Source organism: Myotis myotis, unplaced genomic scaffold (genome assembly GCF_014108235.1).
Source record: "Myotis myotis isolate mMyoMyo1 unplaced genomic scaffold, mMyoMyo1.p scaffold_m19_p_5, whole genome shotgun sequence".
Classification (NCBI taxonomy): domain Eukaryota; kingdom Metazoa; phylum Chordata; class Mammalia; order Chiroptera; family Vespertilionidae; genus Myotis; species Myotis myotis.
The window spans coordinates 1,674,509-1,818,687 of record NW_023416357.1 but is presented as its reverse complement, the minus strand read 5'-3'; the positions used below and the strand labels follow the sequence as shown (position 1 = coordinate 1,818,687).

At 47.6% G+C, this 144,179-nt stretch overlaps 1 protein-coding gene across 5 annotated transcripts; it reads left to right on the top strand.

Moving 5' to 3' along the window:
- The first annotated feature begins 39,867 nt into the window (after positions 1–39,867).
- On the top strand, positions 39,868–103,383 carry NDUFS4 (NADH:ubiquinone oxidoreductase subunit S4). Of its 5 annotated transcripts, XM_036309079.1 has the most exons (7): positions 39,868–40,016; positions 68,144–68,222; positions 85,751–85,831; positions 87,500–87,672; positions 90,040–90,113; positions 102,822–102,971; positions 103,170–103,383. In XM_036309079.1, exons 1-6 carry the CDS (start codon positions 39,919–39,921, stop codon positions 102,938–102,940), a joined length of 624 nt encoding a protein of 207 aa, XP_036164972.1. In that variant the 5' UTR covers positions 39,868–39,918; the 3' UTR covers positions 102,941–102,971; positions 103,170–103,383. The 5 variants fall into 5 exon arrangements, with proteins under 5 accessions (XP_036164972.1, XP_036164974.1, XP_036164973.1 ...); XM_036309081.1 differs by lacking the exon at positions 85,751–85,831; XM_036309080.1 differs by lacking the exon at positions 102,822–102,971.
- Positions 103,384–144,179: the final 40,796 nt, after the last annotated feature.

Genomic DNA, 144,179 nt, shown 5'->3' with positions numbered 1-144,179 from the left:
TCGTGGAGATTGAAAGACAGGAGATGTGCAAGCCCTGAGGCCAGGGCTTGGCACCGACAATGGTCGGCAAGTAAGTGTCTCCTAGGATCATAAGCATTGTTATTAATTAAAGACAAAAAGGTCGGAACTGGGGCTCCTCAACCAACCCCTGCCTTGCAAATGCGACGAGTGAGGCATCCAGGCCGGAGGCTCGCACATACACACGGTGGGTGCTGGGAGACGAGCGTAACTGAAAGGCGCGCTCGCCGGGTTAACATTTAACACGTTTCCGGAGGTGCTGGGAGCTGGAGCAAACGTGCACAGTTCAAAACAACAGGTCTAGACACATTATTCCCCGCAGAGATCTGGAAAAAGCTCTCTCGCCCACCAACGTTTCCAAAGCCACACGCGTGCCCTTTGCCCATGCAGTCACACACCCAGCACAACCCCTGGCAGTCAGCTGCACGACGTCAATCTTCTTTCGTTCTCACACGACTTCCTACATGAGGACTACAGATCCCTAAAGAGTAATAAACTATTTCCAAACTATCAGAAACCCTAATGTAAATGATACAAGTGCCAGGTATTTAAAAAAAAAATTGACATGTTATTTAATGAATAAACATGTTTATCAAAAGGCATTTTTCAAAACCTGGGTCCTCATGTGCCCCCACTCACGTGCCGCTTTCCATTCAGACCAGCACACCGCCCTCCCCCGCCACGGCTGCCGTGTAAATAGCCTGCCCCGGGCTCGGCGGACCTGCCCGGACACGTCCCAGCCCCAGCTCCGAGTCGCTGGAATCCCCCCCGTGAGGACGGATGGTCCTGGGCTTGGCCCTCCTTGGCCCTCAGATGTCTTGGCTGGTGCCCTCGGGATTCCTGTGGCTGAGTCCTTCAGACACTTCAAAACATATTCTCTGGATTACACCAAATGCAGCCCTGGCAGAGCTGCACTTGGTCATTTTTCTATTTTAAGAATATGGCCCTGGAACCAACTGGTACTGTTGGGAGCCAGACACATCCCCACCCAAAGGCTCTTGTAGCCATTCGCCAAGGACTTGGGTCTCTGGCTAAAGAACCAGCGTAAGTTTTTCTCAAGAATTTGGGGCCAGCAAGAAATTGGGAACAAAGGTGCAATGCTGGTGAGTTCAAGTTCCAAGAAGGGATCTTGGTACATCTCTGCCTTTTCAGCACCCAAAATAAATTGGGGGGGATGATTTTTATGGTCAGGATGCGTCCCGTAAACAGTGGTGTCAGTGAAAGAAGGCCAGGCGCTATGGTTTCTGGAGATTGCTGTGGGCTGATGGCCCAATGGCAACATGGAGCCAAGGGATGGGATTACGAAAAGGCCAGCAATACTTGGAACCCCTACGGTAGTCTTTTGTGGGATCCGTGCCCCAAAGCTATCAACATGGACTGAGGGCAATTTATTCACTGGGTCTGTGGGACCAGGACCCAGTCAATAAAATTCCCCGATATAAACGTTCTTCGTCAAGGTGGAGAGCCCGGCCAGCAGCAGCAGCAGCCTTACCCGGGAGCGTGTTAGAAACACAAGTTCAAGCACAACCCCGGACCCCGGAACCAAATTCACTGAGGGCAGGGTCCCAAAGCCTGTTTCCCCAAGCACTCTAGGTAATTCTCGCGAATGCTGAAGTTTGAGACCTCCTGTCCTAGAGGCATCGCAAGCTCTGAGGGAGGCGTGGCCACCTGAACACCTATGGGTGGGGCTGTGGGGCTCTGGGAGAGCTCCCTGTGCCCCGTGCCCCACCTGGCCAGGATCCCCACACATAATCTGACCGGGGCCGCAGGGCTGTACTCGTGGTGGCAAAGGCATTCGGCCACAGACATCACCAAGCACATGTTTCCCGAGAATGTTCTCACCCTCTGTTATCTTCAGGGAGATCTTCCCAGCGAGACTTAAGCCGCGCTGCCTGGGAGTGTGGACTTGCCTCCCACCCCTCCCAGCCATAGGCACGGAGCGGTGAGCTTCTCAAGAAGAGACTTGACTGCTGGATGGAGCGAAGTGGCGTTCCAGCCCTGGCCCTCTCCTGGGTTGACATTTGGTTCACTTCTCTTCCCCGAACGTGCCTGCAACTTCTTCCAGGAAAGCTGCACTGTCTTCCTAGAGGAGCACCTCGGCTCCGGCCATGGGGCAGGGAGCCAACCGCTCCTACTCGGCTGACCTTCGTCCAAGGACAGGGAGAGCTAAACAACCGCATGCAACAGACACGCAGGCTCGAAGCCACTGCGCCGGAGGGACGTGGTATCCTCCACGGACGCGCCCAGGAGCAGCAGTGTCTCCGGCCCACGGCCTGAACGGAGGCTGAGAGCGCCATCCTACCCTCCTGGCCTCATAGCATTTCCTACCTCAAGCTCCTCAAGATTCTCTCACCAGGCCCTGCTGGTTTGGCTCAGTGGATAGAGCGTTGGCCTGCAGACTGAAGGGTCCCAAGTTCGATTCCGGTCAAGGGCATGTACCTTGGTTGCGGGTATATCCCCAGTGGGTGGCGGGGGTGGGGGGGGGGCGGTGTGCAGGAGGCAGCTGATCGATGTTTCTCTCTCATCAATGTTTCTAACTCTCTATCCCTCTCCCTTCCTCTCTGTAAAAAATCAATAAAATATATTAAAAAAACAAAAAGATTCTCTCACCAGATCTGTGGTTCTGTAAATTACCATCTATTGATCTCCCCACACCCTCTGGCCAAAATTCTAACTTTGGCTCAGTGCAATCCGCCTTCTCCACACCTACACCGAGGCTGCCGAGCAAGAAGGAAACCCTCCAAACATACCAGCCGGCGCCCCTGCACAGGTGCGAGACGTGATCTCAGCCGGCTTCTCCAACCTCCGGAGCAGTATTCCACATCCAGCTCTTCCCCAGTCCCCTCTGGCCTGTCCTCGCCCTCACCACCTCCCCAAGCAGCAGACCTACGCCCACTCTCCTCACTTCAGGGAACTTGAGCTCATCTGCTTACCTGAAAAGCTGCTCACATCAGGAAAGAATGACCTCAGCTTTCTCCTGCCAGCATTCACCATGTCTGCCCAGGTCCCTTCCATTTCTAATTACCTTCCCTCCGATCACAGAGAATCTGGTTTGCATATCTGTGCTTTTTACCACGCCCCTTCCATCCCCTCCAGAAAGCCACTCAATCAGCAGCTTCACTCCGTCATTTTTAATTCCTCCCTCTGTGATGGTTTTAACTTGAGCCTTAAAAAAACACTTCTTTCAAAGTTTTTAAATAAGGTTATCTAACATTGAAATAATATCATTAATAAAACTTTCCTAACTCAAAGACACACACACACACTCAACACACACATGCTTCAGCCTTGCCTAGTGGCCCCGTGGTCAGCAAACTGTGGCTCGCGAGCTACATGCGACTCTTTGGCCCCTTGAGTGTGGCTCTTCCTAAGCCTTAGGAGTCCCCTAATTAAGTTAATAACAATGTACCTACCTATATAGTTTAAGTTTAAAAAATTTGGCTCTCAAAAGAAATTTCAATCATTGTACTGTTGATATTTGGCTCTGTTGACTAATGAGTTTGCCGACCACTGGCCTAGCCCATACATTTTTTTTTAAAAGCCTTGTGACTCGTTCCAGACACAACTTGTGGAGTAATCTCCACTCTGTCTACTGCCTCACCTCACCCTCATTCCTCAACCCCCTGCAATTTGGACTCATCTCCTATTAGTCATCGGAAGAGGCTTAACAAAGGTTATCAATGACTTTTAAGCTCCCAATACAACAGACATTATCCAGTCCTTATCTGGTGGACCTCTCTTTGATTGATACCCTGTGGACCAGACTCTGGGACTCCCTCCAGGCATGTTCACCCCCACTCCTCCTATCTCACATTCTTATGTGGCTTCTTGATGACTCGTGTCTTCTTACCAGTGAAGCAGGGATCAAAATCTGCCAATCCACACACTGTGTCTGACTTAGATTTTATTTGATCACACAAACCTATGAAATAATTTTGAATTAGTTGACACTAATTAAATGTTCCTACATTTAAAATGTAGGAAATTCCAACAACAACAAAATCTACTTTCTCTTGAAAAATCAGAAAACCAGGTATCCCTGGGTCTTTGAGTCCCATAGGCACAATCACCAGAAACAGAGCAGACAGCAAGCAGCTCCCTCATTGGGCGGGGCGAGCCTCCCTGGTTCACAGCGTCTAGCCGCCCTCCTTCACTTGCTTCAGTCCACTCACCTGCCTCCCCTGACTGCCCTGGGCACAGTCGCCCATGTAAGTCACAGAATTCCAGTATCACCACATTTTCACGGCCGTCCATTGCTAGAGGCTGCAGACCTCTGCGACCAGCCCTGACACACTATGAAGCTTGGGTCAGAGCTCCTCCCTGTGATGGAGAAATCTCCTCACCTGCTTGTTTCCGGACACAGATTCCTCCCACATCAGAATCTGGTAGGAGAACATCTGATTGGTGAAGCCAAGTCCCGAGCCAGGGAAGCTGGGAAGTGCAGGGTTCAGTTCTGCGTTGGGAACTGGAATGCAGCATAACGAGGAATGAAATTTAGAGAAGGTGTCCTAAAGGGCGTGGCAGCCACAGTGACAGGTGGAGACACTAGAAAATCTAGACAAAGCTCGGTATAAAGTTGTTACAACAGGATCTGCACGTGGCTGCGGCCAGAGGGACGGTATAGGCTTCCTCACCTGCAAGCTTCAAGAGTATGTTCTCAGAAGCACTCAGCAACCCAGGAGTCGTCCACATCTACTACCCGCCCGATGCTCCATGCAATGTGACGGCAGCTTAACACTCGGCTTTGTCCCAACACAACTGCGAGGACCATGGCAAGGGCAGAGAAACGGAGCCGAGAACAGCAAGCGAAGCAAACGCAGAGAAAGGCAATTTCCCAAATAATGAGTGAACGGCTGTTCGCAGTTGGCAGCATGTTTTTAAGAGAAAGTCCTTGACCTCCAGCGGCTGGTGGGCCATACAGGAGCCTGTGGAGGCAAATACTGACCGAGGAGAGGAGCTGAGCCCTCGGGCAAAGGCCGGTGGACAATCAGTAATTCTCTGACAGCACTGAAGGCCCTTCAGTGGGAGTCAGATGCCCGGGGCTAATGACGGGGCCAGAGATCCAGGTGACCAAGAAGGACCCGATCAAGGTAAACCATATCCTATCCAGGGGCAGCAGGAATGAATGGAGGCTGATGGAACATTGGGAAAGTTGTTTTGTCTGATTGATTGATTGATTGATTGAATGATTGTTCATCTGTTTAAAATGCTCCTGAAGCGGTTTGCTCTGTGCCCCAGACATTGAGCCCTAAGGCAGGGTCTCCGGCCCCCATGGGGGCTGGTTTCCCTCTAGGGTTGGCCAGGCCCCAGGAAGGGAGCAGAGGATGGGAGGAGAGAGAGGGGAGGTACATACCCCCTGCTCCCTCCCTGTCTCTGCCTCAGCTGCTTCTTCCCTCCGGACCACCCAAAAGAAGCGGGGCAGCCCTGCGGATCCACTTCCGGCCCCCTCTGAGCTCCAGAAACTCGGTTTCCTCCCCCTGGTCCTTCCTCCCATAGGGACAGTCAGGGCTTCCTCCCGACTGTGCTGACCCAGGTGCCTGCCCTCACCTTCTTCCTCCCCCGCCTGCCCACCCTGCGGCGGAGGCCTGGCCCGAAGGTAGTTCCCACAATTGTCTGGGCTGAATTCTCTCTGTCTGCCAAGAACCCTGACTGACAGGGGCCTCCAGACTTCCTGCTCAGACCTGATTTAGGGTCGATCTCGTTAGGAAACGAGAAAACACCCAGGACAGAGTAGTTCTCGACCTCAGCTAATAGGACCGCTCCTGTGTGATCAGCCTGGTTTTGTACCATTAAAAACACCGCGACTGCCCTAGCGTTTTGGCCCAGTGGATAGAGTAGCGGCCTGTGCACTGAAGGGTCCTGGGTTCGATTCCGATCAAGGGCATGTACCTCACTTGCAGGTTCCCCGGTCCTGGTTGGGGTGCGTGCAGGAGGCAATCAATCTATGGGTCTCTCTCACATCGATGTTTCTCTCTGTCCCTTCCACTCTCTCTAAAAATCAATGAAAAAACATTCTCATTTGAGGATTAAACAAAAACAAACAAACAAAAACACCGCTGTTGCCAACCCAGCTCCTAAACTTTGGATCCTTACCCAACACACCTGAATGCACGCCTTAATTTTTGTGCCTAATTTAGTGAACATGGCCCTTTAATGCACTCACTAGGCAGCAAAGACGGGCAGCTTCCACTGAAAGCCTGGACTGAGCAGGCCATCTAGTCTACCATGCTCTGCTGAGACTTGTCTCCAAGGACCGTGGTGCCCATGGGTCTGAAAGCACGCTTTCCCCTGTGCGCTTGACAATGGGTGTGCTACAAGCACTCTTTTCTTCCCTTGCACACTGAGGAGAAGAGTCTCACCTCAGAACCTGCTACATGTGTGAATGAACAAGGGAGCTTATTCTATTCATACAACGGAGAGGACCATTATAAGACCTGAAAGATCCTAGCCAATGGGTTCACTACCACACGGAAGCCAATAAATTCAACTTCTGAAGACAATGTATTTATGGCTTCAAGTGAGTAAATGTAGTTTCATATAACAAATATTGAAGTGCATCATTTCTTCTGGTAAGCATACTTAAACACGCTTTAAGATTACATGGCCTTAAGACACTAGGTTACAACTGTTAACCAAAAGACCTTTAGGTTTAGAAGCTGCATATCATAGAAGACTTTTATACATAATTATGTGTAAAGGAGACAAAATTTGTACAAATTTAAAGTGGAAACCCGGCCAGCATTGCTCAGTGGTTGAGCATTGACCTATGAACCAGGAGGTAACGGTTCAATTCCCAGTCAGGGCACATACCCGGATTGCGGGCTCCATACCCAGTGTGGGCATGCAGGAGGCAGCCAATCCATGACTCTCTTTCATCATTGATTTTCTATCTCTCTCCTCCTCCCCCTTCCTCTCTGAAATTAATCAACCAATCAACCAATATACATTTGTATATATATACTAAAGTCCCAGTGCATGAAATTCATGCATGGGGGGAGGGGTCCCCTCAGCCCAGCCTGCACCCTCTCCAATCCAGGACCCCTTGGGAGATTCCCAATCCCTAGGATCAGGCCTAAAACGGCAGTCAGACATCCCTCTCACAATCCTGGACCACTGGCTCCTAATGGCTCACCTGCCTGCCTGCCTGGTCGCCCCCAGCTGTCCCCTCCCTGCCGGTCTGGTCGCCCCATGCAGCCTGCTCTTCAGCGGTTTGGTCGTCCCTCATTAACCCCCCTGCCGGCCCAGTCATAGGGTTAATTTGCATATTACCTCTTTATTATATAGGGTGACTTTACTAAACAAATAAATAAATAAATAAACAAATAAAGTGGGAGAGCTTTGCTCCCCCTCCCTCGGCTGTGAGGTGTTTATGTGCCCTGTTCTTAAACGTTCCTGAGAAAGGCGTGTTTGCTTGGCTCAGATGGGAAATGCCTGCACGTCTATAAAATGCAAAGAGAACAAAAGGGCATCCACAGAAGAAAATGCTTACCCACCATCCTGCCCTCGTCACCAGCTCCCTTCTCTGAAGTCACCAATGTGATTCGTTTCCTGTGTATTTCTCAGAAATACTTGGTGCATACGCAAGCAGGTACCTGTATTTTTATTTTGTTTTGTTTTTTGCAAAAATGGTGCCATGCCAGAGTAGAAATTCCATTGTGTGGTTTGCTTCGTCCGTCTGTTATATCTTATCAATTGCTCCACGTCGCTATGGCGCGGGCTCACTGTTTTAAAGTGTTAAACGGCATAGATGGAACACAGCGTGGTCTGTTTTATAAGACCTTCCTTGCTGTGGGGCCCTGGGCTAGCTACTCATCAACCGTTCATCTCTCCCTTACCTTTCAGTCATTGTGTACCTTTTGTTCATTTGTTCTCATGTATATAGCAGGGAAGATAAAAACCAATGTGATGGTGATGATAATGATGATGAAGGGGAGAGGAGGTGTAGAAGGAGGGGGAGGAGGAAGGGAAGGAGGGGGAGGAGGAGGGGGAGAAGAGGAGGAGGAGAAAGAGGAGGAGGAGAAGAAGGGGAAGGAGTAGGGGGAGGACGGGGAGGAGGGGGAGGAGGGGAGGGAGGAGGGGAGGAGGAGGAGCAGGAGGAGGAGGGGGATAGAAGGATAGAAGGCTATGTGAGTGTGAGGAGACAACTTGCTCCCGCTGAGGGTTTCCCAGCAGTGCACTGGGAAGTGCGATTCGGAGACCAGCTCTCCAGGGAGGAGGTTGGGGGCATTTGCTGATCATGGTCATAGTCAACTTCAAGTTTCCAATGTGAGGTCCCTGAGCCTGCAGCCGGGATGGCCGCGCCCCATTCTATGGTGTGTGCACTGAACAGACACAGACTGAACCTGGTCCTCACAGAAAACCATGAAACAATGAGGTAGGGGGTTGTTTAAAAAGTGCACTATTTTTGTTTTAGTGTAATTCATTTCATACACTTTGTGCATTTTTTTTCATCATTTTCTATTTTTAAAATTTTTCAGTTACAGCTGACAAGCAATGTTAAATTAGTTTCAGATGCACAGCACGATGATTCAACTTTATTCATTTTTATAGCTTATCTTTTCACCGACAGTTTGTTAATTTTTAACCACTGGCTCACAAAATTCCTGCAAACGTAACGGCCGGCGTTTGAGAACTGGTGTGAGCCAGCTCTCGCCCACCTGTGCTTACCTCCTTGAAGAAGTACCCGCATTCGCACACGCCTACAGGCATCGTCTCTTGACGATAATCATCTCCAATTTAATGGGTCCAACACCACACTCCTGGTCACCCCATCCCGAAACCCTCCTTAACGGTCTTCTGTGTCCTAGCAAACAGCAGCTCTGCCCTCCCGATTGCTCCCACGGAGGCCCTCAGGTCACCCTTCACTCTCTTCTTATGCACTCCACGTGGACTCTGTCCATGAGCCCTGCTGTCCCTGCGTTCAAACATATGCAGATCCAGCCCCTTCCCTGCACCGCCACTGCCACCAGCCTGGTGCCCGCTGTGTGCCCAGCACAGAACGTGCCTCGCACAGAGCAGAGACTGACAAAGGTCTGACGGCGAGGCAGGGTGTTGTGAAAAAGTCTTAATCTTATTTTTATAGGGTTTAACTTTCCTATGACTTTACCCAACCGAACACCTGCAGTGAGTCCTTATTTCCTAGAAAGGAGTTTGCAGTTTGTAAGTTAGAGAGTCTTCAAAGGGCCCACAAATCCACGTACATGCCAGACATTGTAATATGTCTGGTCACATGTGAATGTCCATTTTCTTCTATGTTTGTAGATGCTTTGGTGATAAATACAACACAAACTTATTTTAAAATATCATTGACTGTATAGTAGCTTTTTGTCATTATACATTTTTTCAAGGAAGGCATCATGATTACAATGGAGTGCCTCTACTGGAAAGAAAAAATGGGGGGAAAAAACTAACCTAGGGAAACAAGCCCAAACTCAGTTGCATTTAATTTTAAAACTCACTAATTAAACTTGTGCTGGTTGATACCTATAATACAAAGGTGTGTACTTGGCTTTGTGAGGAATAACGTGAATAGGACACGGTCTTCGTCCTTCAAGAATTCTAACCTACTTGGGAGGTAGGCACGACTCTCAATAATTCTCCCAGGAGTTCTATTGTGAAACGAGTGAGATGTGGGTGAAGTGCACGGTGGGTCCAGAGAACCACAATAGGATGGGTTTTATGGCTAAAGCACTGAGTATCTGGCTGGAAGGGTGGAGTGGCAGGAGACGCTAGAAAGGCATGTCGCAGTCAAATTGTTGTAGGTGAGGCTGGTGAGTTGGTCTTTGTTCTGGAAGCAAAAAGCAGCCTTTGACGTTCTTCAGTTGCATTCAGCAAATACCAATGACACCTACGATGTGAGCAGCAGGGAACCAGGTGTGAGAGATGCCATGGTCACCAAGAGAGAGGAGATGCCGCTGGTCCTCCTCTGCAAGCAGGGGGATGACGTCTCTGATCGCTGGTTTGGGAGGTCAGACTTCTTGTAGAAAAGATGGACTATCTTCTTAATTCTTGATCACTTGTAAGGGGAAATTATCTTGGACACATAACATGTTGTTGTTATGAATAATTGCCCTCACCCAGAATTCTCTCCAACCCCTTCCATAGGGAAGATAGAGTCTAAAGAAAGAGTCTCTTCTTTCTGAAGAAGGATGAGAAGCAGGAAGATTGTTAGGGGTAGAATCATGTCCTCTGAAAATTAACACATTTGAAGTCCTACTCCCAATACTTCAAAATATGACCTTACAGAATTATTCATTCATATATATATATATATTCATATATATATATTCATATATATATTCATATATATTCATATATATATTCATATATATATATATATGTATATTACATGAGGCCATTCAGGTGGGACCCTAATCCACTATGACTGGTGTCCCTCTAAAAGGGGGAGATGTTATAACATCGCCGGGTGGCCTTTGCTGGAGCCTAGGACCCACTAGGAATAGGTAAATAAACCTCATGTGATTGCATACTAATTCTGTCTTGTGTATTCATGTGTTCTGGTTCGGCTCAGCTGTCTAGACATTGAAGTACCAGGGGATAGGCTGTTATTGCTGATTCCTGGTCACCTGTGTTTGTCCCACTAAGTCTAGACAGATAATTAGTTAATTGGGGCATAATTGGGACAGGAGACCTGGATGTGGTTGCACACACAGGGAGAACACCATGAGGAAATGAAATTTGACATCATGGAGATGGTCTATCCACCAAGGAATGCCAGCGACCGCCAGCCCACCACCAGAAGCTAGACGAGAGGCATGGGCAGATTCTCCCTCGCCCCTCTGGGAAGGACCCAGTCCTGCCAACACCCTGATCTTGGAGTTGTGGCTCTACAACTGTGGGACAACACCTTTCTATTCTAGAACCACTCCATTTGCAGAACTTCGTTATGGCGGTTCTAGGAGGCTGGTAGGAAGATAAAAGCTAAAATACTCTACACTTAGAAAGAATAGAGAGAGACCCTCGTTGGTGCAGTGAAATCAGCCTGATGAAGGCTAAGAGTCTGTGAAGCCGATAGGTTGTTTGGAAGGTCAAGGGGAAGACAGGAAGTTAAAAAGGAACTCTAAGGGGGAGAACAGAAATGTCTAATAGGAATTTTCAATTAAGCTTTACTGTGTGGTGTGTGATATCATTCTCCAGATCCCCCAAAGTATTCAATGAACTACATCAGTGGTTCCCAACCTTTTTCTGGCCATGCCCCACCTAAGCATCTTTAAAATCCTGATGCCCCGCCTGCGACATGTAATTCTTATTATTCAAAGAGTGAGCTCCTGCTCACGTGGAGGAAGCCTAAAAGGCCATTAACTTGGTCTAAACAAGCTTCCAAAGAACATGGCACCCACCAAAGAGAAAAACAAAAGAACGAAAGGACAGTGGAAGTCCTGAGAAAGAAATCACTAAGAAATTGTTTTAAAAACCTGACCGGTTTGGCCCTGTGGATAGAGCATCGGCCTGCGGACTCAAGGGTCCCAGGTTTGATTCCGGTCAAGGGCATGGACCTTGGTTGCAGGCACGTACCCAGTAGGGAGTGTGCAGGAGGCAGCTGATCGATGTTTCTCTCTCATCGATGTTTCTAACTCTCTATCCCTCTCCCTTCCTCTCTGTAAAAAAATCAATAAAATATATTTAAAAAATAATAATGATATGAAGTGATATGAAAAAAATAGCAAATAAAGTTTCAAACATATAATAGAGAACTGAAATGCATAAATATGTCACAATATATATTTTTATACTGTATATGAGGTCCCTGGAACCATAAGACATGCAAACAAATTCACTGTTAATAACTCATTCTCGAATTGCCCCCCTTAAAAATCAAATTGCCCCCCTGTTGGCGTGTGCCCCGCGTCGGGAACCACTGCTCTACCTCACTTGCTTCCTTAGGTGATTGAGACTTGAAGTTTTTGGATGAAACAGGAAGCCGAGTCCTGGTTCAAGGCACACATGGAGGCAAAACCAGGCTCCCACGGAGCCCTATGCCATCTGTGTTACCCTCTTACCCAGCCCATGGGCATCCGGCCAGCACCAGTTGTGTCAGGCACATGTCTGGTGTGTAGGGCTACGTAATACACTGGACGGACATAATCCCTGCCCTCCTGGAGCGTCAAGTCTAGTGAGAAAGACAGACAACAAATACGCATCTATTTAAATCACACTTCTATGTAAATGGCTATTGGGGTGAGTAACTTTACTTATGCAAGTAATATGTGTAAAGGCTAAGAATAGAATGCTGTCGCTGTGTCACCTGACTGGAGGGCCTCTCAAGTTGAGTCCCAGAGGTTGAGGGAGGCTAGCCGATGGCCATGGCCTCGCGTTGGGACGGGTGGTGGTGAAGGTTTTCCCAGAGAGACAGGCAGCTGGTGTTAACACTCTGAGGGATCACAGAGCTTGGCTCCTTTGGGAAACAGCCAGGAGGCCATCGAGCACGCAGTAAGGGAGGCAGAGAAAGGCAGACCGTGACGTTGGAGAGGGGGGCAAGGTCCAGAGCGCGCAGAAAATGAGCAAAAGATGCGATCTTAAAAATAGCATGCACTTTCCCTAAGCCGCATTGAGACAGTTTTGTAAAAAATCTATTACAAAATATTACTAGTATTTAAACTGACCAAAAAGACCCCCCAAAAAACCCCAAACAGAACGTCCAGCCGTCACTCTGCTCTTGAAACACCTCCATCAGCCACACCCTGGAGCTTTATGCTTCCTTTGCTGTGACACGAAATATTCTGGGCTGTGATACACCGGACCCAAACCTGGGCATCGCTACCAGGAGATGAGAAAGGCAACGACGCCAGCGCCTTGCTCGCTGTCACTCTCAGAGGCATCGCGTGCACCAGCAGGCTCCTAGTCGCCCGAGGTGAGAGTAAGAATCCGTTCAGCTCACCCATGCTGTTACCAGTGTTCCTATCAGCTGGACTCTAAGCTCCCAAGTCCAAGAGCAGCATCTGTCTAGTTCATGGCAGCTCACCCATCACCCAAGACAGTGCCTGACATGGAGTAAACCCTCGATAGATGTTTGCAGAGTGAATCGCTGCACTCGGTTTTAACATAATCCATCATTACGTAGATTTGTGTCTATAATTCTTCACTGCAGAGAATTCCAGGCAGCTGCCTAATCTACTAGCCCATGTTCTCCCCCTCACTGGGCCCACAGAAGGAAATTCCTTAGCTCACCTCTCTCCTTGCACCTCTGAGAAGCCCTACATACATCTGTGGGTCTGTGGAATTCAGTCATGAGACTGACTGTTTCTCTGACCAGTTACAATGCCCTTTGAACTGAAGTCCTCAACCAAAGTATAGAAGCCTTTCTGGTTAAAGAATTCTTATTTCAGCGCACACACCACGACAAAGAGCATAAAAACAATGTCAATGATAGCATATCATAATCAAAATTCTCTAGATAGACAAGAGAAAGAGCCACGTGCCTGACACATGTTTAAGGGCTCTGATTAAAAACAAATGATCAGCTCAAGGTTTTGCAAAGTCATCCAAAATCGAAACTGGGGCCCTAGCCTCACTGAGATATCTTTGTTATCTCACAACGTGCCAGAGAGCTGCACGCGTCCCCGGAGGCCGCCAGCACACTCCTCGGAGCCCCGCCTCGAGCAGCCCTGACCTGTGGCAGCGCTGTTGTTGCTGGAGAGTTTCGCGTTGGAGCTGTGTGTGTGTGCGTGCAGGGAAGCACATGGGGCACTGCTTGGTTAGGCATTTTTCTCCCGATGAGTCAATTAGCAGCAATACATCATCACACACAGACTGACTTCGCCTCCACGTGAGGCCAATCTGTCGCTTTCCTTGCACGTGGGAAAAGTAAAGGCAAGAGAAGCGGGAGAGAGCCTGGCGGCCTGTCGTGGTGAATGGTGTCAGCCCCTGGTCACTGGTGGAAGGTGAAGGGGCTTTAACAGGGCCCAGCCCCAGAACCGCTTTGGGTGGGAAACGCAGATGGTAAGTAGCGGAGCCGTGTCGAGGGGCTGACCGGCCTCTGTGCTTCCTGAACCCGAGATGCCATGACCAGCAGTTGAATGAACAAGTGGCTGGAAGAACAGACAGTCAGGAGCATTTCTCAGCTCAGGATACTGGAAGAGGATAGAATCAAAATGGTCAGTATAGCCCAGTCGGTGTGGCTCAGTGGTTGAGTATCGACCTTTGGACCAGGAGGTCATGGTTCCATTCTCAGTCAGGGCACATGCCCGGGTTGCAGGCTCGATCCCCAATAGGGGGCGTGCAGGAGGCAGCCAACCAATAATTCTCTCTCATCATTGATGTTTCTCTCCCTCTCCCTCTCCCTTCCTCTCTGAAATCAATAAAAAAAATATTTTGAAAAGTTGTCAATATAATTGACACTCCCCTCTCTGTAAATGCATCCTTGTGCTAATAGAGAATTAGTACATTAAAATGATTATATTTGACAACTTTAATTTTCAAAATGAATCATCACAGACTACATATGTAGTTGATTCAATTCAAGCAGCAGTCTTTTGTGAGGCTTACCCGCAAGCCCAGACTCTGCGGAATGCATCAGGTTTATAAATGAAATACAAGTTTCTTTCCATGAACCAGAGCACAAATTCACTGGTGAGATAAGGAACTCGCAAAGAACACAACTGGAAATAATACAAAAGAGTATATAATTAGAATAACAAGAAAGGCCCAGAGTAAGTAGAAGGAAGGAAATAATAAAAATCAGAGCAAAAATAAATGACATTTAAAAAAACAGACACAATACAAAAGACCAATAAAACCAAGAGCTGGTTTTTTGAAAAGATAAGCAAGATTCATGAACCTTTAGCCAGACTCGTCAAAGAAACAAAGAGGACTCAAATAAGTAAAATCGGAAAGGAAAGTGGTGACGTAACAACTGACACCACAGAAATACAAAGGATTGTAAGAAAGCCCTATGAGCCACTATATGCCAACAAAATGGACAACCCGGATGAAATAGACATCTTTCTAGAAAAATTCAATCTTCCGAAACTCAGGAAGAATCAGAAAACCTAAATAGGCTGATAACAGCTAATGAGATTGAAGTAGTCATCAAAAAACTTCCAGCAAACAAAAGCCTGGCCCAGATGGCTTCACAGGGGAGTTTTACCAAACATTCAAAGAAGAACTAACACCCATCCTCCTCAACCAATTCCAAAAAACTCAAGAGGAAGGAACACTTACAACCTCTTTTTACAAGGCCAGCATTACCTAATTCCAAAACCAGGTAAAGACACTACAAAAAAGGAGAATTACAGGGCCACTATCCCTGATGAGCACAGATGCTAAAATCCTCAACAAAATATTCGTAAATCGGATCCAGCAATATATTTAAAAGGTCACACACCATGACCAAGTGGGGTTTATTCCAGGGATGCAAGGCTGGTACGATATCCGCAAATCAGTAAATGTGATACCTCACAGAAGCCAGAAGAAGGATAAAAGTCAGAGGAGCGTATCCATGGGGGGGAGGGGCCAGGAGGAAACTAACCAAAGAACGTACAAGCATGTAAGTCTGGGTGGGGCGGGGCCAGCGTAGAGAAGGGTAATGGGGCGAAAATGGGGGACATATGTAAAACTCTCAACAATAAAGATAGACTTTTTAAAAAAGAAAAAGAAAAGGGGGGGGGGAATAGTATATAATTAGGAGCTGAGCCGTTTAATGTGAACCACACAATCAATTCTATTTATTTATTTTTAATTTTTAGTGTTTTTAAAACTTTTATTGAGAGACAGAGAGAAACGTTGATTTGCTGTTCCGCTTATGGATGCATTCTCTGGCTGATTCTCGTATGTGCCCTGACTGGGGATCCAACCCACAACCTTGGCGTGTCTGGGTGATGCTCTAACAAACGGAGTCACCGGCCGGGGCACTATCGATTCTATGTAAATTGAACAAGTGCAGGCCCAGTTCATAGCCAGCCTCGGACTAATGCTGCTCTGTGAAGTGTGGATAGAACGGGTATCAGAAGGGAGGATGAATGTGTTCTCCATAGAGGAACATCAAAAGTCAAAGCCGAGCCCGGCCGGCGTGGCTCCGTGGTTGAACGTCGGCCTAGGAACCAGGAGGTCAAGGTTCGATTCCCGGGCAGGGCACATGCCCGGTTGTGGGCTCGATCCCCAGTGTGGGGTGTGCAGGAGGCCCCAATCCACGATTCTCTCTCATCACTTATGTTTCTATCTCTCTCTCCCTCTCCATTCCCCTCTGAAATCAATAAAAAAAATAGATATATATTTTTAAAAGTCAAAGCCAAGAAGTGAGAGCCAGCCTGGCGGTACCACACAGCAATGAGAGCAGCTTGGGGGGGGGCGGGGGGGGGCGGTCCTACAGCCCTGCCTTGGTGCTGACATCAGGGTGGAAACCACACCAGTTATGGAGCTCTTTACCCCAAGGTACCCCGTTCCCAATGATGGCGACCTGTCGGCACCCTGTGGTCTCGGCTTTGGGCTACCGGCACCTGCAGGGGTCAGGCAGTTCCGCAGCAACGTGCCCCCGCGCAGCGAGATGAGCAGTGACCTACTTTATCTCTGTGCTCCGTGATTGCTCGCTCCCTCAGTCAAAACAACCCGCCACGCTCCGTAACACGGGCTGAAATGTACCCGCTCTCACTGGGCTATGCAAAACATTAGCCCTATTTGTTTTAAATAGTCTGCTCCCGTCCTTGACTCCGCACCGCCGCGGACAACCGAAGGAGAGCAGGGCTCGCTAAAATTAACCGCCCCCCGCTTAAAAGCCTCTTCCTCAATCCATCACGCCAGCTCTTTCTCTCTCTGCTAGCCCTTCCTCGCTGCTGGGAGGGTCTCCTCCCCTCCTGTGCGTGTGGGTGGGGGGGAGAGGGGCCTTCGGTCGATCTGCTCTTCTCTCCGTGTGTGGGGTCCAGCGCAGTCTCACCGGCCACAAGGACTCTGCGCCCCCGAAATGTGGCCGAGCCCAATGGAGACATGCTGAAAATATGAAATACACACTGGCTTTCCACAGTTTAGTAAAATACATATAATTAATATGTTCTATTGATTACAAGCGGAAATGAAAATACTTTGAATACATTGGGTGAAATAAAATATGTTCACTATTAAAATTAATTTCACCTTTTAATTTTTTACCCTTTTTAAAGGGGCTACTAGAACATTTTGTTTTTTAAAAATATATTTTTATTCATTTCAGAGATGAAGGGAGAGGGAGAGAGATAGAAACATCAATGATGAGAGAGAATCATGGATCGACTGCCTCCTGCACGCCCCCCACTGGGAATCAAGCCCGAAACCTAGGCATGTGCCCTGACCGGGAATCGAACCGTGACCTCCTGGTTCATAGGTAGATGCTCAACCACTGAGCCACGCCGGCCGGGCAACTAGAACATTTCAAAAGACCTGTGTAGCTCGCATTGTAGTTTCATGGGGCAGCACTGCTCTGGGCCCTGTCTCCCGTGAGGCGAAGCGGATCTGCCCGCCACTGTGGGCACTGCGGGTGCTGGGCAGCGTCTGGTCCTGCGCGATGGCGCCCTGACGGCACCCTGATGGCGCCCTGATGACGACAGTCCCCAATGTGGCCCCCACTGTAAATTCTCCATCAATGGCAGCTTCCTTTCCCAACCTCAGCCACTTCCACACATCCGTCTGTGACACGGTGATTTGTAAGACATATATACAGTGTTTGGTCTTCCTGTTTCCAGCCCAGAGCTCCTAAAAACCTTGGAATTTCCTGTGATGTTGCAGATAAAGGTTTCTCTTGTTGTGTGGAAGGGTGACCCTGGGAACACACCTAAGAGTGGGGGTTGGTTGCCAAGAGAACCAACCAGGGATTAGAGCAGTGGTTCTCAACCTTCCTAATGCCCGACCCTTTAATACGGTTCCTCATGTTGTGGTGACCCCCAACCATAAAATTATTTCCGTTGCTACTTCATAACTGTAATTTTGCTACTGTTAAGGATCGTCATGTAAATACCTGATATGCAGGATGTATTTTCATTGTTACAAATTGAACATAATTAAAGCATAGTGATGAATCACAAAAACAATATGTAATGATATATTCAATGTGTGTTTTCCGATGGTCTTAGGCGACCCCTGTGAAAGGTTGTTCGACCCCCAAAGGGGTCTCGACCCACAGGTTGAGAACCGCTGGATTAGAGAATTGGAATTTTCTGTCCGACACTTTGACCTCCAATGGGCTGGGCCTGGAAGCTGAATCGATGAGCAGTGGTCAAGGATTTAATCAGTCACGTGTGCCAAGGTGATGAGGCCCATAAAACCCCAAGAGAACAGGGTCAGAGAGCTTCCGGTGGACACGGGGGGATTTGGGAGCGTGGCATGCTCGGAGAGGGCATTGCGGCTTCGAACCCGCCCTTGAGCCACCCACGCCCGGCTCCCCCCCACCCCCCCACCCGTCTCCTCCATCCGGCTGTTCCTGAGTCGCATCCTTTTACAATAAACTAGTGACCGAGTGAGTAACAGGGTCCTCTGGGCTCCATGAGCCACTCTAGCAAATTCCCTGACCCCAAGGTGGGGGTCATGGACGCCCTGATTCACCGCCAGAGGGTCACAGCACAGGGAACAACCTAGACTTGTGATTGGCATCCGAAGTGGATGGGGGAGGGGACAGTCTCACAGGACTAAACCCTGAACCTGACGTCATGGGAGAGAGGGGCAGACTTCAGTAAATTGTGGGACCCCCAGCGGCCTCTCAGACTTGCAGCCTGTAGCCTGGGAACGCCCCCACCTCGCCCCACACGGGACCGGGGTCTCACCCTCTGCTTCCCACCACCAAGCAGCATCAGGAGCTCAGTCCAGGCCGTTGCTCCAATCCTCCCTGCCGGCGGCTGGCCGATCCAGGGCTGCGGCCGATAAAGCAGGAGGAGGCCAGCGGGAGCTCTCAGAGGCCCCTGCACCATGGGGGCCACTGTCCTCTGGCTACACCCTCCTTTGCCCAAGGCCCGGAGTGACGGTGTACCGGTGTACCGAGTCCTGTTCTGGAATTCAGTTCTGCTTATCTGGCCTCCATGCATTCCTGCCTAATCTGGCTCCTTCGCTTGCTTCCCTCATAGAAAGCTTTCTCTTCCCTGTTCCTCCAGGGGATTGCGTCCCCTCCATCACCTTCTCCCTGCTCTCCGAGGAGGGTGACACTCTAGGACAAGGGTGGGCAACCTTTTTGTGAGTGCGTGCCAAAACCTAATTTTTTGAGAACATGTTATGCCTACTTGATATCTCTTAAGGTGTACGTATGTGAAGAACCTTGAAGAAATAATAAAATTCATTCGAACGACAAAAACATAGTCTATGATGATGAAAAATACATTTATTTTTTAATGTATACATGTACACTGATAGTCCGACAGAAAACTTTATGACTCCGTGTGACACTATCAGTGGGACTTTTGCTGCTGCCTCACTGATGACGGAGATTTGACATCAGGTTTCTATTTCGTGACCTTCAGAGATAGGCACCAGCTACTGCTTCCATCCGTCAGGCTACTCCTGTTACGAGACTTAACAAAATTCATCACTGAGAACAAAGACTCACAAGCGTGTGCGGATGAAACCAAAACACTGGTCGGATCTAGGAAGGCAGGGAGAGTTAAGGCAGAGGCATAGAAATTGCTCTTCCCCTCTCTCGTCAATCCATGGCTATGGTCTTTAAGATAACTTGTTATGTAAAATTACTTATTTATCTAAGATGCACCTACACTGAATTTGTCTGAAAAATAAAAAAGTCGATATTAAGAAAAAAAATTGTAAATGGAAGGTTATAAGAGAGGGTTTCGCATGCCAGCAAAAGTTACTGGCATGCCATGTTTGGCACGCGTGCCAGGGGTTGCCCACCCCTGCTCTAGGATCTGGGTCATGAGACCGGGTCTTGATATTGGCAAGAGAGCGTGGAAGGTCGCCTCCAGAGCCATCCAGCTCCACCGGAGAAGACAGTAGCATCGCAACGCCAGTGACACGGATGCACCACTTCCACCTTCAGCTGGGCCCTCGGATCTGCTGAAACCCGGCCCTTCTCTACAGAACAACCACTCGGTCCCCACTGAACTGTTCCACTCCTTCCTCAGACACGTGGTAGATAACAGATGCATATTCATGTTTTAAAATGGAAAAAGGACAAAAAAGGCCAAACAGGAAGACCCTGTGTCAGAGGCGGGCGGGGCGAACATGCGGGGCTTCTGGGGAAACAGCGGCTGTGAAGCAGGAAAGTGGGAAGAAGGGGAGCAGGGCTTGCCACCCCCAAGCACGCCTGCCTGGGATAGGAGGGTTTCAAGCTGGTGATTCTTCAGCAGCGAGAGCCTCGGGGGAACCTTTGATCTTCCCCAGAATCGCCTAAAAGACTCCAGATCGCGGCCGGGCTCCAGGGAGCTATCATCGCAGATAAGTGCCGCTGAATGCGAGCGCGTGTCACAGGCCGGGGAGCGCGCCAGGCCTGCGATCAAAGCGCTCGCTGTCCCGCCGCCACAGATGGCCCGTGGGCCTCTGTTTACCAAACACGTGCCTTTCCAAGTCCCCCGGAAAGTCCCCTTCTCCTCCGCTCGGCTCGGGGTGGCACGGAGCCCCTCTTCTCGGGGATCCCCACAGGCACATGCCAGTACAGCTGGTGTCCTCTCCGCTCTCTCTCTCACGTCCACTTGATGTTAGACCAGCCAGAAGCATGAGGAGAAGAAGAGGAGGACGTGTCCCCTCCTGGCCAGGAGGACGCAGGATCGGGGCACGAGAAGCCTTCGAGGGTGACGCCAACCTGAAGGTTTGGGATCCAGCAGGAAGCTCTGGGCAGAAGGTGCCTGTGAAGGGAGCACGGGCGGCAGACCGGCTCCCACGCTGCTCCACGTCGGGTCCTGCTCCTCCCTGGCTGCGGGCTATCCAGGGGGCTGTCCAGGGGCCTGTCCAGGGGGCTGTCCAGGAAAGTCTGTCCTCAGCCCGAGAGCCTGGGAGCGAGGAGGGTGCCGGTGCTACACGCGGGCCTGTCCACTCAGCGCTGCTCGTCACTCTGGACTCAAAGCCATGCTTCTCCGACTCTCCTCCGCTCCTCCCCTGGCTTCCCCTCAGCCGAACGGGAAAGGGGCTCTTGCTCAGACCGCCCCATGCGGTCCCCCGCGCTCAGTCCCCGCCTTGCCCACTTGTGTTTGTTTGTTTGTGTGTCAATATCCTTTTGATTGTTGATAGCATCTCCCTCGCCCCCTCTGTGCAGGCCCCCTGCAATGTCTCGCCACCCTGTGCCCGTGTCCATGGCTACGGACATAAGTATACGAGGCCTTTGGTTTCTCTCTTCTCGTCCCCCTTCCCCACATGGAAGTATGTCAGTCTGTTCCCTGCCTCCTGCTTCGGGTCAGCCGCATTCATGTTGTAGCTCAAACGCTGTGTCTGGAACAGTCCCCGGTGCTGGGCGCTGTGCAATGCCCGTGACCGCCTCTGCCTGGCTCCAGCCGGGGCCTGTCCTCCGCTGAGACACTAGAGCGGCAGCCTCGGGGCCCCTCACCCATGGGCCTCGGGCATCTGCCCGTATCTGCCCGACTTCTGTTTCCCGCCACGCCTGCCTCTTCCCCTTTGGCATTTTCTGTCTCAGTCCACGGCAGCCACCGTCCTCCTCGCTCTCCGCAACCTCACGCAGCGAGTCACCAGGTCTTGTCCTGTGAAACCTCAGCCGCCTCCCGATTTCCTCTGCACCCTCACTCCCTGGTCTCTTCCAGGCCCTGGCGTTTCTCTTCTAAAATCCTGCAGCGGCCTCCAAGCTATGGTCTCTCCTTGCAGCTTTGTGTCCTATTTCCATTCACTCTTACGACCAATTAAGTAAATGAAACTGTAAATAACGGTGTCTCTGGTGAGGGAAATGCAGGTTAGAGCAACATGGAGATGTAGCTTTACCTGTTGTGTTTGTTCCCTGTGGCCCTATCATCAACCACCACCACGCGGTGGCTGGAAACGATAGAAATGTGTTTTCTCCAGGTTCTGGAGGCCTGAGGTCTGAAATCAAGGTGTTGGCCACGTTCCCTCTGGAGGCGTCAGGGAAATCTCTCTCTCCATCTTCTGTCTCCTGGGGGCTGCCGGCCAGCATCCCCAGGCTTGTGGCCCCCTCACTGCAATCTCTGCTTCTGTCTTCACATGGTCTTCTTTGCACGTCTGCCTCAAAACTACCTCTGCCTTGCTCTTAGGAAAATACATGTGATCGGCCTGGACAGCGTGGCTCAGTGGTTGAGCGTGAGGTCAAGGTTCAATTCCTGGTCAGGGCACATGCCCAGGTTGCAGGCTTGATCCCTAATGTGGGGCAGGCAGGAAGCAGCTGATTGATGATTCTCTCTCATCATTGATGCCTCTCTCTCTCTCTCTCTCTCTCTCTCTCTCTCTCTTTTAAAAAAGAAAATACATGTGATCGCATTTGGGGGCCACCTTAATCCCAGATAAGCCTGCTCTCAGATGTCTGCCTTAATCACATCTTCCCCATGTCAGGTGATACTCACAGACTCCAGATGTCAGGATGTTGACTCATCTTCTTGGGGGAGCCACCCTTCAGCCCCCCACGGCTATCAGATTAGCAGAGCTTTTCATACAGCAAGCACTCGAGCAGGCAAGAGAGCCGGGAAAACAGGCACCGCCCGCACAGCCCGCGAGGCCGGGAGCAGCGGCGGCTCTCAGAGCCGTGTGGCCCGTGAATTAAGACCGTTCAGAATAGTGCTGCTCTCACCCAGCAATCGCACATCTAGAAATGCGCCTTAGACAAGTGCATTTAAATGCGGACAAACAGAAAACTCACATTTATATATGTATACACATTTATATACATACGGAGAAAAGACTAGAAAAAGAAGCAGCAGAATAGGACATAGGCATTCTTATTTATACTTGTTGATGGTTTTTGAACATTTTTTGATGAACATGCATTACTTTAATAATCAGTTAAGTCTGTGTTCAAGTGTAATCGTATGAGTTGTGGATGGGAGTTTGATTCACAATGAAAGAAGAAATGACTAGTCAGAGAAGAGTTGCAAATAACTTTCCAAAATATTTACAATCCTATTTGGCTACGTCTCCAGAGCCAAAGCAAGGCAGAATAAAGGACTAGATTCTGGAAATCAAACTTCTGAGACTTGGGATGGAAGCCCCAGGGGTGCCAGGATCCATCTATCTCCAGGGAAAATGAAAAGTGAGGGATGAGGGGAGCTGGTGTGGGCAGCTAAGATCACCCTGGCCTGCGGCTCAAGGGGACCAGGGAGATGCCTCGTTTATTGAAGCATCCATGATCATTTCAATACCTAAAGGCAGGCAGCTGCGCTCCAGAGAAAGGTGAGCGAGAAGCCCAGTCTCTCAGCTGGGCTTCCGTGTTTTAAATATGTCAACCATATTTGACCGTGTTCTGCAGGCTAAGTAACTGGAGGGGAGGTGTGAGTCTGTGGATTTTCTTTTGGGAACAATTAAAGAAACAAAGAAGAAACCGCTCCTTGGATTCTATGTTAAATCGAGCTGCATCCAGCACACTTCATGCTTCTATTTATAATGAACCCCTGTCTGAATTCTGGTTTAACATCAAGACATCAAGACATTGGTAACACTTACTAAGCAAGTGGCTATCTCTATGTAAAATATGGTGTGTGTGTGTGTGTGTGTGTGTGTGTGTGTGTGTGTGTGTGTTGGGGGGCGGGGCAGAGGGGAAATTCCCCCTATGATGAGAAATGTTTTAAAATGTGCCAAATGCAGTTAGGACTAATAATGTGTTCAGCCCTCAGAACTGAAGACATCACGTAGTTCAACAAAACAAATGCCTTTTTTATGAAGAAATGCTATCGCATGTGGTTAGATAGAACCCGAAGGCACCCATTAACCTTAAAATACAGTCAAAGAGGATTTATTGAGCCTGTGCTTCCTTGGCAATTATTAACTTCACCTATTCAGTGCCTTCCTCGGCAATCCCCGAGAAGCAAACATCGTACAGAGCCTGTCTCGGGAAGCCTTACAAGAACGGATGGCTTCCCCATTCAGGACACACAAAACATCTTGAGGATTAAGACAATTGTAGTCAAAGGGCTCTCCTCTTCCATTGTGTACATGGATCCCAAAGCCGTTAACCTCCAGAGATTAGGCAGAAGCGGGCACGGTTTCCCCAGAGGATGACTAACCCGTGAGAAGATGAGCACAAAGAAAGGGACCGGGAAGCCCAGGGAGACAAGCTGGAGGTGAGCCATTCCACCGGCAATGAAGATCCCCTTAGGCCAGCCGTGGGCAAACTACGGCCCACGGGCCGGATCCGGCCCGTTTGAAATGAATAAAACTATTGAAAAAAAAGACCATACCCTTTTATGTAATGATGTTTACTTTGAATTTATATTAGTTCACACAAACACTCCATCCATGCTTTTGTTCCGGCCTCCGGTCCAGTTTAAGAACCCATTGTGGCCCTCGAGTCAAAAAGTTTGCCCACCCCTGCCTTAGGGCCTTCTTCCTCCAGCCGGTGGCTACGGGTCCGAAAGGCGTCCTTCAAATGCTGCTGGATTTGCAAGTGACCTGTTATTGGAGGCATTTATTTGGTGAACATATTTGTGTTTTGTCTTCATAATCTGTGGAGGGAATACTTTTAAATAGAGTGAGGCAAAAATGAATACATACATTATGTCAACATAAACACGTATTTCAAACACACATACACATACATGGACACACAGACTTAGACTAGGTATAAGGTCTGTCTTTTGCGTTCTTTGGTCAAAAGAAATGATGAAATGACAGAAATAGCCATTTTTAGAGTAAACTCGAAAAGGCTTCGGTCTCAGGAAATTGGTGTGGAGGTAAGAACTTAAGAAAGACCACAACAACGGCTAAGTAAATAGTCCAGCACTGCATGAAGCAACACTAGCCCACCATCAAAAAAGATGACATAGACGTATTTGTTGTGACATTCTTTATTATAGAAAAGCATGTAATAGAACAAAAAATACAGTATGTCTTTCTGTGTGTGTGTGTGTGTGTGTGTGTGTGTGTGTGTCTGCGCGCACGCGCATGTGTGCATGCACCAGTGTATGTAGAAAGATGTCTCTTCATTCGGTGAGCATTGTATAAATGTTTTGTTAACTGAACAGGATTAAACTCGGGGTATTAAGACCCAAGTGAATTTCAGTTTCTTCTTTTTCTATATTGTTTTATTTTTTCCAAATTAAAATATATCTAGAAGTAGGAAAACATTTTTAGTATTTTTTTAAAGTGGGAAAAACAGACAAAAATAATAACATGATTGCTTCTCTACATGTGACTCAGGCATGCAATATCCTAGAAATACCACTCATCACTCCATGTGGACGCCAGTGGAATTCGTTCTGCTGATCCAGGTCTGGTCTTGTTCAAAAGCCCTGGTTTCTGAGCCCTGGGTTCCTCAGAGAGGGAAGAATTTGGATGAGGAAACCTCATTGAAGGTAATGGTGTGTGTCTGAACTACCATAAAGTTAGGAGAAGATTGCATGTGTGTGTGTGTACAGATTCAGCATTTCTCACACCTGCTCGGGCACCCCAACTCTAGGGAGAAGCATCTGGAAGGCCTCCACAATCTTGAAATTTCCTTAAAGTCTTCTGTTGATCTAAAAAATTATGCGGCTTTTGCATTGTATCTCATAACATGTCTGTAATTTTGACACAACATGAGGTGTAAACGTATTTATCCTAGAGTAAGATCGATGCTCCGAGAAGGAGCTGGCCACCCTGCTTGTGGGTGAGTGGGCGCTGCTGGTGGGCTGCAGGGGTGGGCTCCCTCCTCTGTGGAAGGAATGGCGTCAGCCCCCAGAATACACTGGGTTGCATCAGCATTGCCCGCAGACCAGCTGTTTACAGGTCTCCTCACCACTCAAGTCCTAACCATCAGCATCGTACTGTCAGCAGGAAAATAGGGGCTGGCAAGGCAAGAAACGCATCATTACCAAGGACTCACCTCAGCACATCAAAACGCCAGGGGTGAAATTGACAGGAATTTTTTATGTCAGAAGGTTTTGTATCTGTAATGGTCTTATTGGTATTCTGATAAAATTATACCTTTGCTACAGATGTTTTGTAAAATTTAATGTTTACAGATGTTTATGAGAAAGCGAATAAGCCCCCGGTGCCCATCAGTTACCCATACTGTCAACTTGAATTTTAAAACGAGGTACAATTTCCTCCTCTTCCAGGACAACAAACAAAATGTACAACATGCAGCAATCCTGCAGACGATGGCATCCCCAAAGCCGGCCATTCCTCTCTTCAGGAAACTGTTCACACAATCCTTGAGATTAGAAAAAGTAACTTTTAATAAAGCATTTAATCATCTTTAATTTTATCACTCTTCTTGTTTGGAAAGGAAAAATATAATTACCTTTTATCACTCTTTTCTCACTCTTCATGCCTAGAAAGGACAAATATAATTACCCAGTATATCTCAATAAGAGGAAGGCATGGGGGAATAAAAGATACCAATGGATGAGCATTAAATTAAAACCATGCGGAAACTTGGCAAGAGGATCAGAACAACCGATTACCACTGAAAAACTAATCCTTTTTTGAATGTTTGGTAACTGAGCAATCAAGAAAAATAAATTCTGTGTTGTTATGAACAAGTTACTGCTCAGAAACTCTAAAATAACAATATCCTCTTGCAAGAGAATGAAATAGAGCTGACCGGCCGGGGAAGGTTTGCAGGACGACATGAAACTTCAAGGATTCTTTTTTGTTTGCTTGTTTGTAATTAATCATTTCTTGCGTTCAGTGAAACGTGTTGGATCACAAAGAATGATCTTATTTTGTTTTTCTTTCCCCACAAAACATAGTGTTATACAATAAACATGGCAGAAAGGAGATTAATGGACTTCTGGCAAAAGGGGGCATTTAAATAAGAACGCCAAGGAGGTGTTTTTGTTGTTGTTTGTTTGTTTACATTGAAAAAGCAGCTCATCACAGTAAATGACTGTATCTGAATATCCTATTTTTGTCACACCTTTAAATTGTTGAAGCCTGAAAAAGCACATGCCAGTGCGGATTCAAAGAGATATTATCACAGTCTCCAAACTGAGGGAAGAATACGCTGCCACAATGGGGATTACAGGACTCTTTGATGAAGCCTCTGGATTAGAACCTGTTTTTTCCTCTTCCTGGGAACCACCGATGATCTCCCCGACATAAATATCTCCCCCTTTTGAAACATGACTCAAACAAAAGATAATTTGGCCAAAGGAGGTACTGAACACAGAGTGACGTTGGGAAATAATAAATAAACATAAACACGAAACACTAACATTACACCTCTCTCCACTCTATTTTCCAAAGAAGAGAGGCAGGGAGCAGGCAGCCGCCGCGCTGGCGGAGCTGAAGAGCCGGGCAGCCCAGGGGTCCATCCGAGCCCTTCAGACTCGTTTTGATGTGTTAATGTGTGAGCTCCCCTCCCCCTTTCCGGGGCCAAGGCTGGGCTTTCCTGGGGGCTTCGCACTGCACTGTTGGTTGTCCCTGCTGCAGCTCATGCTCATACAAGGTCGCTTGCGGCCGTGTCTACACACGGGAAACCAGATGATGTCCCACTTTAGCTTCTCACCGTCCTCTACCTTCCACAAGCCGAGGAGAGGGAGCCGATGCCTGCATCTTGATCTGTTCTTCTCTCCGGCAGCTGCAGGTGCCATCTTTAGGCGACGCTTACAGATCATCCAGGGGGCCGCCTCCCAATTCCTGTGGGCTGTTCACCATCACCGGCCTCTCCAAACCCTGCACCTCAGCCTGTCGCAAGGCTTAGCTCTGCCGTGGAGTGGCGGACCGGTGAAGAAAGGCTGGTTTAGATTTGTGACTAATTCCCTCCACATACGATGGACGCCAAGGTGCCTCCGTTTTACCTGGCGGGGAGTTACTGCCACGTTGCCTCCCCGTGCTTCCTGTTGGGGGCGAGGGGCCTCAGTCTGACTTCTGAACGGCTGGCGGTGTCCAAGGGCCAGGAGGGCGCTAAGCCTTCTGGTGGCCTGGGACAGCTCCATCCCGCTCTCCCAATTGTTGCCATTGGGCCACGTGACTGGCTGATGGCTTCAAGGCCAGCTCTGGAACCCTGACATCCCCCAGAAGTCAATGTTCCTCCTGCTGATCTCATGCACGGGCCGCTCTGGTCCCCCCCTAACGCCCGGGGAGAGGCAAGCGGGGAGGCGAGGAGAGAGAAGGCTGGGCTCGCTGCTCTCAGGATGAGGTCTGAAGACTTTCAAAAGACAAGTCGAATCTGTTTGGGAACACCGCTGACAGCTTTTACCATGGTCTTCATTTTAAACAAATTCTGCAAGGAGCGGTGGCAATCAGACTTCGAAAGCAATTTTTCAAAACTGAATTAGCTATACACATGTTTATAGTAATTCGTGTGTGAGTGTGTGAGTGTGTGTGTGTGTATGCCTGCGCGCGCATATAGTCAACCCTTCCTTACCCAGGACTGCCATGCCTTCTGCATTTCTTAAAAGTATTCCTTCCTTGTGTATTAACGGCCAGCACCCACAGATAGCAGCATAAGCACAAAGCAAACCTGACGCGTAAAGGAAGTGGCCGCAGGATTTCCGCGTCTGCGGACTGGGTACTTACTGGGCGGTGCGCCCTAGTCCACATCCCGCCTGCGACCCACAGGGAGGCTCGTCGAAATAGCAGTGTGGCTCTGAGGCAGGCTTGAAAGATGGCCGCTTCAGGGCCGCGGGCCTGGCTCCCGAGGCGGGCGACCAGGGACACTGGGTGACAAGACCCCTCAGCCTCTCGGCTGGCAGCCCGGCCCCTGCAGGGAATGCTCTTTGGCTGAGGGGTGTCCCAGGTACCAGCCCTATAGACGCAAATCCAGAGAGGAATCCCCCCGAGAGCCATGCGAATGTTCTTCTGGTTACCGGCCTGTGCCTTCTGCACAGATGTGCGCTCGTCCTCAGGGTGGAACTGAAAACTAAAGCTGTCTTGTCACTCAGTGACTTAGGGTGGCAGGGACGGCCTCGTTTACAGCGCACGCGTGACTTTTCTTTTCTTTTTTTAAAAAAAATATATTTTATTGGTTTTTTACAGAGAGGAAGGGAGAGAGATAGTTAGAAACATCGATGAGAGAGAAACATCAATCAGCTGCCTCCTGCACACACCCCACTAAGGATGTGCCCGCAACCAAGGTACATGCCCTTGACCGGAATTGAACCTGGGACCCTTGAGTCCGCAGGCCGACGCTCTATCCACTGAGCCAAACCGGCTAGGGCTCTTTTCCTTTTTACATTGTATGTCCCGCGCACACAGCCAGCCAGCACATCCCAGCCTCCCTGCAGTATCCTTCCCTCAGTGGGCCGAGCGCAGCTAACAGTGCGTGCAGCCGGGAGAACGCAGGCTCAGGTTTTCAGCGGCTCCCGCATCTGCTCCTCTGTGCATGTCCCCCCCAGGCTCCCCCCCCCCCCCCCCCCCCCGCCAGCCCGACTAGGAGCCGGAGACGGAACGCACCTGAAGAGGAAGGGCCACCAGGTGGACCAGCCGCCTCTGCTTGCAGGGGAGCTGCCCCAGGTCAGGGGCACTTGTTCTAAGCATCCTGTGAGTGAGAAATAAACTTCTTAGAAGCGGAGATTCGCTGAAAATAGCAAGGCCAGACTCCTGACATTGGCTGGTAGCTGAGCATCAAGTGAGGCAGCTGAGCGGCTGGGGAAGCGCAGAACCAGGACATCGACAAAGAAGAGACGCGGTAGAACCATAGCCTCGAGAGCCCAAAGGAAGGCGGCTGAGCACGGACCCTGGGCACGCGGACCCTGGGCACTCGCGGAAAGGACCGGAAAAGTCAGGGTGGCCACTTTCGGCAGCCACCAAGGAAGCTGATGTGCGTAGAAAAGAACTGCAGTTGGCAAACAGAAATGAAAGGGGATAAAGAGACTCCAGAAATTTAGTTCCTTGAAGGGTTGGAAAAGTCAACCCCTTCTAAGCCCTACAGAACAGGAAAAACTAAAAAAAGGAAAATGTTTGACAAGAAAGGGCCAGTGTGTGCTGCTTGACCCGGGACAGTCATGGCTTACACCTACGTCCCTGCCTAAATATTAATGGCATTGACATGACTCATTCTGAGGCAAAAACAGGATTATAGGTGTGGTAGGAAAAGTCACAGTATAATGTAGTTTGTCAATTGCTGTGTAACAGTCAGCCCTAAACTTCGCTTAAAACCCAGCCATGTCTCTGCTCATGCTTGTGCCACGGGGCAATGGCTCAGTGGGGGTGTCTCACCCGCACCCCACAAGGAATGAGCGAGGGTCACTCGGTCGCTGCATGTAACTGGACTATTTTCATAAGAGACAAGGAAGCAACTAAGTGAGGCTTGAAAGTGATGTCCAACAAGCACCTTCATGACTGTTGCATGGAACCGACTGAAAGGCACATAGATCAGAGACCGACTATGACTCCGAAGGAACTGAACTGGCAACACAAGTACGAGCCCGAACTCGAGCATCCGGAGGAAGCAGTAAAACGGGCAGCCCCCGAGAAGGGCGCATGTCGGCTGTGTCTATGGAGGGTGCTGAACAAGGAAGAACCTCCAGAGGGCAGGGCCTGGAGCCATCGAGGACGATGGCCAAGGGACTTCCTGCCAGAGAGGAATCAGGGTCTCATCCAGGTCAAGGCCTTCGTGATGCCGGCTCAGCAGAACATCACAGTCGTGACGACCCACCATGGCTGTGCCTCCCTGACGCTCTCCCGGCCCAAACACGAGTGTTTATTACAGCTAGCTGCCCCGTTCCACCGCTGTAACTTGTGTGTATGTTGATGGACGTGGGGGACATACAACTTGTCTTGGTTTGTGTGGGTGTGCTACACGTGGGTGCGCTACACGTGGGTGCATCCATATGGGCTTCATCTGGATGCAGCGTCTGCATGAAACTCTGGTTTGTTTCGCTTGGGAAGGAAACGAGCGTTTCCTATGTGCACGCAGAAAAGAGAACGAAAAGGTTTGGTAATCAGAAGAGCGGGCTGTGGCCCTAGCCCAGGGGTGGGCAAACTTTTTGACTCGAGGGCCACAATGGGTTCTTAAACTGGACCCGAGGGCCGGAACAAAAGCATGGATGGAGTGTTTGTGTGAACTAACATAAATTCAAAGTAAACATCATTACATAAAAGGGTACGGTCTTTTTTTTCAATAGTTTTATTCATTTCAAACGGGCCGGATCCGGCCCACGGGCCGTAGTTTGCCCACGGCTGCCCTAGCCGGTTTTGCTCAGTGGGTAGAGTGTCAGCCCACGAACTAAAGGGTCCCAGGTTCGAATCCAGTCAAGGGCACATAACTTGGTGGTAGGTTCCCTGGCCCTGGTTGGGGTCCATGCTGGAGGCAGCCAATCGAGGTGTCTCTCTCACATTGATGTTTCTCTCTGTCTCTCCCTCTCCCTTCCAGTCTCTCTAAAAATCAATGGAAAATATCCTCGGGTGAGGAGTAACAGAAGAGCAGATCACGTGTTGACCCAAGTCCATTTCCTTTTCCTTCAAAGCCCACCGATTTGCCCCTTTTCCCAGAATTCTTCTTGCAGGTAAGCGTTGCTCTGCGACGGAATCGTGGCCAGTGACATGAGGGTAGGAGTGATGCCTGCGGGCCAAGTCCAGAACTTCCCAGTCATCGACTGGGTACCCCCTCTCACCCACGGGCACATGGAAGACCTCCAGGACCTGGACGGCTGGAGTCCGGGCCCTTGGCCTGACGGAACTCCCTGGCTCACTGATGTGAGCGATGCTTTGTTTGTGCTCAGGAGCCGCCCAGGATTGAGGGTTTATCTGTGAAGGCAGTTAGCATTACCTTCACTAGCATACGGAAACTAAAGGACCGAAGAGAAACATTACCTGACGCACAAATTATTATCCGGTTAGTCTTGCTGATGATGGGTAAGCCCAATTCTGTTCATTGTCAATAGATATTTTAACATCTTTTATGGGTTCAGGAGAAAAGGGGAAACTAACGATATTTCTCCGAGTGGTACTTCTCTACTCCCCCTCTCCAGCGTGGGGGTGGCCTCGGCACTTTTCCCTGAGCCTGTGCTACTAACTTGCCCCTCCCTCCCTGGTCCCAGCCCCCCCCCCCCCCCCCCCAGCCTCTCTGCTCTGGTTTCAGATCCCACTGGAGGACCCCGCTTCGCTTCGGGGCCTGCGGTGCTTCGCGGTGGGGGTGCCGGCAGCTCCTGCTGATTCTGTTATCTGAGTTGTCTCCTGGGCCCCCTTGTTTGGCTCCTCGGCAGCCCCGTCACCTGTGTAAACAACTCCCTGAATTAAATTTCCTCCGTTTGAAATATCTGAAGTGGTTTCTGTTTTCCTGGCAGGACATTGACTGATACGTGTGTATGATGTGTGTTTGGGAAAGCCTGGTCCCAAAGGTGACATTTGATCAAAGACTTAAGAGAGGAGGGAGTTAGCTGTGTGGGTATCTGGGGGGAGTGTACTCCAGGCCGAGGAGGCCCTTGGTGAGAAAGGGCCTGGCGTGTGGAAGACAATCAAAGACAATCACCGGGCAGGAAGGAGACAATAGCAGGTTGCTGAGGTGAGAGAGGTGCTGTAGCCAGGTTACCTCCGATGTGAGGGCCCCCTGCAGGGTTTGAGCAAGGGGACACAGGAATTGCCTTATATTTTAAAAGACCATGCTGCAGCTGCGTTAACCACACTCTGCAGGCAAAGATGAGAAAAGGAAGCCTGTTAACGGATTTGAGCAGCATTCTAGGCAGGAGATGATGGCAGCGCTGACCTGTGAGCAGGCAACTGGGGCAGTGAAAACTGGCCACATGACCGCGATAGCTCCAAGGCGGAGCCTAAGGAATGTGTTGGAGTGAGAGGTAAAGAGAGGCATTATGGGAAGCAGCCAAAGTCTGAGGGTAGTGAGGAGCCTGTGTTCCTCTGTATCTGTACAGGTTTTATTTCCCCCCATGTTCTTCTGGACATCTTCCAGGGCTGATGATTGAACGTCATTAAGGCCCAAGCTGGTGTGGCTCAGTGGACAGAGCATCGGCCCACGGACTGAAGGGTTCCGGGTTCAATTCTGATCAAGGGCACATGCCTGGGTTGTGGGCTATATCCCCGGTAGGGGGCGTGCAGGAGGCAGCCCACCAATGATTCTCTCTCATCATTGATGTTTCTATCTCTCTCTCCCTCTCCCTTCCTCTCTGAAATCAATAAAAATATATTTAAAAAATAAAAAAGAAAGTCATTAAGGTAGTTTCTGGTAACTGTTTAGGTGTTTAACTGACTGTTGTCTGATCTCATGTGCAGGGACTCTATGAACTCTGCAGTATGGAATCATTTCTCAGAAACACCGGCGTGTGTCGGAACCGGTCTACCAAAGAGAGGGAGTCAGGCTAACTCGAAAACTCGAGCAACCGAAGCAATGGCGTTCCCATTAGTTAAGACGGGAAGGCTGTGGGGGGACAGATTATCAGGAGATCAGGAATTCAGCGTGGGACAGGTTGTTTGCTTTATCGATTAAATATCCAATGAGAAAATTCAGTAAAAAAGTGGAAATAAAGGTCTTCAATTCATTAGAAAAGAAGGAGCTGGAGATAAAGGTCGGGAGCTGTTGGTAAATAGATAACACTGGAAAGCCCTGAGGCGGAAGGAGGCTGTCCCGGGAGAAGAACGGCCATGCAGGGATCTTGCCCCGGGCACACACACACACACACACACACACACACACACACGCCCCGCCCCCCGCACTCCCGGGCACTCCTGGTCACTCCAGCATTAGCTGTGGGAGCAGAGGGGAGCCAGCATGGAGGCTGATGAGCAACTTGTAAATGAAGTGGGAGGAGAGCGAGGACAGCATGGAGGCCTGGGGAGCAAGTGTTTTGAGAACTGAGTCATCAGCTGTGTCAAAGGAAAGGTCAAATGAGATAAAGTCTGTGAATGGACCGTTGGATTTAGCAGCGGGAGGACGTTGCTGCTCCTGAAAGAGCAGTTGCACAGGAGGGGCGGGAGCATGGGCGAGCTGGCACAGCGCACACAGGCAGCGCCTTAGGGCAGCGGTTCTCAACCTTCTGGCCCTTTAAATACAGCTCCTCCTGTTGGGACCCAACCATAAAATTATTTTCGTGGCTACTTCATAACTGTCATGTTGCTACTGTTATGAATCTAACGTAAATATCTGATCTGCAGGATGGTCTTAGGCGACCCCTGTGGAAGGGTCATTCGACCGCCAAAGGGGTCGCAGCCCACAGGTGGAGAACCGCTGCTCTAAGGGGTTATCATGGCAAAGAGACGGGGCAGTAGTTGGTGCGATAGACTGAGTCAATGGAAGTTACCTTTTAATTTTTTTTAGAGAGAAGAAGGGGGAGAGAGGCCAAAATATCAATGGGAGAAACATTAATCAGTTGCCTCCAGCATACACCCCAACCTGGAATCGAACCCTCAACCTGAGCATGCGCCCTGACCAGGAATCAAACTCGCCACCCTCTGGTGCGGGGATGATGGTTCAGCCGACGGAGCCACACCGGCCCCGGCCAAGCTTTGCTTTCTGAGTGGGAGAGTGGCCCTGGCCGGTGTGGCTCAGTTGGGTGGGCCTTGTCCCACGCAGGGAAAGGTGGCTGGGTCAATTCCTGGTCAGCGTGTGTGCAGAAGGCAGCCTCAGGCTAATGTTTCTCCCTCTCTCCCTCTCCCTTACTCTCTCTCTAAAAAAGTCAACTTAAAATCTTTTTAAAAGTAATACATAAATAAACCACATGCTTGTGAGCTGAGGCGAGTGTCCCAGGGGCTCGTGAAGGAGGCATGCTGGAGGGAGGAAGGGGTAGAGGTGCCGGAAAATGAGCTCAGGGGCGGCTCTCTGGGAGGGCAGGTGCTGGGGCCTGGGCACGCCTGGGGTTCCCTTTCATCCGCAGCAGCGGAGGGAGGGCAGTCTTTGAGCTTGAGCGCAGTGGCTGGTGAGTGGCACGGTGGTGCTTTTGATTAACTCAGTTTCCTCGGGGATGTGGGAAAGTCATCAGCAGGAAGGGGGCGTGGGAGAAGCGGTAGGCGCGGTTGGAGGAGTGAGAAGAAAGTGCCAGTCATCTAAAGAAGTGAGAACATGAACGGGCTCAGAACACCTGCGTGTAGAACAGAGGAGGTTTGATAGGCTGTCCAGGTAGCATGAAGGACCAGTTTGAGGTTCCTGCCCCGGGAGCCCAATCAGTGTGGTTTCGGGCTCATCCCAGTCGTGTTCAGATGCACGGGGGCAGGTGCAGGCGAGATCGAGTCGGACTTGACGGAGGTGGCAGTTGCACGGAGTGTAAGAAAGTGAGGGGGCAGGAGAGCTGGGAGTGTGAGCAAGAAAATGAGGATGACATTGGCCCCGGGATTTAATCTGGATAAGGAGGGGAATTCTCACCAAGAGAGGGAACAGGGAGATGGAGGAAGGACGAGAGGATCGCAGCTCTGAGGGGACCCGAGGATGGATGGCAGGTCCGGGCTGGTCCACCTCATTCTTTGCTCATCGTGGGCATCTTGTCTGGATGGCCCGACCCTTCACCTTCACATCTGGGGAGCAGGGCAATAGAGGAGGTAGACAAAAGGGGAAGGGGGAGGGGGTGCAACTGCTCTCTTTGTTTAAAGAAGGCTTCCCGGTTATCACATGACAATTTTCCTTTTGTTTCATTGGCCGGAACTGGTTACAGGGCTATTTCTAGCAAGAGAGAGGCTGAAAAATAAAGTCTTTATTCCAGAGACCAATAAATAATAAATAAGGACAAAGGAAGGAAAATGCATTGGGTTAGGCAATGATTATATTTTTTTGTTCCTAAAAAATGTGCATTTCCCCACATTGTACCTCTCTGAAATTGGGATATATGATATATAGTTGGTTGTGTGTAATGGTTTGTTACATTTTTTTAATTTGTATTTAATAATCCAGAAAATAATGATGCATTTTACAGTCGACGACATCTCATACTGGAAGGAAGATGGTAGTGTTTTGCCAAGACAGAATTCTGGACGGGAGGAACAGATTTGCTGTGGGTAAGCGAAAGGGAAGGAAGATAATTGGTTTGGTTTTCTGCATGTGAAGTTTGAGAAGTTAGGATCAGGATGCCAGACTGTGATGGGGCATGTGAGCAAATTTATGTGGGAAAATGCCACGAGTTCTTCCGTATCCTGATTGCTTGGACCCTTTTTTTTTCCCCAAAAATAATTTGAAGTGGCAGTTCTTCACTATAGGTAGAAATCATTTCGCTTGTTGCCAAAGACTCAGCAGCCCTGCCAAATAAAATAATAATTTTATAAGATGATAATGTATTAATTCAAGGTTTTCAATGAAATGAGCAGTGAAAAATAAAATGTGATTTAAAATATTAGTTTGTAGCCAAAAAGTGATGGTGAAATATTTTCCTGCCTCTAGCGATTGCATGTGAAACTTCTGATAGAAATGTCTGGTTTTAATTTATTTTCTTCGGGATGCTTTATTGAAGACCCATGTGCAAGGGGAAAAAATTAAAACCAGACAACTTCAGATCCACTGTAAATTTCACATGCCATCAGAAGGACTAAACTAAATGTTTCTTTTGGCCACCATGCTTGAAATACAAACAAAAAGTTAAATGAATTCACATTTTAATACTCCTATTTGAAATATTAAAATGGCATTTAGACCTAGACATCTATTAAGCCTCATGGTAGAATCTATAATTTGGGTGAAATTGTAAAAAAACAATAAGTGCACATAGCAAATTATTGCTGTTCCTGAAAGGCCTATATCCTGTATTTGAAATGTGAGGAATAAGGAAATGAAAGGGATTATTAATTTTTTTTTTCTAAAATGCGAGTCTAATAAAAGGTAGATTCACGCTTTCAGGTCTCTTGCCAGCAACACTGGGCCCCGCTCCCCAGCATCCCACCAAGGCCTTCAGAAATGGCACATGATCAAAGATGAAATATGAGGAACCAGTAAGATCTGTAGACCTGAGAGAACAATCACATTAAAAATAATTTGTACAACAAATTGGTAGCTCCAAAATAGTCTTGGGGATGTAAACGACAGCATAGGGAATAGAGGTAATAATATTGTACTAAATATGTGTGGTGTTAGGTGGAGTCTAGACTTACTGGGAGGAGCACTTTGTAAGTTACAAAAATGTCTAACCATTATACTGTACATCTGCAACTAATATAATATTGAATGTCAACTGTAACTGAAAAATAAAAAAAAAACGGACAAGCTTTTTCTAAGCAAAAATAAAAAAGGGCACTTTCTCCAACTTAATTTTTTTTAAATCTATTTTTATTGATTTTAGAGAGGGAGGGAGAGAGAAAAACACCAATGATGAGAGAGAATCATCGATCGGCTGCCTCCTGCACGCCCTCCATTGGGGATAGGCCCCAAACCTGGGCATGTGTCTTGACCAGGAATTGAACTGTGACCTCCCTACTTCATAGGTCAATGCTCAACTACTGAGCCACACTGGTCAGGCTCCCCAACTTATTTTTGATGGTTGAAAAACTTCAGTTAGATTCATTCGCTCACCCATCCACCCATTCACTCATTCTACACCTTCTTGGGAGCCCTATTATGAGTCAGGGAAAATGATTAGCAAAAACATATATGACCTCTGTCTTCAGAGAACTTACCTTCCATTTTGCAGGAAGAGATGATGACATTGCATTAAAATGCATCATGGAAACAAACAAACAAAAAAGAAAGAAAATGCAGCCTGGGGTAGGACAAAAGGGGGAGGGGAAGACTTAAAAAATTATGAGTTGCAAGTTTTTAAATTCAAGTATTTTCTTTTGGTCCTTTCATTAAATAACAAACAGGTGTACTTTCAGGGGGTGCTAATATATATATAATGTGTTAATTAATTCACTTAAAGCAGCTGTGCATCTTCCTCCCACCAGCCTCCCACCTCTGTTCCGACCCGCACCCAGAGGGGTGCTCTGAAGGAGAAAGACAGAGCGCAGGTGGGTCTACAGAAGAGGAGTCGACCTGGGCAGGGGGCCAGAGAAGGATTCCTGTGTAAAAGCAGCGGTGAAGACATGTTTGCTGTCCGATATCAAGACATGTTTGCTGTCGGATAGCCAACCAAGCCCCTCATTTCTTATAACAAGGGTCCTGGGGGTATCTTGGTCAGGGTTGGTTCAGAAGGTCAACGCTACCATTAAAGACCTAGGCTCTTTCCCTCGCTGCTCTCCCTGCCTGTCCTGTTGGCCAAGCTCTCAAGCTTGCGCCCTCCTGCTGAGAAGATGCCAGGGCTCCGGCATTGTGTCCTCACACAACTGCGTCCTGAGGCAGGACGAGGCATTTCTCTTGTGCGCCCCTTTTGTTCTGAAGCATAGCTGCAAGAGCTGGTGGGAAAGCCAGCGTAGGACATTTTTAGTGTCTGTAGAAGGAGTCCGGCCCTGTTAGCAGGGAAGGGGTAGGTGGGAAACGCCTGCCTATAAGATACCTACAGATTCTGCCACGGGGAGTGGCTCTCAGCTGTGATCTTCAGGGCAAGGAGGCTGAGCAGATAAGAGACCTGAAGGTCCTGCCGGCAGGCAAAAGCTGCGAAAGGCTCCAGGGCAGGACAGAAAGACAGTCAGTGCCTAGAGAGAAGGGGGCGGGGACAGACCACATGGAGCCTGGCAAATGAGGTTAAGGGACTTTGTCTTTATCCCATCGGCTTTGTTTTTCTGGGAAATCCTGATTAACATACCGTGACGTGCTCCTCAGCAATAAAAAGGAAGGCGCTGCTGATACATGAAATAACTCAGGTGGATCTCAGGCCATTCAGCTGAACGATGGGAGCCAAGCTGAAGAAGTCACTCTGCATGCGTCCACTGACGTCTCCTTGAAATCTCAAAATCGTAAATATGGAAACAGCGTCCAGTAGTGGACTTGATTTCAACGTCAGGTTCGCGGCTTTGATATCCTAGTAGAGTTATTTCAGATGTAACCATGGGAGAAACTGGGTGAGCACACCTCTCTGTACTGTTTTTGCAGCTTTTTCGTGAAGTCTATAATTTATCTCAAAATAAAAGGTTTTAAAGAAAATTCCCAGAGACACCTCTCCCTCGCCTTCCTTTATCTTTCTGTGCATTTTAACTTCCCCGGGACTTGGCTTTCTGTCCTGGGCGCTATGTTGCTGAACCTCTTTCTTCCCCTTTTTCCTGAAGTACTACGTTTTCTTTCAATTGGCCACACCTTGGAAGCCAGTCATTCCCCTCCTGCTGTTAATCCTATTCCTTTAATAAAGGTTATGTGTCTCCGGGCTTAATTCTAAATGCGCAGCAGCATTCTATTTTTTTTTTTTAAATCTCTTTGAAAACCCCAAACCACAAGCGAACCTGCTTTTATTTTATATAATTATCGTTCATAAGGTCAGTAGCTCATACGACAAACATGTTTCCAACACGTGTCTCAGAAGACAATTTTTTTATTTTATATGGATGGAGCATTAATATTCTTGGTGTCTGTGGATTATGATCACACATTCAGAAATTACTGGGAATACAGTGACATCAAACGTTATGTTCCATGAGCTTTTCCTATAAATCCACGCATCAAAAATCGTAGTCATAATAATAATAAGCCTGTGCCAGGCCACGTCTGGAAAACTAGGACCGTCACAATGACTGCCCATCACTCCGACCACAGCCCGGCCCGGAGCCTGCGAACTCAACCTGGCCACACTTTCCAAAGGTGCTGCTTTAGGTTCTCAAGGTCAAAAAGGGCCTTCTGGCTCTGCCCCAACTACTCCGTGCCCTTGAAAAAATTATGAGTTGCAAGTGTTTAAATTCAAGTATTTTCTTTTGGTCTTTTCATTAAATACAAACAGTTGTACTTTCAGGGGGTACTGTCCACACTTAAAGCAGCTGTGCACCTTCCTCCCACCAGCCTCCCACCTCTGTTCCGACCCGCACCCAGCGGGAGACCCCACCCCAGCGGAGGGCTAGGCCCCGCCCACCGCGCTAGGTCCCGCCCACCGCGCTCCGCGGGCCCGAGGCGGAGGAGGCGTGTCCCTCGCGGCGCCCCGTCCGGCGCTCGCGGGCGGCAAGATGGCGGCGGTCTCAATGTCAGAGTCGCTGCGGCGCGCGCTGTGGGGCCGCAGGGCCGCGGCCGCGGCGGCTGCCTCCGCTCTCCGGGCTCCATCCAGGTAAGAAGACCGGCAGGCTCCTTCTGCCGGCTTCTCGGCGTCCCCTCCGCCGCGGCGGGTCTCTGCGGCGGGGCCCCGGCCAAGGCCTCGGGAGAGGCGGGCGCTGCGGGGAGGCCGCGGGGAGCCGGGCGGGGCGGGGCGGGGCGGGGCGGGCGGACGGGAGCGCCCGGGTTCCAGGGGGCGTGTATCCTGTGGTCGCGGGACTGGTCTGCGGAGCCCAGAGAAGCGGCGGAGGCTCCCCGCCTCCCGCACCTCCGTTTCTCACCTGCTGGTCCTCACCCCGTCCTCACCTAGGGGTGACGTCACCCGTTGGCCGTCACCGCGTCCTTACCTGGTGGTGACGTCACCTGCTGGTCTGTCACCCCGTCCTTACCTGTGGGTGACGTCACCTGCTGGTCTGTCACCGCGTCCTTACCTGGGGGTGACGTCACCTGCTGGTCTGTCACCGCGTCCTCACCTGGGGGTGACGTCACCTGCTGGTCCTCACCCCGTCCTCACCTGGGGGTGACATCACCCGTTGGCCGTCACCGCATCCTTACCTGGTGGTGATGTCACCTGCTGGTCTGTCACCCCGTCCTTACCTGTGGGTGACGTCACCCGTTGGCCGTCACCCCATCCTTACCTGGGGGTGACGTCACCTGCTGGTCCTCACCCCGTCCTCACCTGGGGGTGACATCACCCGTTGGCCGTCACCGCATCCTTACCTGGTGGTGATGTCACCTGCTGGTCTGTCACCCCGTCCTCACCTGGGGGTGAATTCCTCTTTGCTATCAGTGGTGTTGATTAGGTTTCTGAACAGAAACATAGTTTTATGCATCCCACTGCTTGGGAGGGAGGGACATTTGGTGGGAAGTCGGTGTTGGTAAAAATATTGGAAGGTAATTTTTCCGGTTAACTTCCAGGGGCCATGCTGGTGGTCACGCTGGCAGGTGTCCCCATCCGGAATTTCGTGAAAGCCTTGAAGTAATGCAGAAGTTTCTGTTATTGTTTTGTCTTGAAGCATTCTTTGTGATGGTGATTTTTTTGAGACTTCATGACTTACTCCTCCATTTCCCGAATTTTCCTGAATTTATTGCAGCCCTGACAGGACAGCACGGACACATACTCAGCATTCTTATCTGCGAATGATTATTAGGTTTTCTGCTGTTTCGAGCTTGTTAGTCTAAATGTGAACCAGGGCTCACATAGGGTGTGTTCTGCCTGAGGCTGAGTGCTGGGAACCAGGACGGAAGGACTGGGTGGACTGATGGGCAGGGTGTGGGGCGAAGGGGAGAGGTTAAGATGCCAATCAACTTAGTGTTGTAGTAAATAAGTGCAGAGGGAATGCAGGGGGTTAGACTCCAGTTAGGAAGGATTTGGGGAGATCATTTTGATTAAGATTTTAAATAGTGGGTTTGAGCGGGGCCATTGGGTTACGGAAATGCTTGAAGGTGGTAGTCCAGAGATATACAGGGTGTCCCAGAAATGTATCCACACGCTTAGAATACAGACAGTCCTCGGTTACATCGGACTCGACGTCCGTCGTTTCGTGGTTACGTTGCCGTCTCCCAGTTATTTATAAAATAAAAAGTTCTGTCATTTCAACGTATGTACATATGTGCTTTATGTTTTTTATTATTTATTTACCACGAGTAAAGGTCAGGAATTGTTATCTTTTAAATTTTTTTACTGTTTCACTTCATTACGGCTGTGTATGTGCTCCATGTGAGTGACATAGGTGCTTATGTAGGTGGGTTCCGACTTACGGCGAAAATCACCTTACGTCTCATGGTAGGAACGGATCTCCGACATAACCCGAGGACCTACTGTAATTACAAGGGCGGTGTTTATTTATTTTCTATTTTTTTAAAATATATATATATATTTCTTTATTAATTTCAGAGAGGAAGGGAGAAGGAGAGAGAGATAGAAACATCAATGATGAGAGAGAATCACTGATCGGCTGCCTCCTGCACACCCCCTATTGGGGATTGAGCCCGCAACCTGGACATGTGCCCTTGGCCGGAATCGAACCTGGGACCCTTCAGTCTGCAGGCTGACGCTCTATCCACTGAGCCAAGCCGGCCAGGGCAAGGCGGTGTTTATTAAAATACATTTCATTTTCAAAATTGAGCTGTCACCTGTTACAGTGTGTGTACGTTTTTGGGGGGACACCCTGTATGTATAATACAGAGTCATTGGAACATAAGATGCCAAGATGGGGGAGGTAAGTAAGTCTGCAGTTAACTGTTCTGCATATGGGGGACTGGACGAATGGAAAGTATTTATCTGAGGTCAAGTACTTCCCAGGGTGACTCAGGGCTGGGCTGGAGGTGACTCAGCTTAGCCTTGTTCTCCTAGACATAATAAGGTCTCCACAGTTGCCCGAGACTGAAAACAGATTTGAAGGGTCCCCCGGTTCATGGTTAATCCAAACATGGCTGTCTGCCAGCCATTAAGGTAGCTCAAGTGAAGACATTACATTTTGGAAACGTTGACGATAATTAATACTGTTTACCCAGATTTAAAGAGTACCTGCTTGCAGATGTGTCAGATTTGGGAAGAAAATAAAAATTTAGGTCATATAAGATGACTTTTGTTTCACATGATTAAAAAACCCTACAAGTCAAGGAAACAAATTTTAAACACAAGTCAAATGACACATTTATTTGTTTTAGTGCCACTTTTTTACTCCAAGAGCTTATGATGTTCCTCTCATTCCCAGAGACATGGATGGCCCTTCTCCTTTACAGATGACCTGCTGTTCACCCTCAAGCACGGCCCTTCCCTTGGACTGTGAGAGGAGTGAGGCTCTGAAAAGGTTGGATGTGGAAAGAGAACCAGTAATATTTGGAAAACATTTGCAAATGGTGTACATTTCAGATGACATGAATAAAGTGAGGGGGTAGAACCAGTAAGGCACTTGTAAGGAGGAGGGTAGCGAAACAAAAGAATATTGGAGAACAGGAACTATCAGTAGAAGGAAAGAAGTAGTTAACGGCTATTAGCTTATGAACGTAATTATCATATATTAGAAAAAATAAAAAGAAAACAAAATCACAACATACACACAAGCAAGAGGGAGAACACTTACTTGAACAGTAGATGACTCAGCTGACCCAGTAGCTGAGCTCTGCTCTGGAGGGAGTCTCAGTTTCCGGGTGCATCTGACTCCCCGGCTGGAGAGGGGACCCTGATGACTGCCTGCAGGCACCCTTACTTTTCCTGACTTGCCTAGGGATTGTCCCCAGTAGGTTTAACTCTTTAGCATATTAATCTGAAAATGGCACCCCGTTTCAAAATAGCAATTCTTAGGACTCCAGACATTTGCCGCAGTGGTTTTGTTTGCTTCTTTTACCTATTCATGTACACTTATCTCATTCAGCCTGTCTCGTCACTTCTGCATTTGGACTGAGCTGTGCTCACTTCAAACAGCTCCTTAGGGTCTGCAGCAGCTGTTAGTGACGGTGGGGTGACTGGGGATATGGACCTTGTTTTCAGGCCTGTTTGGGGCTCCAATCTCCAGTCCACCCGTGGCTCTGTTTCCTTGTTTTGGGCATTAGGTAAGCAGTGTAAAATTATGAGTCTGCAGGAACCTCCGATGAGTAAGAGGTCCTAAGGTTGGCAAGAGTTCTGTGGTCATCACACCTTTACTGAGAAAAAGTCTCAGCTCAAATTTGAGATACATTTAGGACCAGTAGGTTGGCTGTACTTCAGATAAGCTGGGTGAACATTCCTCTCTGAAGGGCAGCTACTTTTGCTGCCTTTGGAACATATCAAAGCTAAGTTTTGTGAATTTGAAATGGTTTGTAAGTGCTTTCTAGATGGTTTCATTGTTTGGCTTATTTTCCTCATAAAAAATACTCATATTAGTTGGTTTGTTTTATCAGTAGCAGTATTTTTGTTGAATGATTCTTAGGAGAAGTAAACATTTTAATACTAATAAATATTAGACTAGTGTCTGCACCTCCGTTCCCAGGTCATACCCATCAGCAGAGGTCAGTGCTTGGTGTGGGTGGACACAGAGTCACGTCATTTCAAATGGAAACGCTTCTAGAACACATCATATGCCTTAGTGAAAGTTGAGAATCATTTTCATGGCATTTATTCCGAACACAAATTAAAATAGCAGCTAACATTTATTCCTCTCTTACTGTGCATTAGCCACTGTGCCGAGGACTTGACCTACCTTATCTCCGTCTCTCCATTTTTTTAGACGAGGAAACATACCGGCGAAGCAACAGATTTTCCAGTTTACAGGCATACTGTGTTTTATTGCGCGTAGCTTTATTGTGCTTCACAGATGGTGTGCTTTGCACAAGTTGAGGCAAGGCCTTCCACCAGCAGGAAGATCACGACTCTGTATTGTGAGATTCGCTTTACTGAGGTGGCTGGAACCGAACCCACAGGATCTCCCAGGAGTGCCTGCACAGTACTCGGAAATAGTCTGGTTTAGCAGTCTGAAGGAATATGTGGACTTCTGCAGTGAGAGATATTATGTCTGATAATGGTAAATTGCAATCTCAGTATCTCCCATGTTCAGTAAAAAATGCCTCTTTCAGAGACTCTCTGCTCTTTACTTTCCCTCCACTGTTCCTTTTTGTACAGCGAGTCTCTTTGTTTGTTTGTTTTCCAGTTAGGATTTTTCCTGTAAAATTTGTAAATATTTTTGGTGAGAGACTTTCTGTAGGTGACTTGAAATTGATGCGTTCTCACCCTCTTAACCAAAATCCATAAGCGATGCACTAACAAGGTACGCTGAACACCATTTCCTGTTGTCTTGCTCGGGGGTCGTGAAGACCAACACTCACTGTCCTCTGCTGCCTTTCAGCCTGTCCAGTCTGTGTTGTGTTCTGAGTTCTTGCGTCTGCTGTTGAATAGTGTTTCTGGGTCCTTCCTTCACTGGTCTGCTTCCCTCTAGCAGTCTCACTACCCTTTTAATTTATCATGGGTTTGGGTAGCAAGCAAGTAACCCTGTTAGAACTGTGTGTAAAATGAAGTAGGGTTAAGGAAGCTCTGTTGATGGCCAAAATTGACCTCGGGATTAAAGCCTTGGGCTTTTTTAAGGCTGTCAGATAATTACATATAGCACTTACTCTTATTATGACTTTTCTTTTTAGTTACCCAAGAGTCTGATGGAACCTTATTCTACCTGAATTATTCAGTGGCCACATTTTTCATAGCTACATTCATCTAAATATTTAGGTATTGGAGTGAACTGTTTTAGGCCTTTTGTCCTTTCAGATTTAAAGTTTAAGTAATGGCATGAGAGCAGAGTTCTATTTCAAATCCTCCTCCTGCTGTCTGTTAGGAGTATTTTGATGAGTGAATAAAACCTGAGGTTCCTTAGGACTAGTTAGCTGGTCATATGCGACCCTTTCTTCCTCCTTACTCAGTAGACTGACTTTTTCCTTTGTGGGAGTCATGTTCCATTCGTTTCAGTGGCTTTTAAACCCTTGCTGTGCATCACAGTCACCTGTTGTGTGCGTGAAAATTCCCGTGCCTTGGCCCTGAGATATGTCTATTGGTTCAGTGAGTCTAAGTTGAGGCTTAGCTTTATGGTGATTCTGATGGGCAGCTAGGGCTGAAAACTACGATTTTTCTTTTTTAATAGTTTCCATGCTGTATCTTGAAGGACCTTAAAATGCATTTTTCCTTGGGAGAGGGGTGGAGATTTCCAGAAACAAACAAAAATTCTACCATTTTTGCATACTTTCCTTGTCTAAATTAAGTTTTATGCTTTTCACCCATGCACTGGATAGAGGCTTTTTCTTGGAGAAATTTTCCTTTGAGGCAGAGCAGGCATTTTGAGAATTTTGGAGCGAGCAGGCCATGCTACTCTCTCTCCAGAGACTCTCCTCTTCCTTTTGGAAGGGCTCAGGTTTAATACAGCGCAGCTGTTGAACTCTGCCCTTCGAAGTTGTAAGAAGAAAGTGTTTTACCCTTTAAAATGGAAATGCCTCTTTTAGGGAGGTGGTCTTTGGTGGATATAGTTCTCTAAGAAAGTTTCATGCTTTTCTAGAGTTCTTTTGTTTCATTGATTCCTTAGAATTGTTTCTCATGTTGAGAGCAGAAGCTTTGAAAGTAAAGGTCTGGCTGCTTTTGTACTATGTTTTGCTGCCTCCTTAACAAAGCTAGATGAAGAGTTTATTTCTTTGTTTTTTCTAGGACTCAAAAATATGTGTTTTTCCTTTATTCAGCCACTCCATACATAAGTAAATGGACCTTGAATAGGGTTTACTAGACAAAAGATTCTGTTCTAGATGACTGTTCAGCAAGCCATATGCTTCTCCTAAAAACGTCAGTCTGTCTTGATGAGCTTTAAAGTGAATGCAGATGTTTTGGCTCTTTTGAGGACTACCACTCTTTGTGTGAAAGAGCACTTCTTTTTCCAGAGATTTCTTTAAAATGCTTACAGAAATTTGCATGAAATTTACTTTTATATCTTTTGTCTTTTAAGTCTGATGAAATGAGATTTAATTAAACATTAGTAATTTAAATTGAAATTTAATATCCTTAGTACAAATGTGATGTAGAGGTTTAAATAGGTCTCACTATGTTTTTTGTTAAGATTTTATTATTTACTTAGTCTTTTTTTAAAATTGGGAACTTAAAGTGCTTTATAATACTTACTTTCACACAGTGAAGGTGGTGCTTTGGCAGGAAAGGGTGCCTTTTATGATGCTCAGTGCTTTCTACTTTGGTAGGTAACCCTAGAAGTTAGAGTGGATAGATTCATATAATGTTTGAAAAATTTAGGATCATCCTGTTCCACCTTTGTTTAATGCAAGACCCTCTAGAAATTCCTGCTTCTTGATTATCTAGCAGTTGAGGAATATATGGTAAATTTCTGGTAGCCCTAGAAATCTCTCTATACCTTTATACTTGTTGGCAAATGATGTTTCCTTTTACTATTACATAGAACAATTCTGACCCCCCCACCCCCACCCCCACCCCATACACATGTCAGCCCTTCAGACAATGGGAGACACTAGTCATCACTCATTCTTCCTCCAAGTCTGGGCTCCAGACTTAGCATGTCCAGCTCGTTTACCCTTTATTAATGACCATATTTCTTAATGCTTTATCTCTTGGTAGTCCTTAGAATGTGTTCTATTTTGCCAGTATTTTTCTTTGAACTATATATATAATTTTCTTGTTGAGCTTTGCGGGTTCTTAAAATGCTCTGGATACAAGTCCTTTGTTATATATATGGTTTGCAAATATTTTCTCCCAATCTGTTTTTTTCTTTTTATTCTTTTAACAATACCTTTTACAGAGTAAAGTTTTTAATTTTGATAAAGTCCAGTTTACCAGATTTTTTCTTGTATGGATTATACTTTTGTTTTCATAGATAAGAACTCTTTGTCTAACCAAAGATTTTTTTCTATATTATCTTCTTGAAGTTTTGATATATTATGTTTTACACCTAGATCTATGATCCATTTCAAGTGAATTTTTGTATAAGGTATGCGATTTAAGTTGAGGCTAATTTTTTTTTGGCATGTAGATGTATACTTGTTCTACCATTTATTGTAAAGACTGTCCTTTTTCCATTGAATTGCTTTTGTACCTTTGTCAGCAATCAGGTGGCTACATCTGTCTGGGTCTGTTTTTATATTCTCACTCTGTTCCATTGATCTAGATCCCTTTGGCAATACCACACCATCTTGATTACTATGGTTTTATAGTAAACTAGAGTCCCGGTGCACGAAATTCGTGCGGGGGGGGGGGGGGCATTGAGGAGGGGAGTCCCTCAGCCCAGCCTGTGCCCTCGGGGGATGTCCAATTGCTGGTTACCAGCGGGGCACTCACCGGCCGGCCCTGCCCCTGATCACCATCACTGGTCACCTCCCTGTGTTGAGTGTCTGCCCCCTGGTGGTCAGTGCGCGGCTGGTCGTTCCCCTGTTCAGTCGATTTGCACATTCGGGTTTTATTATATAGGATGTATATTGTAATTGAGTAGCTGTGATTCTTCCAGTTTCCTTCTTGTTCAAAACTTTTTTAGCCATTCTAGCTTCCTTGCCTTTCTATTATGTAAATTTTAGAATAAGCTTATCTATAGCTATAAAAAAAATCCAGGTGGACTTTGAGTGGCATTGCTTGAAGGCTATAGGTTAATTTGAGGAGAGTTGCCATTTCTTAAACTTTTTTTATTGATTTCAGAGAGGAAGGGAGAGAGAGATAGGAAACATCAGTGACCAGAGAGAATCATGGATCGGCTGCCTCCTGCACTTCCCCCACTAGGGATGGATCCTGCAGGCATGTGCCCTGACCTGTAATCTAACCATGACCTCCTGGTTCATAGGTCAACACTCAACCATTGAGCAACACTAACTGGGCGAGAGCTATCATTTTTACTATGTTGAGGCTTCCAATCCATAAACATGGTATGTCTATGGACAATTATATTGTTGTTTACTCTATTCCTAGGGTTATAAATAACTCATTTATTGGAGTTTGCTTTATTCACCAATATGCTGAAGGCCACGACAAAGGATCGGAAACTGAGGTCTCACAACTCCCTTAACTGTAAATAATAAGAGAAGCACTCTGAGGAGGAGGTGGTTCCTTCTGTAGAAGTCAGTGTTTACAGGAGTCATGATGGCAGGATACTTCTCACTGTGGAGTTGACCAGGGACTGTGTGTGTGCAATACCCCAGCAGACAGGACCTCCCTGCAGGGCTTCCTTTGAGAATGTAGCCGATAAGGCTAGTGTTCCGTACCTGGATGATCTCCTCCTATGGGCGAGCGTATGTTCAGTCTTCACTGGTGCTGCCCAGTGATTCAGAACAGACTTTCCCCTACGGCTCCCTTGTAGGCGCTTCCTCCTGCCCCACGTCTGACTGACTGCTGTGGTGTCGCCTTGTCTTGTTACTGTGCTTCAGCCATTTCACTGCATGGGTAGCCCTGGGATGGGTGCCGCTGCATCTGAGGGTATCTCACAGCTTTCAGCTGCCCTCTCCCTTCTTGAGACGCACACGTTGTTACTCTGTTGCTGAGGAAGTTCATGATTTAAGTATACCTAAGGTCCTGCTTGTAAGTGGTCCCTCCTTAGGGCTCAAGTTTTAATTTTGGTCTCAAATACAGGTCAGGGCACATGCCTGCAGGATCCATCCCTAGTGGGGGAAGTGCAGGAGGCAGCCGATCCATGATTCTCTCTGGTCACTGATGTTTCCTATCTCTCTCTCCCTTCCTCTCTGAAATCAATAAAAAAAGTTTAAGAAATGGCAACTCTCCTTTAATTTTGGCTTTGAGTTCAAACTGTTGATGTGGCCAATTCCCTTAATAATCTCTTACTATTGTCTTTGACTCTAGCTTTGGGAAAAAACTGTTTTCAGAGATTTTCTATGAACCCCTGATATTAGCCATGGCTGCATTAGATTTCTCATCCTTGAACTACTCTATTGGATCCTTCTATCAGTATAACATCGTAGTTAGGAGCACACGTTTTGAAGTCAGCCCTACCAGCATTTGAGTCCTAGCTCTGACATGTCCTATCTCTCTGCCTACTTTGAGTCTGTTTTCTGTTTTATAACATGGACATACTAATCTGTTTCATACAGTCTATAAAGTCCTGAAGACAGTGCCTGGCAGAGGCTAAGTGCCTAATAAATTATAACAATAACATAATCATCATCACCACCACCACCACCACCACCACCACCACCACCACCATCATCATCCTTTGTTTTGTGGCTTCTTTTTTTTTTCTTTTCCTTTTGTTCCTTTCTTCCTCCCCCACCGTTTCTTTCTTAATTCTATTCTAGGTTCTAGTTCCTTTTTCTGGATTATCAGAGCATCTTGGATTTTTTTTTCTATTTATTAAAAGTATTTTATTCATGCGTCTATAAAAGAATGATCCGCACCTGGCTTTTTCCAGATTGTGACCTCCTGTGCACTCCGCAGTTCCATGCAGTCTATTTTCAGCATCCATCATTCCACCGAAATAGCTTTCATCAAGGTTGACAGTGACCCTGTTGCTAAATGAATATACTCTGCTCAGTCCTTCTCTGGTGTGACCTTTGCAGTCCAAAAAGATGACTTTCTCCTTCTTGAAAGATTCTTCCTCTGACTTCTATTTGTTTTTCCTCCTTCTCAGTTCCCTTCAAATATCCATCTTCTTTTGTCCACTCCTTGAACTGTCAGTGTTGGAGTCTGATATTTAGCTCTTTATTTAAAAAAATGTTTTGCATTACATGAAGTTTATATACACATGAATATATGTAACAAACATATAAACATATATATGTTAGGAAGCATAATGGCAAAATGAGTTTGTGCGGACCCATGCAATCTGAGAACTTGAGAATTACCGATGTCTTTATTCTTTGCATACTCTCTGTGCTGAGTAACCCACCCCAAATGTTCATCCAAACCCCCCAAACCTGGGGCTTTGCCGATTAATCTGAGTCTCTCTTTTTTAAAAATATACATATATGTTTTTATTTTAGAGAGGAATGGAGAAGGAGAGAGAAGTTAGAAACTTCAGTGATGATTGAGCCCGCAACCTGGGCTTGTGTCCCTGACCAGAATCGAACTCGGGACCCTTTAGTCTGCAAGCCAACGCTCTATCCACTGAGCAAAACCAGCTAGGGCAAGCTGAATCTCTTGAGAGAGGTTATCCTAAATTATCCCGTGGGCTCATGTAATCACAGTGGTTCCTCTGAGACGCATGTCGGAGGAGTCAGAGAAGAGGGAAGTGCCAGCATGGAAGCAGAGACCCAGAGCTGTGCCCTGTGCCTTGTGCTCAGGAATGCCAGCAGCCTCGCAGCGCTGGCAAAGACGAGGAGCAGGTTCTCCCTAGAGCCTGCAGAAGGACCAGCCTGGCTAACACATTAATAGGAGCCCTGAGACTGGCTTTGCACTTAGGACCCCCAGAACTCTAAGAGACTAAATCGAGTTGTTTCAGTCCACCAGCTCGGTGGTAATTTGCTACAGCAGCAATGAGAAACTAAGGGACTCTCTTTGTCTCATCCTCTGCCATGACTGTAGCTGCCCCTAGTTCCACTGAAGCCAAGAAGCGTGTGGTTCCTCTGCATTGAACTCACTGTTCACTCACGGAAGCCAGCACATACACATGGCAGCTGAAAGAGTAGAAAATATTTCTAAAAACATTTAGAAATCCAGGTTAATTCTCTCATCATTCTACCTACTGATCATTTAGCACTCAACCAAAGAGACAGCAATGTGTTCCAGTGCTAGAGGATTGGATTATTAAGAGATAGGCTGTGGGTCTCCTCTGGGGGTAGTGGGGCTTCCTAGAGGGTTTAGAAAGAATTTTTCTATTTGCAGTTTTTGCCTAAGGCTCTGACTGTAGGACCTGCTCTTCATGTAAGATGTGACTCTATGTCCTTTTCTTGAATCTTATACCCTGAGAACTAACCAGGACATCTCCTCGGGGATTTTCCACAGGCGGGCCCATTACAGCATATCTGACACAATCTGATGATCATCTCCTCCACCACCACCAGGGATCTCAGCCAGGAACCCATGTAGCATTCTCGTCTCTTCTCTCTCAGGCCTTCTGTCAGTTAGCCGTCCAGTCCTAGTACTCATCTTCCTGACGCTCATTCCATTCCCATCCTTACTGCATCGCAGTCACTGCCATCTGCTCCCTAACTGGTCTGCACGCCATCATCTTCATTTCTTCTCCTTCAGCCTGTAGGGCGCAGGCCTCAGCTGCACAGAGCCCTCGCCTTCTGTTCCCTCCCCTGCTCATCCGTTCCCTGTGGGTCTCAGTGGTCCTCAACTACTTGCGATCCTGGCACTTGCTCGCGCTTACCGTTCAGGTTCTGTCTGTGAGGACAGTTTCTTCTGCTTCGCCTCTGCTTTCCCAGTCCCTCCGCCCCTCCACACCCTCTGTTTCAGTTCAGCCAGCCTTCGTGGCGCTTTAACCATCGCCGTCTCTAAGGAGCACTGTTTGAAGCCACAGCTTGGGTTGGGATCTTGGAGCCGCTGCTTGCCTCTGCCAGTGCTCATGCTCACTGTGAGGGCTGTTCCCTTCGCTCTGTTTCCCAGTGACTGAAGTTCTTTGAGAGCAGGAGCTGTTTCTTCTTCAGCTTTGTGTTGTCACAGCATAGCACAGTGATTAGCAGGAAACGTCTGTGCACACATTTGATTATGAAATAATATAGAAATTTAAAAAATATTTTATAGCATCTTAAGCAGGATAGCATTTGAGATACTGGCTTTCCTTATTATCTGCTACGTGGGTTTTAAAGGTAGCTGTTGTGCACAATGATGTTACAGATCACTGAAAAGTGATGACTTTCACAGTTTTATGATGTGCCCGCTTCTTCCTTATGTTGAATAATAGTATTGGTGACTTTATCTTAAGGCAGTATTTATTAAAATGTATAAGTGGAATACTGTCAAAGTTTTTTGGGTGATCTGGGATTTTACTAGAATTTAATGTTTTTCATAAAAAACAATGGGAGAGATGGAAATGTATTGCAAATTTAAATAATTACCAGGAGTCAAGTAATTTTTTTCTCTGTGATAAATAGCTGTGTAGCTACTATACTACAGATATTGGAATGGCAGAGTGCTTGATATACAGAATAAACTCTGACTTTTGAGATTGAGGATTAACATTCTGCTGTTATAGTCCATATTAAACAAATGAAATGATTTTACTTAATTAGTTAAATTTGTTCTGTTTTATTTATGTCTATTAGAGATAAAAGCAAATACAAAATGGAATCTATTAAGATTTAAGGCATTTGGAATATTGTAGATATTGTTAAATTTTACTATTTTGTTTAATTTACTGGGAGGGAGTTGGGAAGAGGCAAAATAAGCATTGGTCGAAAAATAAGCTTTTAAAAATAAAGAAAGAAAGAAAAAATTCATGACTTTTCAACCAAAATCTAAATTACTGGTTTTGTGGTGTTATACCTAATTTAAAAATAAGCTATGAACATGTTTGTCAAGACTGTACCACACATAAGAGGCACTAAATGTGTGAATTAATATGCAGATGTTTTATAAATTCCTTTCTCAATCCTGTAATATTGGATGCTCAGTGAAAACAAAGTAAGTGGGCAGCACGGGCAACATTAGGGAAGTTTTCCCTGACAGTCCTGCCACATGCACACCCCTCCGTCCCCCAGGGCACAGCTGCTCCTCCTCGCATAGCAAAGCACCTGGTATGCATCTTTATCATAGAAATTACCATCAGCATTCAAGGCAGTGACATTGGAATTATTGTTTATATGTTTGCTTTCCCCTAGTAAAATCTTCAAAGCCAGCTCCTGGGTGTAGCATTGTGCAGAAGATGTAGTAGATGTCTTAATAGATGTTTGATGAATTGGGGCTAGGAATTAGAATCTTGGTATCCATTCTCAAATATGTATGACCAGCTGAGTACACTGTTTTGTAGTCAATAAGTATTAACTCTTCCAGGTCTTTCAGACTTCTCTTCAAAGAGTATTTTATTGACTGGATTATTCATCAGCATAGCCAAAATATCTTAAGAAGAAAACATCTTTTTTAGGTACAACATAGTAATTATGTATTGCATATTGCTAAGAGAGTAAGTAGTTCTTAAAAGTTCTTATCACAAGAAAAAAATTGTAATTGTATGGTGACAGATGGCAGCTAGACTTACTGTGGTGCTCTTTTCACAATAGTTACAAATGTGGCATCCTTATCTACACTTGACATTAATATACTGTTATGTATCAATTACACTTTAATTTCTAAAAAATCTTTAGGTGAATATATTTTTAAAAGGTGAAATTTTTTTGGAAAGTCAGTGGAAAAAGTACTAGTTTCATGTCTCATTGTCTTGTATTAGTTTTGTGATTGAAGTCAAATCGCGTAATAATGCTGACAATACTTAAAAGTTGTAAAATTAGGTGTTTTAGTTAAGTAAGTGGGAGCTTTAATTACTGTGTTCAGGTCGAGTAGTCGACAGTTTTATGACTGTATTTGGATAAATATTAAGTTTTTCTTAAGTGGCATGAGGCCTGTAAAACTATTAATTAACAAGCAAGCTATTTTCCTCATTCAGCTAAACTACTGTGAAGTGTTGTTTGTGTGTCTTTGCATTTATGTGGCCTTTTGTGCCCTTGTCTGTATATATTTTGTTTTGTTAAATTTATGAGGTTTTAAAGTCTAGATTGTATTTTATACTTATTTTTTAAATTCTTTATGAATTTTATTTAATTTAAACAAAAATTTAAAAATATTATTTAAAGAAATTAATAGGTCTCCAGTTTATAGACATGAAATATTTTTTAAAAACACTGTATTTCAAAGGGACACTGCTTTGCTAACTAGATTTATTCCTAAATCTTTCCTTGGTTTATGTCTTATTTCAAAAAATAAGTGCTCTACAGTAGGCCATAGGTAACAAACATCCACTGTAGCTACTTAGGGAAATGAATTATTGTTTAGTTATTTTTAATTTGAACTTTTTTTGTAGTTGAATCTGTATCTTAGAATTGGGATCAATTTCTGGGTTAAACTAATAAACACTTAAAACATCTCAGTGGAATCTAATTTTTAGTTTAACAATATTACTTTCTCAAAAATGATAATGATGGTAATAATTTTACCTGGAATATGTCAGGAGCAGTGCTAGTAGCTCATCATTTACATCTCATTTAATCTCAGTAGCTCCATGAGGTGACACCTCGGTAAACTATGAAGGTAGGTGATAAATTTTGATATATGAATGGTCTGTGGTCAGGTCCATTAGCAGGGGCCTCCATGACCAAGTGGCTCACAGGCCCTATGATGAGAATATTGTTTCATTAATGGTGAACAATAGCAGTAGGCAGAGGGCGGGGCTGGTCAAGCCGGGCAACACTGTCTTCCGTGCGGTGGGGATCGTAGGCCCGAGAGGAGCTTAGACCTTGGGCTCTGTTCTGAAAGGCCAGCAGCTGAGCTTGCTGGGTTGTAACCTTGTTCAGTGGTGCTCATGCCATTTTTCAGATACCACTCATTCTATCGAGGAAAAATACTTTATCTTGATTTATGCCAATAAAAAAAATCTTACGATACGAATTTTGATAGTGGTATTTGAAATTCATGTTTGTAAGTCACCTCTTCTGGAGAGGGCAACTAACGTCCCAGGAGTGTGGATGAAATTAACTTGTACGCATTAGATGGTGCCACTGATACTGAAGATTTTCTTTTCTTACTTCAGCAGCTGGACTAGCTGACATTTATTGAGCCTTGACCAAGTGCCAAGTACTTACTAAAGCTCTTATATGTTGTCTCATTTAATCCTCATAGTAACTATATGCAGTGAGTAAAAATATGGTCAGTGTTACTTTTCAGTGTAATATTTTGAATAAATAATACAGCCATAGAGTCTTATGTATATAAATTATATGCACAGATCTTCCTCTCATCTTGACCCATCTGCTCATTTACCACTGCTCTCCCCACCCCGCAAGAAGTCACTGTTACTAGTTTCTTACACTTGTAGTTTGTCTATGTATGTTCAAGCAAATACATTCTTATTCTTTTTCATTTTCTACAAATGAAACATATTAATCATCATATTTTTCAGTTTGCTTTTAATTTTACAACTTCTTATTAAAATCTTTACACCTGGAAAAAAAAGTACAATGAATTTGTAAACCCACCACCACCTAGATTTGACATTGTTAATATTTTGTTGGTTTTTGCTCATTTTGCCTTTATGCATTATATGTGTAATAGATAAGCAAAATGCATGTATCTGAGCATATATGCATATATATGCATGATATAATGAGCAAATTGCACATATGAATAGATGCTTTTTACCTAAGCTATTTGAAAGTAAATGATATACATGGTACTTGCTCCCTAAATACTTTCTCTTTTTGAGATAAATGACTGTCAGCCAGTGCAGGGTGTGAAGCAGAGTGGTGGCATGCTTGGCTGTAATGATTGGCGTGTGGAAGAGGGGCCATTCAGCTGACTGCTCGGTGGTCCAGGGAAGAGGGACTGACAGAAGCAGAGTGGGGTAGGGGAGTTGGGGGTTGGGAGCACTTTGTGGTTAATTGGACAGAACAAGGAAAGGTGGCTGTTCACATTTTTTTTAGAGAAAATCTGGAAAAGAAGTGTTTATGAGTTCATGTTTTGTAGGGTTCCCTTTTCTCTCTTGCCACTAAACGAACTGATCCTGCATGTTACTCGAAAGGAAGAAATGGACACTCCATGCCAGTTACTTAACATGCGGCTTCACTCCACCAGCCCTTCTGGGAGGGACTGTTAGCCTTCCTTTTGCAGATGAGGACATTGCAGTGCAGGGTGTGAAGTCATTTGTTCAGGATCACATTGCTTGTAAGTGGCAGATCCGGAATTTTAACCTGCGTCTGACTGACTCTGCAGTTCCTGTGACCATTTTTCCAAATTGTTTCGTGAAGTTTAAAAAAGTCTATGTATGTTGGTGATTTTTTTCTCCTGAATATATTTTTAATCATGTCATCGTCAGCCTTTAAAAAACAGTATGCCCCCGAGTGCTAGATTCATTTGCCCGTGGTCAGATACTCATTTTTAAATTGAAGAACAAATACCTATCAGCTGGCTTCCTCTTTGATGTAACATTGCTAGATGGTGAATGCTGGTCTTTCCAACTCTCATGCATAAATTCAGCATTGTTTTTGTGATAAATTTATTGTTTATTTCATTTTAAATATATTTATGAGACAAACATGATTCCAATGGTTTTTATGGCAACTAGAAGTTTTAAAGCAAAAGATTCTAAACTGAAGAAATAAGCAACAAGTTGGGATAATGAAAGTGAAGATGAATGAAGATAAAATGCATAGCCTTTAGAAAAAAATTAGGTAAGCTGTCCAAGATGAAACAGTAGTATTAAGTTGTTATGAAACGAATTATCTAATGGATTTTGACACATTCTAACCTTTGAAGGCATAAGAAAATAAATTATGTTGCCCTTAAAGACCAAAATGTAGCTTTTTAAAAGTGACATCTTGATTCACTTGAAAGTATAAACTCTCCATCTATCATACTCCCAATCTCACATGGTCAGTGTGAAACAGACATCGACACTCCCCAGGGAAAAAGTACATGGATAGAGAATTGCATAAGAAGCTACATCAGTCAGGATAGAAACCCCAAAATACCTGTGGTGAAAACAACAAAACTCTATTTCTTGTTTATGCTGCAGCCCCTTTCTGGGAGCTCTGCCCTTCCATTTGCCTCACTTGGGGCTCAGGCTAACCACTGTTCCTGGGACGGAGGGGGCTGCAGGGTGTGTGTCTCTCAGCCCAGCCTGCACCCTCTCCAATCTGGGACCCCTCGAGGGATGTCCGACTGCCCACGGGGATTGGGCCTAAACAGGCAGTCGGACATCCCTCTCACAATCCAGGACTGCTGACTCCCAACCACTTCTGCCTGCCAGCCTGATCGCCCCCTAACCACTCCCCTGCTGGCCCGATCACCCCCTAACCACTCCCCTGCCAGCCCGATCGCCCCTAACCACTCCCCTGCCAGCCTGATCGCCCCTAACCACTCCCCTGCTGGCCCAATTGCCCACAGCTGCCTTCCTTTGCCAGCCTGATCGCCCCCTAACCACTCCCCTGCCAACCCAATTGCCCCCTGACCACTCCCCTGCCAGCCTGATCGCCCCTAACCACTCCCCTGCCGGCCTGATTGCCCCCTAACCACTCCCAGGCCGGCCTGATCGCCCCTAACCACTCCCCTGCCGGCCTGATTGCCCCCTGACCACTCCCCTGCCGGCCTGATCACCCCCTAACCACTCCCCTGCTGGCCCGGTCGTCCCCAACTGCCCTCCCCTGCCGGCCCAGTTGCCCCCAACTGCCCTCCTCTGCCGGCCTGATTGCCCACAACTGCCCTCCCCTGACAGCCATCTTGTGGTGGCCATCTTTTAGCACATGAGGGCAGCTATCTTGTGTGTTGGAGTGATGGTCAATTTGCATATTACTTTTTTATTAAATAGGATTAATGGTTTGCTCTTTGTGCTTATTTATAACATAAATCTATCAGTGAAAATTCAAAATTCTCAACTATTTTTGTGTAAAACGTGTTGAGTAATGGTGCAAATGCAACAATCTTATAATTGGTATTAAAATAGATAACAAAGTATCACCTATTTTGTATTACATACACATGCACTAGAAGCTCTTAAAAAGTGTATAATTTGGGAAAATATGCTACATGAGTACAAATAATCATATTGAAGTTTAACACCTTCAGTTTGGTCTTCTAAAAGTTTATGAAGAGTGATATACACATACACACAGAATACTTCTACATGCATACATGAATAGGCTTTCTCTAAGCAAAGTTATAAGTCCTTTTCATTTTTGACAAACTTTTGTGTGTTCCTCTTTATTGGTGGTGTATACCAGGACTTAACAGTTTCTTCATAAGGCATATTGTTTTTAATTTTATTGGTAAGGTAGACATAATAAAAATTTTACCATTTTAATCATTTTGAAGTGTAGTTCAGTACAGTAACATTAAGTGTGTTCATATTGTTGTTCAACCATTACCACTATATATTTTCAGCACTTTTTTTCATCTTCCAAAATTGAACCTCTGTATCTGTTAAATAATAGATCTCTGTTATCCTGTCCACCCAGCATTCTACTTTCTGTCTCCATGAACTTGACCAGTCTAGGTGCTTTATATGTGCGTGTGCAGAATTACTGTGTGTGTGTGCATGCGCGTGTGTGTGCTGTAATTTTCATTTTTTCTTGGTTGCCTTAGGTTTATATTGCTCTCTTTTCTGTGGTTTCCCATGATGGAAACTTAGATTATTAATTTGGACTTTTCTTTTCTAACACATTCATTTAATGCCATAAATTTCCAAATGCTACATTTGCTGTATCTCACACATTTTTTAAAGGTTGTATTTTTATTTTCATTTAGTTCAAAATATTTTTAAATTTCTCTTGAGGCTCTTTGACTCATAAGTTATTTAGAAGCGTGTTTTTTAATCTCCAAGTAACTGGGAATCTTCCAGTTTTCTGTTACTGATTTCTAGCTGAATTCCGCTTTTGATTGGGAGCATGCATTGTTTGATTTCTATTCTTTTAATTTGTTAAGATGCATTTCCTAGCCCAGAATGTGGCCTATCTTGGTAAATGTTCCATGTGAGCTTGAGAAGAACATGTCTTCTGCTGTCGTTGGATGAAGTATTCCATAAATGTCAGTTAAATCCAGTTAATTGGTGGGCTGTTCAGCTCAGCCCTGTCCTTCCTGACGCTCTGCCTGCCGGCTCTGCCGCTGGCTGTGAGAAGAGTGTGCCGTCTCCAGCTCCAGTGATGGATTTGCTTGTTTGTTTCTCCTCGCACAGAGGTTTTCAGTTTTGACTCACATATTTTAACATTCTCTTGTTTGGCTTGTGAACCTCAAGGATTGTTAATGTCTTCTTGGAAAATTGACCCTTTATCTTGATGTAATGCTGCTCTTTATTCCTAGTAATTTTTTTGTTGGTTTGAAGCTCATTTTGAGAATGATATAACTACTGCAGTAAGATTTGATTACTATTAGCATGGTCTCTCTCTCTCTCTCTCTCTCTCTCTCTCTCTCTCCTTTTAATCTATCTGTGTCTTTATATTTAAAATGGAATTCTTTTAGGCAACATGTAGTTACGTCCGGATTTTTTTTTTAATCCACTTTGATACATTCTCTTTCAGTTAATTTATTTAGACCATTGTCATTTAAAGTGATTATTGATGTAATTGGTATTCATATCTGCCATGTTTATATATGCTGTTCTCCCTTTTTTGGGTGATTTCTGTCTTGGTTTCTAAGAATTCTTTATATACTCTGGATATTAGTCTTTTATCTGCTATGCGTGTTATACTTATTACCTCTCATATTTCCTTATTTAGTTATAGTGCCTTTTGTTCAGAAGTTATTTTTCTTTTTCATTTTGTGGGTATCATTTCTTATTAGGAAAACTTTTCATCCTAAAATTTATAAAAAATTCTTATATTTTATTCCAGTAATTGACACACACAACACATTGTGTTTGTGCATCTATCAATCCATGTAGAATTCTTTGGTATCTGATGTAAATATTTTTTGAGGTTCAGACATTTTTCTTCCATGAAAGAATAGCCATTTGTCTCAGTATTATTTCTTGAATAGTCTAGCCTTTCACCACTGATTTGAAACTGGAATTTTATTATATACTAACTAGAGGCCTGATGCACAAAGATTCATGCAAGAATGGGCCTTCCTTCCCCTAGCTGCCGGCACCGCCTTCGCTTTTGCCTGAGCCGCCTTTCCACCTTTGTTCCTGCCCGGAGCCACCTTTCCACCTTCCCACGCTGCCCAGAGGCCGGGAGCAGCTGGGGCGGTAGGAAACACCTGCGTCGTCCCCATGGCGACAACACAAGTGTCCCGCCCCACCCCTGCTGCTTGGTGCCTGTGTATGCAAATTAACCCGCCAGCTTTGTGGGGTTAATTTGCATACTCACTCCTGATTGGCTGGTGGGTGTCACGAAGGTATGGTCAATTTGCATCTTTCTCTTCATTAGTGTAGATGTACAGATCTATAGAATCTGACCTATACTACTTATTTGATATGTGTTCTGACCTGTACTACTTATTTGATCTGTGTATCTGTGCCTATGCTCACACCATATTTTAATTATTGTATTATATTAGCTGGCAAGGCAAATCTTATAGTTGTTCAAACGTTCTTGGTTATTTTTGTGAATTTTTTCTTCTCTATGACAATCATTTAAGTTTATAAAAATTCTGCTGGAATTTTTGTTGTTATAATTAATTTGTAGATTAATAACTGACATCTTTGTGGTAAATTTGCTTCCAGTTATTTAGAAGACATGCCAAAGAACAAGCAGCTCAGTTCCTTCCTTTAAGGCAGTGGTTCTCAGCCTTGGCTGCACATTAGAGTCACCTGGGAATCTTTTTAAAATCCTGATTTCTGGGCCTCCTCCTCCGGAAATTCTGTTTCTTTGTTACTCATGTTGTGGCCCCATCCCATAACAAAGAAACAGAATTTCTGGAGGACGAGGCCCAAAAATCAGGATTTTAAAAAGATTCCAGGTGATTCTAATGTGCAGCCAAGGTTGAGAACCACTGCTTTAAGGCTTTCCAAACCAGGATTGCTCAATAATTTAGCTGTTAGTAAGTGTGAACTTGTCATATGCTTGTTGTGTTTTGTAATATAGTTACTATCATCACCAGAACATTTATATTCCTCATTCCCTTTATGTTCACCTTATTTCTATTTATTTTGATAACCTAGTGCTATAAACTTGGATGTGTTTTTCTCTCCTTTACTTGGTATTTTCCATCATGCCCTCCAGTTTCTGTGTTACCACCCTCGGAAACCTTGCCCACATTCTCCTCCTTATTACTCCTCAATATCATTTCAAAGCCTGGTATGTGAGCATAATTACCCTTATCCTCTTGCACAAATTTTTCCTTCGTCTGTTGGATGACTCTCAAAGGATTAGTTTACGTTTCTGGCTTGGGTTGTGTCCAGAGGCACAGTTGCTATTAGTCCTGCTGCAAGTTCCACCTGGCTCGGAAGAATGGGGAGAAAGACATCTCTGAGCAGGAGATTTTTGCTTTTTACTGACTTGGCCAGTTGGACACCTTAAGTTATTAAGTGCTGTGCATGAAGATTAGAAATTATTGTGATAAATGAGTGAGAATCAAAGAACTTATTTGTGAATAAAGTATCTTCAGTTATTTCCATTGAACTTAACTAAAGTAATTGTAGGGTCTCTTTCTTTCCCTTTACTTCACGTTATTTCCAGAACATTAAACTAGATCCTTGATCTCTCCTCTTTAGTTTTCCATTAACAGTTAGTTCTTTCTGGTTTCTCTCTAGTGAGTACAATATGTTGAAGACAATTTAAATTTTCTCTCTTGTTTTAAGATATTGAAAAGCTTCAAGATCAACATGAAAATGCTTGACCCAGGAATCAAAAAATTTTTTTAAATACATTTCTTAATTGATTTGAGAGAGAGAGAGGACGGGAGAGGGAAAGAGAAACATTGATGAGAGAGAAACATCGATTGGCTGCCTCCTGCATGCCACTTACCAGGGATCGAGCCTGCAACCTGGGCATGTTCTCTGATTGGGAATCAAACCTTCCACCTTTTGGTGCATGGATCAGTGCTCAACCAACTGAGCCACACTGGCCAGGGCAAGATTAACATTTTTAATTTTTATTAATTGATTGATTGATTTTTAGGGAGAGAGGAAGAGTGGTAGGCAGAGAAAGAAAGAGAGGGATTTATTCTATTATTTTAAAAAAATTGTTTTTTTAAAAATAATTTTTAATTTATTTATTTTTTAATTTATTGGTTGATTGATTTTAGAGAGCAAAGGAGAAGAGAGAAACATTGATTTGTTGTTCCACTTATTTATGCATTCATTGGTTGATTCTTGCATGTGCCCTAACCAGAGATCAAACCCACAATCTTGCCCTATCATGAGAGCTACCCAGCCAGAGCCCTATGTATCAACATATTTTAAGCCTGAGGTAATTATTGTGACATAGAGACTAAGTATATATTATTATTTTATTATTTCAGTTAGGACAGTGGTTCTCCACCTTGGCTGCACATTAGAATCACCTGGGAATCTTTTTTAAAATCCTGATTTCTGGGCCTAAGAAACAGAATTTCCGGAGGATGAGGCCCAGAAATCAGGATTTTAAAAAGATTCCCAGGTGATTCTAATGTGCAGCCAAGGTGGAGAACCACTGGGTTAGAATTTTTAGCAATATTTTCTTACAGTTTAGTATGGAACTGAACACATGCTGATTTAATGTGAATTTGGGTTCATTCAATTTGCAATAAATTGACAGCAAACATAATTGGCTTTAATGAAAAGGCTAAGGATTAATTGATTTCTTAATTTCTTAGGATTAAGAATTTTACTCTGTCTAGAAGTCCAGCAGGTCATTTCTGGTCCTTTGAAGTTACTGGTTCAGTTTTAATATTTTTAAAGCCATATTCATATATTTATAGGGATGTTTTTGCTATCTATCGTTCAACACAAACTACACCAATACTCACCTGAAAACAACAGCAACCATTTGTTTTGCTCACACATTGGCCACTTGGGCAGGGTTTGGCAGGGAAGCTTATCTCTGCCCCACATGGTGTCCCTGGACGGCTTAGCCTGGGCTAGTGACCCCAGTTCACGCACAGCCGGCCAGGGGGTGTGCTGCTGATTCCTCGGCAAAGGTCTCTCTGTGGCCAGTGTGGACATCCTCCTGATAGAGTGGCTGGTTTAGGAGGATGATATCCCAGGAAACAGTGTTCCAAGAGAGAGGAAGTGGAAACTGCCAGGTTTGCTAAGGCCTGAGCCTGGAAACACGCATCGGCCCACGTTTGTACTGTATTGATTGAGCAGTCCCAGAGGTCAGATTTTAGGAACCAGGAACACAGAACTCTTAGCTCTTGATCGGATGGAGGAGTATAAACAGTTTTGGAGCCATGCTTTCAACTGCTATAATGATAGGGGAATATTGCCATTCTTAATTGATAAGGTTAATTTGCTTCAAGGGGAGAATAGTGTTGAAACTTGGAGACAGTGATATTATTTCTATTCAGATACTATTTTCCAGTACAAATGTGTGTGTTTTTTTATTTTTTCACAACTTTTTGAAGTATTAAAAACAGTATTTGCAAGACATATGTGAGGAAAACTAGAAGACTCTGATGAAAGAATAAGAAGAGTAATGAATGTATATGGATAGGAAGACACGATATTCTTAAGATGTAAGCTCTGTTAGCTTGATCTATAGGCTCAGGAGCAACCATTGTCAGAACCTCTGTAGATACTAAGAAACTTATTCTAAGTTTATATAGAAAGTCAAATGATACCAAATACGGAATATCATAATGAAGACGAATAACAAAGTCAGAGGAATGACACTCACTTCAGTATTCAGTGCAGAGCCACAGCAATCAGGACACTGGGGGGGGGGGGGGGGGAGTCAAGGGGCACAGGTCAGTGGGCAGAATTGGTAGCCCAGAAGCAGACTCTGAAATAGAGTCAGTGGTGTTTGGGAAAGGAGCAAAGGCAATCCAGGGGAGGAGAGAGCGGAGGTGGGACTGGGGCTTACCCACATGCCGAGAATGAATCTACACACTGGCCTCATGCCTCCACAAACGTGAACGCAAGATGGATCCTAGGCCTAAATGTAGGAGGCAAAACTACCAAACTTCTGGAAGATAACATAAGAGAAAATGTAGGTGACTTTGATTTGCTGCTGAGTTTTTAGCTATAACACGACATGCACGATCCATGAAAGAAAAAATTAGATGAGTTGGACTTCATTGAAATTATAAATTTCTCCTCAGTGAAAGACACTTTAAGAAAGTGAAAAGACCTGCAGAGAGAATGTTTGTCAAACACATACCTGATAAAGAGATCTAGCCACAATATACAAAGAACTCTTAAATTCAACAATAAGAAAACAAATGACTTAATTAAAAAATAGGCAGAAGGACTGAACAAACACCTCACCAAAGAAGATATGTAGATGGCAAATAAGCATATGAAAAGGTACCTCAACATATGTCCACAGGGAACTGAAAATTAAAACAACACTGAGATGCCACTACACATCTATTAAAATAGGTAAAATCCCAAGTAGTGACAGCACCAAACACTGGCAAGAATGAAGTGTGATCAGTAAGTCTTTTTTTTAAAAAAAATATACTTTTATTATTATTTTTTTTAGAGATAGAGAAAGGGAAAGGGATAGAGAGGTAGAAATATCGATGAGAGAGAAACATCAATTGGCTGCCTTCTGCACATTCCATACCGGGGATCGAACCCACAATCTGGGCATGTGCCCTGACTGGGAATCCAGCTGGTGACCTCTTGGTCCCATGGGCCACCGGCCGGGCCTGACCAGAAAGTCTTATTCATGCTGGTGGGATGCAAAATGTACAACTACTTTTGAAGACAGTTTGTCAGTTTCTTACAAAACTAAACAGTCTTTTTTTTTCTATTTATTGAATGTATTTGGATGACATTGGTTAACAAAATTACACAGGTGTCAGGTGCACAGTTCCACAACACATCATCTATACCAGTGATGGCGAACCTTTTGAGCTCGGTGTGTCAGCATTTTGAAAAACCCTAACTTAACTCTGGTGCCGTATCACATATAGAAATTTTTTGAAATTTGCAACCATAGTAAAACAAAGACTTATATTTTTGATATTTATTTTATATATTTAAATGCCATTTAACAAAGAAAAATCAACCAAAAAAATGAGTTCGCGTGTCACCTCTGACACGCGTGTCATAGGTTCGCCATCACTGCCCATACTCTCCCCCACCTTCCCCTGCGCACCCTCCCCCAGCAATCACCAAAATGCTATCAGTGTCCATGAGTTTTCTCTCTTTTTTTCTTTTGTGCTCAATCCCTGCACCCCCCAACCTCCCCCCCAACAGCTGTCAGCCTGCTCTCTGTCTCTGAGTCTGTCTCTGTTTTGCTTGTTAGTTCGTTTTGTTCATTAGAACATACAGTCCAGCAATTGTGTTCTTAGGGATTTGCCCAAATGAGTTACAAAAACCTGTGCCTGAGTGCCTCTAGCAGAAACAACCCAAATGCCCATCAGCAGATGACTGGATAAACAAATGTGGTAGATACGTTTTTGAAAGTTTAAACTCCTTAGATTTTTAAAGAAAAACAGATTATGAGTTTAGAAATTATTATGTAGCATTTCCATAGGGGATTATTAAACTTGAACTATACTCATTTTCATTTATTAGAATCAAACTCATCACTAGATGAAACTTTAGAGCAACAAGTTCTCATTTTACAAATTTACAAAGAGTGAAATTGAGATGCAGAGAAGTTAAGTGATTTGCTCATAGACACAACTAGTAAATAATAAAACCAGAGTTAGAAATAAGCTCTCTTGATATCCATATCATTTTCTTACAGGAAACTTGACCGAAAAGTACATATAATAAATGGCTTGTACACTCAATAATGGTCATTGATAATAACAGTCATAGCCCTTAGGAATCTGTAAGAGACCTGGCTATGTGAACAAGCCAGCTGACAAAACAAATAGTGGACAGAGGTAAACTACTGAGGCAAATAAAGTTTCTGATTTTCTAAAAAATGGGAACTAAATAGCAAAGTGAAATTACCATTTGTTTACTGATGACTGCAGATTAGTCATCCCTACATGTACACTTAACTTTCTAGTGTTATGATACATTGCCCAGTAAAATATGATTACTAACATTTTGGCAATCTTTGCTTTTGGCTATTGTGAATAATGCTGCAATGAAATTGGTGCACAAATATCTGTTTGAGTTCTGCTTTCAATTCTTTTGGGTATATACTCAGAAGTGGAGTTGCTGGATATTATGGTAATCTGTTTAATTTTTAAAGAACTGCCATACTGTTTTCCGTGGCAGCTGCATGATTTTATGTTCCCACCAGTAACATACAAAGCTTTCAGTTTCTCCATATCCCACCAACACTTGTTTTTATATCCATCCTAATATATGAAGTAGTATCTCACTGTGGTTTTGATTTGCATTTCCCTAGTGCTTAGTAATGTTGATCATATCTTTCTGTATTTATTGGCTACTTGTAGGTTTTTGGATAAATGTCAGTTCAAGTATTCTTCCCATTTTTAATTGGGTGCTTTGCTTTTTGTTGTTGTTTGATTCCCTCTTTTGAAACCTAAGAATTATCCCTACTTACTGATTTGTAGAAGCTCTTGAATCTATTTTGGATATTGAGCCTTTACTTTCTCATTTTGACAATATTTTCTTCTTGTTATGTTTTATTCTTCATTTACAGTACCTGTGGTTTAGAAGTTTTTATGTAGTAGCTTCTGTCATTTTTTTCCTTTATACTTTCTGGGTTTTGATCTTAATAATGTTTTATACTCTAAATTATTAAAAATATTGCCTTTACTCCTACCATTTCGTTGATGAGACTTTTTACAGACTAACCAGCAAGTAGATATTTGCTCTATAATTCACATTTAATTTGAATTTAACCATAGATTATATTTTGTAGATATGACAAATTCAGTGCTGTGTTCATAATGAACTCTGGATCCGTGCTACTTTAACTATCAACATTTGGAGGAAAGTGTTTTCCCACAGCTGAGACTTGACTTTTTAAAAATCAGGACAGCAGTCAAATTGTTGCCTTTATGCTTAGAAATTAGTCACCTAAATAACCCCTTGTCACACATAAAGTCATATGGGTGCGCTCACATGTTTTGTGTGCTTTTTACTTAAGTGGTTTTTTCCTGAAGTAAATTGTATGAATATATTGTTTCAAATAATCAAAATCCCCATATGTGCTCTCTTTGCAATCTAACCTATCTTAAGAGGTTTTTTCTTATAAAATTTTTAATTGTGACATTTAATTCTTTCTGCTAGATGTTAAATAAAAACATTTTTCATCTTTTATTGTGTTACCTTTTAAATATAGTCTGATTGAAATATGAGAATATTTTGTCTGTGTCTTTGTTTATAATAGCTGTCTGTTTATAGAAAATGATATAATAGCTTTATTTTATGATTAGTTGGATACTAATTTAAAATTATGAAAGATATCTATAAAGTACATATACTTTTTTTTTATATTTTATTGATTTTTTACAGAGAGAAAGGGAGAGAGATAGAGAGTTAGAAACATCGATGGGAGAGAAACATCGATCAGCTGCCTCCTGCACACCTCCCACTGGGGATGTGCCCGCAACCCAGGTACATGCCCTTGACCGGAATCGAACCCGGGACCCTTCAGTCCGCAGGCCGACGCTCTATCCACTGAGCCAAACCGGTTTCGGCAGTACATATACTTTTTAAAAAATATATTTTTATTGATGTCAGAGAGGAAAGGAGAGGGAGAGAGAGAGATAGAAACATCAATGATGAGAGAGAATCATTGATCGGCTGCCTTCTGAATGCCCCACATTGGGGATCGAGCCCACAAACCGGGCCTGTGCCCTGACCAGGAATCAAACCGTGACCACCTGATTCATAGGTCGACGCTCAGCAGACAGAACTAATGGGGGAGGAAAGTGACTCCTGTGACCTCCTCTCTTCCTATTTCTCTTTATAAGGTAGTGTTGTTAGAGTAGCTTGTCTCTGTGATGTTTGTCTGCCTCTCTTGTCCGTGTGCGTGGATCATTTTTTAATTTAAAATTTTGCACTGCAGGTCGTTGAGCACTTCCACATGGAGGTTGGCACAGGACCAAACTCGAGACTCGCAACTCATAACAGTTGATGAAAAATTGGTAAGAATTTTTTATATACGCTGCTAGGATTCTGCCTTCAGGGTTATTCTTGTACAAGAGATTTTAAGAGGGGTGTTTTGTGGGAAGTGATGTGAATTTGACTGTCCGAATTGTATGTAAATTTACTTTAAGAAATATTTGTCACAAAATGATAAAGATAATTTATGTTAAGCATTATACACAAATATTAAGTCATACAAATATTGAGAAATTAAAATTACAAAAGGCTTCCATTTTTTGGTGTTTATAAGTAGCAATTAGAACATTTTTATTTTTATAATGCATGCATTATTTTTTATTTTCTCGGTTATACTATTTAATTAAATTGTAAGGTACCAGTACTATTTAAAATTAAGTATATTGAGTTTTTCTGGAATCAGTTGTTTTTCTGTGTATACATTCCATTTCACATTACACATGAGAGATTACAACTAGCAACAAATAAATAATGTTCTTCACAACAGAAAGAATTTTGGTAACCATGACATAAAATTTTCCAATGTGTGGTGGCATTTTACATGCAGCTTGTTATTGATGCTTATATTATATGATAGCATAAATTTTGTAAATGTCGTAAGACTTCCAGTAAAAATGTGTAGTCGTATTTTCATTTTTACCTGGCTTACCATTATCAAATATATGGGTATGTTTCTTAACTACTCCCTTTCTAATCGTTGTATATTCTTTTATTGCTCAATTTTGAGCCTATGAGCATAATTTAAATAATCGGTCACACTTAAGTTTCTATTTGCACCATTAAAGATCTAAATAGGAAAATAAATAGATAAGGAAACAGTAAGGAAATCCCTAAATATCTTAGGTTTAAGGCTGGCTGATTTGAACTTTAAAACCAAAAGATAACCAAAATAGTCTTTTTAAAATGCTGGTTTTGTCATCCTCTTCTGGAAAATCTTATGGTGCTTCTTATTGACCTACGAAGAGTAAACATTAAAACCCTGACATGGTCTCTGAGGCCGTCCTCTCTAAGTTTACCTGGTCCCACTCTCTCTGTCCCCTTTGCCCTGTGCCTGTGACTTGCTGTTCCTTTTCTGCTTCAGGGCATTTAGATTCCAGTTCAGTCTGCCCAGCTGCTGGTACCAATCCCCAGCTTTTCATTCAGTGCCGTGTGCTTATGCTCCCCATGTTCACCACCGAGGCCGCTTCCTCAGGTGTAGAAGAATTGAGGCAGGAATGGGAGAGGAGGAGGACTCACCAGGCCATGTGTTCATTAATGAATGAGGATCCTCTTTTAATGTTTCTACTGCATCTCTTCTAAGCCCCAAGAGATTGCCTTCTTGTCCCAGTACATGGGGTTTACTCTCTGTAAAATTTTCAAAGTTTACGAGTGATGCTTCTAAGTTCTGTTCTCTCTAGTTTGGATGCATAAGTCAGAACAGACACCCCTCTGTTGCTCTAGACAAGGTGCTGTGAAGCTCTGAGTGTTATGTTTTTCATTGTCTCACAAATCAGTTGCATACTTTTAATGAATTTTGTTGCCCTGTATAGATTTTCTCCAGCTTTGTTATGTCTTTCTTGAAGTGTGTGCTAGTCAAAATATAGGTTTGATATGCCAGCTAAAGTCAATTGAGGTCTTATGTGTAATTATTCATAGTTATTGAGGTCATATTTAGTATGGATAGCTGAAACCCTTAGCCATTCATTTAAGTTTATATTAAAACAAAAGTATTAAATAATCATATAGGTAACGTAGTGCTAACAAGGGTTTCGGCGTTTTTTGCTCCTAAATACGATCAGATGAAGGCTTCAGTGAGTAGCATAATGACAGGACCGGGGGATGGAGGGACTTACAGCAATGTTGAGCAAGTGGAATTGATTAGATTTGCATTTTGAAAAAAAGATTCTAAAAATATATATCAGTATTAATGATGAAAATATTTCAAAAGGTGACGTAAAAGAAGATGTGGAAACCGCATTTTAATGTTATTATTCTATACTATAAACCAATTTATTAACTTAGGATACCATTTTTCTTAACCACTCAACATCCTATATAATAAAAGGCTAATATGCAAATCAATTGAACGGCCCAATGACCGGTTGCTGTGACGCAAGCTGACTACCAGGGGGCAGACCCTCAATGCAGGAGCTGCCCCCTGGTGGTCAGTGCTCTCCCACAGGGGGAGCACTGCTCAGCCAGAAGCCCTGAGCCAGGCTCACAGTGGTGAGAGGGCACAGGTTGGGCTGAGGGACTCCCCCCACCCCTGGCTTCACAAATTTCGTGCACTGGGCCTTTAGTTAGTTATATTTGTACCTGAAATTGGACAGAAACTAGAATCTTAATTGTGTGGTAAGGGAATTAGCCATTCTCATGATTTCTGTTGGATATCTTATGTTATGTAGTTTAAAAATTAATACAGGTGGTGCCTATTAAGCATGTGGACTAGGTCATAAGCATGTGGACTAAACTTAATTGGGGGTTAGTTTTAGTGTTTATTTTCAAACCGGAGGATAACTTTAGATGTTACCTAGTTACATTATTGAATCTATTTTTCATTTAAAATATTTTCAACCTTTTATTCAAGAGAAATCTTATGTGGGACTCTAACAAGTAATAAACTCGATGAAAGCTGAATTTGCTGGAGGGTGAGGGCTGGGAGCCCGAGGGGCGATGCAAGCTTTCCTTAGGACAGCGGTTCGCAGTGTGGTCTGGCTGGGAGCCCAGAGCCCTTGCAGGAGGTCGACAAAGTCAGACTATTTTCCTAATCAGACAAAGGCTTTTTAAAGTCCGTTTCACTTAACATTCTTGATGAAGCAGTAAAAATGATTAATATTTAAAAATCTCCACCCCACATACTCATCTTTGTATTTCCCGTGTGGCAAAACAAGAAGTATTGTGCATAAGACATGTCTGCTGCATGTCCCCAGGTATCACTGGGGTCTAAGGATAACTACTTGTGTTGCTGCGTTGCTGTTGCACATTGAAGCTGGCCACTTTCTTCTTGGAGCACCTCTAATTGCAAGAACAATAACAGGTGACACAGTATGGTTTTCCAGCCTTCAGCACACGGCAGACATTTTCTAGAAAATAAACCTGCTGCTTCAAGGAAGCATTACCCATGATAAACTTCCAGCTTCCAAGTAAAAATGAGAATTTTTGAACTTGATTCTGCCACTGATCTGATTGAGCCTGACAACTTCCCAATAAAGACTGTTGTGATGGTACTGGTGGTGATGTTCAGGAATGTGATTTAGGAGATTAGGTAGTGAAATGTGCTAACATTAGGAAGATGGGCATACCTCCTGTGAACCGTGTTTTCCACATGAGCAATGTATGATGTTATAAAATCATGCATGGGTAAAACTTTGCAAGATAGAACAATGCTTTTAATGTGAGGATGACAATATTAAGGCTATTAAAATATTGCTCCCTTTTCTAATTACATGTCTTTTTTAGGATGAATTTTCTTCATATAGTTCAAGCAAGATAGCTTAGTACAACAGTTTGAACACAAGAACAGATGTTAGAATTAACCTGTCTTGTGTTAAGCTATTCATTAGAGATTTTCAAAAATGCCTATCAGTTGTCCCTCTTCTCACTAAATTCTTTAGCTTTTGAAAATACACATAATAATATTATCCTATATAATAAAAGGCTAATATGCAAATCGACCAAATGGTGGAATGACCGATAGCTATGACGCACACTGACCACCATGGGGCAGATGCTCAATGCAGGAATTGCCCCTTGGTGGTCAGTGCACTCCCACAAGGGAAGCAACCACTCAGCCAGAAGCCGGGCTCATGCCTGGTGAGCGCAGCAGCGGTGGTGGGAGCCTCTCTCGCCTCTGCCGCAGCCCTAAGGAGCAGCAAGCCAAGTGGTAAAGAGCAGCTATCAGGTGGGTGGTAAGGAGCAAGGGGTCTTGGACTGCAAGAGGGATGTTCGACTACGAGAGGGCACAGGCTGGGCTGAGGGATCCCCTCCCCCCAAGTGCTCGAATTTCGTGCACTGGGCCTCTAGTTTTTATAATAATGTTCTATTAATACATAATTGGTTTATTATCATTTTATTTTTTTTATTTTTTTTTAATTAAATCTTTATTGTTCAGATTATTACATTTGTTCCTCTTTTTTTCCCCCCATAACTCCCCTCCTCCCAGTTCCCGCCCCACCCTCCGCCCTCACTCCCCACCCACTGTCCTCATCCATAGGTGCACGATTTTTGTCCAGTCTCTTCCCGCATCTCCCACACCCCTTTCCCCCCCAGGAATAGTCAGTCCATTCCCTTTCTATGTCCCTGATTCTATTATAATCTACAGTTCATTCTGTTCATCAGATTATTTATTCACTTGATTCTTAGATTCACTTGTTGATAGATGCATATTTGTTGTTCATAATTTGTATCTTTACCTTTTTCTTCCTCTTCCCCTTCTTAAAGGATACCTTTCAGCATTTCATATAATCCTGGTTTGGTGGTGATGAACTCCTTTAGCTTTTCCTTATCTGTGAAGCTCTTTATCTGACCTTCAATTCTGAATGATAGCTTTGCTGGATAAAGTAATCTTGGTTGTAGGTTCTTGGTATTCATCACTTTGAATATTTCTTGCCACTCCCTTCTGGCCTTCGAAGTTTCTGTTGAGAAATCAGCTGACAGTCGTATGGGTATTCCCTTGTAGGTAACTGAGTTTCTTTCTCTTGCTGTTTTTAAGATTCTCTCTTTATCTTTTGCTCTTGGCATTTTAATTATGATGTGTCTTGGTGTGGTCCTCTTTGGATTCCTTTTGTTTGGGGTTCTCCGCGCTTCTTGGACCTGTAAGTCCATTTCTTTCACCAGGTGGGGGAAGTTTTCTGTCATTATTTCTTCAAATAGGTTTTCAATATCTTGCTCTCTCTCATCTTCTGGCACCCCTATAATTCTGATGTTGGTACGCTTGAAGCTGTCCCAGAGGCTCCTTACACTATCCTCGCATTTTTGGATTCTTTTTTCATTTTGCTTTTCCGGTTGGGTGTTTTTTGCTTCCTCGCATTTCAAATCATTGACTTGATTCTTGCGCTCCTCTGGTCTGCTGTCGGGAGTCTGTATAATATTCGTTATTTCAGTCCGTGTATGCTTAATTTCTAGTTGGTTCCCCAATATAACATCGAGGGTCTTATTAGTTTTCTTGTAGATCTCATTAAGTTTATCGGCGGCTTCTAAACAGTTCTTGAGAGACCTTAAAAGTGTGGTTCTGAACTCTATATCTTCCATTGACAATTTTGTCCTGTTTCTTTGTCTCCGCATTTTGTTATGCTTCCTTGGTGCACCCCCTAGTGGTCTTTGTTCGCAGTCTTATAGTTAAATCTTGATTGTTGTAGCTAATTACAGGGAGGGTTTGACCTCCAGGCCAAGTGGCTATGAGAATCAGCTGTGTCAGCAGTGAGAGAACTTCTGTCCTCTAGGGAGGTGCTAATCTGGCGTTTGCCTGAGGCTATCCGGCAAATGCCTGTGTGCAGGGCTTGGGCGGGGCGGGTCGCACAGGATCAACAGGGTGGGCCAAAGAGAGCAGTTATGGCGGCTCTCAGTCCTGTCCCCAGGGGCTCTGCCTCTCTGAGTCCCAGCACCCGCTGCAAAGCTCAGAGAGAAAGCTGCACTCGCTCTGACCGAAGCCAGACAGTCCCGCTTCTCCCGTTTGAGTCTGGGTCCCTAAAGACTCGCCCGGATCTGGAGCTCAGAGTCTGCGACTCCCTCCCGATTGAAAACGCCAACCGCGCCCTCCGCCGCCAGCCCGCTCCGCGCACTCCGCACCTCAGAATTTGACTTCAGCACTGCGCCTCCTCTGAGTGTCCGTATGCGTTTCTCTTTCCTCCTAGTTGTAGGACTTCCACTCAGCCAGCGTTCCTGTGGTTCTGGGTGATGTCCCTTCCGTTTTTTGGTTTCACTTTTGAAGTAGTTGTTCAAAGCAGCAAACTCCGGCGTTAACCTATGCCGCCATCTTGGTTCTCTCAGTTTATTATCATTTTAAACTAAGTATATATTTAAGTTTTTCTCCATTTAAATTTCTTATGGCAAATATCTGCAGATATATTTATATAAACAAAACCTCTTTGGGTCCAATAATTTTTATTTCATATATTTTTAAATTAAATGTATTGGGGTGACATTGGTTAATAAGATTATATAGGTTTCATGTGTACAATTCTATGTTCATCATCTGTATATTGCATTGTATGCCTACCACCCGGTAATTTTTAAGAGGGTAAAGGAGTTCTGAGACCAAAATGTTTGAGAATCATTCTCCCAAGTCTTCTTTTTCGGTTTAAACATCCCCAGGGCTTTGATTCACAGCACATGGATCCTAGTTAATTCATCATCGTCATTATCTTGCAGTTGAACTGAATCCCTTTTACACTGTTGTTGCCAGGATTTCTTGTGATACTACAGATGTGTGGCAGGGCCTGCTGGGGATTATGACCTCCATCCCTGCTCATCCAGCAGTCCGAGGAGGGCGGCTTAAAGCTTGTGTTCTCCTACTTCTTCCTTAGGTGAAGCTCATGGGGAGCTAAAACCCAGACCTTTTTTATTTGTACTGTGACCAAGTCATGTTTCATTTCTTCCGTCTTACATATATGCTGTTTATTATTTTAACTGTTATTCTCAGATAGTTCAGACGCCATGCTACCAAATAAAAAGTTTACTTTTTTTTATTATTATTACATTTAACAGGCAAAATTTAATATGTAGAACATAAGAAATTAAGGGAATTTTTATAGTATTTCATAGATGTCAGTACCCTTATAAGTACAAAGAAAAAGATGTTTTATTTTGAGTATCAATTGTGTATTGATAACAGGTACCTTTTCCTTTTTAGGCATAAAATGTAATGGGGAGCAGTCTGCCTCACATTTCCAGTGGAAAGAATCGATTCTTTCATTTGATTTTTGCATTTCTTTTTTCAAATTTATTTGAGAGAAAAAGAAACATCGAGAGAGAGGAAGAGGGAGAAACAGAAACATCGATTTGTCGTTCCACTTATTAATGCATTCACTGGTTGTGCCTTCACCTGGGATCAAATCCGAAACCTTGGCGTATGCAGACCATGCTCTGACCACTTGGCTACCTGGCCAGGCCTTGTCATTTTCGAACTATATACAATGTTGGCAAATAGAGAACAAATCTTCAGAGAATAAAATCGTAGTATTTCCTAATTTCCTAGATTGCTATTAATGAATCTTATCGCACAGCACATGGTACATTTCTAATCAGTCAGTTTTAAGAATGTCTTCTCTGTTGTGTATAAACTAATATCCTTTTCATTTACTGTCAGAATTAATAAAAATTTAAATATCAAAAGAGTAAATAGATGACAGCATCTTAAAACAATCTTGTTAATTGATGTAGAAGCACAGTGTTTAAAAAGCCTTTTTGTGTTTGCACCATTATTTCCAAATCCGCGATACTTCCTGCAAATACTAAGGAAAGCTCACCGCTGACTGTTTGCTTGGCCCTTGGTTTTTGTTGCAGGGTTGCTGTGCTGTGGAGGTTGGGTGAAGAATGCCTTTGCCTTTGTGCTTTATTAAGAGAGAAACTTTTTCCCTTTACCCCCACCCCACCCCCACCCCGGTTTCCTTTCAGCACATTTGATGAGAGCATGTTGTCTTTTTATATTCACGTGGACTATACAAAATAGAGTCGTTAACTGTTCATTGTTCTTTAAAGATTTTGAGTAAGCACTCCCCATAAAACAGCTACAGCATGAATGAGACCTACATGGGTATGTTTTTGAAATGCTTTGTCATCATTTTTATTTCCTATTTTTAAAATACTAATTTCTGTTTGTCACAATCGCCTTATATTAAGTATCTACTACCATACTTAAAATTTAAATACAAAAGATAGAAAAATCCCCTCAAAATGTAAGAATTATTTTAATGTAGTAGTAAAAATAAGGTGAAATAAGCCTTAATAGTTTGGACATTAGTATGTTACTTTTGTAAAATTAGTTGGCTGCCATCTATCCTTCATTATTTATTTATTTATTCAATAAACATGTATTGAGCACCCTCTGTGCCAGGCATTATGCTTCAGTGTTTATGTTGACACTTTCAATGGTTTATTTTCAGTTAGATGCCTAGTCATTTTGTTTAAAAACTATTAAGCAGCAGTTGTTTTAAATTAATGATAGTTATACATACATCCTCATCATAAATGAGTATCAAAAAGGAAACTCTATGTAGCAGTCTGTAAATCTCAAATAGGTAGAGTGGGAAAGACTGGCTCTCATTTCTAAGTTTTTTTGAGAAATTATAGTAAGCACTTTAATATAAATTCTATCAGGATTTAAAATAATCTGTATGTTGAAATTAGGTGTGCATGTAAAATAAAGAGTCAGGGTTTCGAATGCTGCCAATTTGTTGTTTTACTGCTTGGCAGTTTCCTCCCAGCAGCAGCACAGCAGTTAAAGCTTGGTCACTTGTTGGTACTTGCAGTAAGTACTTGCTGTTCGATTAAGCAGTGGTGTTAGCGCACACACATAGCCGACTGTGCGAGAATATTGCTGTTTTAGAATGTCTGCAAGCAGCAACAAGTTATTTAATATAATTTTTTGTCACTTTAGTTGGTTTTACATTTTTTCATTGCTTGAACTTGCTCTAAGAAATTTGTAGAAATGAGTGATATTTTTGCAAGCCTTCTAAAATAAAACAATTATATTTGCTACACAAGTATTAGTTTTATGTTGTTTTTACTTCCTAACACACTAAAAGTTTATAGATGAAAACTTTTTATAAGTCTGCAAACCCGAATTAAAGATCGGTCATTAGGAGGTGGCCTGCACAAAAGAGAAAGCTAAGTGAGAGGCTTGCGTTTGCTCTGGTGCTTGCTTCTTGAAGGGCCAGTTTTCTTGGAGAGATTACGTTCTTTTGGTGGGTGGCGGCGCTATCGCTGCTGGATTATTGGGGGGCGTGTCTGTGATTGGGTTATACAGCCTCCTCGCATCTCAAGTGTCTGTTGTGTCTGGACTTTCCTCACGCAGCATTCTTGTGCAAAAATTTCAAGGCTTTAGTCTGGAGCACTGGGTCAAAGGATATGTCTCTTTGAAGGGTAGACAGGAGTTTTTATGTTTTATTCACTAAGTAGTATTTCATTTTACATCAAAGAATAGCAGCCTCTTTGAGAGCCTTTCAGGGTGGCAGTTGAGCATGTGGGCTTTTTTTTTTTCCAAGACTTTCACTAAATATGGAATGTTTCTTCGTGTTTCTCAGCCTACAGATGCTTATTTATATTCTTGTATTTAGATGGGACTATTAAAAAGAAAAAGCATTGATTGTAGAAGTTAGTTTGAGGTAGAGTTTTATTTTTAAAAAACGTACAATGTACTTGTCTCTTTTGGTTTTTACACTACCTACAAGCTACTGAGAAAAAAAAATTGTTAGATAGCCTTTAAGATTGTAGCAATACTATTGCTTAAACTTCTAAGGAAGAAGTAATGACTAATGATTTTGGAAGTGTAAATTTTATAGTGAAATGGCCTTTTATTGGCTTTTTTTCAAGTGTAAAAGGAGGAGATACTTATTTTGAAACATAACAAAACGCAAGTAATGAAAAATGTTAAGACTTAGTATAGCTAGAAGTAAATGTTGTTTATGTGCCTTTGAGATAAGTTAATAAGTATTATGAACCAACAAAATAATTCTACAATATATGATTGCTTATGTTTAGAAGATTAAATTGTATTTAATATTCCTATCACATGACATATATACCTGAGCATATGAACCAATATTAATATAGCTTATTTTTATATTTATGCGTAAACATGCTTTTAAAATTACTGAAAATGTATTTAACTAGAATTGGTCGATCATTTAAAATAGAAATATTTATACTCATTAATAACATATCATTAGTATTGAAATAACTTCAGATAACTTGCATTTGACATTGAGTAAAACAAGTCAGATCATTTATTATATACAGTTGTTTAAAATAAAATGTATTGATAAGTACAGAACTTTGTGTTCCAAAATACAGTCCCATTAAAATAAGTTATTTTCACATGTTACCTCGCTGTAAAAAAACTTGTACTTATTAAATAGTTATAGAGGAAATGAATGGTAATGTTAGGTTTTATATGCAGACAGGGACCATTGAGACTTAACGTAGAGAATGGTCTTTCTATATTAAAGTTGTTTAAGGAACAAAGATCTTTCCTCCGAAGGGCTCAGCCATCTCCATTCTCTGCGGTTCTTCAGCAATTAAAGCCAGTTTGCTTTCCTCTCTGTTCCACGCAGACAACTTGAACAGGACTGGAGGATCGGACTGACAGTGTTTTATCTTTCAGACACTTTAAGTTCTGTGTACCAATTAGCAAAGTACAGTAAAGGTTTGGACTTAACAGCCACAGCATCTCTCATGCCTAGAAGTAAGTGTCTGGCTGGTGCAGTGTCGCAGCCCGTTGTGTCCCTTGTAAGGACAGTCACTGGGTCACCCCTTCCCCGCGCTCCTACCTGCTGTGGGTGGTATTGTGCAGAGCACTCGGCACTCCACACAGTAGCCTTCCAAGGGTTTGAAATGCTCGTGTGTTATTATCGCGGAGCTTTGGCTCTCAGAGTAGAATTGATAATATTTAATCATTTGAATGTTATGTTTTTTATCCTTTTAGTGATTCTACAATTTGTATGTGAAGATACATTATTTTTCTTTAATTAGTTCCAACTACAAAGCTGTCTCTTCTCTCCTTGGAAATTGGTTGTGTAATTTTATTCGTTTAATGGATATAATTATACACGAGCCGTCAGAGTTTATATCCGAGTGTGTGACACCTGACGTTCCTTTAGACTGTATTTGAATGTAGGTCGGTGGGTTTTTAATTTTTTGTTTGGTTGGTTGGCTTTCTTTTGTAGGTTGGTTTTTGTGTTGTTGTTTCTTTCTTGGTAGTAGAAAGAGAGTATTTTGCTTTTAATTGGCCGGCTTGTCAGATAACTTCAAAACTCAAGAATTCATCCAAATCCCACCTTGAACTTGTTAAAGCCTCATGTCCATCACCTGACAGCGACGTGGTCATGAAGGCACGGGAGAGGGAGCGAAGGAACAGGAGGCCGTCCCGGGACAAGTGCTCTTCTCTTCCGGTCGCGCGTGTCTGGGAAGAGGGGCCGAGCGGGAGGAGAAGGCCCAGCTCGGAAGTGGAGGCTGGAGACGCCCATCCCGCCTCTGTGCCAGGCGCTCGCTGCTGTGGCTCAGTCTGTCTGACTCCCCCTTCACAACGCCGCCTGCAAGCTTGCAGATCCCGTCCGTGTCCTGCCAAGGGGACGTGTAGGAAAGGGGTGCTACTGGACGCCGCGTGCTATGGCTCCCCAAACTGCCTCTCGGTCAGGCACACTGTTCAGAAATAGGAGTAGGCTTTTTGTTCAGTTCTGTTTCATGGTTAATACTTTACTTGCCGTTTTGAGTATATTACATATCAGTTACTGAAGGTTTTTTATTTTAATGCCTCTAATGAAATAGGCATTAAAAATGGCCGTGGCTTTCTCTGAGCAGCATATAGACACCGGTATACCAAAATGTTGGGCTGAAGGCACTCATTTAAATTTAAGACCTGAGGATCGGATCAGTATACTGACTTTGTATTACGATGACTACTGAGTTTATATCATTATAACTAACATCTAACAATTTAAAAGATTTTTAAACCTAATTGAGTAGTTTGAGATTTAACATCTGAAAAAGTAAAATAAGGTTCCTGGTTTAGTTAGGATTTTAATGTATTAAATATTCAAATAGGGCTGGTTGCTTGGAGGTTGTCTCTGTCTTTGGGACTCCCTTCCTCTGCCTGGAGTGGCAGATGCCAGTGGAGGAGAAAGGCAGTGCAGAGTGCAGGCTGGCTGAGAGGAGGAGGCTGTGGCCAAGGAGAACGGGGAGCAGCGAGAGGCCAAGTGAGGTCAGAGAGGGACGCAGGCGATTTTGGGTGTTCGTGAAATAATTCTTACAGTTTTCTACAAGGGATTACATTTTAACAACTACATTTTTTCTAAAAGAAATATATTGTTGAAAGTATTACAGATGCCCCCTTTCTCCCCCATTGGCCCCTCCACCAGGCAGAAGGATCCCATGTTTTGTCGTTGCATTTTAGATTTTACAGACGGTACGGGATAGCAGGTCAGTGGTTTTCCTGTTAAACTTCTGACTTTGAGGTTGCTTTTTGATAAAGGCATATTGGGAGCTGGAATCTTGAATTCATCTACTTGCTCTAATCCCCCAGTCTCCATGGCCCCGCACCCCCCCCCCCCCCCCCACGGGAAAGTCAGTGGAGATGGCTGAGCTGCTGTCCGCAAGGTGGTGCTGACACAGGCACACACATGTTTAAGCTTCTGGCCTGTTTCAGTGGGTGTCCTGGCTGGGGGCCGGCTGGGGTGACGGTTTTACCTTGACTGGACTCTGTTTGCTCTCCCTGCCTCTCCTTTCTCCCCTGGTCTCTCTGGTGCTTGGAGCTTGTCTCTCTGTCTTTGGGACTCCCTTCCCCCTTTGCGGACAGTGTAGCTGACTGTCATCACCTTTCCTTTTCTGGCTGGCTGTGTTGTTCCCCACCCCTTCAGTCCTCCCTTCCAGCGACTGGCTCCTCCTTTTCCTCCTGCCGCTGCCCGTCTGCCTGGTTTGGGCGCTCTGGCCGATTTTTTGACTGTTATCGTTCTTTTCTTCTTGGTACTCCTCTGTGTCTCTTCTACTCCCCTGCTTGCTCTTCCTCCCCTTCTCGCCTTTCTTCATACTTCCGTAGCATTTTCCTCTTCTTCTTTCTTTCCTTCTTTCTTCCTCTCCTCTCAAAATGGTGAGAGAGCTACATCAGACCTACGGAGGAGAGACAGAGCTGGCCCTACCCTCCAATTGCTTTTTTCTCTTAGGTCTTATCTCCCCGCCCCTCCTCTGGGGGATATGTAGGACTTTTGAAGACATTTACTAACTGGAAAGAGAATACTGTACTAACTCACATTTGCTATTCAGATGCTGAGTTCTAGGGGATCTTGGAGCTAAATATTGGCCCTGATTGCAATGGTCTTACATTAGGTGTGTCCTTTTGTGTATATTTGCGCATGTACAGTTGGCATTTAACAGTTTCTGTTGTGTAACTTGCCTTTTCTAACAGCAATTTACTAAGTCATTTAAGATATTACTCTACGTAGATTCTGATAGTCAGTCATGTGAATGTATGCTAAATGACTGTCATTCCAATGAGAATTGTTTTAGTCACTTATAACCTATTTTTTAGAAACACCAATCAGAAAGGATATATGCACCCATATGTTCATAGCAGCACAATTCACCATAGCTAAGATCTGGAAACAGCCTAAGTGCCCATCAGTAGATGACTGGGTTAGAAAACTGTGTTACATCTACACGATGGAATACTACGCTGTGGTAAAAAAGAAGGAACTCTTATCATTTGCAACGGCATGGATGGAGCTGGAGAGCATTATGCTAAGTAAAATAAGCCAGTCAATGAAGGAAAAATACCACATGATCTCACTCATTCATGGATAATAAAGACCATTATAAACTTATGAACAAAAATAGATACAGAGCTGCCTCAAACAGACTGTCAAACTGCAGTGGGAAGGCTGGGAAGGATAGGGGCCAGAAGGGGGGGGAGGGTAAGAGATCAACCGAAGGACTTGTATGCATGCATATAAGCATAACCAATGGACATAAGACACTGGGGGGTAGGGGAGGCCGGGGGATTGTCAAGGGCGGGGGGAAAAAGGAGACATATGTAATACCCTTTGTAATACTTTAAGCAATAAAACTAAAAAAAAAAAAAGAAGAAACCAAAAGAAAATATATATATATTTATTGTTTTCAGAGAGGAAAGGAGAGGAAGAGAGAGGTAGAAACATCGATGATGAGAGAGAATCATTGATCGGCTGCCTCCTTGCACACCCCCTACTGGGGATCGAGCCTGCAACCCGGGCTTGTGTCCTGACCGGGAATTGAACTGTGACCTCCTGGTTCATAGGTCGAAGCTCAACCATTGACCCTTTTCAGTACCGCACAGGCAAGTGGTGGAGCTTGGGTTCCTCCAGGTTTGTCTGAATCAGACATAATTCCTTGCTCCTAGCCAATATTGTATTTCATAGTATGATTATGTCACGACCCCCTCCCTCCTCCAGGTGCACAGGTGAGAAATCTCTTGAATTCAGGGGTAGTCTTTATTCCCTCCGCAGCCTGGCCTGGATAACTTGGCATAGCAGGATCTTTCCATTTGAATTGACGTGAATAAAGGTAAATGATACCTATCCCGTCACTGTTACGCGTGTCATAGGCTTTTCAGAATATGGTTGTGACTCCATCAAACGCATTTATTTAACATGATACTGTACTCAGTGCTTTGACATACACAAGAAGTGGAATAGTCGGCCCTTACTTAGAAAGAAAACCTCCGTTGTTCTCTCTTTTAAACTTGAAGCAGCTGACTGACTCTGATTGCATAACCCTTTGTTGTATTTTAATGACTTACTCATTTTTCAAGGAAGATTTTCTGCATCTGACACCCACTTTTTGCTCACTCTTTCCTTTTTAAAAGTTCAGTAGTGATTTTTAAGAGACTAGAGGTCATGTCTGTACTGTTGAGCATTGTGTCCGGCGTCTAATACATATAGGTTCTGAAATATATGTTGAATTAAAGAGACACGTTCTTTTTATTGTGCAATATAAGCACTTTACATACAGTACTTAGTCCTCGTTATACTTCATTTAATTGACTTTATAGATGCTGAATTAGGAGATGTTTTCATCTGCAACGTTGTGAGTTGGGATTCTGACCAGTTTTGACGCGGCCCTTTGGTTTAGCCTTTGCTGCACCCGTCCCTGCAGAAGGGCCACCTGGGTACTGACAGGAGTTTGGGATGGAGACACAGCTCTAATTTCTTAATTTCCTACTCGTTGTATGATTAGCAGTGTCATTTGTGTGATCGTTTTCTATCTTAACAACATTCCATTTAAAACTTTACTTTGGGTTCCATGGTAGCTTACAGTATGCAAGATGTAATGGGGTCACATTGCCACTCTTGTTTCCTTCCTGGTGGGACTCCCACACAGCGTGTTTGTTGCTCTGGCAGACAAAGCTGGTTCTCCTGGCACCTCTGTTTTCAGTCTGATTGTATCTGAATCACTGTGGCCACTCATTCTCTGCAATGTTTAAAGTTCCGCTGTGGTGAGTAAATTCACACAGCATGCTGTCAGCTTTTTGTATTTTTCAAACTGTAAAATTTATTTTATAAAATGCCCTTTATTGTTTATGAGACCCTTTAATGAGTTTCTTGGGTTAGGTATCTGTAGGGTACTTAAAGATTTTGTTACAGATCTAAGATGGTTTCTCTTTTAACTTCTTTCATGGTTGAAATAGAATATAAACACAATCACCAAATTTAGATCAGTTCAGCTCTAAAATAAATTTAAACACGTAATTGGTAGCCAGTAGCCTCCAACAGAGCATGTTTCTGTAAGCAATATTTGTAGTGTCCCAGTATGTGCTCTATTAAAACGTTTTCAGCATTGATCTATAATAACAAGCAATTTAGTCGCACTTATTACCAAAAAAGCCTGGTAAAAATTTTGGTTCTTTTGAGTATACTGAGAGACCTATCAAAAATTTACCCATTGGCAAAACCCTTTTTCATTTATTTCTCTTTATGACAAGTGTAAACTATTAAGGTTAAGTGGGTGGGGCAACCGGAAGTAATTACGAAGGCCAGTGGCATTTTTGTGGTTTAATAAAGGCAGAAGCTAATTATTCAGTTTTTATTTAAGTGAAATGGTGCCAGAAAGGAGGTTCCTGCCGAGCAGCTGCACTCCCTCAGTGTTACCCTAATTTACCAAAGGCACGACTGTCACAAATAAACCTTTACACTTGATATGTAGCCTCAGAGGACGGAGGCTTTTGTTTGGGGTGCATGCAGAAGAACTCCTTTATGTAGGTCCACGCCAGATGATGGACAGTGATGAAAATTTGATTCTTTGAAGTCATAATAGTCATTGAAATGTGTGAAATTCTGGTATTGAAAAGAGAGAGGCCAGCAAGACTCTCAATCCTGGGTGGTTGCAGGAGGCTTGCTGGGAGGTTTGTCGGCATTTTGACACCAACTTCCCATTGCTTGTTCCCTGCTTCCTTTGTTTAAAAAAAAAAAAAGAATTCACACAAGATAAATGGGAACAGTTGATAACCGAATCATACAGTTTTTATGTGGAAAACTAATATTTTATAACGAAAGTTGGTATTTGAAAGAATCAAGTTCATTTACATATGCTGGCATCTACTTTCTCAGTGATTTTAACATTTCTCTTTCCCTGAAGCACACTTGTGGCGTGGAAGGCCGGGCTTTGCTCAGCGTCAGAAACTGTGGAAGATGCACTGAGGGAGTAGGACCTTGGAACTGGGAGATGCATCTTTTCAGCAGCAAATTCTGTTTGAATGCCCTTTAATCTCTGAATCATGATTTGTCACTATTTAAAAAATGGCACATTTACATGAGATTGTGTTTCTGAAACTTTATTTAGATAGTAACATTCTTTAATAATAGGAATATAGGTTTCATATTTGACCCAACCGCTTAAAAATTTTAAGTTTTAAAATTTAGTGTGTGTATATTATCTATAAATTAACTTGATTTATTAGAATTTACAGATAATTATTAACTGGTGAGTTTTGAGGTTCCTAAAGAGTCAACTTGAAGGCTTCTCATACCCTATCTGACGGAAGGTTTTGTAATCCTAGAAAACATATGGATTATTTATGGTTTTCTGTTTTACCAATAAAATGAGAACGCTGTGAAAGGCAATATTGACATCTTCAGAGCACCTCTCTCTTCTAAGTAGCCTTTAAAAAATGACAGATGATCTAGTGCAACACAGAAGTAGAAATCTACACAGGAGAAAAGAATATCATTAGTTCAGCAGAGTTTAAGGCATTTACAGATTGTATTTATTTGTTTGTTTATTGCAAAGGTTGAGTCACAGGTAGTCCAATGAGAACTTGAGGTAAAGCAAAGCATTGATGACACAAGTAACGAGTTCAACACAGTGCCCCCCGGTTCTTTTCAAGGATTGCATTGTTTTAATAGAATCTTGGAGTGGGAGTTTTCCCATTGAAATGTCCTTAAAGGACAGGTTCTTCTGTCACTGGCTGAGCCATGTGGCTGAAATGGTAACAATAGTGTCGTGATGCATTTTACAAGTGTGAGAAATCAGTTTGTCTAGACTGAGCGTGTGCCTGCAGGGACTAGGAGGTTAGGGCTCAGGGCCTCTCTGTGTCAGCTCCGTGCACAGCCCTCCATGCAGGCCTGTGTGTCCGACACTGCGCTTCAGAATTCAGAAACCCATTTGTTTCTGCTTTAAATTGGGTGAAGATAGCGATAAATAATTGCCATAATTTTTGGAAGCTGGTAGTCAGGAGTTCAAAATATAAAGAGCTTAGCAACATTTGGTAGTTTCTTACTTTAAAGGGGTTTTCCATCCTAAAAAACTTTGCACTTTAGTAGCTAGTACAAATCAAGAAATACTGTTTCCATTTTAAAAAGCTTTATTGTTTTTTTAATTACTTTGTAAGTTCCTGTATAAACTCACTGAAGTTTATGAAGAAAAAGCCTGTTTCTGTGATCCCACCTTCCTGAGGTGTCTAGTGCACAGAGTAAGTGTATCGTGTTTCCTTTCCTGGAGATCTTCTTTAGAGAACAGCCAATGAATCGTTCCAGTTCGTACGAATTCATCTCATACTCGAGAGGTTGCTGTGTAATTTGGAAAAGAATCCTCACCCCATAATTTTGTAACATTGTTTCTTAAGACCCAGTTTAAGGTTAAACTGTAACTTTGGAGACAGAACATCTATCTATACTAATAAAAGGGTAATATGCTAATTAGACTGGATAGATCCTTCCAGATGTCCATCGTGACAAAGCCGGGGACATGGCCAGCCTGAAAACTGCCCACAGCCCCTCGCCCAGGCCGGCCCCACCCCCCAGCAGGGACCCCCACCTGATGGGAATGTGGATGGCCTACAAAGCGCCCGAGGCTCCTTGCCCAGGCCGGCCCTGCCCCCAGCCAGGACCCCAACCCCAATCCGGGGCCCCCTTCAGGGCAGGCCAGCCGGCCCCCACCTGTGCACCAGGCCTCTATCCTATATAATAAAAGGGGATTATGCAAATTGGCCCTAACAGCAGAACGACTGCTGGACCAGTCACTATGAGGCGCACTGACCACCTCTTGGTCCGTTTCCCCAGCCGCAGGCTCCGATCGCCTGATGGCCACCCGTGGTGGAGGCGGGGCTGGTGAGCGGGCGGGAACAGCTGACCTCTCAGTCCCTTTCCCTGGCCGTCAGGCACTGATCACCCGATGGCAAACGGAACCAGGGTGGGTGCGGCGGGGGGCAGGGCCTGATTGCAGGCCAGGCCTAGGGACCGTACCCGTGCATGAATTTCATGCGCCAGGCCTCTAATATTAATATAAAGATACAAAATGTTGAATAATAAGTGAATATGACAGATTACAAAACTATACTGAATTCAGAGCGGAAATAAGTATTGAGGACTCTCCAGAAGCTGAGTCCTTTGCAAGCTCTCGAGTTGAGGAACATGTTTCAGAAAGCCATTACATGTAATTATACTGGAAATTCCTTTTCTTTGACGTGAACTTGACAATTAACATCATCAGTTAAACCCTGGTCAGTGTGGCTCAGTTGAGCGTCATCCCATGCACCAGAGGTTGCTGGTTTGATGCCAGGTTAGGGCACATGCCCAGGGTTGAGGCTCCATCCCTGGTGATGGGTGTGTACAAGGCAGGGTCTGATGTTTCTCTCTCAAATTGAAGTTTCTTCCTCTTTTCCTCTCTCCCTTCCTCTCTAAAAATCAATAAAAATGTATTTTAAAAACACAATTAAAACATACTCATATCTTTAAAAGTATGTACCAATTGCACTCATTTTAATTTTATCCTCTATAAAAATATTTTTTTAAAAATGTAAGCAAGTATTACAAGTGCATATTTGTGTAAATATTTATGTGGATCATTTTTATAGTTCCTCCAAACACAAATTTTGACGACGTAACCACACTTAATTACTGGAGCAGGTAGAAAGGTACTGTGTTAAACAGAGGATTGGTTGAGAGCTAAAATAACTTTAAAGAATTGTGTTTTTAATCTGTGGGTAGAAAGACTAGTTGAATCAGAGATACACTTACTGTTTCCCAATACATATTGCAGCACTAAGTATTTATACTAGTCCTTTGGTCCATAGCATTGATTAGAGCGGTCCTACAAGTAAGCACTAGCTATCAGAAACGTGTTTGCGTGTTTTCTGTAGGACATCACTACCTTAACTGGCGTCCCCGAGGAGCACATCAAAACCCGGAAAGTCAGGATCTTCGTTCCTGCGCGCAACAACATGCAGTCTGGGGTGAACAACACCAAGAAGTGGAAGATGGAGTTCGACACCAGGGAGCGCTGGGAGAACCCTTTGATGGGCTGGGCATCCACGTGAGTGCTTTGGTTTCACTTGAATAACTTCTCAGTTCTTTTTCTATGTAGATTTTCCTTTTAAACATACTGATTTTAACACTCCTTCATGTATACTTCTTTTTGTGTAGCTTTGTGTAGATATCACTGTGTTCTATGATGTAGACATATCTATCTATATAAAAGCCTAAGTGACCATTATGACCAGTACGACCGGTCAACCGGTTGCTATGATGTGCACTGTCCACCAGGGGGCAGACACTCAACACAGGAGCTGCCCCCTGGTGATCAGTGCACTCCCACAGGAGGAGCGCTGCTCAGCCAGAAGCCAGGCACTCACGGCTGGCGAGCACAGCTGCTGCGGCGGGAGCCTCTCCCGACTCGACCCTGTGGCAGCGGGCAGTGGCGGCAGGCACAGCAGGCCGAATGACTGCGAGCAGTGCGGCACCTGGCCCAGCTTGGGCTCCGCCCTGGCAGTCAGACATCTCCCAAGGGGTCCCAGATTACAAGAAGGTGCAGACCAGGCTGAGGAACTCCTGCCCCTCCACTCCCCCCCTCCCCTGTGCATGAATCCATGCACTGGGCCTCTAGTTTATATATAATATACCTGTTTAATATTCATATATTAAACCATAGACCAGTGATGGTGAACCTATGACACGCGTATCAGACGTGACACGCGAACTCATTTTTTTGGTTGATTTTTTATTTGTTAAATGGCATTTAAATATATAAAATAAATATCAAAAATATAAGTCTTTGTTTTACTATGGTTGCAAATATCAAAAAATTTCTATATGTGACAGGGCACCAGAGTTAAGTTAGGGTTTTTCAAAATGCTGACACGCTGAGCTCAAAAGGTTTGCCATCACTGCCATAGACAGTTGTTTTCAAAGTACTCTTTATTAGATAAAAAAATGACTGACATTGTGAGCGCTGTTAGCACACCCCCCAAGCTGTTTGCATTAGTTTAAGATGCACTGGGTATGTAGTGTTAATAATTAGTAACACTTCACTTATTTGAAATTAAAACTTCTTAATAAGGTATGTTTTTGTTTGTAAGGGGAGAAGACTAGATAAGATTAGGTACTGGCTATTCTGAAGGAAACTGGTAAGTTTCTGAGATTTGTGACTAATAAATGCACAGTGCACTGGGAAAAGTGGTCATAAATCCTATGGCCCCAGTGAAATCAGTGACCTAAATCTCCATTGTGGAATGTGGCCCAAACGCTAACCAGCAGGACGGCCTTGAGTTGAATAAAAGCTGCTGCTAGAGAAGCAGCCAGAAAAGCGAGAAGACTCCGCTCTCCCTGGGCCTCCTAGAATGTCATGTGTGCCCAGGCGGAGCTGAAGATCGTTATCACCTTCAGTTGTCTCACTTAGAAAAGTGTAACATTCGACTTTTCTTTCCTGTCGATGTAACTGGGAGAATGTTTGTTAAAAACATCTCACGTGTGGAAATTTAAATAGAATTACATTTTGCTTGGCAAAATGAAGTATAGGCACGATTTTAGGTATTTTGTATCTTTAGATTGTATATTTCATGGAAGTGTTGTAAATCACATGTTTGTAGAGACTAAAGAAATTTATAAGGAACAACTTTTTCCATACCCAGTGGTTGAAATGCTATGATGACCTTTTGTTAAGTCACATGAGATTTTAATGTGTTCATCTCTATGCAAAATTCATCCATTGCACTGTTTACTGATAGCATCTGGTTAGTTTTCAGTTGGGGCTATTATGTATAAAATCATTTTAAAATGGAGATTCTTGTACATGTCTTTTGGTGAACCTCTGATCTATTAATATGCCAGTTTGGGGTATAAATGTCATTTTGGAGAATGAGAAAAGGGGTAACAAGGTCTTGGATTTCAAAAGTCAAAATGAGTGATTTGTAGGTGGTTGAGGGAAGAGTGGAATGAACGTGGCCGGCAGATTCCTGCGAGGCGACCAGCAGCAGCGGGACGCGCGCTCAGCGCCCAGGCCTGCCTGTGCCTTCCCGCCCCATCCTCCGGCGATTAAGTCTCGCGCAGACGCCAAGCCTCCTCCGTGGAGCGGGCCTCTCCATCTGCATCTCTTATGCAGAGAAGGCAGGGGTCAAAGCTTCTGTCCGCGTCTGTGTTTCCCAGGGACCAGTTTAAAATCACTCTCCCAGAAGGCACGGTCCCCTTCAGAGTATACAGTCTCATTGAGGGGAGCAGTTAGCAATCTGATACTCAACCAGTGAAGAATTTTCAAGAGTTTATTCCAAATAAGATATTTCATCAGTACTGTACTTATTTTTTATTATAGCAGTTGTTTATATTCTAAACATTTTACTTTAAGTATTGATTGTTTTTTCAGCCAAAATTTAATGTTAAATCCTGGAAAAAAAATTGTTTCTTTCAGGGCTGATCCCTTGTCCAACATGGTTCTAACCTTCAGCACCAAAGAAGATGCAATGGCCTTCGCAGAAAAAAACGGTATGTTGGGTCTGTTTTTGTTTGACTTTAACAATTAAAAGGAAGATATGAGTTTATGTTCTTAACATTAATCAAAACCAGTCAGGAATATAGAATTTGAGTAGGAAGAAATTTTTCAGTGTTATCTAATCCACTGGATTTAAGAATTTTACAGCAGGAGGACACCCCCTTCCAAAAAAAAGAAAAAAATGTAACACGGAATGCCCACAAAACATGGGAAAGCCAAACCGCTCTCACCTGAAGTAGAGGCAGGGAATACCGTGTCTGACTCCTGCCCTGCTGATGAGTCCCTGCAAACCTCTAACGCCTGGTGTTACAGTCTAATTGACCCTTTCAGTTTGACACCTCCTTACGATTTCCTTTCTTACTTTGAGCCAGAATCCCATGTCTCTTACTCTACGTAATAGCTCTTCAGTTATTTCAAAATAGTTATCGTTGTCATATTCCCTCTCGATTATCTCTGCTTGCATCATTTTATAACATTAGTCTAAGACAGTAATGTCCAAGGCCTCTCACTCGCTCATCCACCCACCCACTCAGCACAACTCCCAGTCCTCTACACTCTGTTTGTGGTAAGTGCTGTCTGTCTTTTATACTGTATTTTCACTGCACCTTTTCTGTGTGTAGATACACAGTGCCCATGAGTTACAGCTGCCAACAGTATTCAGTATAATAACGTGCTGCACAGGAGCCATGGCTGCACATGGCGCCGAGGTGTGCAGTGGCCGCACCCTCCAGGTCTGTGTGATGCCTCTGGGATGTGCACACAGTGAGGACATTACTTCACAGCGACACATCCCTCAGGAAGAATCCCTTCCCAGCGCTAAGCGGCTCATGGTGTCTGTTGATCTTGCTGTCAAGAAAATACAAAATGTCTTTTTGTTTCCCTCATTTTCTGTTGTTAAGCTATGCAACACAGTAGTGAAAAGAGGCTTTGGAGTTAGGCCAGTATGAATTCTAATCCTAATTGTGCCACTTCGAAGCTACACGATTTTGAATTAATTTCATGTTGAAGTAGCAGTCTTATTTCATGGTGTACCTAGTCCAGCACACAGTAAGCACTGGGTAATGCTCTCTGCTTTGGTCTCTTTAGGATGGCAATGCACTACTGTGTACTTGTACCTAACGCATTCTGTTGTTCTAGTTGGTCAGGTTGAATTTAATCTAATTTAGTTATCTATGTGAATGAAATAATACCTATTTAAGCAGCCTACTATAAGGGAGTATATATATATATACTATAAGGGAGTGAGTGTGTGTGTGTGTGTGTGTGTGTGTGTATGAAAGGCTAATATGCTAAGTGTCTGACCATCTGGGTAATGACGTCACGTAGCAATGCCCAGCTTCCTCTCCCTAGCAACTAGCTTCCTTGCAGTTTCTTCAGCCCAGGAACACAACTTGTTTTATAGCCAGATGGAAATATTTTACACTTTAACCAAATGTCTGTAAAGCGTTTTCTGTGCCTCATCTCATTTGATCCTCACAGAAGTCTTGGAGTAGGAAGATAGGAGACTCGGTGAAATCCTATTTTCTTTTCATTAGCTGGAAAACGGAGACTTAGAAAGCTTAGAAACTTGACCCAACTGAAAAGAAGTAAGAAATGGTGGACCTTGAAAATGACTTCAGGTTTTCTCACTGCACAGAATATAGTCAAACACTGCTACAGTTAACTATTTCACCCTTTGTTCTCCCTGCGTGATCTGTAATAATAATTTGCTTTGTATTGATATTTACTGCTGTGTTCCTGACAATTACCTGAAAGAGAAATTGGGGTGCTTCACTGGGCTGGAAAAAGTTTAGCTAAATCAGAAAGCAGGCCTAATTAAGCAAGTTTGTTCTATATCTATAAAAGGCTAAGTTGACTCGTGCATGTGCAATACATATAAAGCTCTCACTGGCACCAATCACACACGTGTGTTTCCAAATGTCATTGTCTATTGTGACTTTGGTTGACACTTCTATTATAGAGAAAGGGCAAATAGCGATATTAAAATATTTCTTCTAATTAATTTTCTTTCAATGTGCACAAATTTGTGCACCAGGCCACTAGTATAAGTATAAAAGATTATCAGTGTTATCTAACATATTTGACGTGTAAATGTGAAAGAACTACACAAGTTATTTACATTTGCTTTTCACCCCAAGTTAGTATCATTTACTTATGACCAGGAGTCTGAAGCCACACTGCCTGGGTGTGAATCCATATTGGGTTTCTTACTATTTGTAGACCTTGTGTTTCCATTTTCTCCTGTGTATAGTAGGAATTGTGAGGATTGAATGTGTTAAGTAAAAGTAAAGTGCTTAGAACATAGTTAAGTAGCTATATAATAGTACATACATTTATCCTAGTAGTAGTAGACTTATAAAAACTTTTAAAAAATCACATAAGTATAATTCATGATTAACAAATTGATTTTTGGCAATTTTGACAATTTTTAATGGCATAAGTGTTCTCAAAGTAGTCCTAGTCTTTAAAATATCATTTTGATTTAAAATGAACATTGCTCTCTTTATTAAGCTGTTGTTGGGGAGGAAAAAAATGTTATCTACCTATCTAGGTTCTAATAATAAAATTAACATAAGAAAGATTGACAGGAGGAAAAAGATTTAAGCATTATGTACAGGGGCCATAGAACGTCAGACCCAAGGACAGGCCGTGCAGTTGAAGTTTCTGTGCCGCCCTGAGCTGAGGAGCGGGAGGGGCCTGGGCTTCGGGGGGAGGAGGGTAGTTCACAGGACACTAAGAGCGGATGTCTGCCCTGCCCTGCACGTAGGTTATTCAGATGAGAGTCGCTTCCGGTAATCGCTGTCTTTCCGGGCTCAGCCACCTACCTGAAGGTGGAGTGTTCCTGTCCCTGCTGGGCAGGGTGGCCTTCGCTCAGAATGACCCCAGGCCCAGGTGGCACATCGGGGCCATGCTCCTGTCCCTTCACTGACTGGAGCTCATCCAAAGCGGTTCAGCTGATGCTCATCCTACTTGAAGCAAGTCATCCTTTGAGGTCTGTGATGTGAGTTTAGTGACGGGACATCTAGTAAACTATTACATCTCTCAGTGTCTCTCTGAGGGGTCGCAAGGGCACATGTGAATTGCAGGTGTGAACTAGCCACTGCTGCTTTTGAAATCAGGTGCTTTTCCAATCTGATGTCTGTCTCCCCAGGAAAGAAAATTGGGGAGCATTATTACAGCCAGTAGACAGAATAACTTGAAAAAGCATAATGGATAGTACCTTATAAAACTCCAGGCTCACAGTGGATCAGGAATTGAACAAGGCAGCAGGATTTATATCTGTCTTAGTCACTGCTTTTCACAAAACCTACATAACGGATACTTGTTATCTGGTGAAATTACTCACTTTCTAAAATATATTTCTCTACTCAAGAATTTGAAGCCACTCTTATCTCTTGGGAAAGTCCTCGATGGTTATTTCACCATTGAATTCACTATAGTACTTGTGTTCTGCCGCATTTAACATTTAGCATTATATATCTTAAGTAGGTAAGTTCTGTTTCTCTAGCTATTACGGCAGTGACTCTAAACAAACACCAGTGAATGGTACAGCATCATGGCTGAAGGATCTTTTTCAAATTGCCTAGCAACCTCTCCATTCTGATTTGCCCTCTTGTTTAAGTGGCTAGTGGGGGGACATGTAAATGGATCTCTGCTCCCCTCACACCTCACATCATTTTGTTAATTAACAAGATCACATACCATTAAGTGGGTGAGCAAATGTTATCTGAGTGCAGACATATTTGTTCATCTATCTATGCATTGTCTATGACTGCTTTTCCGCTTTAATAGTAAAATTAAATAATTGTAATAGAGACCATATGGTCCCCAAAGTCTACAAATACTTTCTATTTGGTTGTTATTTACAGAAAATATTTACTGACCCCTGGTCTGAACTGTTACGTACACGGCCTCAGTACTAAGAACTTTTCTTCTCTGACATTTATATAAATCCAAAAGTGCTCTTTTTTCAAACATCTTGAAGGGTCTATGCTTACTAGACCAACTCGGCTGATTATTCAGAGTTCTTCACAACATAAGCAGTAACTTGTCCCCAAAGCACTAACTAGCTTTATCTTACTTTGCCCCAAAGCTGCTTTCCTCTACCTGCAGCCTCACATTTCCCTCCTCACCCTGTCCCTGCCTGTGACCGCCAGCTCAGTCTTCAAATACATTGTAAGTGTGATCGCCTTCCTGACCCTTTTCTTATCCCTTCTCCACCCTCACTGGGTGCGCGCTCTCCCTAGTCTAGCCTCCTCAATAACCTGTTCCTTTCTTACAGCTGGTAGTGTGGTTTTGTACTTTACATATTGGCATTATATTCCGTAAGGCATGTGAGCCGCTGTGGTATGCCGGCAGCGGTGGCTAGCCTCTGGGGTCAGTAGTTAAGGGCGGCATAATGCTAGTACTCAGCTGGAATATTTTATCCTGCCGACTGGCTTATAAGCGCTGCCAGGGAAACACCCCGTCGGGCCCATCTTTGTCTTTTAATGTGCTCAATAAATATTAGTGATGTCATAAATTATTCTCCGGATCATGTTTTAAGATTTTGTACAAGGAACTTTAATTTGGCTACTTGTTATATCTTTTAGAAGAACTGTTAATTCCCTCCAGTTAGAAATCTGAGAAAAGAAAATTGTAGGAGAATCATTAGCAATTTCTTATAGGTTAGTGTGTTTGTAAAATACAACCACTGAGTTTTTCTGTTAAAATTAATTTGTAATTTTAATAATTTGAGTGTATTAAGGGTTCACACCCTGAAGTATATTTCGGTGTACTTACTAGTGAGCTGATCATTTTATAACTTTAGAGTTGTTTCCACCCTGTTATTTGTTCCAAACTCTTATAAGTATACTAAAACCTGGGAGTTAATACAGCAAGATCAAAATCAGTCACCTCGCCTAGCATAGGACCACGTTTCTAGATTTCTAGCACAATGTTTTTTCTGTGATACTGTGGGGCTGGTAGATCTTCAGAATTAATTGTGTAGATCTCTACTGTCCAAAATGGTAGCTACATGTGACTGGGTAGCACTTGGAATATGACTAGTTTTAATTGAGATGTAAAATTCATACTGGATTGCAAAGATTTAGTATTAAAAAGCATATAAGATATCTAATAATTTTTATATTGATGACATAATAAATGATAATATTTTGGATATATATTGAGTTAGGAAAGTATATTAAAGTTAATTTTACCTGTTTCTTTTTAGTCATTTTTTAATATGGCTACTAGAAAAGTTTAAATTGTTTGTGTGGGCAGCACTGACCTAGAGTACTTAGCAATATACAAGGATAATGTATTACTAGTATATGTACATTCTAAATATTTCATTAATATATTATCTTTAGTGAATATAATAGGAAAATCTATTCAACCTAGAAAAGTCTACATTTTATACTAAAGAAGTAGATGTATTCTTCAGGCATCAGTATGAGTCAAAGTGGAAACTCATATATAATGAAATAAAAGACTTAAAGTGGCTATATAGTTAACATTAATAATGGATTTCAGAAGTCAGATGTGTGAGTTCATAAGAATAATGCAGCGTAAGTCATTCAAAAAATATATGGACAGAATATCTGCAAACAATCATTTAAGCCTATTTTCAAAGAAGACAGTGAATGTCATCTAATTTATAAAAATGGATGAACATAATTTTTTAAACATAATTTTTTAAATATATATTTTTATTGATTTCAGAGAGGATGGGTGAAGGAGAAAGAGAAACATCAATGATGAGAGAGAATCATTGATAGGCTGCCTCCCATACACCGCCCCTTGGGGAGCAAGCCCGCAACCTGGGCATGTTCCCTGACTGGGAATGGAACTGTGACCTCCTGGGTCATAGGTCAATGCTCAACCACTGGGCCACACTGGCCGGGCAACATAATCTTTATAGAAAAAAAAACCCTTGAGATATGACATAGTAATTCTGAGACATAATATACCATAAATATGCCAAACATATAGGGTGGATATTCCAAAAATATATCAAGAATACCAAGAAAAGAGATTAACTAAGTGTGTGTGGAGTAGATCCTAAATACCTATATATTATTAAAACTGTATAACCTCCCCCCAGTCAGAATGGCTATTATCAAAAAGTCAACAAATAACATGTGTTGGTAGGACTGCAAATTGGTGCATGCTGGGGTCCAACCCCAGCAGGTCCAGGGGTCCCCAAAGGTGTGGACAGAGTTGGCGAAGAAGGAACGACACGGAGACAGCGCTCAGTTGATCAGCAGCCTAGCCAGGATCTCTAGCCAGGATCTCCAGCCAGGTTCTGCGTCCATGTTCTCCTGCCAGGCTCTCCAGCCAGGTTCTCCAGCCAAGTTCTGGTCTGGATCTCCAGAGAGGTTCTGCTCTGGATCTCCAGCGAAGTTCTGGTTAGTATCTCCAGCCAGGTTCTGTGTCCAGTTGTCTTGCTAGGTTCTCCAGGTTCTCCAGCCAGGTTCTGTTGCCATGTTCCCTCGCTAGGTTCTCCAGCCAGGTTCTGTGTCCAGGTTCTCCAGCCAGGTTCAGTCACCAGGTTCTAGTCAGGTTCTCTTGTCAATTTCTGTAGTCAGGTTCAGTCCAGGATCTTTTGCCATGTTCTCTCGCTAGGTTCTGAGGCCAGTTTCTGTCCAGGATCTTTTGCCATGTTCTCTCCAGCGAAGTTCTTCTGTCTCTAGAGAACGTTCTGTGTAGGTTCTGTGCCTAGGTTCTGTCTCTCTTGGTTCTGTCTTCCTAGTTCTGTGTCTTGCTGTCTTGTTATATCTGTATTTATACCAGTTGATTCAATCCTATCAATCTCTATTACAAAGGTTAGGGCGTTTCTTATCTCCATTCCAGGGAGTAAAGATTATGTAGCTTAAGCATGATTGTTCGTAGTTAAAGTGATTAATTACCCGCCTGGCACTTACTTGAGGGGTTTTATTCCCTCCCTAACTTCAGGGGAAAATCCCTACCTGGGGAAACAATCTTTCTCAGAGAGGAGACCTTGGTTAAAACACATAGTGCCAAGGTGAGCAAACATTTTAAGAACAGTATGCCATATATGCCAGGTCCTTTGAAATAGCAAGGATGGACTGGCTCCCGGCAGGTGCATCCAGTATGGAAAGCAGTATGGAGAGCCCTCAAGAAACTACGTCTGCTCTACCTCTGAGCATTTATCCAAAGAAAAGGAAAACACTGATTCAAAAAGATGTATGCACCCTGCACTCATTGCAGCGCTTTTATGACAGCCAAAGTATGGAAGTAGCCCAGGTGCCCATCGATAGATGAATGAATAATGAAGATGGAATATTATGCAGCACTAAAAGAGAATGAAATCTTACCATTTGAGACAACATGGTTGGACCTAGAGCAGCGGTTCTCAACCTGTGGGTCGCGACACCTTTGGGGGTCGAACAACCCTTTCACAGGGGTCGCCTAAGACCATCCTGCATATCAGATATTTACATTACGATTCATAACAGCAACATTACAGTTATGAAGTAGCAACGAAAATAATCTTATGGTTGGGTCACAACATGAGGAACTGTATTTAAAGGGCCAGAAGGTTGAGAACCACCGACCTAGAGGATATTACGTTAAGTGAAATAAGTCAGACAGAAAAAGACAATTATCTGTTTCACTTGTGTGTGGAATCTTGGGGAAACAAAACAAAACAAATGAACAGAAACAGACTCATAGAGATCACAGGATGGCTGCCAGAGTGGAGGGGATTGAGGAAAGGGTGGGAGAGGTGAAGGGAAATGTAGTCGATAATATTGTGATAAGTTTGCATGGTGACAGGGTTACTAGACTTAGTGGGGTGATCACATTGTAAGGTATAAAAATTTTAAATCATAATGTTGTACATTCAAAACTAATACAACTAATGTAATGTTGTATACTAACTATACTTAAATAAAAATCACAACTAAAAATAAAACAACATCGACAAGTGATATTTATTCCCCTTATTGACATATACTGGCCTACAAGGTACATGATCCAAACTAAAGAAGTAAAGATGCAGCCAAGTTAATGTTTTTTAAAATCACTGAAGTTGTGACTATATTGTGACTGATGACTATAGTGTTGTCTGATGCCAGGAGAGCAGCGCCGGGGCTCTGGTGTGAAACCATCCTGGGCAGGAAGGGCACGGCCAGCTCCCAGCACTCGGCACATAGCACACAGCGTCCGAGACGCTCGTGCTAGCATGTCCCCCACAGATTAGCCTCGGACGCTGGCATCTCCTCTGACCGGACAGCTCCTCCTTCCCGTGCAGCTCATCCAGTCAGGTGTCCAGTTCCTAAGCACTTCCCGCACCGCCTGCTTAGCAGCTTGGCAGGAGACACCTGTGCGCTTTCTCCAGCGCCCTCGGGGAGTCCCAGATACTCGGAATGTTTCATTTTATTTTACATTGAGGCTGGGATCTGGGGAAGACAGAAGATTGTCAGTAGATTGAATCCTTAGGCTAGGAATAGGGCCATGGGTGTCCAAGAAACAGTGTTAGGCTGCTCACTTCAAAGTGACAAGAAAACCGACATGTAAACATAGACGGAATTGTGACTGTTAAGAATCTGAACTCTTTTTTTAAATTGATTTGTGAGAGAGAGAAACAGTGATTTGTTGTTCCACTTATTTATGCATTCATTGGTTGATTCTTGTATGTGCCCTGACAGGGATTGAACCTGTAATCTTGGTGTATGGGGACGACACTCTAACCACCTGAGCTCCCTGGCCAGGGCAGAACCTGAACTCTCACACAAGTCATCAGGGACTAAAAGTTAGCACGTAAGGTCATCCTGATAATTCGCAAAACCTTTGCAATCCAGGCAGAGTAGACAAGAAGAATAGCCCTTCACATTGTAGGTGAAGGCAGGAAGCAGTCAAGTAGTAAAACAAGCCCATCAAAATCAAGCCAATTTTGCTAAAATTTTTACATAATTCATAGCTTTTCACACTTTTAGCTTCCTATAATCTAAGAGAAATAAGTTTCCTTTTCGCAACTTTCTATATCCATTCAGGTCTTGTCCTGAGTGTTCCTCATTCTGGAACAGTCACTTCACAGGCTCACTATTTCTCCCTTGTAAACGAAGCACATTCCGTGACCTTACATGCAGAGTTGTACCCATTGCCACTGCTGCTCCGGGTAGTTGCATTTAGATCAGTTAGGAAATGCAGACTTAGGAAACCCACAGGGCCATGCTGTAGAACTGTTCTCTCAGTGAGTACACATGCTTCATTTACTGGAGCTCAAGTCGACAGAAAAGATGAACAAACCCGATGTTCTGTTTCCTTCTCACCCAACAGAGAATGAATCTTTAAAACCATTAACCTATTGAAAGGAATCATCAGATGATCAGACTGTAAAACCAGTTCCCAAGAGTAGGAGAGAGCAAAATTCAAGTTAGAAAAACAGAGATCAGCCAAGTTCCCCTGTGCTTACCTCCCGGAGCCGGGGAAGATGGGCCGGGGCTTAGACGGGGCCCCGCAGTGGTGAGGGCTGCTTGGCGCTGGCCGGAGACTGCGGGGCATCTCCACAGAACCGCCAACTCTGTTAATAAAGAATGTTCCCCGAGATAAAACCACGACTCTAACACAGAGAGCAATGAGCATGTGCTGAAGAATTTATTTACTCATGGACAGGGGAGCCAGACAGATGCTGGTCTAGCCAGTTCAAAGGAGAAGTCAGCACTCAGACTTACATAGACTTAAAGAATGTTTAGATGAATCGCAAATGAAAACTCAGCTGCTTTGAAGGGCGTGGGGAGGGGAGAGCTGCCAGGCAGCACAGAATCTGTAGGTCTGTCAGTTAGAGGTGATTCCCATTACTCAGAGTGGCTGTGTTCTGTACGTCACCATCAACTCTCCCTTAGCGCACACCGAAACACTGCTCCTGCGAAATACAGGCTTACGTGCCTGGGAGCCTCGGATCACAATATTTCGTCAAACAATCAATACGTTGTTTTCACGTGTGTCTGTTTAAGGGCGTATTGCTGACTCACAGACATTGAACTCGTGGCCAACAGCCTGTCACTCACGCCCAGGGAAGCATCTCCAACGCGGGCTCGTCGCAGCCGCCCGCACTCGGGCCCGAGAACGCACTCGGGGCGGCAGGCGGCACAGAAATGAGGAGCCGGTGTGGCCGAGAGAGGCCATGCGAGGACACTTGTCGCCGTGTGAGGGTGACACAGGCAGAGCATGACCTTGCCTGACCTCAGCTGGGAGTGTGTGGGGTGACAGATGTGTCACTGCCCTGTGCCTGCCCAACGGCCAGGGGAGCACGGTCAGTACTGGGCTGGCAGGGCAGTTCTGGTGAGCAGGGGCCCAGCACCCGCTCTGCGACCAGGGGAGACAACCGAGAGGCCGGGCGGGCTGAGCTCAGCAGGCGTGAGGCAGCGCCTGTCCCATGACTCGCCCAGCACCTGTCTGTGGCCAGGGAAGCGTCCGGCTCTGGGGAGAGGGGAGTCTGAGGCCCTCCGCTGGGAGCCTGAGTAACTGCCTCGGGGGACAGGGTCCCCCCGTGCTAGGGAGTCCCGGGGTCTGGGTTACGAGGGTTCTGGGGACCCACACACACACCGCCCCCAGACCAGGCTCTGAGAGGGAGTTTTGGACATCGTGTGGCTGTATAGTTTTTTCTCTAGAAAAGTGTGTTCAAATTGCTGTTGACTGAGTTTCAGCTGTACTTTTGGAGCACAAACCAGGTTGTTTTTGTGGCAAATCCCTGATGGAGAAGTAAGAGGGACAGTACTATGTAGCAGCCGGGTCTGGCGCTTGTGCCAGATCAGGCAGTGGCTGTGCTCTGTACACAGTGGGCGGTAGGAAAATCATTGAGCTGCTCACTTCCGAGCTGAAGTCGGGTTTGGGGTTCGGTTATTAGAGGAGAGAGACCTTTCGCAGGCCTGGGGCCAGGGTACTAGAGGTAACGTATTTCACAAGTCCTAGAAGCGCTGATGGATGTTTCTCTGTATTTGTGTGTTACCGAAGCAAATATGACATGGGTTCTGCAAATGAAAATGAATGGAATTAATTTCCCTTCTCTGTCTCATGCCTCATACGTGGAATTCACAAGCCAATTGTTGTGGTCTGGTTTATTCAGAGGTTTTTGTTGGCATTTGAAAAGAATACACCAACATTCCTGTCATAGGAAGTAGAAAATGCCCACCTCAGGGTGCAGGGCCGACGAAATGCTGGGCGCGCTCGGGGGGGACAGTCCGGGGCTCACAGACGGCCTGCCCGCTCCCAGGGCTTCTGCAGGACGCGCCTCTGAGGGAGGCCGGCGCTCCAGGCATCCTGTGAGCCGTCAGGGCTGCAGGGCCGGCAGGTGGAGCCCTGTGTCTGGCTGCTGTCCCCAGTGCAGTGGCTTTGGCATCACGGGGGGGGGGGGGGGGGGGCGGTGGATGGGGGGCTCTGGGCGCCCGGGGAGCTCCCCCTGCAGGTGCTCCTGGGAGGAGGGCTGGGACCTGCGCTGCAGGGAGGAGAGGCTGGTGCACAGTGTCCCAGGGAACAGCACGCAGACTGGGCGCCGCTGTGGTTTGTAGGAGCCTCTTCAGAGTGTAGATGGCTTCACCTCCACAGTCCCGCTCAGAAAATCAAGTTTGAGTTATTTCTTTTAAACTCCCTTATTTTAGGGTAGAAAAATTCTCACAGAAACTTAAACATTTCACAAATAAAATTCCATTCTAAAATTTCTGCAGGATATATTTCATGCAAGTTGTATTATGTTTTTTCTTTTTTAAAGAAATACGTTTGTATTGATTTCAGAGAGGAAGAGGGGGAGAGAGATAGAGACATCAATGATGAGAGAATCATTGATCTGTTGCCTCCAGCCTGCCCCTCCTGGGGATCGAGCCCGCAACCCGGGCATGTGCCCTTCACCAGATTTGAACCCAGGATCCTTCAGTCCACAGGCCAGTGCTCTATCCACTGAGCCACGCCAGCCGGGGATGTTCTTCTTTTTAAGAACAAGTTTCAGATGGGAAGTGGAGAGATCAGCAGTTTGGGTAGCGTCCCTTTCAGTACAAGCGTGTCACGTCTCTTCCAGTGGCTGAGCCCGCCGCTTGCTCCAGAAGCCTTCGTGTTCCCCAGGGTACAGGGTTCGGCCTGGGAGAGGCTGTGCTGTGGAGTGTGGTGGGACCAGCGCGCTGTTCGTCCGGGCACTGGGAGGTAGACCCTTTGTCCGGTTCCTGTCAGAGGTCAGAAGGGAGCAACGGGAGAGGGATGGAGACGGGACTTGAGTTGTTAACCATCCTCATCCCCTGTGCAGCGTGGGGAGCACAGTTATCCAAGGAAAATGTGAGGGAAGGACCCTCCCCGCCCGTCCCCCATGGTGGCTGTGGCGGGGCATGTGGAGAAGGCAGGTCTCTTCCATTGTCTGCCTGTTCTCCCGGCACTCACCACCACCTCCCAGGCCCTGGAATGACATGTGTGTACCGTTGTCACCAGCAGCAGCGCTGTAGGCTGGCCCACAGTCCCGAGAGCCAGCACTCCGTAGCCCTAGGAGAACACCGCGCCAGTGGCTCTCTGTGGACCAGCCCGCCTCTCCCAGCAGGGACCTCATGGCATCTGGCTCATGAACAGAGCAGGGCGCAGAGCTGGGTCCGCCTTCTCATCAGTAAACACAATCCTTCTCCCTGGGGCTTGGCAGGCTGTTGGCCGCCTAAACCAGAACGTGACCATCGGGTATGTTTTGCATATAGTACCCGTTCCTCTCATTCCTTCAGCTCCTCTCACAGCGCCCTTGTGGGGCTGGAGCATGTGTGTTGGGAGACAGACTGGGACAGGGCACAGGCCCTCTCACACACCATTTGGAAGAAAAGAATACAGAGCAAGGAGAAATTGAGTTCTGAGTTACACCTTTAATTTAAGAGCTGGTAAGTCATCCTCAGACAATATTTTGAATCCTGTTGTCACAGGAACAAATTGCTAAGCAGGTATTTATATTTCAGATGTGTTGACATGTACTCCTGATGATAAATGACCTTGAATTTATGAGCATTCGCTTCTGCTCACAGCGTTCTTCAGGCACACTGCTTAATTCTGTTCCTGTGAGTCTGTTTTTTGTTTCCTAGGATGGAGCTACGACGTTGAAGAGAAGAAGGTTCCGAAACCCAAGTCCAAGTCTTACGGTGCCAACTTTTCTTGGAACAAAAGAACAAGAGTGTCCACAAAATAGATGGGCCTGCCCATCTCCGCTTGACTGTGAATGAAGTCAGCTGGGCAGTATTTACAGTCCATGCCTGCCACTTCTCTTACTCTCTGAATAAAGTTTCCCTTTAAACTGCAGGTGCATTTTGTGGTGTTTATTTTTAAGCTCAAATGGAACATGTTATAATTTTTCAATATAGAGACATTGAGATGATTATACCTCTAGGAAATTTCAGTACTTAAAGTCTATTAAAAAGGAGTGCTTGAAATTAGCTGCAACATTGAGGTTTTGCACATGCTTTTTATAGCCATTATCAAGTTCATGGTATTTATGAACTACCAGCCATCATTGTTAAAATGCTTAGAAAACCTTTTGTTTTATCAGGGATAGAGAAATTCATGATTACATTACAATCTCATAAACCTAAACCCAAATTTTACTATTGGCGTTTTCTTCTTTAATTAGAATTTTATGTTCTCTAAGCTTCTTTGAACCTGAATCAATCTACAAGAGACACATAAGAAAGAGAAAGGAATCCAAACACGAAACTAAGTCATCAATGTGCGAGAGAATAAGAACAGAGAAAAACTATAAAAACAATCAGAAAAGTTAATAAAATGGAAATAACTACATACCTATCGATAATTACTATAAATGTAAATGGACTAAATGCTCCAATGGAAAGACAGGGTGGCTAAATGAATAAATAAAAGACCCATACATATGCTGCCTACAAGAAAGTCACGTCAGACTGAAAGCGCGGGTAAGGTATGGAAAAAGATTCATGCAAATGAAGCTAAAATAAAGCTGTGGTAGTAACACTCATATCAGACAAAATAGACTTAAGGCAATGGCTATGACAAGAGGCAAAGAATGGCATTTCATAATAATGAAGGGGTCAATCCAACAAGAAGATAGAACTCTTGTAAACATCTATGCACCTGACATAGGAGCACCTAAACATATAAGCAAATATTGATGGACATGAAGAGATCAACAGTAATACAGTCATAGTGGGGGACTTGAACTCCGTATTGACATCAATGGACAAGTCACCCAGACAGAGAATTAACAAGGAAACAGTGGCCGAAAGTGATGTATTAAACCAAATAGACTTATTTTTGTGAAGTGCACATGGAACTCAAGTATAAGAGACTACTGACATCACAAACAGGATTATCAGGAAATACTATGAAAAATTAAATGCAAACAAGTTGGACAACCTGGAAGAAATGGATCAATTCCTAGAAACATACAATCTTCCAAGTCTGACTCAGGAAGAAACAAAGTGTGAACAGACCAATAATTACTAATGAAATTGAAACAGGATTCAGAAACTTCCAACAAATAAAAGCCCTGAACCAGATAGATGGCTTCCCAGATGAATTTTACCAACATTCAAAGAGTAATTCCTACCTATCCTTTAAAAATGTCAAAAATTTTAAGAGAAGGGAAGGCTCCAAAACGTTGTATAAGACCAGCATTACCTTCATATCAAAACCAGACAAAGACACTACAAAAAAGAAAATTATGGGACAATATCCCTGATGAACATAGATACACAAATCTTCAGCAACGTAATAGCAAACCAGATCCAGCAATACATTAAAAAGATCAAACACCATGATCAAGTGGAACTTTTTCCTGGCATGGAGCGTTGGTACAATATCTGCAAGTCAGTTAATGTGATACACATAAATAATGAAGAATAAAAATATCAATGGATATAGAAAATGCATTTGACAAAGTCCATCTATTTTTCATTAAAAACTCTCATCAAAGTAGAAATACAGGGAACATACCTCAACATAATAAAGATTGTATATGTCAAACCCACAGCTAACATACTCAACAGTTAAAAGCTGAAACCTTATTTTTATAATCAGGAACAAGATTAGATGTCCTCTTTCATCACTTTTATTCAACATACTATAGGATGTCTTCAGAACAGTAATCAGAGAAGAAAAAGAAGTAATATTTGAATTAGGAAGTAAAGCTGTCATTATTTGCCAATGACATGATACAACATAGAACAGTAAAGAAAAACTATTAGAACTAATAAATGAATTTAGTAAAGTAGGATGAAAAATTAATACTCAGAAATTGGTTGCATTTTATACTCTAATAACAAACTATCCAAAAGAGAAATGAAGACAATCCCATTTACATTTGTATCAAAAAGAATAAAATGCCTAAGAATAAATTTAACCACGGGGGTAAAAGACATGTACTCAGAAAACTAAGACATTGAAGGAGATACAAATAAATGGAAAGCTATACAATGCTCATGGATAAGAAGAATTAACATCTTTAAGTGTCCATACTACACAGAGCAATCCAAAGATTCAATGCAATCCTTTTCAAAATGCCAATGCATTTTTCACAGAAATGTAACAAGTAATCCTAAAATGTACCTGGAACCACAAACACCCGAATCTCCAAAGTCATCTTGGGAAAGAACAACGTTGAAGGTATATTGATATCAAACTATACTACAAGGCTATAGAGACCAAAACAGTATGGTACTGGCATAAATACAGACGCATAGATTAATGAAACAGAATAGAGAACCCAAAAATAAACCCATTTGTATGTGGTCAGTCTGTGACAGAAGAGGCACGAATATACAATGGGGTAAAGACAGTTTGATAAATGGTGTTGGGAAAGTGGACAGATACATGCAAAAAAACTGTAACTATACCACTAATTTGAAAAGATATATGCACCCCTGTGTTCTTTGCAATGTTATTTATAGCTAGTAGCCCTGCACACAGATCTGTGCACCAGTAGCTTGCTGCCGCCCTCCAATAGCCCTCTGCCCACTACTTTGCCCTCCTGTAGCTCCCCCGTCCCCCTCATAGCTTGCTGCCCTGCCCCCTCCTGTAGCTCTCTGCCACCTGCTTATAGCCAGTAGCTCGCTGCCCCCCTCCTGCTGATCCGTGATCCGGTCGTTATGCAGTCGGTCATTACACTTCACGGTGTAACGACCATTTGCATATTACATCGTTATTATATAGGATAGCCAAGATTCAGATGCAAGCTAAGTGTTCAATAGACAAATGGATAAAGAAGTGTTACATCTGTATAATGGAATATTAAGTATTAAAAAGGATGAAATCTTGCCAATTCTGACATGTTAACATGGATGGACCAAAGGGCATTATACTATGTGAAATAAGTCAGAAAAGACAAACACCATAGGATTTCACTTATATGTCAATGGTAATTGAAATTTAAAAAAAAAATTTAATTGGTACTTTTTAGCATATGGAAATTATATGTCAAGAAAATTGATGCTTTAACAATAAGACAACCTCAGTGTTATGTCACAGCAATATTTTCTGATGTGCGGGATTAATGAGCATTTGGTATGACTTATGGATAAAAAGATAAATGTAAAGTTTTTGATACTTGGTTGAGAAGATTGTGTTGTTAGAATTCAGATAGAGAATAGTCTAAAAGTCAGATTTTCCATTCCTGCAGTCATTTTCACCATGACTAGGATGGTCCACGTGGAATAAGGCAAAGTGAAGAAATTTTGGAAAGAAATATTACTCAAAATTGACATTTGTAAAAACCAAAAAAAATAAGATACTTCTCTAGTTTTCCATTATTGTGTAAAACAAAACACAACAAAATTCTTTACATACCTTATTTATTTAAGCATTCATTTTCTGGTGTGATTTGGTTTTCTGTTTATAAATCTGTGCATGGGAAGATGAATTCATTTCTAATTATACTGAATGCAAGATGCCAGGGAGCTACCCAGCTGAAAAATTCACAGCAGACCATTGGAAATGTGGGTCTGGAACCCAGCCTCCGGGCCAAGAACGTTGGTGGTCGGGTAATAATTAAAGGTATGGCAATGAATACAGTAACAAGAAAATGAAGAGAAGAGGTGGTAAGCAAGGAATAGAGGAGGCCAATAAAGGATTCTTCAAATGAAGAGGGTATCTTTAAGCACAAAGGCCACATCTCTTTTTCCATTGCTAGGTGCGTAGGATCAAGATGACTAGAATATCAGAAATGGAAATTGAATAAAGCTAGATGTATAACAGTAAACTATAGATCCACCTATGTTGTCACAAATGGCAAGATTTCCTTTTGTATGGCTGAATAATATTAAGGCATATAAATGAATACATATATGCCACACTTTCTTTAAGTCATCTATTGATGGACACTTAACTTGTTTCCATATCTTGACTGTTGTGAATAATGGTGCAGTGAATATGGGGCTGCATATATCTCTTCCAATTAGTGTTTTCATTTTCTTCAGATAAATACCCAGGAGTGGAATTGCTTGATCATGTGGTAACTCTATTTTTAATTTTTCAAAGAACCTCCACACTTTTCCACAGTGGTACACCAATTTACATTCCCACCAACACTGCACAAGGATTCCCTTTAATAATATGTCATTTTGATTGAAGTACATAAAGAAAATATAGCCTTGTACAGATAAGTAGTTGGGAAAGGAAAAGATATTTCTAAGAGCATTTTCAAATAATTGTGATTGGTCATATGTCATTTTCTTAAAATTTAGTTGCAATGTGAGGTTAGAAACCCTATCAATGAACTTTTCTGTTGCATTAAAATCCATTGATTTATCTTGTACTTTCAATCTTTTATGCATGCATGATTTTGTAACATCATACGTTGGCCATTTCTATATTGGTTCACAGAATTATGCCGATTTTCCAAATTTTAACACACTACATCATATAATATCCCCCCAAATCATATTTATCAAAAGCAGTACCAATCAAATTAAAAACATCTAAAAGATGTTTGGGAAACTAATAAACTAAAAGAAAGTATTGGGAAACTAATAAGCCTACAGAATTAGGACAAGTTTTCCAAAATTCACATTTTCACTTGAAAGCTCAGAGTGTGTCTTTGGATAAGATATTTTAGTTGTATCCCTCCTTTAAGTGATAAACTCACTTCATTCACTTTTGAGAAAATGTTTGCCAAATACACCAGTCTAAGTAACCATAGTTTATCTGTCAGTTTTTCTTTCCAGTGAAACTTGTTTCTCTGGGGGCGGGAGAGTGGGGGGCAGGGAGTGGCTAGTTTAGCAAACAATTCACAGCTGGCACTTCCCTGGAGGCAGCCCTCCCATGTCACTTTGCAGCAAATGTGTTTCCGATGTCATCACACACCATATCAAAAGCAGTACTCGGAGCTAGTGTTTCCATAAAGTCATCGAAGGCATCTCTGAGCACATCGATTGGCTAGTTTTTTACTGCGCATGAAGACGGCAGTACCTACTGGCATGTTTGTTGCTACTGCTCTTACTGATGTTCAGACACCAGTGATTTTTCTCTCCATTAAAAAAAATAATTCATTTTATTTTACTTAAAAATGGTACAAAAAGGGTTTTTCTTATGTTTAAGAAAATTGCCAATTGTGATAACTATGCGAATGTGCTTCACAATGTGGGAAATCTATTTAACCACTGGGGTAAAAGACATGTACTCAGAAAACTAAGACATTGAAGAAGATACAAATAAATGCAAAGCAGTTTCCTACCACTTTTGTACCATCATGCAAATAACACAGTGAACAGGCAAACAACATTTTACTTTTGTTATGAAAGGGTTTTTGTCTTATAGATTTCCCGAAAGGGTCTCGGGTAACGCCAGGGGTCCATGGGCCACGTGTTTCAAGAACCACTAGTTACAATGACGCTCTGCATCTGTCCACATGGGAAGCAGAGTAAAACAGAATGAGTATGGCCCTACCTGGTTTGGCTCAGTGGATAGAGTGTCAGCCTGTGACTGACGGGTCCTGGGTTCGATTCTTCTCAAAGGCATGTACCTTGGTTGCAGGTTCCCTAGCCCTGGTCCAGGGGCCTGCAGGAAGCAAACAATCGATGTCTCTCACATCAGTGTTTCTCTTTGTCTCTCCCTCTCCCTTCCATTCTCTCTAAAAACCATGGAAAAATATCCTCGGGTGAGGATTAACACAAAAAAAATGTAAAAATGAAACAAGTATGAAATGTAGGGGACAGGTAAATTCTAAGTAAAGGAATTAAAGCACGAATCTGAAGAAGATTGTAGAGTTTTTTCCATGTGATTTGTTTTAATTAAGAAAATGCTCAATTATGAAAGTAGACTGGGATTGTGAGTCCCTGTGTGCTCTGTTTAGATTAAACGGGTATTATTTTGACATCCTGGCTAGCGTGTTGCTCAAGCAGTTAAAGCTGGTTTCAGACCATATGCCATGTGACCACTGAGCTCTAAACCCAGTGCATGTTCAGATTCCCCAATGCCACCCTCCGTGTTGTTCTGCAGTTAATGTGGGTGCATTTTAATTTAAACAGAAAGAGGCTTACCCACGGACTTGGCTATTATGAATTAGTAAAGAGACCAGGTCAGCCCTCCAACCCGCTGTCTCACATTCTGGATTTGTCTAATTGCTTCCAAATGTTGTTGTTTATCTCCTTACTCAGGGGGCCCCCACGTGTCTATAAACAGAGTTTGATCTTAAGTTTTGGTGAGACTCAGGTTCAATGTTTTTGGCAAGGCTACATCCTGGCGGTACCGCCGTAACGACTTTCGCAAAGCCAGGCAAAGCTCGTCTTTCTGGAAGGCTTGAGTGCAGCTCTAACCGCAGGCTGAGTTACACGGATTTGCGTTTCCTTCTCCAGCCCCATCCTGGAGTTGGGAAGTTAGGAAGGAGCCACGAGCAGGTCACCCGTTAGAACTAGAAGGTACCTGCCCCATAGAGATCTAAGCTAACTGGTCTACCCACAGGCACGCAGCGTTGGGGAGAAGTTTCATTAGCAGGTTTGCTTAGCTGCGGCCATTTAAAAACACACACGCACACACACACACACACAAATACTGATGTTCAAAATTAGCGTTACTGTTTTCTGTCATCAGTGCCCTGCCCAAGTGTCCTAAAACAGTGGCAATTTGCTGATTTTCTACTTCATTGGGAGGTGCCTTTCAAGTACCTCTTGGTGGTAGATAAATTGAGAGACGTAAATGTTTATAATTTATTCGGAGTGTTGCAGAAGCACCGAATGAAAATTCTTACCTCTGTTGTGACTTTGGTTCATTGTGGGTGGGTGTCCACAAGGTTCTAAGTTAATGGCTTAGTTGAAATAAACACAAATCAAAACCAAGAGGTGACCCCAGGAAAGGGGGCCAACGGCGTGGGACCCTCCCAGCAGCATCGGGACCCTGAAGAGCCCACGCGTGTCCTCGGAGGCGACAGCCCCACAGTGAGGAGGCACTCGAGGCCGGCACGCAGCACCACATGGCTAGCCCCGAGCGATGATCACACGGAAAACCCAATGGGGTTAGTCATCAGAGGAGGGCTCCGAATGGCTGACCCGAAACCACAGACATTGTTTCTGCTGTAGAGTCTGTGTCTGGCAGTGGTGAGGTGGCAAGTCAGCGCTTTGGAATTATTATTATTTTTTATATGTATTTTATTGATTTTTTGCAGAGAGAAAGGGAGAGGGATAGAGAGTTAGAAACATTGATGAGAGAGAAACATCAATTCAGCTGCCTTCTGCACACTCCCTACTGAGGATGTGCCCACAACCAAGGTACATGCCCTTGACTGGAATCGAACCTGGGACCCTTCAGTCCGCAGGCCAACACTCTATCCACTGAGCCAAACTGGTTAGGTCTGGAATTTATTTATTTATTTATTTATTTATTTACTTATTTACTTATTTATTTATTTTTCAATTAAATCTTTATTGTTCAGATTATTACATTAGTTACTCTTTTTACCCACCATAACTCCCCTCCACCCAGTTCCCACCCCACCCTCCGCCCTCACTCCCCACCCACTGCTCTCATCCATAGGTGCACGATTATTGTCCAGTTTCTTCCCGCACCCCCACACCCCTTCCCCCCCCCCAAGAATAGTCAGTCCATTCCCTTTCTATGTCCCTGATTCTATTATAATCACCAGTTCTTACTGTTCATCAGATTATTTATTCACTTGATTTTTGGATTCACTTGTTGATAGATGTGTATTTGTTGTTCATAATTTGTATCTTTACCTTTTTCTTCTTCTTCCTCTTCTTAAAGGATACCTTTCAGCATTTCACATAATACTGGTTTGGTGGCGATGAACTCCTTTAGCTTTTCCTTATCTGTGAAGCTCTTTATCTGGCCTTCACTTCTGAATGATAGCTTTGCTGGATAAAGTAGTCTTGGTTGTAGGTTCTTGGTATTCATCACTTTGAATATTTCTTGCCACTTCCTTCTGGCCTGCAAAGTTTCTGTTGAGAAATCAGCTGACAGTCGTATAGGTACTCCCTTGTAGGTAACTGATTTTCTTTCTCTTGCTGCTTTTAAGATTCTCTCTTTGTCTTTTGCTCTTGGCATTTTAATGATGATGTGTCTTGGTGTGGTCCTCTTTGGATTCCTTTTGTTTGGGGTTCTCTGCGCTTCCTGGACTTGTAAGTTTATTTCTTTCACCAGGTAGGGGAAGTTTTCTGTCATTATTTCTTCAAATAGGTTTTCAATATCTTGCTCTCTCTTATCTTCTGGCACCCCTATAATTTGGATGTTGGTACGCTTGAAGCTGTCCCAAAGGCTCCTTACACTATCTTCGTATTTTTGGATTCTTTTTTCATTTTGCTTTTCCGGTTGGGTGTTTTTTTCTTCTTCGTATTTCAAATCTTTGACTTGATTCTTGCGACCCTCTGGTCTGCTGTTGGGAGTCTGTATAATATTCTTTATTTCAGTCAGTGTATGCTTAATTTCTAGTTGGTTCTTTATCACAACATCGAGGGTCTCATTAGATTTCTTGAGGATCTCACTACATTTATCGGCGGTCTCACCAGTCTTTTCGAGGGCCTTATTAAATTTATCGGCGGCTTCTAGACAGTTCTTTAAAGACCTTAAAAGTGTGGTTTTGAACTCTATATCCAACAGTTTGCTTTCCTCCAATTCTGTTGTTTGTGTTCTGTTTCTTTGTCTCAGCATTTTTTATGCTTTGCTGTGTCGATAGAGTGCCTTTCTGTGCTAAGTGTCCCAATTACCTGAGGTAGACACTCTTGGTGCACCCCCTTGTGGGCTTTGTGCACAGTCTTGTTGTAGTTAAGCCTTGATTGTTGTAGGTATCACTGGAAGGAATTGACCTCCAGGCCAATTGGCTGTGAGAATCAGCTGTGTCTGCAATGGGAGAACTTCTGTGCTGGAGACACCCCTCTGGGGCTAGACTTGCTTTGATGGGGCTTTGGTGCTCACTGAGTCTGCCCCCTGAGTGTGTCTTTTATGGTTCTACAGAGCTGCAAACTGGATGGTCCCACTCTGACCTCTGGGCTTCCTGGCTCCTGGATCTCTAGGGAGATGCTAATCTAGCCTTTGCCTGAGGCTATCCAGCAAAAGTCTCCCTGCAGGGCTTGGGCGGGGCGGGTCCCATGGGATCAACAGGGTGGGGTTAGCAATTATGGCTGCTCTCAGTCTTGCCCTCAGAGGCTCTGCTTCTCAGTGTCCCAGTAATCGCTGCAAGCCCCACGGAGAGAAAGCTGCCCTAGGGTTCTGAGCAATGCCAGACAGTCCCACTTCTCCCGTATGAGTCTGGGTCCCTAGAGACTCGCCCAGAACTGGAGCTCAGAGCCTGAGACTCCCTCCCGATTGAAAACGACAACCGCGCCCTCAGCCGCCAGCCGGCTCCTCATGCACTCCGCACCTGAGTATTTCACTTCAGCATTGCGCCTCCTCTGAGTCTCGGTATGTTTTTCTCTTTCCTCCTAGTTGTAGAACTTCCACTCAGCCAGCCTTCCTGTGGTTCTGGATGGTGTCCGTTCCATCTTTTAGTTGTATTTTTGAAGTGGTTGTTCGAGGCAGCAATCTCCGGTGTTTACCTATGCCGCCATCTTGGTTGGAACTTATTATTAAATAGGAAAGCAAGCCCTCCTTTCAGCCTCCACTTGCTGTCCACCTGTGCCCTGGTCAGTGACACCCGTCACCACGAACACTTTTCCCGGTTGATTTGCGAGGCCCCGGCAAACCTTGACCGGGCCCGTGTGGTACATCTATGCAGGTGAACGTCTGGTGTTTAACTGGAGAGCTGCATTTTGTACGGAAAAAAGAAAGATCTTCACCACACTAATCCCAGGTCGACAAGAACCACTGTTTGAGACCGGAAAGGTGCCAGCGTTGTCGCACGCTTGCTCTAGCCGGCAGCTCCCCCGCGCTCGGGTCTGGAGCAGAATTCTTCTGCAGAATTTCCCTTCTAGGACCAGAGCCCTGCCTCTGTGGCCACTGTGAGATGCAGCCCAGGCTCCATCCCAGGACCAGGGGGAGGCAAGCTCTGGCCCCCTGGGCTGTGGGGAGATGGGTGCACTGGTGGAAACGGAGGGTTTCTGTCTCATCTTGCAAATCTTTTGTCTGGATGCATTGGCCACAGACACATCGTTCCCAGGAAAAAGGGAGGTTTTCGGCCCCTGCTTTGCTGACGTTCTTAGTAACCCATGCCGGCTGAAATCAGTGGCAGAAAAAGCTTACGCCAGGAAATGAGAAGTCCCTTTCTGAAAAGCTTGATGTGCCCTTATCTGCATCATCTCACCAGCAGGTGGGATGACATGCCCGGTGCTGTGGATGGAGAGTCCAGCACAGAGAGAGACAAGGGGCAGAGAGGAGCCGGAGCCAGACGCCACGCGGGGCAGGACCAGGCAGCAAACGCTGGGCGGCCACGCAGACCGCCTGGGCCTCCGTCAGAGGCCGAACCACCCGATGGGCACAGGAGGGACACAGGCTCCTGCGGCTCCTGGGATGTGAGGTGCATCTGTTGAGGACGCAGTTGCAAGTGGCGCCCTAAAGGTGAAACTGTCGTGAACATTTCATGATGACAGCTCTGTGGCTCACGGCTGGGAAGGAGGCCCCAGTCAGGAGGAACGGGCGGGCCGCTGAGCTCACCGCAGCCCTCCTGGCCGCCTCGCCGTGCCCCCCTGAGCCCGATGCCGTGCCCTCCTGGGCCCGATGCCGTGCCCTCCTGGGCCCGATGCCATGCCCCCCTGAGCCCGATGCCGTGCCCTCCTGAGCCCGATGCCGTGCCCTCCTGGGCCCGATGCCATGCCCCCCTGAGCCCGATGCCATGCCCTCCTGGCCGCCTTGCCGTTCCCACCTGAGCCCGATGCCGTGCCCCCCTGAGCCCAATGCCGTGCCCCCCTGAGCCCGATGCCGTGCCCTCCAGGCCGCCTCGCCGTGCCCACCTGAGCCCGATGCCGCACCTCCTGGGCCCGATGCCGTGCCCCCCTGGGCCCGAGTCCCGTCCTGGTCTCCTCAGCGGCGAGGAGTGACGGGCCTAAAGCAGGTCTGCAGCTGACACGGAGCCCGGCGTGTGTGACCGGACAGAGTGCTGAGAGCCAGCGCCAGAAGAGGACAGGGCCAGCCGGAGGGCTCAGGACATGGGAGACAGGTAAGGATGGCGAGGTCGGGGGTCGCCAGGAGCCCCACACCGACCGCAAATGGGGGAACGTGAGCTCAAGCTTCACACGCTCTTTACAGATAAACACCTCCTTCATGAAAATGCTCCACGTGGAAGCGCATCTCCACCCACGGCCACTTACTCGTGGATCCGAGGCGTCTGATTGGTTCTGCGCCCCGGCTCCCTCGTGGTCTCAGCCCCGGCTCCCTCTTGGTCTGCGCCCGGCTCCCTCGTGGTCTCAGCCCCGGCTCCCTCGTGGTCTGCGCCCCAGTCCCTCGTGGTCTCAGCCCCGGATCCCTCGTGGTCTGCACCCCGGCTCCCTCGTGGTCTCAGTCCCGGATCCCTCGTGGTCTCGGCCCCGGCTCCCTCGTGGTCTCAGCCCCGGATCCCTCGTGGTCTCAGCCCCGGCTCCCTCGTGGTCTCAGCCCCGGCTCCCTCGTGATCTCAGCCCCGGATCCCTCGTGGTCTCAGCCCCGGATCCCTCGTGGCCTGCGCCCCGGCTCCCTCGTGGTCTCAGCCCTGGCTCCCTCGTGGCCTGCGCCCCGGCTCCCTCGTGGTCTCAGCCCCGGATCCCTCGTGGTCTGCGCCCCGGCTCCCTCGTGGTCTCAGCCCCGGATCCCTCGTGGTCTCAGCCCTGGCTCCCTCGTGGTCTCGGCCCCGGCTCCCTCGTGGTCTGCGCCCCGGCTCCCTCGTGGTCTCAGCCCCGGATCCCTCATGGTCTGCGCCCCGGCTCCCTCGTGGTCTCAGCCCCGGATCCCTCGTGGTCTCAGCCCCGGCTCCCTCGTGGGCTGCGCCCCGGCTCCCTTGTGGTCTCAGCCCCGGCTCCCTCGTGGGCTGCGCCCTGGCTCCCTCGTGGTCTGCGCCCTGGCTCCTTGTGGTCTCAGCACTGCCGCTGCAGTGCCTCCTGTCTGTTTAGTGAGAAGCACTTGCCGTCGGTCTCCCGGGCGGCAGGGACAGCTCATCACTCTGAAGAACATGCAGATTTAGACCAAAAAGTTCCCGCGCTCCATGGACCCAATTCCGTGCCCTGCTGGGAGGGAAAGTAAACGTCTCTACAGCGATGAGAGCCAATGACCATGAGTCAGGATGGGCCAGAGGGGTTCCTGCTCCAATAGTTAACATTCCAAGTGTATGCACCTGCTCGTTTCTATGAGATTTTAAATGTGTTAAACAATTTTCAGTGACTTGATGAACAATAAGTAATTACTACATTGGTCAGATTTCTCATTCTTACTCCTTTTCTAAATAACACTTTCTCCGGGAGGAGGGCATGTGACCTTGAAAACAGAGGGCCTGCGTGAGCTTGAAACACGCCGCCTGCCAGTGCGTCCTGTGTCAGTGAAGCGAATGGACACCGAGTGCGGGTTCCTCTGACGGCGTTGGCTTTGGGGGTTTGCTTGGTTGACTGGTATCTGGGAGCTGGTGGGCTACCTGCGATGGGAAGGAAGGGACTTGCGTCCGTCAGCCAGGCTGCGTCACAGACGCCGCTGCTGAGGCACAGGGGTGCGGGGGCTCCACTCTGGAGGTTGGGAGCCAGGTGCATGGAGGTGGCTTCAACGGGGCCTGCCCCCCCACCACCCGGGCCCTGCGGCCTTTCTCTGTGCATGACCCCCGGGCCTTCTCTTTATAAGGACTCTGTCTTGCTGGGTTAGGGCCCCACCCTCTCCCACCTTCTGACCTCACTTAACCTTAAGCACCTCCGTAAAGTTCCTGTGTCCAAATGCAGTCACATTGGGAGTCAGGGCCTCAGGGTGTGAGGATGTGTGTGTGTGTGTGTGTGTGTGTGTGTGTGTGCAAACCCAGTTCGTGCAGAGCAACGGTAACCGGAGCGCTGGGGTTCCACAGCAGACACAGAATTTAAGCTCCATGCTCCATGCCTGACTGCGGTGCTTTTGCAAAACTAAACCTCAATCTTAATTCACATGCCTTAGCAGTGGTTCTCAACCTTCTGGCCCTTTAAATAGAGTTCCTCATGTTGTGACCCAACCATAAAATTATTTTCGTTGCTACTTCATAACTGTCATGTGGCTACTGTTATGAATCATCATGTAAATATCTGACATGCAGGATGGTCTTAGGCGACCCCTGTGAAAGGGTCGTTCGGCCGCCACAGGGGTTGCGACCCACGGGTTGAGAACAGGAAGCTGCCTTAGAGCCAGGCTTCCATGAGAGAGGACTGTGTCCGTTATCCAGGGAAAAGGCGGCTTCCTAGGGGAGGAGGACACCCATGATGCTGACAACAATGAGCAGAGTTTCCTCTCTTGCTGCTTCACTCTCCTCGCTGCGGCCGGACACACCAGACAGGCTTGCTCCCTGCTGCCTGGGCGCCTGCTAGGCGGGCTCGGGTCTCACAGGCGGACAGCCACACATGGGCCGTTCGTTCCCCAGAGCACCCCAGCTCACGGGCCAGAGCTAGCACACCCTGAACGAAAGCAGAGCGCAGGGTCGAGCTGACGGGTGGTATGGTTTTTAATACACAGAACATAATTGGCAAATGGTTTTTCCCGTAAGTCTGCTGTTGCCCAAGTCTTTCTGAGCCGCCTTCTGTGTTTTGCCTGAACATTTACTGGAAATACGTGCTCAGAAAAGGGCAGTGCCCTTTGAAGTTTCCTCTCCTCTCTTCACCTTCAAACCCACCCAGACAGGGTGCCCACCGGCTGAGCACTTCAGGGCCCACGCGGAGAAGTGAGGGGACTGAAGGTGAAGTCCACGCGCACCTCCCAGGGCGCCGGCCGCGCTGCTCAGCCCCAGGCATCGCGTCCTCACGTGTGTGTGTGTGTGGGGGGGGGGGGGGCTCAGCAGCTTCCCCGTCGTCGTCCCAGCGTTTTATACGTTTACAACCCAAGAAGCAAAAGCAAAGGGCAGTCACACCAAGAACAGGTGGACACCGAGCTGGACAGTGAAATGCGATACCGAGTGTCCACGCTGGGAAGCACCTTCCAGCCCGTCTCTCACGCAGGAGCCTCCTCTGTGGAGACGAGGGAGTAGAGCGGTGGGCATGGGGTCACAGGGCGTGGGGTGCACAGAGCAAGGGCGCGTTGGCAGAGCGAGAAGGAGAAGGGCCACAGCCGCGCTCACAAGGCAGGGCCGCCCGGGGCCACAGCTGCGGTGAGACAGGAGCTCAGGCGGCAGACAGCCCGGGCGAACCCCGCCGCCCTCCCCCGGTAGCTGTGTGACTGGACTTGTCCTCCCCAGGCCTCACTGTCTTCATCTGAAAAACAGGCGGCGATGATACCAACCGCCTGGGAGCGTCTGTGAGGATGCCAGGAGCTAAGCTGAGGGCTGGGACCAGGGCCGGGCACACGCTCACTCACTCAGGGACGAGTGTCCCCTGGCACACCAGACAGGCCGCACGGCTCGGGGCGGCAGGGAGAGAGCGCGACGGCTGTGAGCAGGGCTGAGGCTGATGCCTGCGCGCCAGGGAATTCCCGTTCCCAGCGCTCAGACTGGATCCCTGTCCAGCTGCAAACACAGCCAGGCCAGGAGGGCGGCAGCAAAAGGCAGGAAGGAGCTGCATAGTTGCATGGAAAGGAGACACGGGAAGTCCCAGCCGGGAAGGAAAGAGGTGTCGGCTCCCCCGGGACGCTGACCACAGCTGCTGGGAGGGAGGAGGGTCATGCCCGTGCGGGAATGCAGGGCCGTGGGCTTGCAGGCGACAGAGACCCTCCAACCCTGGACAGACCACCTTCTCCGAGAAAGGGCCACAGGGAGGTCTGCCCTTGACCTAGAGGAGCAGCAAGAAGTGGATGCGGGCCCAGAGGAGAACAGTGTGCCCACAGCCTGGGGGTGGGATCCCACACCCCCCACAGGCCACTGGCGAAGGCTTGCCCGGAATGAAGGTTACCCAGGATGCAGTTCACCACGGGGCAGGCGCACACGCTGACACACAAGCACGAGGATCAGCACAGAATGTCCCGAACCGATAGAAGATTCTGGAAGAAAACATAAAATAACTCTGTTTAAAATTACTCAGGTGACTGAGAAACAAAGAAGAGAAATGCCAAAAAAGGAAGATGTGCAAAAGAACCAAATACACTGTCCATGATGACACACGAAGCCTTTCAAACCAACAAATCCACTTTGCGGGAAGGCAGAGCAGCAGGTGGGGGGGTGGGTGCACAAGTGGAGGGGCCCTTGGTGAGCTGGTGGGCAGAGCTGAGGAACCCCCAAAGGAAGCCGAGACGGGGATGGGAATGTGCACGGAAGTCAGAGGAATGGCGGGCGGGCGAGACCAGCATGCGCGCCGTGAGAGACGCCGAAGGAAAGAGAGAGAACAGCATGCTTGGGACGAATGTTTGAGGACTCTGCAGAATGATTACAGATACATATGAAGCACACAGATACTTTAAGAAGCGTAGGTTCAGGGTGGGATAAATAGAGCAAACTCACACCTAAACCTGTGGGGCAGCAAAGAATCTCTTAAGAACACCAGAGAGAAGAAAGACGGATCGCCTACCCAGACAGTCATTAAAGTAAGCAGGGTTCTGCCCGGCCGGCGTGGCTCAGTGGTTGAACATCGACCTATCAACCAGGAGGTCACAGTTCAATTCCTGGTCAGGCCACAGGCCCGGGTTGTGGGCACGATCCCCAGTGAGGATCCCCGTGCAGGCGGCAGCCGATCCTTGATTCTCATCATCCATGTTTCTCTCTCTCTCCCGCTCCCTTCCTCTCTGACATCAATAAAAAATATTTTAAAAAATAAGCAGGTTTCCTCTCAGGAGCCAGGAGATGCTGTAATGGTGTCCTCCGAAGGCTGATGAAATCCAAGAACCCTGCCCGCCCCACTCAGGAGCACAGAGAAAGCGACGCTGTCACGCAAAGTCAGCGCTGTTTCCAGAACGAGCCCCCAGCGCGTGGCCTCCTCCAAGATGGAAACGGACCGAGGAGGGAGGAGCGGGGTGCTGAGCCGGTGTGTTACAGACGGGGCGTCCCACACCAACGGCCACGGCCAGAAGGACCGAGGGCAGAGGGCCGAGGACACTGTGCTGGGCCCCAGCGTGAGGCCTGCGGGAAGGGCTCATGCTCAGGACGGCAGTCATGCTCACATCGCTCTGGTAACTCGAGCCGCAGCTGAAACACGCACACGCATGTAAGAAGCCCCCGGCTTTGTCCGTGACCGAAGCAGAGGCGGGACCCACTGTGCTTCCTTCAGGGACCCGAGAACCCGGGCAGCCAGGTTCATCTCGAAGGACCGACCCAAAGACCCCTCGAGGGGCGACGTCGGGGAAACCGCCAGAGACGAGTGAGGCTCTGGGTCCTGCGGTTACACAGGAAACGCGTTGCCAGGCCCGGGCCTCGGGCGGCTTTGCTAAGCGCAGGGATCAGACAGGAAGGGAGCCAGGACGGGCCGACGCGCTTCGTCCCGGGGCGACGTCTCCCCAGGGCTGTGAGCACCAGCTGGGGTCCCCCTGCCTTCTCTTCCGCAGGGAGAAGGGTGTGACATAAACCAGTGTGGGTTTGCTGGTCCGAGGGCCATAACTTACATTAGTTGCCATGAGAATGCCACTTCCTGTCACTGGACGGGCGGTGCAGACAAGCCCGAATAAAAGCTTCCGCAGAAACCTGAGCGCAGGTGGCCAGGAGCCGTGGGGTCACCCCGAGGTCGCGTTCTCCAGGAGCCGGATAATGGTTCAGACCGCCCCTCTCTGCCCCCCACAAAAATAAAAATAAAAAAAATCCCACCAGCACGTGCCGTGGAGCTGTTTGAGGAGAACACGGTATTCCCGGGCACGTCACTGGCGGAGACAATGCTCCCCTCCAGCTCCCCGTGTCCCAGCGTCCAGGGAAGAACATCAGTTCCGTGTCTCTGTCCTCCACTGGGAGCGGGGAGAGGTGCTCAGAGACCCGAAGCTGCGTGGACAGACCCTTCGAGCTGGTTTATTCCAGTTGTTGGGCAACGGTCGCTCAACCCATAAACCCCAAACGGCCCGCGTCTTCTCCCTGGCTCGCCAGGCAGCCCCGCCGGAAGAGTTCCAGAACTTTCTGTGACTTTCTAGCAACACAGAAGCCCAGCCTGACCCCAGGGCTGCCAGGAAGTGGAGGAGGGCCTCACTGTCCGTCTGTCCCGCTCTCCCTTGGGGTGAGGCCAGCAACCGCTGTGCATCTTAATAGCCTCAAGTTGCCTCAGTTTTTCTATCTGCAGAATGGGGTGGCACTGTACCTCTCTCCGGCTTAGTGGGCGGGTCAAGTAAGAGAATTATCCCAATGGCCACGTGGGAAAGGCCAGGCATGGTGCCTGACATGGGCATCTGTTCAATGAGCGGACTGACGGATGAAGGGAGAGTGAGCTTGTCTCCCCGCCCCAGGAAGGCCCCAGTCCCCACCGTGCCTGGGCGCCCCTTCTGACTCCTGGATGGCTGCATAGGGAGTTGGGTTTTGATTCAAGCGATGGGGTGCCCAGGCGCCTACCCCCAGCCCAAACCCAGACTCCACCAAGCAGCCTGGCCGGCAGGCTGAGGCAGAATTTGAGCCAATTTCCTGCCTCCTTGCCCCACTTCTGAGAACTTCCCGCCTTTGAACGCCAACTGGAAACAGCATCCCTGTGGAGGGATGGCCAGCAGTTCGCCTCCTGGGGAGCGCGTGGCCCTAGAGGACCGTTAGGCCCCGGCCTGGGCGCCAGGCGGCTCTGGATCAGGAGGGACTGAGGGACCCTGGGGGTTGGGGGTTACTCTGCTCTGACGTGTGGGCCTGTTAGCAGCGGCAGCCCCTCAGGCGTAGGGAGGAGGACGCTGTGTCGCTCCAGTAGAGCTCCGGCTTCTCCAACAAGACGGCCAATGCGAGGGCGCCGGCAGGTTGCTCTTCCCACCCCCACAGTCTGCTTTTCTCTGTGACCCAGGACTGACCCGCAACCGGTGTGGGTCTCCGAGGGTAAGGCCCTCGCCCCTCGCCCCTCGCCCCGCGTCCCTCCTGTGGTCCCTCCTGTGGTCCCTCCTGTGGTCCCTCCTGTGGTCCCTCCTATCCACAGACCCGGCGTGGCGTCGGCCCTGGGAGCCGGGCCTGGGCACTCGAGTCTGATGCAAATTGAATTTGATGTGAACTGTCGGGTGGGGGCGGGGGCAGAGTGAGGGGCCCTGGTGCCGCCTGGCCCGGAGCCTCACTTTGCAGCAGCAGAGCGACAGCTGGCTGACACAGAAAGGGATGTTTTCCGGGGTCCAGCAGCTCCCACACTCCCGGAACCGCGGTCCCAGAGCCGCGGGCAGAGCCAGCAGCCAGGCCCCGCTCCGGGCTGGGAAGTGGATGCATGCGGTGCGCGCCCGCGGCCGCCAGACACTGTCTCTTCTGCTTCCGGCACCTCTGGCTCCTGTTCAAATGTCGGGGCGACGCCGCCGGGGACCCACCCAGGTCGCATGCCAAACCCTAGCGGCAGGGATGGGTAGGAGGGTTCCTGCCTCCAGGAAGGGCGTCTCCCAAAGGCGGAAAGGCATGGCAGTGCCAGTGCGGCCTCGTGTCCGCCCCCTGCCCTGCTCAACCCGCACTGCAAACCAGCCACCAAAGCGCCCTGCCCGCCCCGGGATGTGCGGGGCCACCCAGCACCCCCCCCCCCCCCCCCGCTGCTTCCCCCATCCCAGGCGGGCTCAGCTGCCATCTTTCCCCTCTGCCCTCCAAGCTCCTCACGCCAACCATGGCCACGGCCTGGCTGCAGGGTCCCGCAGCTCCTTGCTTACTTGGATCTCTAGTCACTGTTTTGGGAACCCCCAGGGGCCAGGCCAGGGCGCCAGGAGCCGCGGGCTCATGAGGACAGAGGACCGTGCCCGAGTCTGCAAACAGCAGCCCTGGAGGGGCATACACGCCTTCGGGGGTCCCCTGATGTCTGTGAGGCTCACGAGACAGGCTCACAGGCCCTCGGCGGAGGGAGGAGACGCCCGCGCTGCCTGGACGGCCACCAGGAAGGCTCTGTGCCAGCCGCCAGCGTCGCTTCCCAGCCTGTGCCCGTGTCTGTCTCCAGGTCCTGGCCCGCGGCCAGCCTCCCGCTGGACGGACGGCTGCGCGGCAGCCCCGCTTCGGGCGGTGACAGCTGCCGGAGGAAGTGGGAGCTGCGGGCGGGAGCTGCCTCCGGGCGCCCTGGGCTGCAGCAGGTCACAAAGCGCCGCACTTTATTTTTTAGAAAATATTTTTTATTGATTTCAGAGAGGAAGAGAGAGGGAGAGATGGAAACATCCATGATGAGAGAGAACATGGACCAGCTGCCTCCTGCACGCCCCCCACTCGGGGGACCGAGCCCGCCACCCGGGCCTGTGCCCCGACCGGGAATCCAACCGTGACCTCCTGGTTCCTAGGCTGACGCTCAGCCCTGAGCCGCCTCTGCCGGGCTGTGTTCATTATCTTCAGCCGCCATAAGCAGCAGACATATCTGTACCGTCCACACCTTATTGCTACTTAAAACATGCATTAGGTCCCGGTAAGCGCAGTCAGCCATGCCCGACATTCCGAATGGCACTCGCATTGGATGCAGCTCCCGGACCAGCTTCCCTTGTGCATCAGCTGCACCCGGAAGGGTCACCCGCCACCCGGGGTTTTGTGACTGAAGTGGAGCCAGCGGGAGGCGTCGGCCGGGAGCGTGGGCACAGGACGCGCGGCGGGCTCCTCTCCAGCCTCTCGGTGCCGGCCGGACCCCTGCTGCCCGCGGCTGCCAGCGCGTTCTCTCTGCACCTGCTTCTGTGCGATCCTCCCAAGCCGACTTCCACCAGAACCACTCTCGTATCTCACTTGTGTGCTGTTCCAGGAACTTACGTGTTTGTAGGAACAAGGACCAGACACAGGCTTGGCTTTACAAACGTCCTCTCGGTGAGCCCACCACTCAGCTGTCGACTGACCCCCGCGTGGAGAGGGGTGGAGAGGGCAGCCTCCAGCCGCTGGTGGTGGAGGGAGAATGGCCTCCATGTGACTGTGCGCAGGGAATATGCAGTGTTCTGTGGGTAACACCGTCATGCCCGAGGCTGTGCCTAATACAACACACGGCTCTCGCTGGAGCTGTAGGGTAGGGTCTGAATGGTTGCACGGAAATCAAAGTCGCAAATGATTTCATATTTAAAGGAGGTCTTTGCAGAACCCTTCCTTCTACAGCTACATTCCTCCGAGACCAACTGTAAGAATTTTCACATGTGGATTTTCTGAAGCAAATGTCTAGGGCCCGTTTCAGGCAAAATCCTGGAGTTCATCAAGACTGTCTTCAGTCAGCCCCTTCCAGCACCCCCTCACCTGCCACCGCCCCTGCCGTGCAGACCTATTGGGTGCATTGGCCAAGACCCACCTTCCTGGGTGGGTGTGATCCTCAAAGGCGCCCGCTGTGCCCTTCCGTGCCTCCAGGTCTTCCGTTCCTTCTTCCTCAAACATCCCCAGCATCACCGCCCAGCTGCACCCAGGCAGCCCTGCTCGGACCCCTGGAGTATCCCCTCTTTCATTCTTCAGACTCACTGCTCCTGACGCCACACCTGACACCCTCACTGGACTTCAGAATCCCTGAGGCAGGAGCCATGCGGTGCGATGGCTGCTGTGTTTCCAAACCCAACAGGTGCTAAAAGTCATGTGTTGGATCCATGAATATGGACTAGAGGCCGGTGCATGAAATTCGTGCACGGGTGCTGTCCCTAGGCCTGGCCGGCAATCGAAGCGTGAGCATCTGCCATGGAAGGGCAGGTCCCAGCTGACCTCTGGGCCCTGGGCAGCACCTGGGCCCTGGGGCCCCCACGCACCCCCCTCCGCCTGAGTCATCGGGCCCCTGCCCGGCTCCCTCAATGCCTGGGAGCTGGGTGGTGGCCCCACCCATCCTCTGCCGCTGCCACTGGTCGCCGTCTGTGGGGCAATTGGCTGGGCGATCAGGCTCCCACCTGGCTCCCTCAGCGCCTGGGAGCCCCGCTCGCACCCACCTTGGCCTGGAGCTGCCCACTCACCTGCTCTCTTTGGGGCCTATCGGGGCCGGCAGCACCTCCACTGCTGCCTGCTGCCAGCACCACATCACCAACACCCTCCATGTTCTGCACTGTCCCCTCGTGGTCAGCACATGTCATGGCGAGCGGTTGAACTCCTGGTCGAGGGGACAATTTGCATATTAGGCTTTTATTGTATAGGTCAGTGGTCGGCGAACTCATTAGTCAACAGAGACAAATAGCAACAGGACAACGATTGAAATTTCTTTTGAGAACCAAATTTTTTAAACTTAAACTACATAGGTAGGTACATTGTTATTAACTTAAATAGGGTCCTCCTAAGCTGGCCTTTGCTAAAAACTTCCTCAGCCTGATGGAGGTACGTCCGCTGAGGCCGACCCCTTCCAACTCTCCCATCCACACTCGCCTTGTAGACGTGTTTCGTCTGTCTCCTTTCCGAAAACCAACTTCTGCGCATGGGCCACGAAGTTTCAATGGCACTGTACGTGGGCGCCCGCACGTGGTATTTTGTGGAAGAGCCACACTCAAGAGGCCCAAGAGCCGCGTGTGGCTCGCGAGCCGCGGTTTGCCGACCACGGGTCTAGGATATAAAACACCCTCCTGGGCGTTGCCTTTGACCGGGACTCTGGGTCACACAGAAGCATGGCCCGAATGCGCCCCGGAGGCTGGTGGCTGAGGGTCACGGGCAGGGAGCCTTTCACGGCTGCTTCGTGTTGTTTGTTTAAATCTCTTGGCTCCTCGTAAGTGTGGGGACCTGGTTCCACGGCTGCCTCACAGAGGGCCTGGGCCCGGGGCTCCGGCACCAACCTCGGTCCGCGTGCGGGTGTCCTGTTGCCACAGCCACACACCTGCCCAGGGAGGGACGGCCGCGCACACGGCGAGGCGACAGTGTCTGTGAGCCCGTTAATCCTGGTGTTCGCTTACGAATTTCCTTCCCTTTCACATCCTGATGCTCAGAATCCTGCACTCGCCGCCTTCGCTCTGTCCCCGTGGGCGCAGCCACACCAGGGAACGTGGAGAAAGCGCTGGGCCCTCCCTGGGCACAGACCGGCCTCGGGCTCCCGCGGGGCTCCCGGCAGCTCCCGTGTCTCTACAGGAGAAGGAAGCTCACGCCTCTCCGAGGTAAACGACCTCGCATTGAGATGAGCGCTGGCAGGAGGCCTCGCTGATGAACTGAGACGTTTTCCGGTTTAGGTCTCATCAGTAACTTTCCTTCTTTTTCAAAAGCAGACGCCGTTGGCCAGGGAGGAGAAGCCGGGAATTTCAAACTAGCCGGCGAGCTGGTGGCATTGCAAAGGCCTGATGGAGGGCGCCGCGTTGCCGTGGGCTGGGCCGAGCTTACATGTCTCCTTCCTGGGGGCGGGGGCGGGGTCCATGGGGAGTCCTGTGTGTTCACTGGAGAGGGCTCTGTGTGGAGGCTCTCATCCCAGCCACGCGCGGGGAGGAATCTCCGCAGAGAGAGACCTGCACCCGGGACGAGCAGAGCTCAGGCCGGGGGTCATGTCCCCCTAACGCCCAGCCGGGGACAGTGAACGTGGGGTCTGCTGGCTCCTGTCACCTCGGGGCAGCTCCTCACTCACTCTTGAGGCCACCAACCTGCTCATGGGCTTGCACACTCAGAAAGGGGCGCCTTCCTGGGGGACTCCCTTCAAGGCCGCTTCCCGCGGGGCCCGGACGCAGGTAAAGGACGTTGTTACAGAGAAGCGGCGGCCCCTGCACCGCCCGCCGGCCGGCCTCACCCGCTGCTGACAGTGACCCCTGATTAGACAGAGACGTTAATGAGCACACACGGCGTAAGGTAGACGTGCGATCAGGCTCCCGACACCGGAGAGAACAGATGTGCTGTGAATATTAACATCCTTCTCCAGGCAATGTCAGTCTCCACGGAAACAAGCCGGAGGGGCGTGCATGTAGACTGACTGCAGCCCCTGTCAGCATCGCGCATAGACACGGATCAGGACTGAACACGCTGACGAGGACGCATCCACCACTCGAGTGCCCAGCCCAGGCCTGCCGTGCGCTGACGTCCAGGGATTGCACAGCCATCACGTGCATGTACAGCCATCACGTGCATGTACAGCCATCACGTGCATGTACAGCCATCACATGTGTGTACAGCCATCACGTGCGTGTATAGGCATCACGTGCGTGTACAGCCATCACGTACGTGTACAGTCATCACGTGCGTGTACAGTCATCATGTGCATGTATAGCCATCACGTGCATGTACAGTCATCACATGCATGTGCAGCGATCACATGCATGTACAGCCATCACACACATGTACAGCCATCACATGCGTGTACAGCCATCATGTGCGTGTACAGCCATCATGTGTGTACAGCCATCGCGTGCATGTACCACCATCACATGCATGTACCACTATCACATGCATGTACAGCCATCACATGCATGTACAGCCATCACATCACATGCATGTACAGCCATCACGTGCATGTACAGCCATCACATGCATGTACAGTCATCACGCACATGTACAGCCATCACATGCATGTACAGCCATCACGCACATGTACAGCCATCACATCACATGCATGCACAGCCATCACACACATGCACAGCCATCACATGCATGTACAGCCATCACGTGCGTGTACAGCCATCACATGTGTGTACAGCCATCACGTGTGTGTACCACCATCACATGCATGTACCACCATCACATGTATGTACCACCATCACGTGCATGTACAGCCATCATGTGCATGTACAGTCATCACATGCATGTGCAGCGATCACATGCATGTGCAGCGATCACATGCATGTACAGCCATCACATGCATGTACAGCCATCATGTGCATGTACAGCCATCGCGTGCGTGTACAGCCATCACGTGCGTGTACAGCCATCACGTGTGTGTACAGCCATCATGTGCATGTACCGCCATCACATGCATGTACCACTATCACATGCATGTACAGCCATCACGTGTGTGTACCGCCATCACATGCATGTACCGCTATCACATGCATGTACAGCCATCACGTGCATGTTCTGACCGCCTTCCTACACGGAGCGCCTGGTGGGGGTGGAATGCAATGGCTGGTCGGTCTGGCCCTCCCTCTGCGGTGACAGGGGAGGCGCAGAGAAGGCCCGGAGGAACCTCAGCCCCGCGGATGTCCGTCTCCGTCTAACAGGCTGTGTGCGGCCGGCGTCTGGAGGACAGGCCAGCACTGGAGCTTGTAACCACCCTGCCCGCCCGGCTCGCCTGGGCGGCTGGGCCCGTGGCTCCTGCTTCTCGCCACCCTCCTTCGCAGCCACCGAACCTGAGGATGCAGGGGGTCCGCACTCGTCTCTGTTGGGAAATGATCACCTGACACCCATCTCCACACACAGGAGCAGTTTCCCCCTTTTCTTCTTGTGATTAGAACTTTTAAAATCTACTCTTCGCTGCTTCCAAGTGTACAACACAGTGTCATTAGCTGTAATTTCCATGCTGTACATTCCACCCCAGCACTTACTTTATTTACTGGAGTTTTGTGCCTTCTGACCCCTTTCACTCATGTCGTCCACCCCCACCCCTAACCCCCACCCCCCACCCCCGTGCCCTGCCTGTGGGCGAAGAAGGGACACGCCCCCCACCCCCCTGACTATATCCGCACGTATTACAGACAAGAATGCTCTCTCTTGGGTAAGACACCCTTTTAGGCTAAAGAGGGTGGCGAGGAAGTTTTACATTGCAGCTTGGCATTTGTACCTTAATCTACGGATCACCTGTGTGTGTATCTTCCTGTCCCTGTCCCCACGCTGTGTGTGTGTGTGTGTGTGTGTGAGTGTGTGTGTGAGTGTGTGTGTGAGTGTATGAGTGTGTGTATGTGTGTGTGAGTGTATGAGTGTGTGTGTATGAGTGTGTGTGTGAATGTGTGTGTGTGTGTGAGCGTGTGTGTATGAGTGTGTGTGTGTGAGTGTGTGTGTGTGTGAGTGTGTGTGTGAGTGTGAGTGTGTGTGAGTGTGTGTGTGAGTGTGTGTGTGTGAGTGTGTGTGTGTGTGAGTGTGTGTGAGTGTGTGTGAGTGTGTGTGTGTGAGTGTGTGTGTGTGTGAGTGTGTGCGTGTGTGTGAGTGTGTGTGTGAGAGTGTGAGTGTGTGTGAGTGTGTGTGTGAGTGTGTGTGTGTGAGTGTGTGTGTGTGTGAGTGTGTGTGAGTGTGTGTGAGTGTGTGTGTGTGAGTGTGTGTGTGTGAGCGTGTGTGTGTGTGTGTGTGTGAGTGTGTGTGTGTGTGAGTGTGTGTGTGTGAGTGTGTGTGAGTGTGTGTGTGAGTGTGTGTGTGAGTGTGTGTGTGTGAGCGTGTGTGTGTGTGAGTGTGTGTGTGTGAGAGTGTGTGTGTGAGTGTGTGTGTGTGTGAGTGTGTGTGAGTGTGTGTGTGTGTGAGTGTGTGTGTGTGTGTGTGTGTGTGTGTGTACGCGCACGAGCATGAGCCCTCAGACCCGGAGGCAGCCCGCCAGATGCCGAGGCTAATGAGCAGCTCGAACCTCCATTGTTTACACACTTCACACCACAGCAGCCCCTCCCGACGGCTCCAACCAGCCGTGCGAGTGTGGCGGCGACAACCCCTGCGAGAATGTGGGTGAAATTACATGTCTTGGATAATTTTTACTAATATTTCCTTGGTTGTGAGTTTAGAAAAAAACACAGCGACTGATGGGAAGAGGCAGCGGTTTGCCTGCGGAGAACAGACCTCGGCGCCCCGGTCCCCCTCGGGGTGCCCAGGAGCGGCCTGTCATGGCCCCCACCCCCTGCCCACCCCCCACCCCCCGTGGGCCATGTTCCCCGAAGGCTTGGGTTTAATTTGTGGGAGTCTTTTCCTTTTCGAAAAGTAGAGTTTAGCGCAGGGAGGAGCTTCAAGGGTCTGGGCTGCTGTGCTGAGCGGTGGGCTCCCCGGGACGGTTCCCAGCGTCAGGGGTTTCAGGGGCCTGTTGACCAGAAACGCCCGGGGCGGAGGGGGGGTCCCCAGTGCAAGATGGCAGCCTCGCTCCCTCAGCAGGTTCTTCTCTTCAGGAGCAGGACGGCTCCCAGGAGGAGGATCTGCTTCGGACCACGTGGCGGGACCCACGCCGGACAGTCCCCGGGCGTGGGAGGGGCGGGGAGTGGAAGCACCCCAAACCCTGGCTTAGCCAAAGGCTCGGCCAAGTCCCCACCAGGGCCCGGACGGACCGGCGCTGCCAGCAGGAGCCCAGGGGGCGGCTCAGCCTGTGCCCACAGTCGCCTGGGACTTGGCCGCGGACACTGTGCTGGGTCAGTGAGTCCAGCCTGCCCAGGCCTGTGGGCTCTGGCGGCCCCGTCAGTGAGCGTGGCATCTTCAGCCGGGGACCGACAGAGACAGGGGTCGCCCCTGAGCGTCCCCGAGCTGGCCAGGCTCGGGGGGGCTGGGCGGGGGGTGAGGGGGGGTGGGCAGACACACGCGCCTGGTTCCAATCGCTGGGTCTGTGGTTCTCAGCAGGCAAGACCCGGGGCCCTGCCCAGGCCACAACCACGGGCTGGGTCCCAGCCCTGCTCCCCGACAAGGCCCAGGAGCTTAAGCTCCGAATCAGAGGCCCGAGGGAGGGCAGGCCACAGCCCAGGGGGGTGGGGGGCGGGGGGCAGGGAGGGGCCGCTCCAGGAGGGAGGGCAGGTGGGCGGGCACTAGGAGGCCGGCACCCACCTGCCCCCTAAGGCAGCACGACTCCAGCGCCCTGATCCCCGGACCTTGGGGCCTGGTGGGTATAGTTCTGTCACTGTCACATGGTCACAGGAATGGGAATAAACCATAAAAGGGAGAGAGGAAGCAATTCCTAGAAGAGCTAACCGCATCTATTATTAATGCCCGCAGAGGGGATTAAGTAACTCACTGCGGCCCCTGTGGAGGCAGGACCCACGCTGCCCAGGACTGAGGCCTGGCTTCCGGGAGCCGGTCCATCCTTGCTGTTTCAAGGGACCTGGCATATATGGCATACTGTTCTTAATATGTTTGCTCACCTTCTTGGCACTATGTGTTTTAACCAAGGTCTCTGAGAGAGGTTGTTTCCCCAGGTAGGGATTTTCCCCTGAAGTTAGGGAGGGAATAAAACCTCTTAACTAAGTGCCAGGCGGGTAATTAATCACTTTAACTACGAACAATCATGCTTAGGCTACATAATCTTTACTCCCTGGAATGGAGATAGGAAACGCCCTAACCTTTGTAATAGAGATTGATAGGATTGAATCAACTGGTATAAATACAGATGTAACTAGACAGCAAGAGACAGAACTTAGAATACAGAGCTTAGAACACAGAACTAAGAAGACAGAACCTACACAGAACCTAAAGACAGAAGAACTTCGCTGGAGAGAACATGGCAAAAGATCCTGGACTGAACCTGACTACAGAAATTGGCAAGAGAACCTGACTAGAACCTGGTGACTGAACCTGGCTGGAGAACCTGGACAGAACCTGGCTGGAGAACCTAGCGAGGGAACTTGGCTACAGAACCTGGCTGGAGAACCTGGAGAACCTAGCAAGACAACATGGACACAGAACCTGGCTGGAGATCCTAACCAGAACTTCACTGGAGATCCTGACCAGAACTTGGCTAGAGATCCTGGCTAGGCTGCTGATCAACTGAACGCTGTCTCCGTGTCATTCCTTCTTTGCCGACTCCGTCCACACCTTTGGGGACCCCTGGACCTGCTGGGGCTGGACCCCGGCACCTGGCCAGACACTTACCTCCGAAATGGAAGCTATGGGGATCGCGGAGGCTGCTGGCCGGTCACAATCACCATCTCTCTCTCTCTCCCTCTCTCTCCATAAGGAAATGGGCTGAAGCAGATTTGATCACAGCCCAATGACTGCCCCCATCCTGGGGGAAGTGCCTCTGTCTGTCCTCCCAGGCCCCCAAGGAAGGATCGGCCCCCGCCCCCGCCCCCCCCCCCCCCCCCCCCCGGCACCGCTGTGAAGGGCCGCCACCAAGAGGGTTAGTGTTAGGGTTAGGGTTAGGGATAGGGTTAGGGTTAGGTTTAGGGCTAGGGTTAGGGTTAGGGTTAGGGATAGGGTTAGGGCTAGGTTTAGTGTTAGGGTTAGAGGTAGAGGTTAGGGCTAGGGTTAGGGCTAGGGTATGGTTAGGGTTCCGTTTAGGGTTAGAGTTATGGTTAGGGTTAGGGATAGGGTTAGGGTTAGGTTTAGGGTTAGGGTTTGGGCTAGGGTTAGGGATAGGGTTAGGGTTAGGGTTCGGGATAGGGTTAGGATTAGGTTGAGGTTTAGGGTTAGGGTTCCGGTTAGAGTTGGTCTAAGGGTTAGGGTTAGGGATAGGGTTAGGGTTAGGTTTAGGGTTAGGGTTAGGTTTAGGGCTAGGCTTAGGAATAGGGTTAGGGTTAGGGTTAATGTTAGGGTTAGGGCTACATTAGGGTTAGGAATAGGGTTCCATTTAGGGTTAGGGTTAGGGTTCAGGCTAGGGTTAGGGCTAGGGTTAGGGTTAGGGTTATGGTTAGGGTTCTGTTTAGGGTTAGGGTTAGGGTTAGGGTTAGGGCTAGGGTTAGGGTTACGGTTATGGTTAGGGTTCCGTTTAGGGTTAGGGTTAGGGTTAGGGATAGGGTTAGGGTTAGGGTTCCGGTTAGGGTTAGGGTTAGGGTTAGTGTTAGGGTTAGGTTTAGGGTTAGGGTTAGGGTTAGGGTTAGGGCTAGGGTTAGTTTTAGGGCTAGGGTTAGGGCTAGGGTTAGGGCTAGGGCTAGGGCTAGGGCTAGGGCTAGGGTTAGGGTTAGGGTTAGGGCTAGGGTTAGGGTTAGGGTTAGGGCTAGGGTTAGGGTTAGGGTTAGGGCTAGGGCTAGGGTTAGGGTTAGTGCTAGGGTTAGGGCTAGGGCTAGGGTTAGTGCTAGGGTTAGGCTTAGGGTTAGGGTTAGGGATAGGGTTAGGGCTAGGGTTAGGGCTAGGGTTAGGGCTAGGGCTAGGGCTAGGGCTAGGGCTAGGGTTAGGGTTAGGGCTAGGGTTAGTTTTAGGGCTAGGGTTAGTGCTAGGGTTAGGCTTAGGGTTAGGGTTAGGGATAGGGTTAGGGCTAGGGTTAGGGCTAGGGCTAGGGCTAGGGCTAGGGTTAGGGTTAGGGCTAGGGTTAGGGTTAGGGTTAGGGTTAGGGTTAGGGTTAGGGCTAGGGTTAGGGTTAGGGCTAGGGTTAGGATTAGGGCTAGGGTTAGGGCCTGGGTTAGCTTTAGGGTTATGGTTAGGGGTAGAGTTTTAGGGTTAGGGTTAGGGTTAGGGTTAGGGTTAGGGTTAGGTTTAGGTTTAGGGTTAGGTTTAGGGCTAGGCTTAGGAATAGGGTTAGGGTTAGGGTTAATGTTAGGGTTAGGGCTACATTAGGGTTAGGGATAGGGTTCCATTTAGGGTTAGGGTTAGGGGTAGAGTTTAGGGTTAGGGTTAGGGTTAGGGTTAGGGTTAGGGTTAGGGTTAGGGTTAGGGTTAGGGTTTGGTTTCATGTTAGGGTTATGGTTAGGGCTACAGATAGGGCTAGGGTTAGGGTTAGGGTTAGGATTAGGATTCCTTTTAGGGTTAGGGATAGGGTTAGGGTTAGGGTTAGGGCTAGGGCTAGGACTAGGGTTAGGGTTAGGGATAGGGTTAGGGTTAGAGTTAAGGTTAGGGTTAGGTTTAGGGCTAGGGTTAGCGTTAGGGTTAGGGTTAGCGGTAGAGTTTAGGGTTATGGTTAGTGTTAGGGCTAGGGTTAGGGTTAGGGTTAGGGCTACGGTTAGGGCTCGGATTAGGGTTACGTTTAGGTTTAGGGGTAGAGCTTAGGGTTAGTGTTAGGGTTAGGGCTAGGGTTGGGGTAGTGTTAGGGTTAGGGTTAGGGTTAGGATTAGGGTTCCCTTTAGGGTTAGGGTTTGGGTTAGTGTTAGGATGAGGGTTAAGGTTAGCATTAGGTTTAGTGGTAGGTTTAGGGCTAGGGTTAGGGTTAGGGTTAGGGATAGGGTTAGCGTTAGGGGTAGAGTTTAGGGTTAGGGTTAGGGCTAGGGTTAGTGTTAGGGTTAGGGTTAGGGTTAGGGTTAGGTTTTGGCCTTAGGTTAATCTTCCTTATTCCCTATTCAACTTTGTCCACTGTTGCCCTGATAGAGCTGTAATTTTTTCTTCCCGCAGATGTCGATTTCCCTCCTCTCAGAGCTTTTGCTCCACATTGAAATGCAGTCCTTTCCAGCTTCTGTGTGGGGTCTGAACAGCCGTGGCCCATATGTGTGGACACTGGTGCTGGGGGAGGGGTATATGGAAGGATGGAATGGACAGGGTGACTGTTCGAGAGGGTGAACGTCTCCTTCTGGGCTCTTGTCTGCCTGTCATGACAGCCAAGAAGCCAGACTCCTGGTGCCGCTCTGGCAGCCCTGGGGCAGGGTCCCCCGGCTGGGACAGTCTCCAGGCTGGGGCGCTCTGGGGGCCCCACGTGGGTCGCGCTAGGAGAATTCTCAGCCCCTCGCGCTGGTTCGGGTTCAGCCTGGCGCGCTGTGTGTGGGAACTTGGTACGGCTCTTCCTGAAAGAGGCAACGCTGGTGCCAGGCAGCTTTCCAGTAAACGGTTTAGGAAATAATGGAGAGACGGCAGTGAGGCCCCGAAGAGGGTCCGGTTTTGAAGCAGCCACTGCAGGCTGCCCGGCCCAATTACAGAGAAACAATGTGGATCAAAGGCCCGTCTTGGCTTTGCCGCCTGGAAATGTGGGTGGGGGCGGGCGGGGGTCAGGGGGAGGATAGAATCATTGAGGACAGGGAGTCAGGACCCAGCTAATTGCTGGCAATGTTTTCTCCGTTCTCTGCGTTCCTCTGGGCCGGGACACCCCCCGGGCACCGCAGCCTCATCAGCCGGGTTTGTCTCTGCGACTGGGCTCCTCTTTGGAAAATGGGCAGAAGTCTAGTGATCTGTGGTTTTGCAAATATCTAATATTCCTCGAAGCATCGTGTACTTATCGCAAGAATCTGTTTCCAGCTAGGAAGCGGAGTGAGGTGCGGAGGCTGCAGGCCCCTGTTGGGTGGGAGTCACCCCGTGGGGGCTGAGCCCTGCCTGGTCCCCGCTGCACACACGCGCTGTGCTGGGCTCGCGTGTTTGCTTTCTGTTCTTTCCTCCCTCAGAGCGGACGGGCCCAGCCCTGAGCGGGCCTTTCCGTGCGCGGCTCTCACATCAGATGTGGAAGCGGTGGCTCCAGCACCCCTGGCAGAGGCCGGGGCGCAGACCAGCGTGCCCGCCTGTGTGTCCCGCAGCGGCTCCCAGATGGTGTCCAGTCGGGCCGCTGACTCACTGTGGCCCTGGCCCTGGGGCCTGGATCCAGGTTCCGAGGCCCAGAGCCTGCAGCGGCCCTGCCCATGGGCGCTCTGTCAGGCCAGGCTTCGTCACAGGGTGGCCCCCTGGGCTGTGCCCCTGGAAATGCCGGGCCCTGACGTTTCAGCGCGCCGTCAGCCGGGCGAACCCAACCTCCTCCCTCTTCGGTCTGTCCCTGAGCCTCACGGGCGTCTCTTAACTGGTAATGATTTCCCCAAATGTGTGTGAGACGAAAGGGACTTCCCCCGAGGGGGTGTCGCATGCAAACGGAGCGGCTGCACCTGCATCTCTGTGCTCGGACCACAGCACTGAGGGGGGAGGTGCGGGAGGTGGGGGAGGGTTAGCCAGTGCCAGCCGGGCTGCAGGCCCTGCCACGTGGAAGCCTGAACTCGCCAGAAGCTGCCCAGCGGTGTCAGGAGAATCATTAGAAGCCGACACCGGGGGGGGGGGGGGGGGTTGTCCTCAGGAAAAGGGAGGGCGGGTGGGAAGAGCACGAAGGCCTCCATGCAGGTGCGCGAACCCCGGGGACAGACACGGGGAAGGCCAGGGCGCGGGCTACAGGGTCAAGGGGGAGGAAGGGGGCATGGGATGTTTCAACAGTAAAGAGTTAATGTAAAAAAAGAAAGGAAGGGGAACCCCCACAAACAGAGAGAAAAACAGTCACGTTCTCGTCCGAGCAGAAATCGCTTCTCCCGTGGAGCGGCTGGGCCTGGTCCGTCCCCCGGCCCTCTGGGAGGAGCGCTGTGTCCGTGTGTCCGTCCGCGCGGGGTTCAGGGCCGAGCTGCCCGGGGCTCAGGACGGGCCCGGGGTGAGCAAAGGGACACGCGGAGGAGCGGCCCTCGGGCCTGAGCCGGACAGGGAGGGGCCTGGGGCCGGGAGGAGGCAGGGGCCAGACGCTGGTGTGGGCATCGCGTGTTCGTCCCTGGACGCGTCCCCCCTTCTTAGGACCTGGGGGGCCCTCGCCACGTCCTCAGCCTCGACCACAAGGACAGGCACTGACCCTGCAGGGCGGGCGGCTCGCTCCCGGGGCCTCCCCAGCGCGGCTCGGGGCCCTGAGCGTGGGGCGCTGTGAGGGGCTCCCCGCCTCAGGGCCAGGACGTGGGAAGGAGGATGACGGCCGAGAGGAGGCGCCAGCGGCCAGTGCTGGGCTCGGGGTCCTGGCCGCTGAGGGAACCACCCGTCCCCCCTGGTTGATGTCAGAAGCTCCGCTGCCTCCATCCCCGGAGGTCCGGCCGCTTTCTCTGCTTCTCTCCCGAGGCCCCGGGGGGACAGACCAGGACCCCCGAGAGGAAGAGGGGGAGCTCTTGACAATGACCAGGACGGAGCCGTAGCTGGGGGTGCGGGGGCCCTAGCACAGGACCCATCTGCAGCGGGGGTCACGACCCAGCAGGACCGCATGCCTGGTGGGGCCCGGGCAGCGGGGGCGGCGGGGGTGGGAGGGGACGGGACCTACTGGGGGAGGAACCAGCTGGGGGGGCGAGGGGGGCAGGCAGCTGGGGGGGGGGTCCCAGGTGAGCAGAGGGGGCGGGGAAGGACGGGACCGCCGGCCGGCAGGTTGCAGCGCAGTGCGTGAGCCTGCCGCTTGGTCCGAGGTTCGGGGCCATGTAGGCCCTGGTCCGAGGGGTCCCATCAGCCTCTCCCTCCCGTGAACTGGGGCGATGACCGCGGCTCGGTCTGGGTGGCTGGGAGACAGCAGGGCAGCCTGGGGCAGCCACGTGCCGAGCGCCCGAGAGCGGGCAGCTGGGTGAGCGGGAGGAGGGGGCGGCGGGAGGAGGTCCGAGGGCAGCGCTGCTCTGGGGTCGCTGGCAGGTCCCAGGCCACGGTTCCTGCCGCGAGCTCAAGAGACCCCCCTATCCTTCCATCACCCCCACATTTGGGCTCAAATGGATTTCTGCATCTTTCATCCAAAGAAGCGCTGCCATGTCGGCCCAGCAGGTTCGGGCCGAGCGACCCCGAAACCTCCTCCCGGCCAGACAGCGCTGCTCCGCGCCCTGGAGCCGCGGGGGAAGGAAGCGCTCAGACCCAGCAAACGGAGCACGGCCGCTCCGAAGCCCCGTGACCCACAGGCACCGGCGGCAGCGCCGGCATCCGGGTGCCCCCCCCCCCCCCCAGCGACCGCCCGCGCGTGGCACCGCAGGGGAAGCGGGCACCCCGCGGCCAGGCCCGCTGCCCCCCACCCCAGAGGCGGACAAGCGGAGACAAGTCCTGAAATCCTAGCGGAAGGTGATGGCGCCGGGCCCAGGAAAACGGGGACATGCTCCCTCCCGCGTTTCTCCCATTTCCGCCCCCGCCCCCCTCCCCCCAGCCATCTGACGCGCGCATGCCAGTGTCAGCGACGACTGTCACCCCATGAGGCGGATTCGCATTTTTAAAAGTCCAGAGAGGGCAGCACAACACCAAATGGCTCTGCCTCCAGCGCAGACGCCAGGTGCGAGGGGCCTGGGGGACCCCTAATTGTCCTGACAACGCCCCACTCACACAGAGGCCGGCGGCTGGTAACGGGGAGGGCAGACAGAGGGGCGTGTGGGCATGCTCAGTGGTCCGTCTCCAGGGACGTTACCCTTTACCTTTACTTCCTGTTGTGGAGACAAAACATTTTCAGTCAAAAACTGGAAACGGAACAAGAATAACGGGGAAACCATAGGCTGGAGCGGGCAGGAACCCTCCACCCTCTGTGTGTATACGTGTGCACATGCGTGTTCATACATGTACTAGCATACATGTGTTTATGTCCATGCGCATGTGAACATGCAAGTGTGTGCAGGCATTGCAGATGTGCATGTGTGTATGTGTTACATGCATGTGTGCGTGCAGTACATGCACATGCATGTGTGTATGTGCGTGTTGGAGCATGTGCCTGTGTGTGCATGTGGATGTGTGAGTGTTTATGCATGCATGTGTGTGGGCATGTTGCATGTGTGCGTGCGTGTGTGCGTGCGTGCGTGTGTGTTTGGGAGGGTGCACTAAGGAGCCAGCCCTCCCCCCGCCCTGCAGGCCTCGCTCCCTCCTCTGCAGCACCCAGCACAGGGCCTCCTCCTGCCGCTCGGAGCTGCTCAGCCTGGGTGGGCGGCCGGCCACGGTCCCTCCTCCACCGCCTGGCTGTCCAGCAGGAGTGACCGCGCTGTGCTGAACGAGCCGTCGCCCCCGCGGGGAGCAGCGCCGGGGCCGGGGCCGGAGCTGCCTGCTTGGCTGGCGGAGCACGAGGGCGGGGGCGGACCCAGGAGATCGCCCGACTGTGCAGAGAGCAGGGGCGCCGAGGGCGGGGTGCGGGCGCGAGTGTGCAGAGTGCAGCCCCCCCCTCACTGTGCAGAGAGCAGGGGCGCCGCGGGCGGGGTGCGGGCGCGAGTGTGCAGAGAGCAGGGGCGCCGCGGGCGGGGTGCCGGGAGTGAGTGTGCAGAGTGCAGCCCCCCCTCACTGTGCAGAGAGCAGGGGCGCCGCGGGCGAGGTGCGGGCGCGAGTGTGCAGAGAGCAGGGGCGCCGCGGGCGGGGTGCCGGGTGTGAGTGTGCAGAGCCTGCGCCCCTGGCTGGAAGGGCCCCGCGGAGCAGCAGGGACTGCACACAGCGCGCTCTGCTCAGATCGGGAGGGGCGACGCCACCCGCACCCCCGCCAGGAAGGAGCAGGCCACGCCTCTGGGCCCCGTGGTCGGTGGGAGCGGGTTAGCGAGGTCGGGGTGCACCCGGGCAGGAGCCTCGGCCCCACGTCCGTGGCCCAGCAGTGCCGCCTCCGGCCATTTACCCAGAGGCCTGAGCAGGACCTCAGAGAGGCCCCCCTCTGCCCACCGACAGGTGGACACGAATGAGCACCATTCACCTTAAAGCAGGTGGGGCCTCCCTCACCCGGGAGGGCGCTGAGCAGGGGACTCGGCCAGAGGGCAGCGTGGCGGCCGGGAGGCGCCGAGGGCGCTGGGCAGCGATGTTTCCCGGGCCTGGCGCTCGCTTTCGCAGGATGACACTGTCCCAGACACGGTGACAGCAACACAAGCGCAGCCGACACCACCGACGGAGCCGGCACAGATGGCGAGTGGGCACCGCAGTGTCTATCACAATGAGAACAAAACCCAGGCTGGTGGGACGTGCGGGACGGAGTTCCCTTCGCTGGCGGGGCGAGGCCTGGGCCTCAGACGTGGGGAGTGGGCAGGGAGAGCCACGCAGGCCCCGGGCGCCCCCAGGACCCAGCCGCCCCGGCCAGCGCCCCATCCCGGCCTCCGCTCACTCCCTGGGAAGTAAACAGACGTGGGAGGGTCCCTGTTCTGGGGAAAGGAATCCAACTGTCCAAGGGCTCCTCCCCCGAGGCCCCGGGAGAGGGGGCAGGAAGCACAGTTTTGGCCGAGAAGGTGGCCTGAGCGAGGAGCAGGCTCCCCAGGAGGCACACCCTCCTCCAGCTCCTGGACCTCGCCCCGCGCAGGCCAGAGAGTGGGTGCAGCCGGGACGCCCCCCCGGGGGACGGCCAGCCCTCACCGCACACTGTCCTCTCCCGGCTGCGGCTGTGGTCCCTGCTTGGGAAGGGACAGCGGGGAAGCTAGGGTCCCCGGAGACGGCACCCGGGCTCGGAAGGCGGCACGCCGGGAGGGTGGCTGGGCATCCCGCGCCAGCAGCGACCGACTTATTCATCAAAGGCCCTGGCAGGTTCCAATGATCACACTTGGCTGAGGCTGTCGGGCGCGGGAGCAGCTTCCTGTGACCCCGTTCGCTCCCCAGCGTGAGCCAGGGCAGAACCCCGAGCTGGGCCTGTGACCCCATAAATCTCCTTTGCTTTTTTCACTTAACACCCTCGTCTCCCCCTCGAAGGCCGTTTTTAGTAACACGTCGGGCCTGCCCGTGTCCTGGGCCTGACGTCTGTCTTCACGCGTCTAGGAATTCCCCAGGACGTGGGTGTGGCTGCCAAGCTGGGAGGGACCACGTGGGACCAGCTTGGAGCTGCGTGAGGGACAGTGGGGAGGTCAAGGGTCAATCTCTCCTGAGCCCCAAGAAGGAGCCCCCTTTGCCCCCAGGGCCTTTCTCTAACCCTCTCAGCCTCTTGCAATCCCCCTTCACCTCGGCCGCAGGCGACCCGGTGCCATGTCCTTGTGCCGCCAACGGTCCCCACCGGGCAGGGCCGCCCAGGAAGGCGAGATTCTGGGACCTCGGTCCGCGGAGGTGCCCATGGGCCCGGCCATGGTGTGGTCCCCGGAGCCTCATTCCTAAAACCGGATGCAGCTGGCGAGGGAGGCCGAGCAGAGGGGACTGGCTCGACCCTAACGCTCTGCTCTCTGTCGCCTCCGATGGCACCGGGGTCACCTCAGGCCATGGCCCCGAGGGGAGGGCTCACAACAACGAAAACAGCCCCCACCCCCCCAAACCTGCAGCCACCTCAGCACAGAGCTCGCACGGGACCTTGCAAGATCCCGAGATGAACAAACAGTTAACTTTCATTCCCGAACGGAGGCAACAGTCAGTGCTGCGGACAGCAGGCTCCTGGAGCCGAGCCCCACTTTCTGCTGCACCCGAGGGGAGGACGCAGCCCCCGCTCCCTCCCGAGGCTCTGGGCCTGCGTGCGAGGCGTGGGCCGCGGTCCCTCTGGCCCCCTTCCTGCGGGGCCCGTGCCGGGGGCGGCCACCGAGCCTCCTGGCTTCACCGCGTGCGGGTTCCAGAGCCTCGGTCCCCGCCACCCGGAGCTGCCACCTAATCCACCCGGCCGAGGGCGAGGCTGACAAGCCGGCAGGCGTCTCGCAGGCAGGAGGCTGCGGGGGGGGGGGGGGGGGGGCCTGGGCCATCTGGCCACAGGGATGGGCTGTGTCGGCCAAGGCCCTTCCCTTCCGTGAGGTTTGCAGGGCTCCCCAGCGGGATCAGCGCTCCGTCAATGAGGAGATGGGAGGCCCTTCTCTGTGCCACGGATCCACCTGCGGCTGAACAAGGCGGCCCTGGTGCCGGTGACGGCTCAGGCCGCACAGCCAGCTCGGGGTGCACAGCCAGCTCCGGGTGCACAGCCAGATCGGGGGGCACAGCCAGCTCAGGGGGCACAGCCAGATCGGGGTGCACAGCCAGATCGGGGTGCACAGCCAGCTCCGGGTGCACAGCCAGATCGGGGGGCACAGCCAGCTCAGGGGGCACAGCCAGATTGGGGTGCACAGCCAGATCGGGGGGCACAGCCAGGTCGGGTGCACAGCCAGATCGGGGTGCACAGCCAGGTCGGGGTGCACAGCCAGATCAGTGGGCACAGCCAGGTCAGGGGGCACAGCCAGGTCGGGTGCACAGCCAGCTTGGGGGGCACAGCCAGCTCAGGGTGCACAGCCAAGTCAGGGGGCGCGAGGAACCTGCTCCCGGGTCCTGGGAGCCTTCAACTCAGAGCCAAGACCCACGTCCTCGAGCTGCCTGGGGGCTTTGTGCGCCGACAGCTGGCACTCAGAGCGGAGTGCACACCCACGCTGCACGCACACCCATGCTACATGCACACCCACGCTACATGCACACCCACACCCACGTTACACGCACACCCACGCTACACGCACACCCACACCCACGCTACACGCACACCCACGCTGCACGCACACCCACGCTACATGCACACCCACACCCACGCTGCACGCACACTCACGCCGCACGCAACCCACGCTGCACGCACACCCACGCTACACACACACCCACACTGCACGGTGACAAGCAGACGCCCGTGTTTCTGGGAAAAGTCTGCCCCACCCCGAGGCCTGTGGACGCCAGGAGGGCTCTGAGGTCGCGATCCCGGACAGACGCAATGCCCGCGCCCAGCCCCCACCGCCCGGCCAGTGGCTTTCAAGGGGCATGGAGCTGCGCCCCCCAGGCCGGCCCACTGCACACTGGTGAGCACAGAGCTGGCAGCGGGGGTAGGACTAGCCCCTGGTTACGGACTTGGCACAAGTGATTGCGCTGAGCTTTAGCGAACCCTATGCGATGGGTGGTAATAAGTCTACGAGGCAGGTGTCCATGTCTCCATCTTTGCCGGGAGCCGGTCCATGCTTGCTGTTTCAAGGGACCTGGCACATATGGCATACTGTTCTTAATATGTTTGCTCACCTTCTTGGCACTATGTGTTTTAACCAAGGTCTCCTCTCTGAGAAAGGTTGTTTCCCCAGGTAGGGATTTTCCCCTGAAGTTAGGGAGGGAATAAAACCCCTCAACTAAGTGCCAGGCGGGTAATTAATCACTTTAACTACGAACAATCCTGCTTAAGCCACATAATCTTTACTCCCTGGAATGGAGATAAGAAACGCCTTAACCTTTGTAATAGAGATTGATAGGATTGAACCAACTGGTATAAATACAGATGTAACAAGACAGCAACAGACAGAACTTAGAACACAGAACTTAGAACACAGAACTAAGAAGACAGAACCTACACAGAACCTACAGACAGAAGAACTTCGCTGGAGAGAGCATGGCAAAAGATCCTGGACTGAACCTGACTACAGAAATTGGCAAGAGAACCTGACTAGAACCTGGTGACTGAACCTGGCTAGAGAACCTGGACAGAACCTGGCTGGAGAACCTAGCGAGGGAACATGGCTACAGAACCTGGCTGGAGAACCTGGAGAACCTAGCAAGAGAACATGGACACAGAACTTGGCTGGAGATCCTGGCTAGAGATCCTGGCTAGGCTGCTGATCAACTGAACACTGTCTCCATGTCATTCCTTCTTCGCCGACTCCGTCCACACCTTTGGGGACCCCTGGACCCGCTGGGGTTGGACCCCGGTACATCTTCTAGATGAGAAATAACCTGTCCCTGACGCACGGCCTGGACAAGGCAGCGCCCAGAAGGCGGGTCTGTAGGCTCACGTCGAGGCCCTGAGAACAGCCAGCCATCGAGAGAAATGTCATTGGTCATCACTGAGAGCCAAATCCAGAGGGTGTCTCCAACACCCTCCTCGCGGGAGCGCAGACGCCGCTCCTCTCACACTGTCACCCTCCTGGTCTGAGCGAGACCCCCACCCGCAGGCTCCCCCAGCCCCTGCTCAGTGTCCCCAGGACAGATCACAGCACTCCTATCTTAATCATCTATGGCAGTGGTCGGCAAACTGCGGCTCGCGAGCCACATGCGGCTCTTGGGCCCCTTGAGTGTGGCTCTTCCACAAAATACCACGTGCGGGCGCGCAGGTACAGTGCGATTGAAACTTCGTGGCCCATGCGCAGAAGTCGGTATTTTGTGGAAGAGCCACACTCAAGGGGCCCAAGAGCCGCATGTGGCTCGCGAGCCGCAGTTTGCCGACCACTAGTCTATGGGGACACCTGTCCGTCTCCTGTTGAAAGCAGAGGGTTTCTTGGGGGCCAGATGCACGTCTCTGTGGCTTTGGCCGCGGCATGGACAGTGTGGCTCAGCCTCAGTGCCTATGGCCCATGGACGGAGGAGCAAGCAGTTCAGACCCGAATAGCAGCGTCGTTCCCACAGCGCCCGAGTCGGGCACCCACGGGGAGCGGCAGTTCTCACAGGTTAAAGAGGGTCATCCGGGGCCCCGGGGTGGCGTTAACCTGGTAGGTCTCCCGCAGCGGGCGTGGCCTCACAAAGGGGTCGGTGTCACACGGATGCGTTAAAATGCGCACATTGGCGAGAATGCCCTGAACCCACTGCCACGCTGTGCAGAGGGTCCCCAGTCTGTAGGGGGGATGCTGATGGTCCCCAGTCTGTAGGGGGGATGCTGAGGGTCCCCAGTCTGTAGGGGGGATGGTGAGGGTCCCCAGCCTGTAGGGGGGATGCTGAGGGCCCCCAGTCTGTAGGGGGGATGCTGAGGGCCCCCAGTCTGTAGGGGGGATGCTGACGGTCCCCAGTCTGTAGGGGGCATGCTGAGGGTCCCCAGTCTGTAGCGGGGATGCTGAGGGCCCCCAGTCTGTAGGGGGGATGGTGAGGGTCCCCAGTCTGTAGGGGGGATGGTGCGGGTCCCCAGTCTGTAGGGGGGATGGTGAGGGTCCCCAGTTTGTAGTGGGGATGCTGAGGGCCCCCAGTCTGTAGGGGGGATGCTGAGGGCCCCCAGTCTGTAGGAGGGATGCTGAGGGTCCCAGTCTGTATGGGGGGTGCTGTCTGCATCCCCTGGGAATCAGCTGGGCTTTGTGAGCCCTTTGACTGCACAAGGCGATTGGCACAGCGCTGGGCACGCAGGGAGGGGCAGTGTGATGGCTGAGAGTGACTCCCCAGGTGTCCTCTCAGGCAAGTTCAGGTCCCCCCTCCCCCCGCTGTGAGAGCACGTGAGGCCGGCCCAGTCACCCCGAGTCGCTGAGGAACCCAGTGAGGTGTACACGGTGCCGGAGCCGCGCGGGGTGCACGGGGAGCTCAGAGGCTGCCACTGTCCCCGTCTCTGCTCTCGCGTCTGGCCTGTGCGACGGCTCGTGTGTGGGGACAGCAGGAGAGTGTGGGGGGCCAGTATAACACTCAGTGGGGG

Bases quoted from the DNA above. Each gene is read 5' to 3' on its own strand.
- NDUFS4 (XM_036309079.1), top strand. From the start codon at position 39,919: ATGGCGGCGGTCTCAATGTCAGAGTCGCTGCGGCGCGCGCTGTGGGGC. The intron at 85,832-87,499 runs GTAAGTGTATCG...TGTTTTCTGTAG, and splicing joins TGAGGTGTCTAGTGCACAGA to GACATCACTACCTTAACTGG. The intron at 90,114-102,821 runs GTATGTTGGGTC...TCATTCCTTCAG, and splicing joins GGCCTTCGCAGAAAAAAACG to CTCCTCTCACAGCGCCCTTG.